This window comes from Gossypium arboreum, chromosome 13 (genome assembly GCF_025698485.1).
Source record: "Gossypium arboreum isolate Shixiya-1 chromosome 13, ASM2569848v2, whole genome shotgun sequence".
In the NCBI taxonomy this organism is placed as follows: Eukaryota; Viridiplantae; Streptophyta; class Magnoliopsida; order Malvales; family Malvaceae; genus Gossypium; species Gossypium arboreum.
In genome coordinates this window covers 129,158,440-129,284,983 of record NC_069082.1, presented here as the reverse complement: position 1 = coordinate 129,284,983, position 126,544 = coordinate 129,158,440, and the positions used below count along the sequence as shown (strand labels likewise).

At 30.9% G+C, this 126,544-nt stretch overlaps 17 protein-coding genes and 1 long non-coding RNA gene across 26 annotated transcripts; 10 read left to right on the top strand and 8 right to left on the bottom strand.

The window, feature by feature from the left end:
- The first annotated feature begins 3,760 nt into the window (after positions 1-3,760).
- Positions 3,761-4,204, top strand: LOC128286859 (chitin-binding lectin 1-like). The gene has a single exon (XM_053024631.1). The coding sequence runs from the start codon at positions 3,761-3,763 to the stop codon at positions 4,202-4,204; it is 444 nt and encodes a 147-aa protein (XP_052880591.1).
- Positions 4,205-10,547: 6,343 nt separating this feature from the next.
- Positions 10,548-11,178, bottom strand: LOC128286863 (uncharacterized). The gene is made up of 2 exons (XR_008277522.1): positions 11,094-11,178; positions 10,548-11,015 (listed from the first exon to the last, which is right to left on the bottom strand). It is a non-coding gene; the product is annotated as an uncharacterized LOC128286863 (long non-coding RNA).
- Positions 11,179-18,278: 7,100 nt separating this feature from the next.
- Positions 18,279-20,582, top strand: LOC108485251 (alpha carbonic anhydrase 7-like). Its single transcript, XM_017789084.2, has 7 exons — positions 18,279-18,388; positions 18,482-18,699; positions 19,074-19,180; positions 19,303-19,405; positions 19,919-20,086; positions 20,222-20,275; positions 20,352-20,582. Exons 1-7 carry the CDS (start codon positions 18,298-18,300, stop codon positions 20,433-20,435), a joined length of 825 nt encoding a protein of 274 aa, XP_017644573.1. The 5' UTR covers positions 18,279-18,297; the 3' UTR covers positions 20,436-20,582.
- A 4,985-nt stretch (positions 20,583-25,567) lies between these two features.
- Positions 25,568-30,667, top strand: LOC108485252 (uncharacterized). The gene is made up of 11 exons (XM_053024393.1): positions 25,568-25,768; positions 25,875-25,958; positions 26,060-26,175; positions 26,272-26,373; positions 26,734-26,847; positions 27,647-27,703; positions 27,841-27,907; positions 28,579-28,632; positions 29,985-30,059; positions 30,191-30,226; positions 30,310-30,667. Exons 1-11 carry the CDS (start codon positions 25,622-25,624, stop codon positions 30,400-30,402), a joined length of 945 nt encoding a protein of 314 aa, XP_052880353.1. The 5' UTR covers positions 25,568-25,621; the 3' UTR covers positions 30,403-30,667.
- Positions 30,668-31,355: 688 nt separating this feature from the next.
- LOC108485380 (GATA transcription factor 11-like) lies at positions 31,356-34,182 on the top strand. The gene is made up of 3 exons (XM_017789210.2): positions 31,356-31,541; positions 32,036-32,318; positions 33,137-34,182. Exons 2-3 carry the CDS (start codon positions 32,064-32,066, stop codon positions 33,824-33,826), a joined length of 945 nt encoding a protein of 314 aa, XP_017644699.1. The 5' UTR covers positions 31,356-31,541; positions 32,036-32,063; the 3' UTR covers positions 33,827-34,182.
- Positions 34,183-34,983: 801 nt separating this feature from the next.
- LOC108486248 (auxin response factor 10-like) lies at positions 34,984-38,134 on the top strand. Its single transcript, XM_017790201.2, has 4 exons — positions 34,984-36,187; positions 36,824-37,653; positions 37,768-37,833; positions 37,928-38,134. Exons 1-4 carry the CDS (start codon positions 35,201-35,203, stop codon positions 38,007-38,009), a joined length of 1,965 nt encoding a protein of 654 aa, XP_017645690.1. The 5' UTR covers positions 34,984-35,200; the 3' UTR covers positions 38,010-38,134.
- A 3,074-nt stretch (positions 38,135-41,208) lies between these two features.
- LOC108486247 (uncharacterized) lies at positions 41,209-48,207 on the bottom strand. Of its 2 annotated transcripts, none has more exons than XM_017790200.2 (19): positions 47,859-48,207; positions 47,269-47,372; positions 46,998-47,084; positions 46,805-46,880; positions 46,641-46,715; positions 46,474-46,527; positions 46,014-46,073; positions 45,792-45,908; positions 45,613-45,707; positions 45,294-45,502; positions 45,077-45,174; positions 44,804-44,907; positions 44,483-44,648; positions 44,233-44,355; positions 43,731-43,813; positions 43,294-43,435; positions 43,182-43,211; positions 42,924-42,994; positions 41,209-42,143 (listed from the first exon to the last, which is right to left on the bottom strand). In XM_017790200.2, the coding sequence occupies exons 1-19, from the start codon at positions 47,895-47,897 to the stop codon at positions 41,414-41,416; spliced, it is 2,463 nt and encodes an 820-aa protein (XP_017645689.1). In that variant the 5' UTR covers positions 47,898-48,207; the 3' UTR covers positions 41,209-41,413. The 2 variants fall into 2 exon arrangements, with proteins under 2 accessions (XP_017645689.1, XP_017645688.1); XM_017790199.2 differs by having other exon boundaries at positions 41,209-42,146; positions 47,859-48,180.
- Positions 48,208-49,862: 1,655 nt separating this feature from the next.
- On the bottom strand, positions 49,863-58,476 carry LOC108483958 (homeobox-leucine zipper protein REVOLUTA-like). The gene is made up of 18 exons (XM_017787525.2): positions 57,754-58,476; positions 57,122-57,287; positions 55,525-55,604; positions 55,328-55,418; positions 54,856-54,951; positions 54,647-54,760; positions 54,127-54,210; positions 53,860-54,015; positions 53,415-53,489; positions 53,063-53,169; positions 52,735-52,918; positions 51,896-52,084; positions 51,709-51,789; positions 51,378-51,512; positions 50,967-51,286; positions 50,384-50,489; positions 50,151-50,300; positions 49,863-50,046 (listed from the first exon to the last, which is right to left on the bottom strand). Exons 1-18 carry the CDS (start codon positions 57,978-57,980, stop codon positions 49,897-49,899), a joined length of 2,511 nt encoding a protein of 836 aa, XP_017643014.1. The 5' UTR covers positions 57,981-58,476; the 3' UTR covers positions 49,863-49,896.
- Positions 58,477-71,728: 13,252 nt separating this feature from the next.
- Positions 71,729-72,879, bottom strand: LOC108485483 (uncharacterized). The gene has a single exon (XM_017789332.2). It carries the CDS (start codon positions 72,808-72,810, stop codon positions 72,184-72,186), a length of 627 nt encoding a protein of 208 aa, XP_017644821.1. The 5' UTR covers positions 72,811-72,879; the 3' UTR covers positions 71,729-72,183.
- A 1,372-nt stretch (positions 72,880-74,251) lies between these two features.
- On the top strand, positions 74,252-74,988 carry LOC108486790 (60S ribosomal protein L12-3). Its single transcript, XM_017791027.2, has one exon. The coding sequence runs from the start codon at positions 74,367-74,369 to the stop codon at positions 74,865-74,867; it is 501 nt and encodes a 166-aa protein (XP_017646516.1). The 5' UTR covers positions 74,252-74,366; the 3' UTR covers positions 74,868-74,988.
- Positions 74,989-75,783: 795 nt separating this feature from the next.
- LOC108486789 (uncharacterized) lies at positions 75,784-78,509 on the bottom strand. Of its 2 annotated transcripts, none has more exons than XM_017791025.2 (5): positions 78,368-78,509; positions 77,857-78,091; positions 76,579-76,754; positions 76,188-76,479; positions 75,784-76,098 (listed from the first exon to the last, which is right to left on the bottom strand). In XM_017791025.2, exons 1-5 carry the CDS (start codon positions 78,429-78,431, stop codon positions 76,041-76,043), a joined length of 825 nt encoding a protein of 274 aa, XP_017646514.1. In that variant the 5' UTR covers positions 78,432-78,509; the 3' UTR covers positions 75,784-76,040. The 2 variants fall into 2 exon arrangements, with proteins under 2 accessions (XP_017646514.1, XP_017646515.1); XM_017791026.2 differs by having other exon boundaries at positions 78,343-78,508.
- A 1,310-nt stretch (positions 78,510-79,819) lies between these two features.
- LOC108486618 (oligoribonuclease-like) lies at positions 79,820-81,865 on the top strand. 2 transcript variants are annotated; one of them, XM_017790759.2, is made up of 8 exons: positions 79,820-80,068; positions 80,240-80,356; positions 80,500-80,576; positions 80,813-80,894; positions 81,000-81,055; positions 81,205-81,291; positions 81,425-81,504; positions 81,627-81,865. In XM_017790759.2, coding segments are annotated over exons 1-8 (618 nt in total). In that variant the 5' UTR covers positions 79,820-79,950; the 3' UTR covers positions 81,628-81,865. The 2 variants fall into 2 exon arrangements, with proteins under 2 accessions (XP_017646248.1, XP_017646247.1); XM_017790758.2 differs by having other exon boundaries at positions 81,425-81,515.
- Positions 81,845-84,032, bottom strand: LOC108486616 (ABSCISIC ACID-INSENSITIVE 5-like protein 2). 3 transcript variants are annotated; one of them, XM_017790756.2, is made up of 4 exons: positions 83,795-84,032; positions 82,506-83,345; positions 82,338-82,409; positions 81,845-82,226 (listed from the first exon to the last, which is right to left on the bottom strand). In XM_017790756.2, exons 2-4 carry the CDS (start codon positions 83,268-83,270, stop codon positions 82,149-82,151), a joined length of 915 nt encoding a protein of 304 aa, XP_017646245.1. In that variant the 5' UTR covers positions 83,271-83,345; positions 83,795-84,032; the 3' UTR covers positions 81,845-82,148. The 3 variants fall into 3 exon arrangements, with proteins under 3 accessions (XP_017646245.1, XP_017646246.1, XP_017646244.1); XM_017790757.2 differs by having other exon boundaries at positions 82,506-83,323; XM_017790755.2 differs by having other exon boundaries at positions 82,506-83,300.
- Positions 84,033-86,460: 2,428 nt separating this feature from the next.
- On the top strand, positions 86,461-89,907 carry LOC108486255 (protein ETHYLENE INSENSITIVE 3-like). Its single transcript, XM_017790213.2, has 2 exons — positions 86,461-86,720; positions 87,581-89,907. Exon 2 carries the CDS (start codon positions 87,725-87,727, stop codon positions 89,513-89,515), a length of 1,791 nt encoding a protein of 596 aa, XP_017645702.1. The 5' UTR covers positions 86,461-86,720; positions 87,581-87,724; the 3' UTR covers positions 89,516-89,907.
- A 3,059-nt stretch (positions 89,908-92,966) lies between these two features.
- LOC108486103 (serrate RNA effector molecule-like) lies at positions 92,967-99,585 on the top strand. Of its 2 annotated transcripts, XM_017789931.2 has the most exons (14): positions 92,967-93,534; positions 94,306-94,418; positions 95,160-95,217; positions 95,379-95,453; positions 95,535-95,609; positions 95,686-95,733; positions 95,900-95,968; positions 96,055-96,852; positions 96,944-96,992; positions 97,090-97,367; positions 97,446-97,625; positions 98,145-98,280; positions 98,368-98,439; positions 99,332-99,585. In XM_017789931.2, exons 1-12 carry the CDS (start codon positions 93,122-93,124, stop codon positions 98,203-98,205), a joined length of 2,217 nt encoding a protein of 738 aa, XP_017645420.1. In that variant the 5' UTR covers positions 92,967-93,121; the 3' UTR covers positions 98,206-98,280; positions 98,368-98,439; positions 99,332-99,585. The 2 variants fall into 2 exon arrangements, with proteins under 2 accessions (XP_017645420.1, XP_017645417.1); XM_017789928.2 differs by lacking the exon at positions 99,332-99,585 and having other exon boundaries at positions 98,368-98,623.
- Positions 99,586-99,724: 139 nt separating this feature from the next.
- LOC108485253 (uncharacterized) lies at positions 99,725-101,378 on the bottom strand. Its single transcript, XM_053024630.1, has 4 exons — positions 101,363-101,378; positions 100,886-101,001; positions 100,130-100,838; positions 99,725-99,999 (listed from the first exon to the last, which is right to left on the bottom strand). The coding sequence occupies exons 1-4, from the start codon at positions 101,376-101,378 to the stop codon at positions 99,842-99,844; spliced, it is 999 nt and encodes a 332-aa protein (XP_052880590.1). The 3' UTR covers positions 99,725-99,841.
- LOC108486104 (L-ascorbate peroxidase 2, cytosolic-like) lies at positions 101,375-104,819 on the bottom strand. The gene is made up of 10 exons (XM_017789932.2): positions 104,696-104,819; positions 104,480-104,609; positions 104,207-104,381; positions 104,025-104,090; positions 102,992-103,040; positions 102,719-102,804; positions 102,531-102,610; positions 102,043-102,145; positions 101,762-101,820; positions 101,375-101,584 (listed from the first exon to the last, which is right to left on the bottom strand). The coding sequence occupies exons 2-10, from the start codon at positions 104,605-104,607 to the stop codon at positions 101,569-101,571; spliced, it is 762 nt and encodes a 253-aa protein (XP_017645421.1). The 5' UTR covers positions 104,608-104,609; positions 104,696-104,819; the 3' UTR covers positions 101,375-101,568.
- Positions 104,820-109,601: 4,782 nt separating this feature from the next.
- On the top strand, positions 109,602-117,018 carry LOC108486105 (uncharacterized). Of its 3 annotated transcripts, none has more exons than XR_008277416.1 (14): positions 109,602-109,788; positions 110,426-110,524; positions 110,684-110,811; positions 110,905-111,058; positions 111,146-111,255; positions 111,486-111,569; positions 111,666-111,714; positions 111,824-111,915; positions 112,585-112,717; positions 112,981-113,063; positions 113,139-114,661; positions 115,023-115,130; positions 115,216-115,955; positions 116,436-117,018. XR_008277416.1 is itself a non-coding variant. In XM_053024361.1 (13 exons), exons 2-13 carry the CDS (start codon positions 110,432-110,434, stop codon positions 115,776-115,778), a joined length of 3,120 nt encoding a protein of 1,039 aa, XP_052880321.1. In that variant the 5' UTR covers positions 109,602-109,788; positions 110,426-110,431; the 3' UTR covers positions 115,779-117,018. The 3 variants fall into 3 exon arrangements, 1 of the variants encoding a protein (XP_052880321.1); XR_008277417.1 differs by having other exon boundaries at positions 116,414-117,018; XM_053024361.1 differs by having other exon boundaries at positions 115,216-117,018.
- Positions 117,019-126,544: the final 9,526 nt, after the last annotated feature.

The window sequence follows — 126,544 nt, the reverse complement described above, 5'->3', positions numbered from 1 at the left end:
AAATATTTAAAATCTAATGGTTGAAAGCTTTTTCATCCCTAATACGGATAGTCAACTATAAAAATCACTTTGATTTTTTCATTTTTATTAGTTTCCTTTCCGCCAAAGAAAGAAAAATAATTAAAACACTGATGCGAGCCAAAATGAAATCAATGGTGTCTTGAAAATGGCAGAGAAGAATAGGGACAGAGAAGGAATATTTGTAGAAGAACAGATGAAGTAAAAGAATGAATGGATGAAGCTTTCTTGCCCAGAATTTTTTTTTTTTTTTGTGCCAGGTACTGAGGAAGACGACGACATGAAGATGAAACACTTAGCAAAAATCACAGTGATAGTGAATGGCAAAAGGAGCTAAAACTTACCGGAAAACATGTAGAGGCAATGACGGAGGCTGATAATGGATGCAGGCGCCGTTAGTGACTAGCTGCCAGAGACTAAATTTGAATCATAAAATGTTTGGGTTAGGATGAAGGTGGTGTGAACGTGAAGCTGGCATGTCCCTAATTAACGTTGACTGTCAAATCTCTTTCTCATAATTCAGTTAAATACTTATTAAATAAAACAATTTAGTTTTATATTTAGCCTACGTTTATATTTTATATCAATTTGATGATTATTATTTTAGTTAAATTTAATTTTAATTTTTTTAAAAAGAGTCAAATTATTTTTTTATGGAAATGACTATTAAAATATTAATTTTAATGTTGTTGACGTGAAAACTCGTATGTTGGTCTATATGTATATCATGCTAACATAATATCATTTGTTTTATATATCGCGTTAACAAATAATTTAAAATTATAAAAATTTATAATTTATAATAAATCAAAATCAAAATATATAAAAAGCTCATAAAAATTTTTAAAATATATAGCATGAAATACACGTGAGTTGTCATGTTTTAAAAATGTAACATTTTAGGTAGTATTCTCGTTAAAAAAAATCACTTCAACTATTTTTTAAAATGTTGATGATCAAATTTGACTCTTTTTAAAAAGTTGAGAGTCAAATTTAACTCAAAAAATAAATAATGGCCAATTTGACAAAAGATGTAAACATTAAGGGTTAAATTTGACATTATGCCATTATACTATGAAAAAATCAAATAATTTCAAATTATAAGAGAATTGTAAAGTTTGGTGAATGTACCAAAGAGGTCCCTCTCTGTTATAGGGACTTGATCAAATTACTCTTTTATATAGTAAATATTGACCTCTATACCAATTTAACATTATTTGATTCTTTTTAATAATATAAAATTTTAATTAATCCATTTATTTATAAATTTTTTTCAATTCGTTAAAAATTTCAAAATTATGATTTAAATTAAAAAGAATTTTTCACTTAACATCAAATGATAACAAACAACTAAAAATTTATTTATAAACAATAAACAAGCCAACCAAATACAAATATATTTCTTATTTAATAAAAAATTTGTTCTAAGACTTGAGCTTTCTATCATCCATTCCTCCAATTGTGTGAGTAAAATTTTTTATCTAAAATATATTTTATAAAAACCAAATAAAGTTTTAGTTAAAACGGAAAATTCAACGGTAGAGGTATCCTCGTAATAATAATTTTATTTTTAAATAAAAGGATATTTTAGATATTTTCCAAGTAAATTGGTGATGATTAACTTACAAAACTAACTCAATCAGGCATTTTAAGTTAATAATAAGATAAATCTCAAAATTGCACATGAATTTTGATTCTATATGCATTATAATACATAAACTTTGATTTTATGTAATTATATGCATGGAACTTTGGTTGTGGTACAAATGTATACATGAAATTTTAATTTTGATTCAATTATACACATTTAAAGAAATATATACATCAATTTATTTTATATTAGATATATATATTTATTTGTATTGCAAAATGTATACTCAAAATGGTGTTATATCGAAAAATTTGTATTTATAATTTGTGAAAATTAACTTAAATTAATATATTATATATAAAATTACACAAAATTGAAACTCATATATATTTTGAGATTTAACCTAATAATAATAATAATAATAATAATAATAAATGAATGGGCTTTTATGGATTATGGTTAATGCAAGTTAGGCAAATGTACTATGACACATATGTTCAAATTTAATTGGCCTAATTTGGTATATTTTAAAATTGCATTTTCTCATTTAAATTTTAAATGTTCATTTAGATTAATTATTAGTTGACGAATTTGATTCGAAATAATGACAAATTTAATTTTGATATTTATATTTTTTATCAATTTGATTTTTTATTTTTAATTAAATTTAATTTTAATCTTTTAAAAGAGTCGGATTTAATCATAATTTTTTTAAAATTTAAAATAAATATACTGACTAAAATATTAATAACTAAATTAGAGATCAAATTAATAAAAAATATATAAATATTAAAAATTAAATTCTATCGTTATAGTCGTAATTTTGCATGCATACGATACGAGTTATGTACTTCAATTGATCGTTGTTAATATCCGCCCAACTCAAAACCTAACTATGCATGGACCCACGAAGCCTTTAATTTGAGGCTTAATTAAAATTTAAAAAGGTCTTAAATTGGTTTAAGCGCAACCCATATTATTAATGTAAACTAAAAACTACAAAACATTTTTTTTCAAAATTACATATAAAATATATTTATTAAATATTTATATAAAATTTTATGGAAAAAATTATACAAAAATTAAATAAAGTTTTGATTAAAAGAGTAAAGTCACAATGTCTTAAGGTTCAAATATTATGATTGTGTTATTTTATTGATTTTATAGAAAAATATTTTAAAAGATAAAATACTTTTATAATAATATAACTTTGTAAAAATAATATTTTTAATAATTTTTAAAACTGATATTAAATTGACTCGTAACATTAACTTAATCAAAGATTGAGTCTTAGCTTGATTGACATCGACATTGTTATCAATGTAGGAGATGTGAGTTCGACTGCGTTGAAACGTATTATCTTTCTATTTAAATGTTGGAGAGGAAATTGTGAATAATTTTAAGTATTGTATAAAAAAAAGCAACGTATCATTTTTTACTCACGATACCTAACTTGTATTAGTCATAATGGTACGTTTCAATCAATATTGTGGCCAATAAAATCATTGGTTCTTAATTGACATTAAATTAAGAGTACTGTAAATAGTATAGCTAATTATAATTTTCAATATTATTAAATACATATATAATCATTTGTATTTAATAATATATAATCTATTATTTGAATAAAAATAAAACACTTAACATAAAAAATATTAAAATCGATTTCAAATATTAAAATTTTGTATTGATTAATATGAGCCAATACATATATTAGTATTGATCAAAACAGACTAAAATACATTAAAATTTTACCCAAAACAAAACATAAAATTACATAAAATCAATTTAAAAATACATAAATATAAAACTTAAGTCATAATAGAAAATTGAAATTAAGGGTATTTGAATAAAATTTTATTAAGAAAATTTGACTCTTGACATGATTTTTTATTATTAATATTTTATGAATTGTATTATTAATCATGTCATTTTAGTTTTATTAAAAGAAATTATTTTCACAATACATCAAATTTATACTTTAATGATAAATTATATACATAAAAATAGGTAATATATTTTAAAGGAAAAAGAAGTTGAATGGTAAGTAAATTAAAGTTAATGGAGAGATGTTGCCTATAAATAGCAGCATAAGTTTTTGTGTGATGCATGCCATTAACAATCTAGATGGTATAAGCTTATGTTTTCACCATGGCAAAAGCATTGGTGTTTAGTATTCTTGTTGCTTTGTTATCAATCATATTTTCTTCATTACCTACTAATGCTCTCCTTGGTTGCTTTGAGCCATGTCAAAGACGGGAGGAATGCAGGGGTCAACTTGTTTGTTTAAATGGACAATGTGTTGATAACCCTGATGCTAGAATCAAATTATGTAATTTGATAAGAAGACCTCCACCTCCATCACCTAGGGGACCACCACCTCCACCTCCATCACCACGAGGACCACCACCTCCACCTCCATCATCACCACCTCCACCTCCGTCACCAAGGAGACGACCACCTCCACCTCCGCCACCAAGGAGACGACCACCTCCACCTCCCCCACCAAGGAGACAACCACCTCCACCTCCGCCACCAAGGAAACGACCACCTCCACCACCAAGAAGGCCACCACGAAGTGCTATAACTAACTAAAGATGAAAATCACTTCATGAGTGTCACTTGATCTATACCCTAATAAGGTTTCGCGTTATCTAAAGTTCACAGCAATAAAAATCATGATGTATTCATGGCATTAATAAAAATCCTTAAATATGCTTAAAATAGTTTTAAGAAAACCTCTACGTATGAAAAACTAAGAGATTTGGACAATGGAATTTAAGCTTCTAGCTTATGTAACAATCTCATATGTAAGCTTCTACATACTAATAATAAGTAAATGCTATAAATGTGAGTTTTATGTCTTTTTAAATTTATATTTATATAATGGAGAAGTATGTATCCTATCACAATATGTTTGGTTTTAGAGATTAAAGTTTAGAAAATGGAAAATACTAAAAAAAGTATTTTCTTTAAAAAAATAAAAATATATGGCAACTAACAAATAAAAAAAAAAAACATACTTGCATGAATCCTTGTTCTCAAGACTTTTTTTTCCTATGCCAAATTAAAATTTTATAGAGGTTATAAAGATAGACATCCAAAAACTTAAAAGATACCATAACACAAACCCCATTCAATAGCCATGGTGGAAGCATACTAATGCTTTTCGTAGAATGAGTATTGCCCATAGTTCTACTTGTACAACCATACTAATGCCAATGCTCCTTGTGCATCTCTTAACATCGCCAACTAATGCCTTTATGGTGGTAGTGTTTAGGGCTTCATCTGTATTAATCTTTATTCAAGCCACTTCTGATATAAAACGAGGAAGCCATGAACCCCAAACTCTTCTGTAGTAGACCAAATGCCTAGTCGAACTCAAGCCTTGAGAAATGACACTCTCCAAAGAGTAATCTACCTAACTAAAGACAAACCAATTTTGTTTTCCGCATATTCCAACATGACATCCCAAACAAATTACCGCATTTTACACCATCAGTTAGAATGTTTAGCATACATTTTTTATGTTGCTAATTAGTTAAGGAATAAAGGCAATAGAGAAGAACCTTTTGTTGAAGTTGAGGTGGTACAAGCTTCGACCAAATGACTGTCGCATCATGGCAATCGCATAACGGATCAACTCTTGTATTCCGGTATACACCGGGTAGCTCTTTGTATCCAATGTTCCTCTTAAGACAACTATTAATTTCCATTGGTAAATACTCTTTCTTTAGTCACTAATGATAAAAATTGCCTAACCCTTTGGGGCCCTTTGAATTTCCACACCAATAACCACAAACTATCATTTGCGTCCCATTCATGTGAGGATATTATTTTGGGTAAACTACATTGTTAGTCACTCGACTATTAGTATATCTCTATTTTGGTCACTCAACTCTAAAAATTTTTAATTTAGTCAAATTTAAGCGTTAAATACATTTTTAATTAAATCATTACCGAATGAATGACTAAAACATCAAATGTAATTGATGTTAATAACAAAGTCAAAAATTTTTGGAGTTGGGTGATGAAAAGAGAAGCATGCTAATATATTTTAACAATGGCTTGTTAAAGCAAGTCAACTATTAATATTTGTTGCACTTCTTGATGTCATGTCATGCTAATTTAAATTTTTTTAAAAAAAATTAATAGCTTAAATAACAATTTTACATTGTAAGGAGACCGAGGCCCATGCCAACCTCCTCTAAATTCACCACTGCTTTCAATGACCAGTTTCGTCGTAACTAAAAATGTTCATTCTCATTAAAATAATAACATCTTAAATAATAGTGGTAATTATATTACACACGTACGAGTGTGCAAAATATGAACAAAATTATATAGGTTATAGGTACATACAACTTGATGTAGGTGCTCTTTCTAGTATTTTTATTGAGTTAGTGTCAAGTTGACTCGTGACATTAGCTCAATCATAAACTTAAATAATAATATATATTTTCCATTTTATATAATTTTGGAAAGAAATAAAATCCAATAGTTTTTACTTTAATGATCTAATTCTCATCAAACTGTACAAAGCAATGAATTATTAGGTAAGTTTAATCAATTCATTTTGTTAGGCCTAAATATTTATATATTTTGAGTTTTGCTAATAAATATAATGATTGAAAATTTTATTTATAATTTTTAATAAAATGAGAAAAAATATTATTTTATTTAATAATGATAAAACATTTCTCAAATTACAAACTTAAAAATCTTTTTTTTTTTTTTGTAGAGAAAAATAACACTCTTAGTAACCAGGGATGAATAGAGACAGTGGTCCCTTCATATAAGGAATTATGAGCATCCTCTTCTACTAGTCATATAACATATAGTGAAGGAATTGGGAAGAGAACTACTTGGTTTACCTTTCCTATTGTTGCATTTGCCAAACAATCAGCTACCTTATTGCTTCCTTGTAAGACATGCCTAAACTTCACCTTCCAATCTTTGTTACACCATTCATGGATTAACCGGACTTTTGCAATGTTACTAATTGATGTAAACCCATTACAGATAGTATCTATAAGCATCGCATTGAAACTAATTTTTTGTCATCGAGCTTTTGGACCATAATAATTAATATGTATATAAATTCTAAGACTAAAATGTCACGAGTTAAATGATACCAATTTAACTTATGAAAATATGAAAAATCAAAATATAGAGATAATTATGTTATCTAAGCTTTTTACTATCCATAACCCCAAACCCTTTAAACGCCTTTAAATTCACGTCTTCCTAATTGTTGCAACAACAAAGATATATATATTTATTTGGTGAATTACAATAATAATGCAAAGACTGAACAACAAATGCTATTCGAACCCAGACCACACCTAAGATGATGAACACCCGACCACCAGATCATCATATGAGGTTGAACATTAATATATATATATATATATATATATATATATATATATAAATGTGCAATTAAATGTGCAACAAGTTCTAGTAATAATTAATAAAAGAAAGAATTGAATTACAGTTTAGTCCCCACCTAAGTGCCTACATTAATATAAGTTGTTCCCTTGCCTCTAACAGGGAAACGTATTTAAGTTTTTGGTAACTGAGTTTGTAGTTAAAATTTAATTTCCATTAATTAATTTAACAATCTCCTCTCTTTTCTTTTAGACTAGTTTTTCTGACCACACGTGGATAAACACGTTTATTTATTAAATTAAGAAAAGTAAAAAAACTATATTTAATGTAAATAATACTTAAAATAAATAATTTGTAAGTAGTAGTACTTATTTATATTATAGATGCAAATAATAATATTAATTTTTTTTCCGTTATAAAAATTATTAATTGGGACGAATATTATTATAAATATATATTATAAAAATTATTTAAATCTTAATTAATTGTTTTAAAAGAGAATTTTTTGAAGCATTGTTCGCAGGGTAGTCAACAATCCCCTAACAATATAATTGAAGGTATTGCCCTTTGGTGGAGGTTTTATCTCTCGTACTTTGTTAAAAGTCAGTATGTCGTGAGAGGGCTTGGTTCTCAAAGTCGGAGTGCCTTAGTTGGTGGTACTTGTAAGACTCACGGGATAGACATTAATATAGGGTGTGAGAGTAATTATGTAAATAATCTGACCTGTGCATGAGGGAGGACTCGAACCACTAACTTGAGGTTTATAGCCCACTTACAAGCAACCATGGTAACACTTTTATTGTTAACGAGGGTTGACTTTATCAGGAGAAGTCTTTAAAGTGTCTTCTATTGGGCAGTTGACTTGTTCCTCAACAACCAAAGGTATTGTCCGAGGGGCCAGGAGTTGTTTCCCGTCTCTGTCAAGAACTAGCAAGTTGTGATCAAACTACCCGGAAGGCCTAGTTCACAAAGTTGAGAATATTTCAGTTGGTGGTACCTACAAGACTTACAGGATGAATGTTAGTATAAGACGAGCGTAACTATCTAAATAGCTTGACTTGTGTGCAAAGGAGGACATGAACCACTGACTTGAAGTTTATAAGGCTCTTACATACAGCCATGGTATACACAAGTTCTAACATTAGAAATGATTTGTCGAAAGAAATAGTCACGAATCTCAAAAAAATTAATTTTTATGTGCGAAAAAACGGAAAAAAAAATAGATAGAATAAAAAACCCTTGTCGAGTAAAGCCAGATTTGCCAACCCTATATAATTTTTTTTTGCCAAGCCCTATATTAGTTTAGCCGCAACTTGCAATCACCAGCAATTAATTTAAAATATAAATAGCAGCACTTGGAAACTGATCGATATAACAGGATAAGTAACATTAAACAAAGAAACATGGCAAACATATCTCGTAATTCTTTTTCTTTTATGTTCATTACCATAATTGTTTTGTCTCATGTTTTGTTCTCAAATGCTGTGTCTTAGAGGTAGATGTTTCGATGATCCTAAAGCCGGCACACGGATTTGCAATAATACCACGGGTGCTGCCCCCGAGGAAACAGCCCGGCTTCTCCATCGTTTAGGGCTCCCATCTTTCGGTCACCTCCAGCACCTCTTCCATGATACTGATGCATGTATTAGAGACACCTTGTAAGAACAATATAGTTGATGGAGGGGTCTGATATTGCTGTAGGAAATTAAGGTAGCTGTCTTTTAAGGTTGAATAAAAATATTTAGGGATCATATATGTCACCTGGTCCACGGGCCAAAGGTTTCATTTAATTGTGGTCCAATAGATACATTGAAATAAAACATAAAACTTGGTCCCTACAATGCATAACAAAGAGCTTAACAATATGCTTTATCTGTTCAATTCAATCTCACTGAAATTAGAAATTTATTTTTCTTGATCCAAATAAAATCAAACTTCAAGATATGTTGCTATACACAACTTCGATATTATAGATAAGCTTGCAATTAGGGGTGTATTTGATTTGGTTTGATTTTTGAACAAAAATTGAATCGAACTGCTCCATTCAGTTTTCCACTTTTGAAATCGAAATTGAAATATCTGAAATCAGTAATCACGATTCAGTTTGATAATTTTTACCAAATTCAATTGGATTCCAAAAAATCTAATATTGCAATTTCTGATTTTTTTCACAATAATCATAATACATACTCTAGATTCATTTATACGCTTATAAAGTGAATTAAATAATTAAATTAATACCATAATATTCATCAATAAGATTATTTAAAAGACATTTTAAGTTAAGCTATTAAGTTGATAAATAATTCAAAGTTTATTAAAAGAAAGCTAATACATAAATCATCAAGATACCTAATGTTTTTATGTGTTATTATTTTAGTTAGTTTAATTAGTTATAATCGAGTGATTATAATATGTCATATAATTGATTAAATTCATAATTATCAAACATAATAATTGTGAAAAGTTGTTTTCTTTTATAAATAAAATATTATAGAGTTTAATAAACTATTTTCTTAAAATTATAATTATTGTTAGAGTTGTGTGACTCGAGTCCCGTTTGATCTGGCCTGAAAAGTTCGATGTGCAACTCACTTGTTAAAAAAAATAAAATAGAGAGGCAAAATAGGGAACCTGTGGGGGAGAAGGACGAGGGTTACTAATAAAACGGACCATGCTGCACAAGTTGAATATTCTGTATAGGACTATACTTCTTCTATTAGACATTGATTATAATAGGAATGTTTAATCCTTAAAATGTATGTGGTCGAAAACCTTTTGTATTGTTGTTTTTAAAACATAAGTGAATTTCTCCTCCTCTGCCCGTGAATTTTCCTGATAAGCGTTTTCACGTAAAATCTATGTGATCTTATTTTTTTTTATTACTTTGCGATCATTCCAACGGTCATTATCGACATATAGTATAACTATTATTATATTTGAGAAATGGTTCACTTACTCTAATATAAAACTACTTTATAGCTTTTTTTATGAAATAACTTTATCTTTTGCATGATCTTATCTAGTTATTGTTGTTGTTAATAATAATAACAATAATAATAATAATAATAATAATAATAATAATAATAATAATAATAATAGGGTTAAATGAATTAGTCCATATACATATTGAAATGGTCAATTTATTATTCTATTTAGGATTATTCCTTTAAATATATATTTGTTTTCATTTAGTTTGATTTAGATAAAACGAGTTTTATGTGGAAAAATCGAATCCAAACTAAATTGTACAGTTTTGGTGATAACACTAACCCGAAATCAAATTAAAAATACAAAATTTGGATTGAACCAAACCGAATTTATCGATTAAAACCGATTTTTCTTTTTTTAGTTCCTCAGTTTCTTTGCTCTGCCCTGAAAGGCGGGGTTTAATGGAGTTTTACCATAAAATAATTTTTCTCATGCAATGGAGCTGGCCATGCAAGCATGCAAATTATCTTTATATCGTTCATACACATAACAACATATATATATGTGTATATATATATATATATATATATATATAACACTAAAACCAGAAACAATCTTACAAAGGAACATGCAATGGAGCTGGCCATGCATGCATGCAAATTATCTTTATATCGTTCATACACATAACAACAACATATATTTATATATATAAAACACTAAAACCAGAAACAATCGTACAAAGGAACACACTACAATACATAAGCCGATTATTTATAATATATTAAACATAGAGTAAAATTATTATTTATTAACAATCGATAATTATTTATGTTGTCATTAATTAATTTACCCACGTCCATCTCCCCCATTCTCATATTTGCCGAAATCCTTCCTTTTAATGTAATGGTGGTTGTCGACACTGCTCGGCGGAGAGTCGTGTTTTTCTGAACTGTCATCAAGCAACCGACGGCCATTAACGATGGCGGCATCTTCGAGCTTCAGCTTATTTGCAGCCGAGCAAGATCTCGCCACCAGCATTGATATTGCCAAAACAAGAACCAGAAACCTCATTTTTTCACCCATTCTACAATAAATCAAATTAATCAAAACTTTGGAGCAAAAGATATCAAAGTTATTTATAAATTTAATCAAAATTACTTACCCTATAGTTGAGAGAATGAAATATAAGGATCGGGTTAATGATATTGTGAAGAGAACTTCAGTCTTATATAGACGAGGGATTAGGGAAGGGCTTATGTGGATCAATATTAAAGAGAATTTATCGAGAAAGTCAATTTTGTACCAACTGGAAATGTGTTTCAATGGTAAATTGGAACAATAAATTATAATTTTTGTTTCGATGTAAATTTTGATCGGTATTGATTATAGCAATATGTTTTGATCAATTTTGATTAATATCGATTTATACCAATACGTATTAACCAATATCGATATAATATTTTAATATTTGATGATGGATGGAACCCCACCAAATGAGGCAAGGTTTAGTGGGATCATCGTATTATATCATGAAAATTTTGATTTGGAAAGTTAGAAAATGATGAAATTGAGAGAGATATTAGTATTAGCTATAATTAGGAAGTTCCACACCAAAGAGTGGATTTATTTAGTCGATGCAGAAGTCAATGAAGCATATATATATATATATATATATATATATAAAAGGGAGTGGGGTATTCTATTTAAGTTGCTTAGTGATGTTAAATTATCATATCTTATATCAATTAGGTCATTTCGTTATTAAAATCGTTAATTTAACTGTTAAATTACAGATCGGGTAGAAAATTGGGGAGGGATAGGGATTGTGTTTGGGATCCTCCTCCTACGAGTTGGTTGAAATTTAACGTGGCTAGAGTAGTTGTGGAGGAGGTTGCAGGCTTTGGAGGGGTGTTGAGGGATGAAAAGGGAGTGGTCTCGGCTCTTTTTTCTAGTAAATGTGGTGCATGTGGAGTGGAGCAAGCGGTAGCAATGGCTATTAAAGTTGCAACGGAGATTTTTATTGATTAGATGTGGAAGGTAAATGTTCTCCTAATTGTAGAGTTTGAATTGAGTAGTGTTTCTGATTGGCTGAAGTATAGACGTTTACGACCATGGTCGGTAAGAAAATTATTTGCGGATATTAAAGGAGGATTACGGCATTTGGTGGAGATAAAGTTTGTGGTCACAAATGGTCAGAAGAATGGTATGGCTAATTCATTGGCAAACATTGGACTATTCGGGAATCACTTTTTTAAAGCTTATTAGTAATTTGTTGTTTCTTGGTGATTTGTATTAGTGCAGTCTGCTTGTTGTTATGTTTCTTTGTAGGCTGTACTACTATTTTTTGCAACTCTGTCGATCAGACATGAGGCGGGAGTTTTTATTACTCCATTTTCCTTGTAATCAATTGATTGAGATAAAACAATAATTTAAAATAAAAATTTAAAAAAAATGGATATTTTAAAAATTTTAATTTTGAGGTTTTCAAAGCTTATACATAAGTTTTATAATCCACTCTTTATTCTTTTGTTCAGTTTTTACTTTTAAACGTTATACAATAACGTTCTATTTCTCTTTGAATTTTAATTTTAATTTTAGCTACCTAAGATTTTAGGTGTTATTTAACCGCTAAATTAAATGTTTTAATAATGAAAGAATCTGATTGATATAACATTGATAATCTAAGGCTGTAATTATAATATTTTGAAGTTTAAAGACCAATTTAGAATTAAGACCATAGGTTAAGGATGCCTAGTGCAATTAACTCTTTATTTATATATATATATATATGAGGCAGTGGGGTATTCTATTTAAGTTGCCTAATGATGTCAAATTATTATATAATATACAAGGGAGTGGTGAAATCTATTCAAGTTTCTTGAACTTCGTCGGACGGGTTGAATCGAATCATAACAAGGTTTTAAAAGTTTTTAACCTTAGATTTGTTTTCAAGTTAGGTTGATGTTATCCGTTTCATTATTCAAAATTAATAAAACATTAAAATATATTTTATATTAAAAATTATATATTTTATAATTAAATTTAAATTTAAAAATATTTTATATTATTTAAATTGAATTCAAGTTGAACTATATCGACACAATTTTATTTTTTTTTTAAGTTCAATTCGAATCGAGTGGGACCAAACCATACATCCAAACATAGCATATGAAAAAGAATCACTATCAAGATATAAAAGATCCCTTGGCATTAACGGGGTGAATTATTATTGAAGCCAATTGCAATGCCGCAGCTAGTCAGCTTCTTCATCAATGGTATCGTAGAACTTAATTTGGAGGATTTGATGCACACCAATATTCAACCTTATTGGATACACTTTACCCTCTTTTTTTTTTTAATTTTAATTTTATAGTTTACGAGTTTATGATTATTTCTCACAACAATATCTTTAATATTTAAATTTGAATTCTTACTAGCAATTATTGATATTATTAATAGCTTATAAATACATCAAAAGCATCCAAAAGATATTGTGTTTAAAATGGTAAGTTTTTAATCAATCTCATTAGAAGAAAAGGGTCAAATTGAGGTCTTGGTCCCTTTCTTTTTTTTTTTAGGGAAGCTTTTATTATGTTTAATTTGAGATTTAGCCTTTAATTGTTAGTGCTTTAATTTGGTATAATTTGAGCTTCTTACTTCTATAATATCATTAGTGAATCCAAATAATTAACACTAGAGGTATCTAGGGTCGGTTATGTTTGAGTCAAGTCTATATATGGTACTAACACATTTCATACTTACTCAAGTAGTCAAGCCTAGATTAGACATGTTTATTGGTAAGGTCACCCGTCCAGGCCTGCCCGAAAAATGGGAGATTCGACAAAAAACGATGTTCAAAAAATTTAAGGCTCGTTTCTATACAGGTCGAGCCTTGGGCAAGATTTTTTTACCTCAAGCTTAGCACGGCTCAGCCTGAATATATTATGTTATAAAAGATATTATATTAATTATATATGTTTATATTAAATCACTAACTCAATAATAATTAAACTCATTATCCAAAACCTAAAAAATTTACCCAACCTAAAATATAAAATTTTAAAATTATATTTAATACAATAAAATATTTATTATATTTATGGTAGTATTTTTTAATATAAATACTTTTGTATTTGTTAGAAAACTTTTATTTTAACGTTTTATAGTGCATTTAGTGTATTATATTTTTAAAAAAATTGTTTCTTAAATAAATACTAATATTAAAAAAATCAAATATGGGCGAGCCGGATCGGGCATGGGTTTACCTTTCTTAAATTGGCTTGGGCTTGGGCAAAAAAAGTAAGCCCACTTTTTGAGTTGGGCTAGGTTCGAGCTCAAAAAATTAGCTTAGATACCTTGCATGAGCTTGACCCAAACCCACTTGACCTGACTCATGAACACCTCTAGTTTAGATTAACTCAAAAAAATTCTTTTAGGAATTTAGTCTTTTTACTTTTTCAATTATAAAATTTAGAACTAATTATTAACCTCGTTAAAATTCTTCTATTAAATTTTCTAATATAACATATTGAAATTTAAAAAATACTCATTTGATAGTCATATAATAATAAAATGATATTATAATAAACTTGAATTTAACAGAAAATTTTACTGACGTTAATCATTTTTAAAATTCACATCAACATTATAATGAGAATAAATGTGTCTAAAAACCTAATTTTATTTGGTATTTTAGCTCCTCTTTTGCCTTAAAATTCTATTTAACCTTTATGTTATATTAATTTCACATTACCAAACCAAATATTTATTATTAAAAGAAGTTAAAAATTTGTAACTAACATATCAATTGAGTCTTAACTCGATTAGTATGGGTATTGTTGTCAATGCAGGAATATGTGGGTTCAAGTGCGTTGAAGCACAATATCTTCCTATTTATGAGTTAAAAAAATACTATAGTGATACTGTAGCGTGAGAAAAAAGTAAGTTAAACGCACCGCACCGCCGTCCCAAAACCCACCCTTAATCTGGAATTTAATTACATAAATAAAATTGAATGACAACTTTGAATATTCTTTTATATTCTCCAATATTTTCATCATAATTTTTTGTTCTAAAGAAAGCCCAAGTTTTCTTTCAAACATGATGTAATGGTTAAATGAAAAAAAATAGTATATATTTAATAGAAATTGGTCAATTTAATAACATCATTTTATGGAAAGCAAACACTTCCACAGTATTTTCTAGTAAAATTAGATTATGTGCAATTTTAAAATTAAAATTTTAGTCACACAAATGAAAAAACAAATAAGTAAATAAAAATATTGAGTTTGAGGTCGTAAAGTTTTCGATTCGATTCATTGTTCTTTAGTATTATTTTAGAGAATGAAGTGAAAGTCGAGTTTTTTTATGGTGTTATCAATTAAACTTTAATTATTAAATCAAAAGAGTAAAGGGATTAATTTTAAATATATAAAAAGTACAAGGATTGAGAGTAGAGTTTAACCTATAATACATGTACATAAAGGGTTGCATAAGCATATTGACTAGGAAAAAAAGTCAAAAATATGTTGTTACCACCTAGAGTCATTCATACGCCACCTCATATAATGATAATAAACATATTATATGGAATAGCTTTTTAACTTTTAAAGTATAGGTATTAAGTCGTAAATTCTATCAAAGTATAAGGATTAATTGTATATTTTAAAAATAATAATTTGATAAACAATGTATAAATATTGTCCATTGGATTAAGTTCAAAATCAAGTTTTTATTAGGGTAAACTACATTAATAGTCACCCAACTATGAAAAGTTATAAAATGGTCACTCAATTATTCTATTATATCTTTTTTAGTCACCTAACTATCTTGAGTTTTTAAGTGTTTCCATTTTTACGTTATCTAAATCGGGTGACCATTTTATAACTTTTCATAGTTGAATAAAAAAAAACATAATTGTGTGACTACTAATGAAATTTACCCTTTTTATATAACTTTTAAATATTGAACCGACTCTTAAATAAATATCTTCATAGGGGTGTAGTGTTTGATATGATGTTCAAATGTGCCATTTGAGACTTTTTCTAGAGGGACCTAATAAAAAAAAGATTCATTGAAAAAGTTGAATTTCAAATTCATTGCTTTATATAATTATATATGAATCGATTTGATACAATTTCTAGATCAAAACGTGGATCTGTTTCAATTCAAACCACTACAATAGTTTCGAATTTTTTAATTATATTTTTAGAAACAATTATAGATATTATAGTATTTACAAAAATATTAATAATCGATAATATTTAAAATCGTTGATGTCGATTGAGTCTTAGTTCGATTGACATAGGCATTGTTGCTAATATAGAAGGGCGTGGGTTCGAATACGCTGAAGTACATTATTCTCCTATTTATGGACCAGGGAGGGATTATAGCCTTCTAGAATTTGTGTCAAAACAAGTAGATATAATCAGAACTTATAATAAAATTATTTAATCACCAACTTAATTGAAAATTTTGTTTCTTTTTACAAAATAAGTTATATGATTTTAATGGTATTTTTGCATTTTATTAATTAAAATCAATAAAACCTCTCACATTGTGAGAAATGGTGAAGTTAGAAAATTTCTTTGGGAGACCGAAATTAAGTAGTATATTTTTATAAGAGCAAAAATGTAATTTCACTATTTTAATAGTTTATATCTTTATAAAATTTTTAAAGACAATCTCATTACAAGTTACGGCAATATCTGTTCTTTTTAACACAGTGTCTAGAATTACCCATAACCTCTTCCCAACCTATAAATAGAAGGATAATACACTCTAACGTACTCGAACTCACGTCCTCTTAAATTGACAACAATACCCATACTAATTGAGCTAAGACTCAATCGACAGAACACTATAATTTTTAGATCTTCAATCTTATATATTTTTTCATTCAAAATTTTGTTTAATTTTTATATAAAATTTACTAATAATAGTAGTTCCGTTAGAAATAATAATTGTGTTAATACTTATACAAGTCATTTAAATTCCAAATAATAACAGTAATTTAGCCATTAAAGTTGAAAAATTAATGTCAACGTGTTCTTTATTTGGGCTGCAGTTTTCCAATTTGACCCACTAATCTAAATTTCACCACAAATTTCACATTTTTGATCAAAATTTACTAATTTTTTATCTTCATAATTATAATAAGTAATTTAAATTTTCAAAATATTATTTTAACATGAAAAACCATTTGATGTACTGCTAGTAGAGCTTTTAGACTCTACAAGAATGGTTAATGCGTTGATAAGTGTCTTATTAACATATAATAAAATATTAAAAAAGTAAATATTTTAAAAAAAGTGATACATGTCAATTTTTTAAGCATGTTTGTGGAATAAAAAAAATACACTTCCAATGTTCCAAATACCCACTCACAGGGGCGTAACTAGGAGGTTGGTAGGGCCCCAACCCTTTTAAAATAGAAAATTTTTCATTTAAGCCGTTTAAAATTTTAAACTAGTAAAGGTAAAATTGCATTATAGCTCCTAAAAATAATAAAAATCTTATTTAATACTTTAAAAATTATAAAGATATAGACTATTAAAATAATGAAATTGTATTTTACTTTCGTAAAAATTATAATTTAATTTCTACCCTTAAAAAATTTAAACTTTAACTTATGTTTTTCTTAAACATTTTATATTTTAATTCTTTCAAAGAATTTTCCATATATTTTTCTTTATCATGTCACTTTTATAATTAAATTGATAGGAATTGAATTTAATATGAAAACGAAATATGCACGCTTTTATTTATTTATTATTAAAAACATTCTCTATTCAAACAATTTTAATTCAATCGTAGCTTATACATAATATTATTGACCAAACATCAACATCAATAAAAATAATACTATAGAAAACACATAAATCCAAATTAATAAATAAATAAATAAATAATTAGTTATCAAGTTGTTGATTTCTTGTGTTCATATTTGCCACCACAAAAAATAATAATAATAACTCAGAACTCGAGAGAGTACCGATAATTGTAGAAAGTTTGATCGGTTATTTGATAAATTATGGTTTAAAAAACTTCTTTCGAATGAGTTAAAATTTCTTAACAAAACCCATTTTTTATAAAGTTAAAATGTCATAAGTCCTTATATTCTTTCCAAATTTAGAATTTAGTCTTTGTTTTTTTTCTAAGAACTTAGTCTCTTTATCTAATTTTAAAATTTAAAAATAGATAAACTAAATTCCTAGAAACAAAAGTACAAATACCTATAGTATATTTTAACCTTTTATAATCCAAAATTTTCAAAGGAAATACATTGAATTTTCAAAGTTGAACTAAGCTATATAAAGTAGCCTCCCTTCTCCAACATATTGTATCATAACAAAAGCTCTTTAAAAATGGCAAAGCTACAAATGAAACCCTTGGTTTGCATTTTGTTCATTGTCATCATCTTGCAACATTCAAGGCCAACAACATCTCAAGAAGTGGGTAAGTAAACTATACTAACCCATAGCTATAATTTTTTTTTCACCATTAATATTTAAATAATTCATTTGGGTTTTTTTTTAAAAATTTTTTTAGAGGATGAAAGTGAATTTAGTTATAGTGAAAACAATGAAGGAGGACCATCAAGATGGGGAGAGATTCATGAAGAATGGGGTGCATGTAGCAATGGCACAATGCAATCCCCTATTGATATGTTCAATCAAAGAGTTCAAATTGTTTCCCATTTAGGGAAACTTAAAAGAAGCTACAAACCAGCTAATGCTACCCTAAGAAATAGAGGCCATGATATGATGGTATATAATTAAAATCAAAGCTTGTCTTTTTTCTTTTTTTTAAAAGGGTAAACTACACTAGTAGTCACCCAACTATTAATAAATTTCTTTTTTAGTCATCAAACTATGAAAAGTTACAAAATAGTCATCCAGTTATTAGTAAACTTCTTTTTTGGTTACCTTACTATGAAAAGTTACAAAATGATCACTCAACTATTCAATTTTAACTTTTTTGTCACTAACTATATTGGATTTTTAGGTGTTTAGCCAATTGGTGACCATTTTATAACTTTTCATAATTAGGTAACCAAAAAAGAAATTTACTATTAGTTAGATGACTACTAGTATAATTTATCCAAAAAAAACTTGAATCAACATACTTTGTGTGTATGCAGTTGAGGTTTGATGGTGAAGCTGGAGCTATAGAAATCAATGGTACTGAGTATGCACTTCAACAGTGTCACTGGCATTCTCCTTCTGAGCATACCATTAATGGCAGAAGGTAATATATATAATTTTGATATGTTCATGTATTCATGTTTTTTTTTTTAATATAATCCCGTGTTACAATTTCATTGTAATAGAACCAACTAAAAGTATATATTTTTAACTTTGAAAATTCAGGTTTGATTTAGAGGCACACTTGGTTCATGAAAGTGCAGATGGTAAGATTGCTGTAGTAGGGATCATGTACAAGATTGGAAGACCAGATCCTTTCCTGTTATCAGTAAGTACAAACATTTATTTGTCGGATGTAAATGTTCTATACGGAAAAACATATTTGTAGGGATGAAATCATAAATTTTATGTTGGGGAAAGATAAAATTAAAGTATCTTAGGAGGCCAAATGGATAAAATTTAGGGACTAAATTGAGAAAAGTTACCAAATTCCCGGACTAATATAGACAAAAAAAAAGTTCAAGGATCAAATTAAAAAAAAATTGTCAAATTCAGGAACTAAATGGTACTTTATCCTGTTTTAAAATAGTTTTTAAATTGAAAAAGTAAATTTTCAAATGGCCAAAATAAAAAAAAATTCACATATGACTAAAGCAAAAAAAAAAAAAAATCAAATCAAACCATTTATACTTAAAAGGACTAAAAGTGAAATTATACCATTTAGCCTCTACCTTCCACCCGGCTTCCTCCCTGCACACGAAAACTCCAAAAAAAAAAAATTTAAATCGAAACAACATAGAAATATAACAATTCCGGTACTGGAATTTGTCTGTTATTGCAGTTAGAGGAACATTTAACAGCCATTACAGACACAACCGAAGCAGAAAGAGCAGTGGGTGTAATGAATCCAAGGGGAATAAAATTCGGAAGCAGAAAATATTACAGATACATCGGCTCTTTAACTGTTCCTCCTTGTACTGAAAACGTTGTTTGGAGCTTTGTCCAAAAGGTTCATTAATCCCTTCAAAATTTATTAAATAAATCTTTTGTCTTTTGTTCTTTAATTCGTAATTTACGATATTGTAATTTATCTTTAAAACAGTTTACTGATCATTAAAACCTGTTTTTTTTTTTTTTTAATCAGGTGAGGACTGTTACAAGAGAGCAAGTGAGGTTGCTTCGTGTGGCCGTTCATGACGTAAGTTCTTAAATAAAAAAATAAAAAAAAATATTTATATTATATATATATAATAATTTTAATTAATTATTTGCAGGATTCGGATACTAATGCAAGACCATTGCAGCCAATAAACGAACGATGGATTCAACTCTTCAGACCAGATGATAAAGAGAATTAATAGAGAGAGATATTCATAGTATTATTTTGATTATGTTTTAGAAATTATTTAATATTTTTATAAATTTTTGAGCTTAATTATGTATTCGTTTATTATTATTGTTATTATTAAAATGAATATATTTTTAATATTTTATTTAAATCTCACTTATTTTTTATTTTTGAACAAAGGTAACCCTAACCATATAATATATGTATAGTTTTATGTACCACCATTTGCAAATTTCTCCTTTTTTTTTTTTTTATAAGTTTTGTTATACCCTTAAACTTTGAGAATATTCTTTGGTACGACATCAAGGAGGGCCTTATTTATCCTTCGAGAGCACCCCTCAGAGATATTACTTGGCTTAGTACCCATGTGGATCTTACTCATTAATTGTTATCTCTAAATCTATCTGTCACGTCTCATCTAAAGTGATTGACAATACGATCAATTGTCCCCCTACTTAGCTCTATAGCGATGAATCACTTGACCACTTGTCCCTGACCCACTAATAGAGACTTGACATCTAGTACCTCAATATTGTTGTTAAGCGTATAAAATCCCTTAGCTTTAACGGAAAAAGGAGGAATCTTTCTCTTCTAATTTTATCCCCCAAGAACATCGATTATGGTGGCTCTCGACCTTGTACCTAACAATGTGAATCACCTAGGTTTGCTGTAATATCCCACACTCGACTTGATCGTCGAATTCAAATGTGTGATGTCACATTACGTCGCCGAAGCAACTCAAGCTACTATAACACAAATAAATTCAATTCAATCATCAATTTAATTCATATGCATGTATTTAGACAATCATTGGTTTTATTTCATCAATTTACGGGGTTATATGAGTTAATTTCAAAGTTAGGACTTGAATCCAAACTTAAATGTCAAATTTGAAATTTATGTCTCGAGACAAAGATCCCCATGTCTCGAAACATGTCATAAATTATTTTGAGATTTTTAGCTTTGAAGTTAGTATGTCTTAAGACACCCTACATGTTATGTCTCGAGACCAACTTCCTCTGTTTTCCTATTTTTGCTTCGATATTTCAATGTCTCGAGACAAGGAATTTCTGTCTCGAGACCTAGAGCAGGGCAAAATCTATTTAGCTTCAATGTTCTTCTGTCTCGAGATCTAGGAACAATTGTCTCGAGACTTAATGCTAGCTCTAAAATACAAAACTTAAATGAAATTTGTTATAATGGTCTCGAGACATGCTATTTCTATCTCGAGACTCGGTGACCAAATGGTCAAAATTCTACATTTTTTTGAGTCCAAAACCTTAATCAATTCAACCCAATCTTACCTCAAAACATAATCATCAAAGTGAATGATCTAAATACTTTCAAAACATCACCAAATCCTAACCTTTCATACATCAACACTTAATCAACCAATTCACACAATCCAACCAACATATAAGCACGCATAATTAACAACTATACACATTTTTTAATAAATAATGTAAAAATGTGATCATTTCTAAATCCCAAATCAAATAAATATTTACTAGAATTATATTTACGAAAAATTTCGATGAGAAACAATGACAAAAAATCACTTAAAAAGAAAATATGGGTGATTTTATCGATAAATGCTATATGTTTAAGTTTGTATATTTAAAAAAAAAATTACTTTTTACTATTTTAGAGTTTGATTGTAGGAATGGAATTAAAATTCCATAACTCATAATTAAATTATATATATTATCATATTGTTTTGATTTTATAAAATCTAATTTAAAATTATGAAATTATATAAATACTCTTCTTTTAAATTATAATTAATATTATTATGAAGATATTTTTGTATTTTCATTCTTTTATATAATCTCAAAATAAAAAATAAAATTATAAATTCAAAAGTTTATTAAAATATAAATTATTTACCACTCCATCTATATTTATTATTAAATAAAACTTTTTAAAAATATTTTAACATAAAATAGAATATAAATTAAATAGCTTGGTAGAACATATTTATAATGAAAATAGATCGTGCATAAATTATAATTTAATTATAAAAAACTAATAAATTTAAAATACAAAATATTAAATACTTAAAATAAATTTTAACATAAGTTCATTGTAATAACTAAAACAACACAACAAATCTCTATTGTCTTCTTCTTTATTTGTCTTTCTTTAAAAAATTATATTACAAAAAAAAAATTTCTTTTTGATTCTCATTTCTCTCTCACTTTAACATAAAAGCCAAACTGATCATCAGGTAAGTTTCTAACCCTAACATTTTCTTTACGAAATTTTATTTTTGGGGTTCTTTTAATATTTTAAAATAATTACCAGATTACAATTTTATAAATTTAATTATTTGTTTGAATTGTTGAATTTGATCCGAGATTTTTTTTCTTATTATTTTATGTAATGGATCAGAGAAAATGATAAAATTAATCTGGAGATTGAAAAAAAAATTATAAATTGCATTGTTGGGTACTTGTTTGAATACAATTTAAAGTTTTTGGATTTAATTTCAATTTGCATTTATTTATTGGTAATATAGATATTGAAGAATGTTTTATTCGCTCCTCAAGGTGCTTATGGGAGGTAGCATTTTATCTTAAATAGACTGCAAGATATTGCATTCCTGATATGGCCACCATTCACCGCAGGTTACCATTTTTTTTTTGTTTATGGGTTAATTTGCATTAGATGTCCCCCAATTGTAGTTCAGATTTTAAATTGGTTCTTTATTTGAGTTCTTAAAGTTTTTATATTGTATTAATTAGGTATTTTTATTAATCTAATTTCAGCTCGAATGTTAAATGTTAGCTTAAATTTGATGTGAAGTATATTTAAAACGTGTGAATCAAAGTTTAAACAAGTATATACCTAGAGACGAAATTACATGGGTAGTGGAAGGAGCATGCCCCACTTTTAGGTCCCTCCCAACTTTGAAATTAAAAAATTGAGCTTTCGAGCAGTAAAAGTACGATAAAGGTTCTTGTAGTAAGGGTCAGATTGCATTTTTCCCTCTCTACTTAAAAAATAGGCAAATTAGTTTTGGTACGTTAGATCAAAGAGTAAATTGGTCATTTTTTGTTAAAATTTTATTCATTTGTACTATTAAAAATTGGCGTGACTGATAAAATAATCAAACAGTGCCACGTGTACCATATGTTGACGTATAAGGACTAGTTTTTAACTGTAGAAATCGATAAATTTCTTTTTACAGAAGGACTAGATTGCTTTTTGATCTAAGGTATAGGGACTAGTTTGTCCCTTTTTTTAGTATAGGGAGAAAATTGCAATCTGAATCCTAGTACAAGGGCCACCATGATACTTTTATTGCCTTGGAGCACTCAATTTTTTTTGGTTTAAATGCCTCCTAAGTCCTTGCTGATATCAAAATTAGACTCTCTCTTCTTTTTGGTTTAAATGCTTCTTAGATCCCTGCCAATTTTGAAAATGTTAGTTTCTTTTTAATACGTTACATCTAAGCTGTCCATGTGATAGGTACAAACACGTTTAAATTTTGATAACATATTTTAAATATGCTCCACATCATGTCCAAGCTAACAATTAATGCACAAGCCGATGGTAAATTAAAGAAAGGACTTGATTGATGGGATACTAATACTTTGAAGACTCAATTAGAATCCCTTGAAATTTGATGACTAATTTAAAATATGGACCATAGTTTGAGGACTTTTTGGTGAAATTAGCCCTATGTTCATTGCTAAAAACTATTTCAATGCTTTGACAGTGGAGTTATTAAGAAAACAAAAGACAGTGTCCGTTTCATTATCACGACAATTATTGGATTTGCTTTAGGATTCTTCATTGGTTCTTCATTTCCATTCTTTTCTCATTACAAGGTACCTTCTTTTTCCCTTCATTTATGTCTTACATAATCTTCACTCATATGATGGTTTTTGAATGGCCTAATTTCGGTTTTTAGTCCTTCTGCTATGTTAGAAAAACGAGACTCTACTTTGATTTGGTATAATTTAATCCTTTTACTTTTATAATGTTAGTGAATTATCTAAATTGACAGCATCGCTAATACGATGACTGTGAAACTTTAATCTTATATTATTCAATCACGTAGTTAAGGTGACCATGTAAAAATACAGTCAACTATAGGGCTTGAATGGGGTAGGCAAGGACCTTGCCTCCCCGCCCCCAAATGATAAAATTGTCATTTAATTTTTTTAAATTTTCGTGAAATTATAAGTTAATATAATGATAAAATTGCACTTTAATTTCTTTAGTAAATTTTCTATTATTCAATGCCATGTAGAAATTTAGTCAACTATGCAAGGGCATAGACAAGGGGCAAGCAAGTACCTTGCCCCTCTCAAATGATAAAAATTCTATTTAATCCTTTCAAATTTTATGAAATTACGTATTAATATAATGATAAAATTACACTTTAATTGTCAAAGTGATTTTTTGGGTTCACCATTGCCACTATATTTAACTCTAATAAATTCAAATGTCAACTTACTTAATAATAATAAAATAATCCATATTGTCAATTTAAAAACAACAAATGGTGTCATGAATTCGAAACTACTAATAACATTACAAAAAATAGAGAATCAAATTATGCCAAAAATTGAAGTAGAATGTTCAAATCTTGAATTTCATTATAATATTAGGGACTAAAACAGTAATTAGACTTTTTCCCTCAATCCCTGCAGGTTTACTTACCTTCAAGCCATAGATCATCTATTGATGTAGCAACAGCATCTAATGACCAAGGTTTATTTGTAGTCAAATCTCCTCAAACAAATGTGGTCGATGTTCCCATAGTACCCAAGGTAATAGTACTTGGGTAAAAGTATCATGAAGGCTAGTAGTGGTTAGATTGTATTTTGTCTTTTCTACTTAAAAAAAATAAGTAAATTAGTCTTTCTATTAAAAGTTCTATCTATTTCTATGGTTAAAAATTGATCTCTATATGTCAGTATAACGTATACGTGACACACCACGTGCCATTGTTTGGTTAATCCACGAGGCAAACTAATTTTTAAAAATACAAATAGATAAAATTTTTAATAGAAATGACTAATTTTCTTTTTGATCTAATGTATATGGATCAATTTGTACATTTTTTTAGTTGAGGGGGCAAAATGCAATTGGACTCCTAGTGTAAAGGTCTCCATGATATTTTTACCCAAATTTTGTGAAGTGTTGCTTGTTAACAATTACGTCATAGTACTTGGTTTTAATCCAATGTTGTTGAAAAAAAAAAAATTCTGGTTTTTTTTCCCCCAGAAATATATTCGAAGGAATCCTCGGGGTTCAAAATTATTACCACCTCGAATCAATGTTCCAGAATCTGACCTTCATCTTCGCAGATTATATGGTTTACCTCCTCTGGTATAAAACACAATCATTGTATCATTGTATAATTGTCAGCTTCATACCACCTCCAAATATGCTCATAAGGTGTTTGTTGAAATGATTGTTCATTAAAAACCTGCAGGATTTGAAGAGGAAACCAAAGTATTTAGCAGCATTTTCAGTTGGTATTCATCAAATGTATAATATTGATGCATGTGTTAAAAAGGTTCAATCAATGGACCCAATATTCTGTCTTTTTTGCATTTTAGTGTGTTTTGTTGTTGCTGTTCTAACAGTATTGTATTCTTACATGTTTTATTGATGTAGTTTTCTGAGGATTTCCAAATTGTGCTGTTTCATTATGATGGGAAGACAACTGAATGGGACCAATTTGAATGGTCAAAGAAAGCAATCCATGTTACTGCCAGCAAACAAACAAAATGGTATGTTCTACAGTGTTATGATGCATCCATCCATACATACATATGCATGTAACATGTTCATATACATACATAAAAAAATATATTCGTATCATTTAGGTGGTATGCGAAAAGGTTTTTGCACCCTGATGTTGTTGCTGCTTATGAATATATTTTCATATGGGATGAAGATCTTGGAGTGGAACACTTCAATGCAGACAGGTTCGTGTTATGTTTTCTTTTTCGTGTTTACCTAATGTTCAGCATGCATACATACATGAGTGGCGAAGAGGGGTCAGGCAGGCCCTGGTCCCCTAAAATGAGAAATTGTTTTTTTAGTCTCTCAAAATTTATAAAATCTTAAGTTAATATATGGTAAAATTATAGTTTGCCCCCTCCCAAATGCTAAAATTCTGATTTAGTCTTTTTGAAAACTATAAAAACTTAAACTTATACAAAGATGAAATTACATTTTAGCTCTCATAAAAATATATAACTCAACCTCGATCCCTCCTAAAATAATTTCTGGCTTTGCCCCTATATGTATGTATGTATTTTAATATTGTGTGACCAAGTTACCAGATACATAGAGCTGGTGAAGAAACATGGTTTGGAGATCTCACAACCAGGTTTGGGGCCCAATGATGTAGTCACATGGGAGATGACAAGGAGGAGAGAGGACCAAGAGGTTCACAAGTAGGCTCTCTTTCTCTACATTCTATACCTGTAAAACAAATGGGTCGGATTGGTTTTGAGTGAGATTCATTTGAATCGAGTTAGTTTATATTTTAAAAATTTTGAGTTTTTTTAGTGTAAGTCAATTTTGGGGTCAAGTCATCTTGGGTTTGGATTAATTTCAAGTTTAAATCATTTTGATATCAAGTCATTTTGAGTTTGGATCATTTGAGCTTAAGACTTAATTTTTATGTCAGGCCATTATAGGTTTGAATCATTTTAGGTTACTTGTCCAGATCTTTTTAAGTTTAAGTAAATATAAGTTTAATTTGATCAAATCAAGTTGGTTTTAGATAAGTCAATTTAGATTTTAAAATTTTTCAAGTCATTTTAGTTTAGGTCAGTTTTGTGTTCGAGTCATTTCAAGTTTCAATTCTTTCGAGTTTGACATTCAAGTTTTTCAGGTCTCGATCATTACAAGTTTATATCATTTTGGGTTCGGGTTGGTTCAAGTTTGACTCATCTTGAATTTGAATAGTTTCATATTTGGACAAGTTTTGAGTTTAAGTTAATTTAAGTTGAATGATTATGATTATTAACTCTTTTTTTTATGGTCGAATCAAGTTGGATCAAATTTAAATTCTAAATTTATCGATGAACATATCATTCATTTATAGCTCTAAAAGTAGCTTAGTCCTTTTTAATTGTAGAGTATTCAAGTCTTTTTTTTAAATAATTTTTTTTACTTTCACCTCTCCAAACTTTTAAAATTTCATTTTAGCCTCTAATAACAAATTCCTGACTTCGCCGTCGTAAACAGGGTTAGCCTCGAGAGACCAGGCTGGTGTAGCGATCAACATTTACCACCATGTGCAGCGTATGCTCTCTCTCTCTCTCTCTCTCTCTCTCTCTCTATATATATATATATATACATGATATATACTATACTTTCGGACCAAGTGAAGATTATGAAAAAACTGGTGCCATTTAACATTGTTTGATGATTTTACTCAGTTTTGTGGAAATTATGGCGCCTGTATTTTCTCGTGAAGCCTGGCGATGTGTATGGTATATGATTCAGGTAATGTATGTTTAAGGTTATTAAAAAAAGTAACATAAATATGTCTGTATTAAAAGTTTGATTGTATTTTACTTTTTATTTTAAAAAATGGGTAAATTAGTTTATGTATGTTAGATAAAAGAGCAAATTAATTTTTCTATTAGAAATTTCATTTATTTTTACTGTTAAAACTGGTTTTTGTATATCAACATGATGTACATGTGAGGATTAAATTTTTAACAAAATGGACTAATTTACTTATGTTTTAAATAGAGTGGATAGAATGCAATCTAGCTCCCAGTACATATCCTCGATAGTACTTTTATCTTTTTAAAATGAGACTATTTAAGACAATTTGATACAACATTAACTCAAATATACAACCTTTCAAATGCTTGAAAAAATAACTGAACACATCGTATTTGACATTTACACCCGAGTTTTAAGCTTAGTTTGGATGGGCGATTAGGTGTGGTGCAGTCGTTTAGCTTATTTTTTGTCTCACGCTACAGTATCACTACAGTATCCAATCTCACTGCCACCGTTGTTTTTACACTAACCGCAAGTAAACGCACCGCCTATCCAACTCACCCTTAGTAACGTAGACCAGCACGTTTGAAAGTTGGTTTAATTTCTTTGAGCTCCTTCCCTTTTTCTTGATACTTACCAAAATGCTTTCATGTTGTTTGTAGAATGATCTTGTGCACGGATGGGGATTGGATTTTGCTCTCAGAAGATGTGTTGAGGTTGGCAATTTTTTATACTTTAGTCCCTGAATTATACCCATTTTCTCATTTGACATAATGATAGATTTAACCCCTAACCATTAATCTTTTTGTCACCTTGGCCTTAATTTTGGTTCTCGAACTTTAAAATTTAGTCAAAAAAATTTTAAGGATAAAAAAAGTTGATTGAATTGTTAAAATTTTGAGCGCAAAATGCACCGGTAGTCACCCAACTATTTAACTTTTTCTTTTTTGGTCACCCAAATATTAGAATTTTTCTTTTTCGGCCATTAGCCATTAAATTACTAACAAGAAGATAACTTGGCAGTAACCCTTAACATTTATACATTGTATCAATTTAGTCTTGATTTAGAAAAAATTAACCCTCGCATTTTTTGTAAAAAGATCAAATTACACAATGTGTAAACATTGATGATTAATTTTTTAAGAATTAAGACTAAATTGATGCAATGTATAATTATGTCAATTTTACATACTGTCATGTCATATTTTCGTCAATCATTTAATGGTCGGTGACCAAAAAAGAAAACAATTAAATAGTTGGATAAACATTTTTTAACTTTTCATAATTAAGTGACCAAAAAAGAAACTTACCAATAGTTGGGTGAGTACAAGTGTAGTTTATCCAAATTTTAAAGGTTTTGATGTGGCGACCCGTATGATAGTCCATATATGCTTTATAAAAATGCAAAAAAGTACATAAGTGTACTTTTTTTATAAAAAAAATGTGTTAATGACAGCAATGAAATGCATGTAGACTACCATACAGGTGATCACATTAGTGTAGTTAAAATTTTAAAAATTCAATCATTTTTTCTTTAAAAGAAGCAATTCAACTAAAATTTGAAAATTAAAGGTTAAATTTATCAAAAAAAAAAGTTAGGGCCAAATTGGCAATGAGTTAAACACTTGGGGCTAAATTCAAATGTCAAATAGTGACTTAAACTTATTTATTTATGAGATAAATATCAAAACTATAAATGAACTTTGATCCAATGTGCAATATCATACACAAACTTTAATTTTGTACATTATATGAAATTTCGATTTGATTCAATTTTCACAAATCACTAACAACATTAGCACTATTTGAGGTTGATATATTACATACACAAGTAACTATATTAATCCAATATGAAAATATGTATATATTAATTTTTTTAAATATGTACAGTTGAATCAAAATCAAAATTTGATGTATACATATGAAGCACAATTTAAATTTCATGTGTATAATTGCACCAAATTAAAATTCATATATTAATTTACACATCACACCAAAATTCATGTATAAATTTGATATTTATCCCTTTATTTATGTACACAATAAGAATCATGTTTCTTCTCCACAGCCCGCACATGAAAAAATTGGAGTAGTAGATTCAGAGTGGATTATTCATAAAGTAATCCCTTCTGTTGTAAATCAGGCAAGTTATCAGCTTCCCATGTATATATTTGGCTATGTTATGGTGTATTAATTTTCATAAATTCGAATTCGAATAACATAAATTTATTTCAGGAAGTGACTCTAAATTTAAATAACATAAATTTCTTTCAGGGAGTGACCAAATTTGAGAAATCTCGTAGACAAGAGGTAAGTAATGTATCTTTCGTTTTCAAATCCGAGTAACATAGATAAAAGTCTCCACGATTTGATTTTCTTTTTTCTTTTAGCAGGTTAGAATAAGGTGCAAAAGCGAGTTGTCGATTTTTCAGGATCGTCTCGCCAATGCCGACATGGCATACCATGCTCAGTTCGGAAATGGGTAATTTTTGGTTTTTGGTTTTTTGCTTAACTATATTACTTTTCTCACTTAGGTGCTTAAGGTTAAACTATCAATTTTGTCTCATTTATCCTAAAACTTTAGGTACTTAGTGTAAAAATGATATAGTCTAAGGACCAATTTTGTAATTAAACCTTTTAAATTTGTTTTTCCTCAGACTTCCCTCATTATCTTCCTCATTTGTAAATTATAGTCATCTCAATTGATGTTTGTTAGGGTTCAATTTTTGACTCTCTTTTTTTCCTGAAAAAGTGTGAATTCAAGTTTGGATTGTTTCGGATTTGTGTTGTTTTGGGTTTGAGATTGAGACTTGAACATTTTAATTTGAATTATTTTTTATTCGGGTCACTTAAGTTTGAGTTCAACGATTTTAGATTATTGACTTCTTATAGACAAATAAATTTGGGTCAGGTTTGGATTTTAATTGGGTTAGTAATAATTGTGTTCTAAACAAAATGGCTATTTCTCATCTTTAAATAAACATTCATCTTTTTACATTTTGTACCCGAATCTTCGAATCAATATTCTTTTCTATTTTTTGAATTAGTATTCTTGTCTATTTTTGGTTAAAATGAAATTTTATTGATATATTATGAAAAGGCCACATTAAATTATTTAATAAAATTACCAGAAAAAGTTGAAATTATGACTAAAATATACATTTTAAAAAGTCAATAGTAAAGGGATTAAATTAACTAAAAATACATAATATAGGGACCTTCTCAGGAATTTGACCTTTCAAAATTGCTTCCCCGCCAGATTCTCAAGCTAACGACAACATAGAGGAAAGGATCTAATTAATACACAGAACTGATATTTTGATGACTCGTCAATTAAAAGGAGTCAATTTAGAATCTAATCTTAATTTGGGGACTTTCAATGAAATTAACCCTGATATTTTCAAAAGATTTAAATTTTGATGACGAATGAACGGTGATTAAAAAGGAAACCGCGCAGCCACCTCTATGCGCGCTTTCTTACATTAGCTTCTTCTCTCTTTCACGAAAAAAGAAAGAAAAAAATCCCTAAAATTCGCAGACACAAAAGATTTTTCCGAGAATCTCTTTTCATTTTCCTCTCATCCAAACAATAGTTTTTTTCCCTTCAATCTTCTCTTTGAACCAGGTCCTCTCTCTCTCTCTCTCTCTCTCTCTCTCTCTGCATCTTCTAACTCTTTTACTGTTGTTTTAAAACTTTTTTTTTGCTGCATTTTTATTTTCCATCTATCCAAACAAGCTCTTTACCAAAAGAAAAAAAAAATTGAGCTGTTATTTACTACTTTCTTATTTTGTTTACTTAATTTACATGCTAAAATGACAACTTAATTGATTATCCAGCCTAGAAAGTGACATTTCCATTTATAATGTTACTATATTATTACCTTCTTTTCGTTGCTAATTAATTTAAATTTTGATTTTTATAAGATAATAAAGAAAAATGACAGTATATCTAGATTAGGTAATTTCCAAATGGGACAATAACTCTTTGTTAATCCCCCTCTTATACGCGTTTTAATTGATTTCTTTCGATTGAGTTTAATGTTATAAAAACGCGTTTAATTATATTTTATACGATATATATTATAATAGTGATTAACTTTTTTATGTTTCTTTTAACAGATAATTAAAAAGAAAAAAAATTTAAACCATGAATGATGATTTGTTTGATGATGATGTAATAAAGTATTTGGATTTACCATTGGAGGATGTTGAAAGGATTGATGGTGGTGTTAGTGGTAATGTTATAAAAGATTTTGGCTTTCCTTTGTATGACAACAATGGTGGCTATGGTGGCGGCAGCTTTAGTGGTGGTGAAGAGTGCGATTGTAACTTTCAGCATTTAGCTGGCTTTTGTGGTGGAGATTTTCTTGATGATAGTATAGTTGAAAGCCTTACATTTTCAGTGAGTGTTCCCTTTGTTTTCGATGTTTATGATTGTTTCGTGTTTAGTTCCTAATTTCCCATTGGCGTTCCTTAGCTTTAGCATGAAATATTGGTTCGAAATCGGATATATTAGGAGACATATTAAATATATCATTTGTGCCACGGACTAAAACGTTAACATGCTTAACACACCGTCCGTGCCTTAATGGATTAGTCTTCCGAGAGTACATTCTACTATGTGCATGTTAAATGCTAAATGCTTTGTTGCAAGTCTTAGATTGTATCCTTTTCGGAGAAACCATTATAGCAATATGGTGATCCTTGGTTCGTTTTGGTTTAGAAGCAATGTCTCCTTAGAGTACTTGCACATTCTATTCTTTATTGACTGAATTCTGCTTTGAAGCACGCTCGGGACAGAGCATCGTAAAAGCAGGTTATTTAGTGTGGCAAAGAGCTATAAAAATGTCGGGGGCATTGATTTGTTTGTAACAGGGTCTATTTTCTTGCTTGGTCTTGTTTGGTGATTTTGAAAAATCGGTGTTGATGTTGTACATTGCAAAAACCAAGAACATGCTGTTAAAAGGACGGTGGTGCAGCTGTTTGGTCCAACTAAACAAGCAGGCCCGACCAGTGGTTGGTTTGCCTTGCCAACCAATGGATTGGGGCCCACATAATTGAAGTGGCTCTCCTTATGATAAATTTTGTATGTGATTTATGCTTATTATTATAGTTGGTACTTACTCTGAAATGGATGGTGGTCTTCTAACCATTTTTCTATTGAATTGTCGTACAAGTATGATAACCATGAATTGTTTTTTTTTTCCCTTTTATATCTAGTGTGATGGATATTCTCAGCAGTCGAGCTCTACCAAGGCATCCTACAGCGAGTCCATGGATGTCAAAGGTTCATCTTGGTTCCAAACCTCCAGTCCAGTGTCTGTACTTGATAGTCATATCTCTTCCTCGGGTGCAAACCGAATACCTATTAATCCTAATCTCAGTTTCCAGGGGAAGCGATGTAGAACCAATCGAAGACGAGCATCGACCTTGAACTCACCATTCACATTGCCTTTTGTATCCTCCACCTTTTCTACCTCCCAAAGATTTTATTTTCCAGTTGGTTCCAAATCAGAATCCGTAAGCCATCTTTCTCAGAAACCTACCAAGAAGAGACTAAAGAAAAAGAACCTGAAATTGCTTTCGGGGTTCAGTGAGAGCAACAACTCCTCCTCCCAACAGCTTGTTATTAGGAAATGTGGGCATTGTGAAGTTACAGAAACACCGCAATGGAGAAAAGGTCCAATGGGTCCGAAGACCCTTTGTAATGCATGTGGGGTTCGCTACAGGTCTGGCCGCCTCTTTCCCGAGTACCGTCCTGCTGGAAGTCCTACATTCATTGCATCATTACACTCCAACTCTCATAAGAAGGTGGTAGAGATGAGAAGAAAAAGCCAATTCACCGGCGACAGCAATACCATCCGTGTTGTCAATCCGACAGAAACATCGCTTAGGTACCAACTTTACTGAAAGCTTGAAGTCGGTAGCTTCCGTCCTTCGTCTTGTAGACCTGTCAATTCAACGGCCCGATTGGTTCAAGGTAAATTGAACTGGATCAATTCAAGTTTTCAAATTTCCAGCTAATTTCAAGTTTGGATTAAGTTCGGGTTCAAGTTTTTGGGGTCGAGTCATTCAAGTTTGAATCATTTCAAAATTACTTATTTGATCATTTCGAGTTCAAGTCATATAGATTTAAGTTGTTTGACTTATTCATGTTTTGTGTTTCAAATTAGGTTTTAGTGAAAAGTTTAGTTACTTTTAACATGCTTGATAAGACCTATTCATATTCTTCTTCAATGCAATTTTATTTAGTGTCTTTTTTAAAATTGATGACGATGTTTTTTTCCTGAACTTGGTTGAGAATTTTATTAATTCCATTACTAATTTACCATATAAAACCCTTAAATTATTATCATATTAATTTTTTACATATTATCATATTGAAATTTTGTAAAAATGTAAATAAAGTTAAATTAATATGCTATAAAATATACAAATTACGCAAAAATCATAAATCACATACATTTTACGATGAAAATTTTACATTTAAAAAAAAAGATAGCACTAATATATTTATTTATATCAACTAATATAATTATAACATAAAAATTCTAATAATTAAGTGATATTAAAAGGAAAATTTTCCAGAATTTTTAAAAAAATTAAAGTTTAAAACTTTGAGTATTTAAGTATTCAAGCTTATGTTACATTATACATTTATGAGTATTTTAATTTTATCATGAGAGTAAATAAATAATTTAATTTAATTTTTAGTCACTCAATTTGCATTTATAAAAAACTTATAAAGTTATAAATGGTTTTCAACCACGGTTAATGGTGAAGTCAACCATAGTTAGTCTTTGCCTATGTTTCTTTACGATATTTTAGTTTCAGTTTATATCACCCGTACGAGATATTGATGCCAGCTAAATAAATCTTAATAGTACAAAAAATTTTTATGAAAAATTGATAATTACAACTTTAAATAAAAAGAAATAAAAATTTTAATTGAAGTACTAATTTTCTGATAAATTAATTTATTTATTTTTTAAAATAAATAGGTAAATACAAGGTATCCATCCTACTTTTACCATATATATATATATATATATATCATCTTTATCATCGTTAAGAGTATATATCATCATTAAGAGTATGTCAGAGTGAGGGCAAACCTATTTTCTGTCTTCTTTTTTTCAATGTTTGGTTTTTAAGGGAAAAAAAAGGAGTAAGAGATTTACAATTAATTGTCTTAAAATTTAATGAACTGGTTTTTCATTTCATCTTCTCTCTTTAAATCCCCTTGTTCAAACTTCAACATTTTCTGCAGTTTTTTGTAAAAAAATGGAGCTTGAAAAAAGCTTAGACCCAAATCTATGGCATGCATGTGCTGGATCCATGGTTCAAATCCCACCAATAAACTCCAAAGTCTATTATTTCCCTCAAGGCCATGCCGAGCACTCACTTAACTCGGTGGATTTCCCGTTTTCTCGTCAAATCCCACCTCTTGTTCTTTGCCGAGTTGACTCGGTCAAATTCATGGCCGATGTTGAAACCGATGAAGTATATGCCAAGATCATGCTTACGCCATTACAGAACAACAAGCCTGATGTTGGAGACGATGATGGTGTTTCAAATGGCGGCTGTAATAATATTGAAAAAAAGGCTGCTTCTTTTGCTAAGACGTTGACTCAATCCGATGCTAACAACGGCGGTGGGTTTTCCGTTCCGAGATACTGTGCTGAAACCATTTTTCCCGCGTTGGATTATAGTGCCGATCCTCCGGTTCAAACCGTCGTCGCCGTTGATGTTCATGGTCAGCTATGGAAGTTCAGGCATATTTATAGGGGAACTCCGAGGAGACATTTGTTGACTACAGGTTGGAGTGCTTTCGTCAACCGGAAAAAACTCGTTGCCGGCGACTCAGTCGTGTTCTTGAGAGCCGAGAACGGTGGAATTCGTGTCGGGATCAGGCGAGCCAAGCTTGGGATTGGGGATGGTGATTGTTATGGAAGTTTGGGTTTTTATGGGGATTCAAAAAGGAACGGAAAAGTGAAGCCGGAGGAGGTTTTGGAGGCGGCGAAGGCGGCTTCCGGTGGCCGGAAGTCGTTCGAGGTTGTTTATTATCCGAGAACAAGCAGGCCGGAGTTTTGTGTTAGGGCATCTGCAGTGAATACAGCAATGAAGGTCCCTTGGTGTTGTGGCATGAGGTTCAAAATGGCTTTCGAGACTGAAGATTCTTCTAGAATTAGTTGGTTCGTCGGAACCATATCGTCCGTTCAAGTTGCCGATCCGGTCCGGTGGCCGGACTCGCCGTGGCGGCTTCTTGAGGTACAATATTCGATCCTCATTCACATATTCTTTGGTAAAAGTGGGATAGATTACATTTTGCAAATTACTTTTAAATTAAAAAATAAATTAATTATTTCTGTTAAAAATTTCTTTTGTCAAAATAACCCGATAATGTATCTCGTGTAAATGTATAAAGACAATTCTTAATAGTAGAATTAAATAGAAATTTTAATAGCAAAATAAATTTATTGTTCGATATAATATATATAGTTTAATTTGTCATTTTTTTTTAGTAAAAGGCAAAATACAATCGGATTTTTAATACATAGACTTTTTTGGTACTTTTACCCATATTTATTTGTACATTAGCTGATTTGTATGTGTAGAACAATAGTAGTCTTGGACTAAAACAGAACAACATGAATCAAATTGTTACTATACGTTTCGTATCGGTTTATCCTCGCAATGCTGGTTCGGTTTTTGCTTTGCAAGTATGTTCTTGGTCATTTAACCTTATAACTGGTTTGAAATTGATTGAACCGTACTCGTTTTCGGTTCCTCGAAAGAGAAATGTACTCGACTCGTAGTAAAAAATGGATGCTTAAGCTTTTGTCGGTCCATAAACATTTTTAGCTGCCCTTCCTACTGACTTTGATAATCGATTCGCCGTTGCAGGTGACATGGGATGAACCGGATTTGCTGCAAAACGTTAACCGTGTGAATCCGTGGTCAGTTGAATTAGCATCGAACGTGCCCGCTATCCACCTCTCGCCCTTTTTACGACCGGTGAAGAAATTGCGGCTCCCTCAACACCTTGACGGACTATTAGTGCAGTCTTTTCCAAGCAAGCCCCTTAGCCCAAGCAACCCGTTTTATCGTTTATCTGATAATGCTCCTGTAGGGATACAGGGAGCCAGGCAAGTTCAATTCGGGTTACCTTTATCGGATCTCCATCTTAAAAATAACCTGAATTCGGGACTGTGCCTGTCTGGTTTCCAGCGGTTTGATCTACACGATAGAATTCCCGATACATTCACAAACAGTTGCAATAATCTATCTTGTAATAAATCCAAAATCCCGAAAAAATGCCGGTTTTTACTCTTTGGTCAGCCGATACTTACTGAGCAGCAACTGTCTCAGAGCTCTTCAAGTGAAGCTGTCTCGGAAGTTGTTAGTGGAAACAGCTGCAAAACAAAAGATTCATCCAACGGCTCAGGATCTGTTATCGGGAACCAATTCTCTCCGGAGAAGTCATCTACTGCTCGATTTTTGTGGGATTGGGACAATCGAGCCATAGAACCCTGCATGGATACCGGTCATTGCAAGGTATTCATGGAATCGGAGGATGTCGGACGAACTCTTGACCTCTCGGTTCTCGATTCTTATGAAGATTTATACAGGAGATTGGCTAACATGTTCGGAATAGAAAGATCGAAAATGTCCGGACATGTGCTGTATCGAGACGCAACCGGTGACGTCAAACGAACTGGAGATGAACCATTCAGGTATGTTTTTAAACCATTTTATCGGAACATCAAAATTTCCAAACTTTTAACTGCGGTTAGCTTCTTTCGGCTTATATTTACGCTATATTTTCGATCTTCTTTTCGGCATTGTAGTGCATTTATGAAGATCGCCAAAAGATTAACAATAAGAATGGATTCAAGCAACAATACTATTGAAAGGTATGCCAAAACATTAGTAGCTAAAGCAGTGTGTCTGATTTTGAACAACCCGACTTGTTTATACTAAACTCGGTAAACCGTCTTCTTTTTTCAGGTCACGGCTCACCGGAACCCGAGCTGCGGAAAATGGATTTCATGGATCAAACAAGACAGGTCCTTTAAGCATATTTGCATGATTTCGAGCCTATGTATTCTGTTGTACAGGTTTCTTGTCTTTGTGTAAAATATCTTCAAAAAGAACATTTAAATGTCTTGTAATTTGTTGAATGTTATTAGTAAATTATTCTCAATGTTACCAAAATTATTAGTAAATTTATGTTTTTATTAATTTCAAAAAGTTACAAAATAGTCATTGAATTATTCTCATAAATTTGAAAAATGCCTTGCCCTCGAGTGTGGTTTGAACTATTGATTTGCATAACTAAAAAAGAACCAATTAAGCTTATGAGATTTTCAATTTTTCTTTTCAATATAGAGTTGATGGACCTCTTAATGCATCTTGTATTATTTTCGGTCAAGATTTTATCTCTTGATTTTATAGAGAGTCTCGAGTGCCTAAGGTTACTTGAAAAAGCAACTAATTCAACCTCACGGAAAAATGATTGAGTTTGGTCGATAATTTCATACAATGAACTGAAAGCGCTCTTTATTTTAAAGAAAAAAAAATTAACTTATTCACATTTTATTTAATGATCAAAAGTGGATTATAATCAAATTATATTAAATTAAAATACAACAATTAAATTGAGAAATTAAAATCATAATTTAACCCATAAAAAATGTCAACAAATTTTTCATCTTATTACCATTATTGATTTAAGCAAAAATCTTTGGATCTCCATGAAAAAAGAATAAGAAAAAATGGGATTGTTTTGGGATCATAAACACAGAAAACATGGAAGACTTTACTTTCTCAATAGGTTTGAAAATTACTGGATTTTGTGAAAACTAAAAAAAATATATATTTAAAATCCCAAAAAATAATAAATAAAATAGAAACAGCCACACGTGAGGATGAGACCAATCATCAAACAGCTAAAGCCTTGAAAGTTGGGATGAGATGTGATCAATCAAAGCAAATCACGGTCCCACGTGTGGCCCTCCTTTTTCGTCGCCGTTTTGATGGTTGAGCTTCTTTGCTCCCTTATTAAAAATAAATTTTATTTGTTTAATCTAAAATTAAAAAAAAAATAAAAGTATAATGGGGATTAAAGGTCAAAAAAAAAAGAGGCATAGAACACTGAATCCAAAAAGGTTGTATTAATGGTGTCTTAAATGTTGTAAGAACCAAGTGCTGAGTTTTCATCCACTTTGAACAATTTATCCACATAAATAAATTTTATGTGAACAATTAATAATTAATTAATTAATTAATTAAATAACCCAAGATCCAAGAATTATGAGTTGTGATTTTTAATTTTAAAATATTTATTTAAGCTTTATCAAAATGTATAAGTTGTAAATTTAATCATTGTATTTAAATTTATTTAAGTTTAATTTTGCATTATTTGAATTGGTAAATTTAATCTTTATTTTTTTTTAATTTTGAAACTTCAATATTGATACAAACTATTCCGATTAAAGCTATCTTGCATTAACGTAAATTTGTCAATTTAATTCGTATTCTCTAATTGGATTATTCTTAACCCATATAATTTTTAAATTTTTAAATTTTGATCTTGGCACAAACGATAGCCATATAATCTATTAACGAGTACTTTTTGAGCGATATGTAAAAATAACAAGCTGGCATGACATTAAATTTGAAAGTAACAGAACTTAATGAATTTAATAGCTATAATTTCTTTACAACTGAAATTTTAAATTTTGAAGAATAAAAAATTTAAAATGACAATTAAATTATATGGACTAAATCAACTGCTTAATCATGGTACAAGAACTAATTAAAATGTAACATTTAATTATTAAATTAAAATGAAAAAAACATTTTTTTAGTTTAAAAACTATATGAAGTTATAATTTTATTTTTCAATTCCAAAAGATTTTAGTATTAATTCATTTAAGTGTACTAAATAAATAATAATTAAATAAAAGGAAGGCGGGGAAAATAGTGTTTTTGTTTTACAAGCATGTAATAAAACGACAGAGATTTGATGACACGGCGTGATGTCGGCGTCCGTGCGGTGGGACCCACACAAGTGAGATTTTCTTAGATCTCTTAGATAAAAAGGTCACTTCATTCATTTATTTTTTTCCAACAAGTTGTACGGCTGAGATTAATTCCATCTGTGTCTGATGTACGACCGTGATTTGATCCGTTTTTACCGCCGCCTTTGAAGCATTGAAAGGTCAACATATCATTAAGAAAAGAAAAAAAGAAAAACCAAACAATCTGATCTCCTCATAGTCAACAAAAAGTACAGTCAGTAAAAGATATTGAGATTTTGACTTATCGCGATATTTTCAACTCTCCAATTCCAATTTCCTTTTCTCGGATATATTTGAAGTATGATAAATATATTTCTTAATATGTATATTTAGAATTCCTCTTACTATATATTTTATAATTTTTTATATAATACAATCTTTAGTTTTAGTATTTTTATATTTTTAAAATTAAAATACAACCAATAACACCATTGATAATATATATTCAAAATTGAACGAAATTAGTTAACTATGTTATCAAATAAATAAATGAAAACTAAATTCTAAAATTCAAAATAAAATAATCAAATAGCCCTTTAATTTTACACAAGCGAATTATACACTACCATACCTTCCACTTCAATGAATAAATTTTATTTACCTTAAAAATATTTTACTTTATTTACTACATAATTCAAAATTTATCTTTTAATTTACTATTACAACAAGTGCTTAAAATGCATTTTCACTCCGATTTAAGAGTTTTAAAGTATAACCCTAGATAATAAATCTAAATAACTACAATCAGAAGCAATTATTACAAAGCACAACTGAATTAAAAATCGAAAATATATCTGAATCCTCTTATGATGAAACATAAACCAAAATAAAACATCAATATTTTTTTTTCTTATTTTTGGGTTGGTAATTAAAGGAAAAGGCAAAAAAGAACAGAACATCACATGTGATGTATGATTGTATTGCATAAAAGGAGTAGTTAGGTGTTTTGTTTGATCGCATTGTCTAAATTATTAATATGGTTGGACAGTCATGACATGTTTCTTTATAAAATAATCAATACGTTATTATTATTATTATTATTATTATTATTATTATTATTATATATGTTCACATTTAATAGATCTTAAATAAGGATTTCACAAATTCATCCTATTCGAAATCATTATTTAATAATAAAATATTTAAATTTTAATTATAAAAAAATCTTTTAAGTAACAGAAAAGAGAAAATATGACCAACCTCAAATCACTAACAAGATTTGGAATAAATAATAATAATAATAATGATGAGTAAGAAAATAATAAAATAACTAAAATGAACAGTAATACCCATAACTAGCACAGCTTACCGTTTAACCCCTCTGGTCTGGAAACAAAATATTTTACTGTACATACGGTGAAATTTTGCTTTTGCTGACGTGGCCCAAACCAAAATTGTGTGATCCAAATTCCTATTCCAAAACAGTAACTTCACGATCAACCCTCCAATAGTTTGAATCATTGAACTCCTTTATCCCGGTGGACTCGTCAGATTTCTCCTTTTCCGGTATGGGTATACCACTACCGTTCCTCTTCAATGCTCTGGCTTCGCCAACTATTCCTTCTTTTAGAGCTTGTTCCATTGGCTTCTCCGTACCTTCTAATTCCACTCCTACGAATTCAACGTCCTCTTCGAACAAAGACGGCACCAGTGGTGGAGATTTCTGACTCATGTCACTGCTCATTGATCCCTCACTTGAATCCATTGCGTCCGAGGAACCATTCGGAAGTATGGATTCCCCGTTTGGAAGGGACTCTCCATCAGTCATCACTGTGTCGATAGGACTCGGTGGGTTGACATCCGGATTGTCATCGTCGAGAAATGGATTCTTACTTGAACCGACTACTTGCAAACCCGAAGGTGAAGGCCTACCTCCAAACAAGTTTTCGTTTTCTTGCGGATTCAAGTCTCCACTGCTCACGGAGTTGCTGAACCCATTCATCGGATTGGAAGTAGATGTGCTGTTTTCGTTCATCTCGTCATCCTCTCCAACTACCACCTCGTCATCACTACTGCTGTTATTACTGTTTGTAGTGCCATTCAAGTTAATCTCATGCATCACTTCGGTTGGGGATATGGCCATAGGTACATTACTGGTTCCTTCATCTTGGAATGCAAACCAGTTGGAATTTGTAAACAGACTGCTGTATTAGAAAAACATGAGCTGTAATTGCCATCAATACAGCTACCTTATAAAAATACGATACAGAGCATCTTTGGAGGTATGTCCTCACACGCATGTGTTGAACACGGGTATATCCACAAAAATGAAAAATCGAAGCAACATGAACAGTGAGTAACGAACAACAATAAAAATACACTAATTGGTGGTTCATGAACCTCTGACTCGGACTCACGTGAGTGTCAGACACAGATAGAGATCATATTCTTTTTTAAGGTTTTCTATGCATTCGGAGCATCTTTGGAGGTATGTCCTCATATCGTATTCAACATAGGTATATCCACAAAAATGAAAAGTTAGAGCAACATGGACAATGACAATCAATGAGTTACGAACAACAATAAAATTACACTAATTGGTGGTTCATGAACCTCGGACTCAAGTGTGAGTGTCAAACATAGATATGGATCATTTTTCTTTAAAGGTTTTCTATGCATTCGGAGCATCTTTGGAGGTACGGCCTCATATCCATTTGTTAAAAACACAGGTATATCCAGAAAAATGAAAAGTTGGAGCAACATGAACAATGAGTAATGAACAACAATATACAATATACAATAACATAATTGGTGGTTCGTGAACCTCTGACTCAGACTCAAGTGTGTGTGTCAGACACAGATATAGATAACTTTTTTTAAAGGTTTTCTATGCATTTGCATCTTTGGAGGTTTGTCCTCGTATCCACAAAAATGAAAAGTCCGAACAACATGAACAATGAGTAACAAACAAGAAAACTCACCTCCCCTGATCATCACCGAGCCTCAAGGATGATATGACAACCTCAGCAGATTCATCATCAAAGTTTATATCCTGCACATTCAAACACAAATTTACAGTAAATTTTGATGTCAAAAGAAATGAAAAACTTCCTATTTGTTCGGTTCCTCCAATAATCGTGCTGCTAGGTAAATAGATAAGACTTTGAAAGACCAACCTAACAGCATTTTAAACACAGAGAAAGAACTTAAACTAATTAAAAGAAATTAGAGCCACTCACCTCATCATCTCGATCAAGAGCACCACGGTCCTGAAAGCAGTTAAATAAAAACAATAAGTAAAGCAAACAGGTAGAATTCGAGATACTGTTATGAGAAGCTCAAACTACATACTTCTTCATTATTATCGTTGCCGTAGATTTTGTATCTGAAAGCTTGGCTTAGGTTATTTGCTAAAGCTGCAACATCATAATCTCTATCATGAATATCATCCTCGTCACTATCCCTTGTTCTGTCTTGCAACGATGTTGGGCGACTGGACATGAGAAAGAAAAATACACAAGGACTCTTTAAATGATTTCTGTTAGATCTAACAAATATGCAGTTATTATGAACAGCAATAATGTATCATGGCAGAACATGGACTCAAAAATCGGTACACTACCAGAACCTTCCCATCTGTATGCATTACTGTAAATTTAAAATAATATATATGGGAGAACTATAAGTCAAATTTTACGTCATTTTACAAATATAGAGATAATTGACCTTCAATTGCATATCCTTTTAACCTGATGGCAGTGCATATAAGAAGTGAAATAAGAGCATACCCACAAGCCCATCGATAAACATTTTCAACTGCGTTACGTTCTTGCAGAACATTAGCTTGCCACTCATTCCACTCGCTATTTTCCTATATAGAATATATGAACTTGAGTCAGCAAATTTACAAAAAATAAATTTTATATAAGTAATCCCAGCTAAATATCCTAATTCAACATATTGATCCAGCCATGCATTTCCTTATATAAAATATATGAGCTTGAGTCAGAAAATTCATAAATAAATAAATAAATTTTATATAAAGAATCCCAGCAAAATATCCTAATCAACAATTTGATCCAGCCATGAATTTACCGCCAAGGAAGAATATTGCCAAAGTGCTAAATACAACTAATTCTGATGAAATTAAATCGGATTTACTAAACCACAAAAGTCATACCGTAATTTAATCACGAAAAAAATTGTTAGCGAAAAATAAAGATGCATCTACAGCCCTTAAATCCTGACAGAAGCAATAAATATGATATCGGCAAACAGCCAATTCCACACCTGTATATATGCCTGAATACAGCTATTGCTGCTTCCCAACTGTACAAGTTTATTTGAAATACGTGTAATGTGTCCAATGTTTCCTGCCCGTGGTGCACATTTTCCAGCAGCAGGTAAAGTTGGCTGTTTGACAAGAGAAAGGGTTAAGCAAGCTCACTGCATAACCAGGTAGCATTTATAACAGCTTCTAATTATATTAGTTAAACTCCCATTAGCAAAATGCGAAAATAGCAATATGATTAACATCTACCAGATTATTGTCACCAGAAAGAATTGGCTGTTTTTCAGTTTGGAGAAATCTCCCAATTAAATCGCATTTGTGAAGAAGATGATCAAGTATTGCATCATTCTTGCTCTCCAGACATGACAATATTATACTCTCAACATGATGATGTAATGCATTGTTGTATGGATACCTGCATAATTTAAAAAAAAAGAGATGAATCTTAGCCTGCTGACAGAAAAGATCCAACACTCCCTCAAGATGGCATCGAGCATATTTCACTAGATGCAAACTTCGAATAAGTTGTTTTCACTTCATTCAAGATGACAAGTTTAAGCAAGAGCTTACTCAAAGAAGAGATCGAGAACGCGTTGAATGGTTCCTGAGCCGACCAATTCCTTTTCTGCAGCTTCATTTCCAGTTCTCAACAGGACAGCAATGAACTCCACAATCTAAAGAAAATAATAATAACATAATACATAAATAACAAAATAAATTATGATACAGACCCGAAAAAAGTCAGACATGCATTGATTACGAACACGAAATAAATCAAAGAGGTGTCAAGTTGGGTATTTCATGTTGATTGGCACACAACTCCTTTGAGAATATAAAATGAACCTTTAGGCGATGCTTCCCTAGAGGTGGCCTTAATTCTCCATACGTGGTAGGCAAAATCTTCTCATCAGATGATACATTCAAAAGCATGAGTAAGTCCCCTGCACAACAAGATGCAGCCTTGAACACCATGGCCAAACTAAAAGCCAACATGTTACATGCAACAAGGAATATGTGAAAACTATTATGACTTACAAAAAAGGGGGAAAAAAACACTCACCAAGTTTAGGGAGCATTGCATTGATAGTCTCAGGATTTACAGGGATTGGAGGCTCATACATATGTTGATTTCGGAAATAATGCATCAAGGGAGAAGCAATGGCTGATCTTTTTGGATCCAACAATGAAATACAAACTGAGAGAGAGTGTACAAGGCCATATTTTGAATGTGAATCTTCCAATGCATGGCCAAATATCCTTGCAACAAAACTGTCATACATGTGCAAAATTACAGGTCAAGTCACAAACATATACACAATGGAGAACTGAGATGATGATGCGGGTTCAGAAGAGATAAGAAGGAACTAGATCTCACAAACCTTGGACTAGAGAGCTTAGTGGCTAAAGCTGATGGGGCATTCCGTGTTATTGCACATAATGTTTCTGCTGCATTACCATGAACTTCAGGTGGGCACTAGTCGTTTTAAAAAACATGTGAGACACTTGTTACAAAGTATGATATGTCACTACAAGGATAAAACAGAAAATTTGCACTTACTGATGGATTCAATTTATCCACGATCATTTCCAGCAAATTGCTATCAGCTAACCATTGCATTACATCCAAAAAATTAGGATACACATGATCATCAGCACCTACTAACCGAACCAAAACCTGTGAAAAGGCACAAACTTATATCAAATTTCACCCAAAAATATTTAATGAAAAACCATATGAAACCCACTGCTGCAATAAAACAACACAGAATATCTTGGTTACCTCCATGATGGAAGTGATTCCTATCAAATCAACCAGTTGGCGCAACACCTCTTGATGTGTCTGTTAACAACTTGTCTCAGTAAATCCCTATAAATAGATTAAAAAATATATTCTATCTTTTGTAGTTAATGGATCATAAACTACCAACAAGCTCAACTTTGTCATTCAAATTACTAGATTTACAGCATTTTACCATGCCAAATCCAGAGAACCAGCTCACTAGAGAAAAAGGTTTAGATAAAGTCCACAGAATTTATTACAACACTAATTAAGCATGTTTAACTATGCTTACAGATGAAAATTTTTATAGCTGGATCATGCATGTCCATGTCAAATAAGCCATGCAAAGCTCAATTTTGGGAACAAGGTAAAGTTCAAATCGGAAGTGCAATTCATAGAAGAAGCTTACAACATATTTGCAAGAAGTCTAAGTGATAATAAACAAAAAAGCTTTACTTACTTGGACATAGTGCATAAGTGGAATAGTCTTCCGTAGCATGAGGCATATAACAACCTAATGTCCAAAGGAAATGGAATGTATCAAGTGGTGATAATAAGCAAAGTAGTAATCATAGAAAACATGACATAAAAAAACACACAGAAAAAATCAGAACATGAACAACACACCTTGCTGAAATAACCAGCTAGCAAAGCACTATGAGAACGGTTCGTTTCCAAGAAGGAGAAAAGCAAGTTCATGAACTGCAACAAAGGAAAAAGCATATGAAACAAAATCATAGCAATTTCCATAACTAAAGATGCATAATCAAGAATGAAAATGGAACCCATACCTCTTCATCCTCAATTAAAGTCTTCAGAATAACATCAATCTCACATGTAAATATCTCGCAGGCAATGAATGGGAACCTAGACATAAAAATGAAAAGATCATCAAGAAAAGAGAAGAATAAACATCAGAAAAGTTACAAGACAAGAAAACAGTAAGAAATCTAGTCAGTATCATTCCAGATGAAAATGACATACTTGAAGGTCCGTTTGCTGTCATCATCTTCTGAAGGTTCTTCGACAATATATCGCAATAACTGCTCAACTTGGGCTCTATCTCGTAGACTGAACATTAAAGAATTAAGTACGTAATGAGCATCAAGCAAGACTAATTCTCACTCAAATTACACAAACCCTTCAAAATTTTAATTGTAGCAAATAACTTCTACATTCCAACCAATTACAACAGAGTAGAAAATGATAAAATATAGAAAACATAATGAAAATTAGTGAAAGGCATGAAAATTACAAATTGATTAGTCGACTATTTAAAGCTTTGCACTCTTGGATTATTTCTTCCTCATCAAGAAGCTCTTCCAAAGTAAAGTTTTCCTTGTCTAATATCGACTCCACCTACAAAAGAATATCCATCAATGAAACTAACCAAATCCCAATAAATACACTCATCAATGTCCTTTAGAACAATTCACTTGAAATGGAGAACCAGCATCAATCTAGAAAATAACCATATCTACATAGTTTAAATGATTCTCGCAAATTAGATAGCTTGAAATAAAAGGACCTCCAGTCATTTCCAACTTCAAAAAAAAGCTTAAAAATCAAAATGATTTCATCGATTTAAATAAAATGAATATTCCCAACGATGCGGACAAATTTAAGTCACTGAATCAACTTTATTACACAACCGATGAATCCAAAGTAAAATTTCAAATTAACTAAGCAACAAGAACATCATTTAATTCGTTCCAACCAACAAGAAAATAAAAATGTTCAATACATAGTATAAAGATTGCTCCCTAAGTAACCCTTATTAAAATCAGTACTTAAAAAATTTTTAAAATTTAAAAAAAAATGTAATTAATTATTCAATTTACTCACGGGAGAAGAAGCAGACATGGATGTGAGCCTCCAAAACATGGTGAAGAGAATCAAACGGTTTTTAAACAGATGAGCTGAATAGATCTGTAAACCCTAAAAATTAACCAACGAATCTAGGAATTGTTCAAAGATTGCTTTGAATGAAAACGCGGGAGTTCAAAAAGAGGGCGGAATCTAAAAACCCTAATGCTTTGTTGTTAAATGAAATAGAAAAAAAAATGGATCGATTTTTTTTTTTTTAATATGAAGCCGATGAAGATTGTAGTAATAGTAGCCGAGGGTAATGAAACAAAAGAGAAGGTGGGCCGGTGGGGGAGAGGTGATGGATGGCAAAAAAAAAAATTGAAATGTATTTGACACGTGCGACTTGATTATTTTATTTTTTGATTTCCCAATGTACCCCTGGAATTTGATAAAACAAAATTAGGTTAAATTACACTTAAGGTCACTAAACTATTAGTAAGCTTAAGTTTTGATAAATTAACTTTAAAAAGTTACAAAATGGTCACTAAATTATTTGAAAGTGTTTATTTAAGTCATTAGACTGTTAAAATCGTTGTTATATGGCCTTTTTAATTCGCATTGTTGGCATCAATCAAAAATTCTTTTTCTCCTTCTTTTCTATAATTTAATTTTTTTTCATGAAATATCTTTGAATGTCATGAATCTACATACCAAAATCCAATGAATTTTCTTTTTCGATCTCTGACACTGGCCATTAGATTGACTTAGAACTAAGGTATGTTCTTCTACTTGTCCATATGTACTAATCCATTATACTGATAGTTGAATCGTTACTTGGAGCTTGCTGTAGTACTTTTAAAAAAATTAACAGTCTAGTGGCTTGAATAATTTTTTTTGAATAGTTCAATAACCATATTGTAACTTTTTGAAGTTAGGTGACCAAAACGTAAACTTCCTAATAATTTAGTGACCTCGAGTGTAGTTTACCCCGAAAATTAAGGATTACTTTCATCAAACGTCTCCAAATTATTGTTTATATTTTTAGTTTGGTCCTTGAATTTCAAAACATTTAAATTGATACTTCAAACATTGCATTAATAAGGATTTTTTTTCCATCTTCCTAACCACCAATTTAGTCATAGTTTTTTGAATCGACCAATTGATTGATTAATCTAAGAACCTATGGTCCAACTAGTTTAATCCATAGTAATAAACCGAAGAAGAGTTGAATCTGTAAAACACTGATTGAACCAGATAAAAAATTGATTAACAAATTGTTTGGACCAAATTCAAATTGTTCACAAGGTAGGTACATAAATCTAATTTTTTTTTATTTTTTGTGTTTTTAATATGCTTAGCATCATATGTAAGTTAATATTTAACATCCAAGCTTATGGCTAAGCTAACAAAATGACCTAATTAATATATTATTGATGCTTTAAGGATTCAATCAGAATTTTTAAAATTTTAGACAATTTAAAATCATGATCATTGTTTAGGGATCTACAGTGAAAATAATCCAATCAATAAATAAAATAATTTACCTTTTGTTTGCTTTTCATGCAACATTTTTAATATTTCTTTTAGTTTTCAAATAGATGTAGGAGGAAATTGACAATAATCTTTTCATAATTATTACCTTATCGATAAATTTAAATTTTAGTCCTTGTATTTTTTATTTTTCAAGTTCATTATAATTTTCTTAGTTCTTTTTCTTAAATGTCACCAACAAATTTAACAAAATAAATTTAAAAACATTAACAATTTTGAACCTACATTTTTTAAATCTGAAAAGTAAAAAAAAAAAAAGAAATTCTGAAATAAAATTGCAAGGACTAAATTTTTAATTTACGAAAAATACAGGACCTGTAACATTTTAACCATTTCATTTTAAACAATACTTGGGGTGCACTAGAAATATCTTAATTAGATTAATAAAATGCAAACCTGAGCTGAACTTTCTCTGTTCTTTTTCATTTCTCCTTTTCTGATTTTGTTCATCAAATTCATGTTTTGGCTAGAGAGAAAAAAAACTGGGGATTCGGAAATTTTAATTTATAATTTTCTTTTTTGTTCACACAAAAGACCAGTTTATAAAAGAGAATGCCAAGCAATGGACAGTGTTTGCATCAGCTGCAAGTACTTTCCAAGCAACAGCTTGCTCATACGAGACATGGCGGCCCATTGTCGACATGCAAACTCCGGCCAGCAAGTGAGTGAATCCCTGTTAAAGAGAGTATAGAATGTGTTACGAGATGAATTTTCCATATTCATCAGCCGAACAGTTTAAAGTCGGGTTGAAACTAGTATGGTGCGGTTAATACTAACCTGCTGCATCAACTTGGTGAAATCAGAGCACAATGCCTTGCGTCCCGACTCGTCGAATATTTTGTCCAGTGTGATGTCTTGTAGAGCCACTAGAGTTGTCTCGAGCATGTCTAGACCGGCCTGATTTGCGAAGATGAAAACCGGCACTGACTGAAAAATGAAAAAAATGGAAGCATTACTCGAGAATTATGAGCTTCTAGTATTCATTTTTTTCGATGGAACCATTACCGTACCTTCAACGAACAACACAATATTGCATCCTGATGTTGCCAAAGATTCTTCAATACTGAGTCGCCACCAAGTGATTCAGATTTCAACAACTCTTCCCCCAAATGGAAACTGCGGAAAAAAGAAACAAAAACGACCCGTTAGCAAAGAGGCATGGGTTCGGTGGGAATGCATGAGCTGATTCAGAAGCACGAAAAATTCTAGCATGGGTTAAAGTACCATGGAAGCCCATGTACAGTGTCAATTTACATTTTACCCCTCTAATAAAAAAATAGCAAATTATCAAAAAGCAAATTAATTATTTCTGTTAAAAAATCCATCTATTTGTATTGTTAAAAATTGACTAGACTAATGAAAGACATATACCTCATACTGACATACGGGGACAATTTTTTAACAGTAAAAATTGATAGAAATTTTAACAGGACCAGTTTGCTCTTTTATCTAACATATAAGGACTATTTGTCCATTTTTGAGTAAAGAGAGCAAAATGCAATCTAACTCTCAAGTATAGAAACTTTAATGGTACTTTTACCCTCTAGCGTGGCATGTTAGTGACAACTACTAATGTTTTTCTAAGCAACTTGCCTGTAGCTCTGGCAGATCCAATGAGCCAACGTAAGTGCTTCAGGAGAACCTGGAGATGGCTTTGGTCCTATAGTTGGGCTCGATCCGCATGGAGATATGGCCATAGCAACCCTCTGGACAGAAGAAATGACGCTACGGACATACTGGCGTGCCATGGTCGCAACATTATCCTGAAGATTTGTATCGAAGGGAAACTGGAAGGCAATTGTCAACACCGATCGTGCATTCTGACTCGGAGAATCTCCGGCAGCTTGGCTTGTTGCAGGCCCCACTTCGAGACTCGAAGTAAGATCCAAAGTCCGATTTGTAGCCAACGAATCCTATGTATCAGAATGAATAATAATAACACCATCACTGATCATCGATATGAGAAATGATTAACAGAAAAACTCAGGTGCAGTGAAACCTAACTGGTTTTGACTCCAACGGGATAATGCGGAATCCCGAAGGTAGAAAGGCAGCATCATCCGGAAACATCTCATCTATTGGTGCAAACACAAGCTCCGAACAGGCCCCAACCGCATTGTCATCAATTCCACTACATATCTGCAAAGAAAATAATACAAATATGAACAAATTTTAAATAAACTGACATCACGATTTTAACCTTTATGAGGCGACGAGTATTAATTAATGTAATGAATCAGAACACAACCAATAAAGTTAAAGTGTCCACAGTTTAATATTCCAATTTAACACGGAAATAAACATAAACATTGAACCAGGAATTGTTAAAAAGCACCTGTAATAGATGAATGTCCCTTGATAGAAACGCGTCTTCTTGCGTAAGAGACTGGCCTTCGAGTCTTATAACTTCGAGCAGCTGACATATAATAAATAACCAATCTATTTTACTCAAATTCAGTTGTATAGGACACTGTTTGTGTCCAACACGGGTACTTCAAGAAAAATGAACATAGAAGATATACCTCTTCGTGTTCGACCGTCTGGCCGAGTGGCATGATGATCTGACTCCCAGTAAAACTTGTAGGTCTCATTCCAGGATAAGCATATGTTCCGGCCTTCAATGATGCAGCTGAATAAGCATCGACATTGAAATCAGCCCATTCCAAACGATGTTCCCTCAAGAATCGGACAAGAACAGCAGGAGGAACATTCTGACACAAATAGCAACAAAGGTAATATGGAAAAGAAAACTTGCTTACTATGTGAATAATTTTGTTAGGATAAACTACACTAATAGTCACTCAACTATTAATAATTTTTTTTTTGTCAACAAACTATGAAAAGTTACAAAATGAACACCTAACTATTCAAAATTTTCTTTTTTGGTCACCAACTGTTAAATTACTATCAAAAAGATAACTTGACAACTTTTAAAATTCGCATCATAACAACTTTAACCCTCAATATTTATAAATTGTGTCAATATAGTCTTGATTCCAAAATAATAACCCTCAACATTTAAACAATGTGCAATGTGGACTTTGTTTTTGCAGTTTTACTTTCATTTGTCACAAAGAAAAGCAAAATCGGAGGGGAAAAAGGACCAAATTACACAATGTGTAAGCGTTAAGGGTTAATTTTTGTAGAATCAAGACTACATTGACACAATATATAAATGTTGAGGGTTCAGTTGCTATTATGCCAATTTTAAAAGCAGTTCCATCTACCATTTAACGGTTGGTGACCAAAAAGTAAAAAATCGAAAAAGAAACTTACTAAGAGTTGGGTGACTGCAAGTGTAGTCTACCCATTTTGTTAATACAGTCAGGCATTGCACATATGATAATGGTTTTGAACTTACTTGAAGCAGCATGGATGCCTTTGCACATAGAACACCCCCGAGGAATGAAAGACCGGTGGTCAAATTCGAACTGTTGCTCAAGCTCTTGCCGGAATTAATAGCAATTATCACATCCTCTGTACCATCACAATTCATTATCGACCAGCCATCTTCGTTGAATCCATTTATTGCCTCATTGAAGCCCCTGCAAGTAAATGATAGTCGCATGATACTTCAATGAAACTAAAGAGGAATGCTCGGGTAAATGGCTTGTGGACATACACATGTGAATCTTTTTTCCAATATCAAACTTGTATTTAAATCGGGTTTAATATAATCTTGTAGTTACCTGCTTAATCTTTGGCTAAATGTTCTAAGCACAGCAGGCTGCCTGCCCAAACTGTAAACCACCTCGCCGCTTGTCTCTTGAGCAATCTGCCTAACATAGCGCAGCGCCTTCACATACTTTGATTAATCAGTAACTCTAAAAAATGTCATTCAAGGCAATAGGAACGAAAATTGAAGAAACTTTTCGTGTTTTGCTATTTTATCATAAAAAAAAGAATTTATAAAACACATCCACATTGTCCAACATGTGTCCAAATTTGTCTCGATTCCCGGTAATGATGTTAAATGTCTGATATTTTTAGAGTTACACTAACCATAGTACATTATCACCTTACAATAACGAAACTACTCACCGGAATAGTCATTTTCTGAGCAATTACTCCGGATGATTCGTAAAGGGGGCGCAAGACCTCCGGCACACTCCATGCCTGCATCAATAAGGTGTCCCAAAATTAAGTTTTGTCGTCCAAAGATGTCTGAAAAACCTATGTTACTCAGATTCATGGTACATCCAATATTCTCCAAGTTCTTCTATATACTTCGAGAGTCATGTTCCCATATATTGTTGAACATGGGTACTTATGAAAAAATAGAGAAGTCAGTGCAGGGACGAAGCCAAAAAATTGCTTTAGGTGGGGCTAGAGATGAACCATAAATTATTAGAGGGCCAAAGTGTAATTTACCGTTATACTAACATGTAATTTCATAAAAAATTAAGGGGCTAAATGGCAAATCTACTATTTTTGGGCCCTAAGTCAAAGCAACGTAGCTGAAAAGTACCTACGTGTTAGGTCGTACCTCAAGATTCAAGTGGTCAACAATATGGATAATCGACCCTCCACCCTCACAAGGCCTAATCAAATAGCCACTAGGAAGCACTTCAGCTCTCACAAATTGAGCTGCGGAAGCCACACTCGGGCCAGCACCGGAACCCGAAAGAGACCTCTCACATACCTTGGAAAAGAGACCAAAAGGAAAAATAAAGAAGAAGCATGCATATCAAGTTACTTGTACATAGCATTGATCTGCATCATTTATTACATGACAAGTACACGACATACATACCACGAGACTGCCGTTCTCTAAAGTTGTAGTGTATCTTAGAGTCCAAAAGTCCCTTGCAGGAGCCAATGTAGTAGGAGCAAACATCTAAAAAAAGTTATCGTTTTTAGTCTCCTCGTGATAAGAGAGTAAGCTTCTAATAGGTAAAAATATCATGGAGGCTCCTGTACAGGTATCAGATTGCATTTTGGCCCATTTACTCAAAAAATGGGCAAATTAGCCCATGTATACTAGATCAAAGCGCAAATTAATCCTTTCTGTCGAAAATTTCACTCGTTTCTACTGTAAAAAAAGGCATGACTGACAGAATAATCAAACAGTGACACGTGGCGTGCCACGTGTGCCTCATGCTAACGTATATGGATCAGTTTTTAACGGTAGATATGGAGAAAATTTTTAACAAAAAGACTAATTTGCCCCTTTTTTACTGGAGGAGGCAAAATACAATTCAGCTCTTACTACAAGGGCCTCCACGGTACTTTTACCGCTTCCAATAACATAAAATGAAATAGATCTTCTTCACCTGTGTGTATACAAGCTCAATCGTACCACCATTGCCAGCTGGAAACATGGTGAAAACTTCAAGCTTCCGACAGTCCCGGAACCAAGATGGACGATCTTTAAGAATCTCTGCAATCTATTAACAATAATTGTTTTGCTCAAATCAAACCATGCTATGAATATTAAATAAAAACGTCTTGATTCTCCATAATGACAATAAGAATTTCATACCTTTGTAGGTTCTAAACTTACAAGACCACAAGCTCGAGCTGCCATTCCACTACAACTTTGGGAAATGGCAAATATCCCAACTGAATCTGGACCAGGCTGACAATAGATAAACCAATGGGGTTTAGCCATCCCGATTGGTGACGCAAGAAAAATAATGGTAAACTACACTAGTAGTCACCCAATTATTAGTATTTTTTTTTGGCCACCCAACCATGAAAAATTACAAAATAGTTACCCAACTTATAGTAAAATTGGACACCCAACTATTCAATTTATCTTTTTTTTAAATGAAAACACCCCAAAATCCAAGATAGTTGGGTGACTAAAAAAGACAAAATTGAATAGTTAAGTGACCATTTTATAACTTTTCAAAATTGGATAACTAAAAAAATATTTTACTAATAATTGGGTGATTACTAATATCGTTTATCCAAAATAATATCACTAGCATCCTCATAGAACAATGACAAACCTTCATCCCAGGCATCTGGACCCAATTGACAGCAGTTCCCGTAGCCTTGGAAAGGAACTCTGCCAAGGTCTCCTCCGCGATAGAGAGGAGTCTGGTAATAACATAATGAAATCCATCAAATTCATTAGCAAAATATAACGAAAGAAAGAGATAGCAAGAGTGAGTACTGGTTCATCGTAGTTAATAGTTTAACTTACCCAGCAGGGTTATTAGCATTTCTCAGTGAATGCTGAGGAGTGGTTACCGCAGAGTCACAGCTCGCATCAGTCGCCGATGCCTACAAAGCAATCCCGAAAATATAAACAGCAACATACAAGTGGAAATGTTCATGTATAAGCATAATCTTTGTTTATATGTATGGAGCAAGCAGCATGCGTAAATACAAAAGGCACATTCAACGAACCGAATTGTAGATATATGGAAACAAGTCAAAGAACCATGAACACGAAAACGAACATATCTTTAGTTATAGCAATTTCCCATAACAAAGAAGTGTGCATATACACACACACACACACATGTGTGTGTGTACATATATATAGAAAGTGCCAAGAACAAGAACCATGAACACAAAAACGAAATATCTTTAGTTATAGCAATTTCCCAAAACAATCCTCTTAACACAAAGTAAGCAGTAGATGGTAAAACTATAAAAAGAAGTGTGCATATATATATATATATATATATGCAAACACATATATATATAGAAAGTGCCAAGAACAAGAGAACAAAGAAACACAATTTGAGGCAAAAAAACAAACACATGGGGAGCATAGCATGAGATACAAAATCAAACAGCAATAAACAAGTGGAATTGTTTATATCAATTGGCCAAAGTAATACTCTAAGATTGAACAAGCAACATGTGTGATATAAATACAAAAAAGGCACATTCCACGAACTGAAATGTGCATTTATGGAAACAAGTCAAAGAACCATGAATTTATAACAATTCCCCAAAACAATCCTCTTAACACAAAGTAAGCAATAGTAGGTAAAAATATAAAAGAAGTGTGCATATATATATATATATATGTATAGAATGTGCCAAGAACAGAAAAACAAAAATGCGGTGAAGGGCCGTGTATTAGGAGCTAGATTGTATTTTGCTCCTTTTATTCAAAAAGTGAACAAATTAGTCCATCTAGGTTAGATTAAAGAGCAAACTGATGTGACAAAATAACTAGACAATTACATATGACGTATCACGTTCTTATGTATAGGGACTAATTTTTAAGAGTAGAAATGGATGAAATTTTTAACACAATGACCAATTTGCTCCTTGATCTAATGTTCAAGGATTAATTTGTCCATTTTTTAAGTAGAAGGGGCAAAATGCAATACAAATCCTAGTACTAGAGCCTCTCCATGATACTTTTGTTGAAAGATGCCCAATTTGAGGCAAAACAAAAACTACATGCGAAGGCATAGCATTAGACACAAAATTCACAACGTAAACCCCATGATGACAAAATTAAGACAAGTCCGGTCTAGATAAAAGTACCATGGAGACTCCTGTAGTAAGAGTTAGATTACATTTTATTCCTTCTCAAAAAATAACAAATTAGTCCCTGCACGGTAAATCAAATAACAAATTGATCTTTCTGTTAAACTGATGATGGTAACCAACAGAGACTAATTTACCCATTTTTTGAGTGGTGGGGACAAAATCCAAACTATAGTACTTTTACAGCCCATTCCAATGGTCAAACACAAGGATCCAAGCATTAAAACTCAACAAAACATACAATTTGATACAGTTAAAGGAGTGAAAAAGGACTAAAAAGAATATACATTTACAGTATGCAATTGCTGTCTCATGTACCCATTCTCACAAACCAACTGAGAAACCTGTTTTTGCAACCTATCATTCTCTTCCATTAACAGCTTATTCATTGCTGTTAATTTTCTGTTTACTGTTTGAAGCCTTGAAGCTTCTTTCCTTTGTTTCTCTCTACACCTGCAAAAACCCCATAACCATGAAAACTAGTCATTTTTGAAATGGTTAAAATATGCCTATAATCCCTGTACAAGTATAAGGACTAAATTTCTAATTTTTCATAAGGGATATAGGCTTTAAAAAAATTTAAAATATCCTTATAGCCCTTATACTCATTGAAAATTAGAAATTTAATCTCTCCAATTTTTATATTTTAAATTTCAGTCCAATTGTTACTACTGTTATATTTTTTCAATTACATATTTTTTTTATTTCAAAATGATACACCATCCAATTTACCCAAAAAAATAACAGTCCTATCAGTTGGACTCTGAAAAGTTGGAGACTAAATTCTTATAGGATTAAATCCTTAATTTTTGAAAAGTACAGAGACTATAGACATATTTAAACCTTTAAAAAAAAAAGAAAGAAAACCCAAATTTTCCTTGCAAAACAAGAACCAAAGTTTCAAGCTTTATTTGTTTACCTGCGATTTTGGAACCAAACTTTGATCTGTTTAGGCTCAATGTTAGAAAGAATAGGACATTCCCTTATTAACTGTTGCCTACGCAAAGAACTTGGTTTTGGACATTCAGCATAAACACGTTCCAAAGCTTCAACTTGTTCAGCTGTGTACCTAACATACTTGCCTGTATCTAAATGCTTGTCTATGCTGCTTTCCCTGTTGTGATGATGTGTCATCGCCATAGCCATCTCAAAGAAGCAATCTTTGAAACAGCTGTTTGTGTTTTGATGTCTCTCGAAGATCCAATTTTTAAAACCAAAACAAAAAGGGGTCAACTCAACTGGGTTTTTTTTTTTCTTTATTACACAATAACAAAAATTGGCTCTCTTTTTTGAGAGAGCCACAAAAGTATTAGCATTAGAAAAAAGCTGGTTTTCTGAAAGAACTAAACAAAGAAATGTCAAGAGGAACACAAATCTTAACCATGATGAAGAACAAGAAAAAGGGTGTCAATAATACAAAGTGAAGGGTTCTTTCTGCAAAATATAAACTTTTTTTCTCAAAGAGATAGATAAATGAAGAGAAGAAAAAAAAAAAAAAGCTGTGAGACAGCGAGTGATCTAATAAGTCTGAGCTTGAAACAGTGAGGAATTGGAAAGAGATGAAATGAAAATTTTTATATTTCATTTGCACGCAAAACGATAAACTTGGCAGAGATTTTCTATATGAGTGTGCTCATGGAGACTGTGCCTACAAAGTCTGAAAGGGTTTAATTGCACCAAATGATCTTAAATTTTGAAATATTTTAATTGAGTCTTTATATTATCAATTAAAATATGTCATGAGTCCTTGTGCTTTTTATAAAAATTAGAATTTAGTCCTCTATTTTTAATATTTCAAAATTCAGGTTGAATTGTTAATAGTATTAAATTTGTTGGTGTGACATTTTGAAATAAAAATACTCACTTTGTAGCAATATAACTAAAACAATGATGTTGTAATGAAATTGAATTTAACATAATAATTTTAATAATGTTAACAATTAGATTTGAATTTTGAAATTTAAAAAATAGAGACTCATGACATATTTTAACCATATAAATATTGGGATGAGGTAACATTTAGTCTTGAAATTTTTTTCGTAAATATTAGTCCTTGAACTTGATAAGTTTTTCTAATTTTGGTTCATGTGATGATATGGCACTTAGTTGATAAATCTTGAGAAGGATTTAGATATAAAATGCAATATCAATCTGACGTGTGTAAACACGTGTGTTTATACTGTATGGATAGTTTGGATTTGATTCATTTATTATTTATTAATAGTTTGTCCTTTTTTAACATGTCTAATTTTAGTTGCACGTGCTATAAAAATATAAACGTTTACAATTTAATCCATATATTTTAAATATTTTTCACGTCATATCCAATATTTCAATTAAGATCTAAATTAACAGGTAAGCTAACAGAGTAACTTGACTGGCATAATGTTGGTACTGAATTAGAATATTTTGAAATTTATATACTAATTTAGAATATGGATTATAGTTAGGGGTCGATGGAATTAACCCAAAGAAATATGAGATTGATAAAAATATTTTATATATTTTATATTATTTATAATTAAAAGGTTTTGAACTCTCACCCTTATTTTTATATTAAAAATAATTTTATAATTTATTTTATATTTAAAAACTTATAATCAAATTCCCTTTTCAATTTGGTTTGATAACTTTAATAAAACCCTGTATTTACACTAAAATTAACAGTAAAATACGAATTATTAAACCAATAATTGATATATTGATTAAATGAGCAAAATCTTACCAATTTGTGTTTTTCATTTTATTTAATATATAAAATTATTTTGGATTTCTGTGTCTTTATCCTTGTCTTTTGTCTTTGTCTTGTAGGGTTAGGTGTTTGGTTATCAACATATCAAGTGATTACAGATAGGATTAGTTCAAATATCTCTGTTTTTATTTGTCTAATTGTCTTTTTTATTTTATTTTTTTAATAATTTTTATGTTTGTTCAACATTATTTCTTAAGTTCAATAATTGTTGTTCATGCACCAATCTTATTTTTCTTTGTTTCTTTTAGGTTTGGCTTTTAATACAAGTAAACTACACCTTTTAAAGGTTTTTTTTTTTTTTTTAAGTTTTATCTTATCGAGTGTTGTTAGAACTCGACCTATTAGATCGAGAATTAATTTGTATTCAGATTCAAATAAAAGAATTTGAACCGACTTTTGAATGAATCTAATTATATAATTTCATTATTTATAAAGGGGCTGAATTGACAATTTTTTTATTTTGAGGGGCAATGACTCTTACCTATCCTCTTGATTTCGCCCCAACATTTTAAAAACTAGATAGATATCAAACCATGAATGCTCCGTTCAATCGATTAAACTATCGGTCCAATAATAATTAAATAATTAAATTATAAAATTTTAATTATATCTCTAAAATTTATAAAATGACACAACAAATCGTATCTGATATAATCTAAAATTAAAAATTTAGATCTATCCAAGGGCCAAGTAGCCCGCCCGAGTTGGGCCAGCCTTGGACAATGATTTTTTTCACATCGGCCTGGCCCAGTTCTGCTCGAGTTCAATTTAAATAATAAAGTTATTTTTTAAATTTTAAATTTAATTATAAAATCTAAAAATATTAAATAAATTTTTTTTTAAGATTTCATTGTTTTTCAATAATAAAATGGGCTTTTTTGGTTGACTGAGCTAACCCAAAAACGGGTCTACACTTGAATTTTTTTTTTGAATGGGGTCACAACCCAACTCATGGACATATCTAAACATCACCACACAACTTTTAACAATAAAAACTAAAAAGGAAAATGTGAATAATAAAGCTTTTATAATTGCTTTGAAAACCTCAAAACTAATATTTTTACTACATCTATTTTTATTACATTCATATTCATTTTTCTTTTTCTTTTTTTGAATTTCATTTTAAACTATGCTATATAAATCCGACATGTTATTTGATAATTACTTTAATAATTTTAATAATAGAATAACCTAATTGATGTAATCTTGATAATTTAGGGATGTAATTAAAAATAATCTAAAATTAAAAGACCGATTTAAAATAAAAGTTATAGTTTGAAGATATTTGATGCAATTAACTCAATAAAATTCATACAAAAATTATTTGTATTTTTTTTTTCTATCTTTAAGAACACATTTTCAATTGGTTCCAACTTTGGGTTCCTTTTAAGGATTCCTTTATTGCCTCATTGAAGCCATTCCAAAGAAGAACAAATCAAATATTTCTAGAAACCTCTTATGGAAACTTTAATGTGTATACTCATCAATCAAACAATTTGCCAATTTCATCCCTAGCATGAATTTAGCCTTCTTTTTTGGCTTTTTTAAGTTTTTTTTTTAAGAGATTATTTTCTCCAAATTTCAGCAATTAAGAATATTTGGGTATATAGAGGAAGCTATTATCTATGTATTTATAATCTCTCTTAAATTTGAAAAATAGAGATTAAATTTCTATAAATACAAATAAATTATTAAAATTTAAATGTCTGAAAAGTACATGGAATTTGAGCATATTTTAATCGTATATGCAAATCAAGTATCTCCAAACTATGATACTCATTTTAAATTAGTCCCCAAAATTTAAAATATTATAATAATATCTTGAAATTATCTATATTCACATTTTCTTTTAAAAAATCATTTAAATTGTGCCACATTAAACTTGATGTCTCATTTAACAGTTAAATTAACAATTGTAGTAACGTAAAAATCCTATTGATATAACTTCGATAATTTAAAGATATAATTAGAATTTTTAAATTTTAAAAACTAATTTAACACGAATATCATAATTTAAATATGTTTAATGCAATTAACTCGTACATGATTGAGTAGCAAAGTTGAGATTTCTAAGAAGGATGATTTCATATGCATATACATATTCAATACATACCAAAGAAAAAAAAAGGAGGGACCATTGACTTTAAATAATATATGTTTCTTAATACTAGACCAACAATTATATAAAGTGAAAATGCGCATGCCATGCCCAAAAATGAAAAATCACTATGTATAGGGACTATTTTATAAATAATTATTTATTGGGAATATTTCCTTTAATTTGGTCGGGCTTATTTTGTAATACAACAAATATTCTCTGAAGGAGACATTCGGGCAACCTTAAAATTCCATTTTTCCTTTTAATTATTCTTTTATTTTCTAGTAATTAACCAACACGTTTCACTTCACTATTTAAATCATTTCAAATTCTCAATTAGTAATAAATATTTTGCTTAACAATAAATAAATATTATTATTTTTATTATTAAGGGAAAGTTAATTTTGGCGGAAAAAATCTTCGAAGTATTGTCTATTTAAAGTCGATTTATCCCCCTTAATTAGTCGATATTGTCATTGATTGAGATTTTGTCAGTCAACTTAGAATAAATCATGAGTGCTAAAGGTTGCCTAAAGAAGCAACAAGTTCAATCACGTGCGATGCTTAGTCCGTCTCAAGGAGACATTCTCACTTTAAGAACTCGCCATCTCTTGAAGCACTTACGCTTTCGACAGTCACTAGGGAGACGAAATCCCCAATTGAGGAAGTATCGTTCCCTTGAGAGATTTATCAACTCTCGATATTTAAAACTTTTTTTGTAAATTATCATTCGCTCAAAATAAACGCACTCTTCAACAAATATTCCGTGTCTTTGAACACTCAAGTTCTCAATAAAATTAAAAAATAAAAATTACATCAAGAGAAATTCGTTAACTTAAAATAGAAAACACTTCTCCCGACAGAATCGGTGTTACTCAACAACTATATATATAAAATAAAAAACGTGTGTGGCGGAAAGGATAAAGATATGAATGTTTGTATAGAGGATGGCAAATTTTCTCCCCCTTTTTAGCATGCCATAAAAGTTAAACTTGGCATCACGTGCTACCCACGTCTTGACAATGGTAACAAAAGTAAAATACAGAGAGTAAAAAGAACATTGTTTTTCAAATGTGGCTGAAGATTATCTTTTTGATTCAATGATTGTATATTTCACTAAGAATTTTTAAATTACAAGTAGTAATAAAATTAAATTTTATTAGTCGTTTAAGTTTTAGTTCGCTTAATATGAATATTGTTGTCAATATAAGAGGACGTAAATTCGAGTGTATTATCTTTCTATTTATAAGTTAATGAAAGACTATAATAGTTCTAAATATTATATAAAATAAATAAATATAATCAAAATATATAATAAGGTTGTGTCGAAAACAATATATATTATTAATTTGCATAAAATTAAAGGCAAAGGAATTTGTCTTTCAAACTCTTAAGCCCATCTTTTATTACACTATCTTTGGTGTTGTCGGTATTATTATGTTGTATGTTTTTCATCATCCTGGACACACATTACCAACATTTTCAAGTATGACATGCATCATCATTCTATTTTGCTAGATAAGGATGTGGTAATTTAGAAATAAGGTAAAATTATGTTAATATTTATCCTCGTTTCATCGCCGATAGACCTAATCATGGGTTAAGTTATTCGTCTAAACTTAAAGTTCGATTCGAAAAGTAAGAGAGTTTAGGCAAAATTAGGCCAGAAAAATGAGTTTGAACAAAAAATAAGGCCAATTTTTTAAATGAGTTGAGTGTCGAGTGTGATTTTTTAGCTAGACTCAGGCCGAATTAGCTATTTTGTTGTTGTTTTGCTACCATTTCGTTCTTATTATTTGGATATTGTATAACTCTTATTTTATTGTCAATTTTGCTATTGTTTTAGAGGCATTTGTTTGTTAAATTGCAACTATCTTATTGTTATTTAAGTATAATGATTTTTCTAATATATTTTTAATTTATTAGGAAGCATTTATTTTAATGTTTTTATTGTGTTTGATGTATTATATTTTTAAACTTTATTTTTATATAAAAATAATTTAAAAGTTTAACTTTTAATCGGGATTGTGCAGAACTCTTTGCCCATTTTTTGAGCTAGGCCCAAACTTAGAAAATAGACTTAAAATTTTTCATCAACCTAGCTCGGCCCATGATTAGCTCTAGTTACTGTGTATAGTGTAATAATATGAGAAAAAAAGATTTATTTCATATGTATTTCAATAGTTAGACATGAAATAAAATTTAGTTAATACAAATTTAAACTTGAAATTGAAAAGATAAGTAAAAGTATTTTGTAAAAAATAAAACCTCTCCAAAATAAGTGAAGTTTTTCATCTCTTTGCTAAAAATAAGTTAAACGAGTGACTCAGGATTATCAATTGATTTAGTTCATTACTAATTTACATACTAAAATACGTGTAAAAAATAATACTCCTACCAAATGTAGCATTAGTTTTTATATTTATTCGAATCAATCATTTGTAGTCTATATATTTTTTGAAATTTGAAATTTCGGACAAATTTTAGTCACAATTGTTAAATTTGTTTGGTTAAATTATGCCATTAGTCCTACACTATGCATAAAGCTGTAAATTTAGTCTCTTTTCTTTTCCAAATTTTGAAATTTTAATCTTGACAGAAAACGATAGTTGTTAGATTCGTTAATTGCCATTTTTTTTTAACGAGCAACACGTGAAAATAACAAAACTTAATAAATTTAATAAATATAGTGTAGTAGTACTAAAATCTTAAATTTTAAAAAATATAAAAACTAAAAACAGTCAATTTAAAATATAATGACTAAATTTATTATATATGTACAATACATAGACTAATAACATATTTTAATCTAAAGTATAAAAATAAATAAATGTCAAAGTTTCACACTATTTTTCTTTCTAATGATCAACAGTGATATTAAATCCCGATTAAATCCGAAATCAAGTTAGGTTAAACCCGTAAAAAGTTCGATTTTTCAGTTTAAACTCAACATGGATCTGCTGCCACGTGGTTTCAAAAATTCTTTTAGTTGTGACATGTAGTGTAATATTTGCAAAGGAAAAACATACATATAAAATCATGCAATAAGATCCTTCCCTTTTTCCTTTTTCTTTCTTTTGTAACTTTTTTTTCTCCCTTTCGGTTTCCATATATTATATTTTTTTTCACTATGTGCGATACAAAAGTCAAAATGGGTATATTTTTCTTTCACTTAGAAAACTTTACTTTACGGGAATAAAATACAATTTTATTATATATATATGTTTTTTAATTTAAAAAGATTAAAATATAATTTTTTATTTTATCGTCAGAATCTATTCGGAGTTGATCACACGTGATATCAATATCATACATAATTATTCAAATCTATTTCCACCCACTGTATAACTTTAAAATTTACTGAATTCCACCTATATTTTTAAGGATAAATTACTTAATTTGTCACCAAAATTTTAAAGTATTTTCATTTTAATTATCTAAATCTTGAATACTCTAACTGTAGTTGAATGTACACGTTAAATTATTATTTTTAAATAAAAATTATATAAATCAATTAAATTAAATTTTAAATTTTTATTTTAAATATAATATTTAATTGAGTTTTAGCTTTAGTGATGATTTTTTTTTTTTTTGGGGGAGGTTTATTTGACAATGGGTGGTATCTCCTTTAGACATGAGCCATTGCTTTTATCATAGGAAAGGAATAATTTGGGCAGTGCTTCACTTAGCCCCATTTCAGTCCAATCATGTGGACCCTTCCCTGTCTCTGCTCCGGCCTTATAGTCCAATACCTCCATTCCCTATTTTATTTATGGATAAAATTTGTAAAAAGTACCTCTACTCTTTATAATATTAGAATTTAGACCTTGTATTCTTATTTTAGGAAATATTATTAAAATTATTTTGTTAAATACAAGTTCATTGCAGATCTTTTTAAGTTACATGGCTAATAAGTGAGTATTTTTATAATTTTAAAATTTAGTCTTTCTACTTTTCAAATTTTAAAATTCAACTCCAACTGTTAATATTATTAAAATTATTTTGTTAAATTCAACATCCTCTTTTAGTTACATGGCTACTAAGTGAGTATTTTTTTCATATCAAAGTGTCATACCAACAAATTTAACAATATTAACAATGGGACTTGATGAAATCTGGTGAGTAAAAGACTAAATTCCTAAAAATAAAAGTATAAGGACTTATGTCATATTTTAACCTTATTTATTTATTGAAATAACATTTCTCATATGATGATTTTAAAAGGGCTAATGTAATTTTTGTTATTAAACTTGACACATAGATCTATTTTGGTAATTGCATTTTTTTGTCTACTTTAATACAGAAGCTTAACAATAAATCCATTTTGATATCCAAATTTGGAAAATATAAAATTTTAATGATGTGGCATAATTTTAAAGTGTCACGTCATTAGATCTTGATGGAACCTGACTTCAATATTTCAATGGTAAAAAATTATATTAACTACTATATAAATATAACAAAAATATAATTAAAAATTTAAAATTATTAAATTAAAGTCTCCCCTTTACTTTATTAATTTTTAATGAAGGAAATTAAAAAAATTACTGATGTAACATTAGAGTGTAATTAAGCCGAGCCAAGCTTGAATAGCGATAAGCGTACGCCTGACATTCGACTCGAGTGCAATTGAACATCGATTTTTATACTCAAGCTTGATTAAATTCGTTTATCAATTTTTATATTTCAATTCCAACTAGAGCTCGGTTAAGTTTATATGTGTTCAAACTTAGAACTCGTTTGTACTCAAGTTCTTTCTATATATTAAGTGTGAAAGTATAATTTCAAAATATAAAAATATACTCGAATCAAGTATTACAATGCCAAGAGGGTTGGTACCCAATAATTACTAAATCGAATTTAGGGGAGGCCCCAAAAATAAAATTTTCAATTTAACCCTTAAAAATTAATAAATTAATAAGTGATAAAAAATACACTTTAAACCCTAAAACAATAAAATATTGATTTAATTATTCAAAAATTTACAAATATATAAACTATTAAAGCGATAAAATTAAATATTAACTATTATAAAAATATACAACTTAATTTCTTTTTCGATCCCTTAAAAAAATTTAACTTCACCCATAATTAAATTCCACTTTTTAAAAAATCTTAAATAACTCGTCAGCACTAGGGTCTCGTTTATGATAGCTGGCTGGGAAGGTTTGGTGTTGTTGAAGTGGAGATTTGGTCCCATGCAAGCAAAACTTACCCACGTTTGTCACTCTCTCATGCTTTGTTTGTTTTTTTGTTAACTTCTTATTGAAATGTTTTTTTACTCTTTCATGTTCTGTTGTTTTCACCAATATAAAGTTTTCCCTTTTTAACCCACCATGATGGATAAAAAAGATGGCATCGTTAATTTCAATAAATTGCTAATTATGATGAAAAGATTGGAGAGTGGAGGACCCCAAACCCCAACTTTAAACAACATTTGCTAAAACATATATACATTCTAGGTTTTGGACCATTCCAATTGAATCAATTTGTGGGTCAAAATAATTTGTTTTTATTTTGATATTAATATTATTATTAATGTAGAAAGATGTTAGTTCGAGTCCGTTGAAACATGTTTATCTTCTTTAAGATTAGAGAGAGGTTATGGTAATTTTAGACATTATATTAAAAATATATATATTAGATTATTTTTAGGGTAAACTATATTGATAGTTACTTAACTTGGTCCATTAGGTTATTTCTAGGGTAAATTGAATTAGTAGTCACTTAACTATCACAACGGGTTTTTTTTGTCACTAATTGTTAAATTACTAATAGGAAGATAACTTTGTAGCTTTTAAAATTGGTATAATGACAACTTTAATCCTTAACATTTACACATTGTGTCAATTTGTCTTGATTCTAAAAATTTAACACTGAGCATTTATACATTGTGTAATTTGGTATTTTCTTTTCTTTTTCTTTTGTGACATTGAGGGTTAATTTTAATTGGGATTTCCATTTTTGGTATATTTTTTAATCAAAATTTGATGATAAATTTATTTAACTGTTTAGGTGAAACGGTGGCAAAAGGAAAGCAAAACTGCAAAAAAAAAAAAGAAAAAAGACTAAATTACACAATGTTTGAAAATTAAAGGTTAAAGTCGTTGTTATACCAATTTTAAAAGGTATCAAATTATTTTTCTGTTATCCATTTAATAGATAATGACCAAAAAAGACAAAATCAAATAATTAGGTGATCATTTTATAACTTTTCATAATTGAACGATAAAAAATTTACCGATAATTAGATGATTATCATTATAATTTACCTATTAGATTATAAGACATTATTTGTGACCGAAAAAGATAATGTATAAAGTATATTTAAAAACATATGTTTTTTTTAAATAGTCAAATTAAAGCTTTGAAACCATTCATCTTTTAATGTTAAATTTGACTGTGTATGGTTATTTAAAAAAATTATTTAATATAAAAATAAAAACACTTTCATAATCATATCTATTAATTTCTTAATTACTTTTTAAATGAGTTAATATTTGGTTAACTTACGATATTAACTCAATCAATAACTTAAACATAATAATTTAAATTTTCACTAATAATTTTTGTTGCCTTCGTTCGGAAAAAAGAAAGTTGAATCATATTTAAATGATATGAAATTTTCATCATTTAAGTTAAACTCGAATTTAACCATTTCAATATTTAATACATATTAAAATCTAAAATTAATTTAAAAATTTAACTATTAAATTTTAATATTCAAAACTCGAGTCATTTTACCGAACAGCATTGGGCTTTAACCAATTCTCTGCAAATACTTAAATAAAATTTTCGTTCTAATAATTTCTCAACTGTCTTGAGCCCAACCCACACAGCATTGTGATAACACCAAAAACCGTCACACTGATGGGGACAATATCACTGGTTCGTGTCTACGCCAACAAAAGAAAAACATTCATGGGTTTCGCCTCTATCTAATAATACATTTTTTAATTTTAAAAGACGAGTTTTTAGTATAGTCGGGTTGGATTAAATTTAAGTTAAATTTAAATATGATATTAATATATTTTATGTTTACTTAAGTTTGATCAAACTCAAAATAAAGGTTTAAAATTTTACCTAAATTCGTTCATATTTGTAAAAAATTAACTTAAACTCATTTTAGGTCCGTATATATTATTTCTATTTTTTTAAACTTTTATATAGCCATCTTAATATTATTTTAATGTTTAAATTAGAGTAATATTATATATTTAATATAAGTTTATTTTTAATGTACTATAAATTACGTAATATATAAAAATAACATAATATAGAATATTATAAGCTTAAAAATGGGTTGGCCAAGCTCGAGCCTTGAATGTTCAAGCTCAAGTTTGGCCCATGGTTTAAACAGACCTAATTTTTTTGCTTAAGTTAATTTTTTGGACTTAATATTTTTACTTATGTCTTTTTAAATTTTGAACAAACTTTCGAACTTAAAGGAATAACCCGTTCTATGAATAAATCTAAAATTTTTAATAAGATAGATTAATTTTTTATTAAAATGTCCGAGGTCAAAATTAAAAAAAATTGATTGTACGATAAATTATGAAAATACCTCATTTTTATTTTTAATTATAATTTAACAATTATAAAAAGTATAACATATATTTTAATTTTATAATTAGTTCGAATTCATTAAATTTATAACATATGTTTAGTTTAATTTTATAAATTTTAACATATTATAAAATATTATTAAAAATATCACGATGAGATCAAGAGAAAATTATTTCGAGATTAAGGCGGGTTTAGATAAGTGGTCAAGTATTGTACGGTGCGTTTAATTTACTTTTTTGTCTCATGTTACAATATTGTTAGAGTATTTAATCTCACTGCTACTGATGTTTTGACACTAATAATAAGTAAACGCACCGCCCATCCAAACTCATCCCTAAATTAAAATTGATGATTAAAATTTTAAATAAAAATAAAATAAAATAAATCAAAATAGAGTAAAAAACCATCTCGCTCTATTGTGATACTTGCTTCCATAAAACCTCAAGTGGCCACAAGATGTTTTTAGACGACAGAGATGGTCAAGTCAACTAAACATCATTATCTTTGTCCCCACACCAAGAAAAAATAAATCTAACGGTTAATAATTTCCCAATCTGCCAATAAAGAAAAAAAGCTGCTTTCTCAACGGAGACTTGCATTATTGCCTTTTCTTTTTGCCTACTATGATTTTAGTATAGCTTGGATTGCGGTAAAAGTAGTATAAATACGGTTTATTAAGAGTTAAATTATATTTTATTTTGATAAAAACATTAGAGATTTTATGTTAAAAATTAAATTATATTTTATTTAATATACTAAAATAGATAAATTAATATATATATGTTAAATTAAATAGTAAAATGGTCGTTTTGTTAAAAATTTAATCAATTTTTATTATTAAAAATTAGTCTATGTACGTCAACATAAAATACACGTGGCACGTCATGTGCAATTGTTTAGTTATTCTAATAGTTACACTAATTTTTAATGATATAAATGAATGAACTTTTTAACAAAAATACCAGTTTGCCAATTTTTCAGTAAAATGGGGCATCCAATGTAATTTTATCATTTTATGAAAAAAAGAGCAAATTAATCATTGTAAATTAGACGAAAAAACAAATTAGTAATTTTTGTTAAAAATTTCATCAATTTCTACTGTTAAAAATTAACGTGGTTGACGAAAAAATATAATAACTACACATGACGTGCCATGTGTATTTCATATTTATGTAAACAGACCAAATTTTAATAGTAAAAATAGATGAAATTTTTAACGGAATAAAAAATGGATGAAATTTTTAACAAAATAACTAGTTTACTTTCTAATCTAGCATATAAATATTATTTTATTTATTAATTAAATACAGAGGAAAAATACAATCCGATTCCTTACGTAAAGAAATATGTGTTAACTTTTACCCTCTTCCCTTTTATGTTGCCTAACATGATTTAAGATTTTATTAGATTTTAGTAGCTTGGATTGTTTCCTAACCCAAACATGAAGTTTCATGTGATAGAAATTTTGCCCAACTATATATATGCTTTTATGCCATAATTTGTATTTTTATATAAAAATAAAATCAGTAAATTTTGTTGAAATTAATTGTTCCATGAATTAGCATTTTATCTAACATTATTAAGTATTAATTATAATGGTAAATTATATTATTCTTTTGAAAAGAGAATTCAAATCTAATTTATTAAAATAGTATTATTGAGAGGGACAATAATAAAATTTAATTTGAAGAGTAAAAAAATGAAAATCAGTTTTATTTGGGATAAAATAACACTTAATCCTTAAAATTGACAATTTTTCTCATTTTGGTCTTTCAAAATTTTTTGTTTATATTAATCTCGAAACTAGATAATTTTTTTTTCCATTTAGGTCCTTATATTTAGATTTCGGTCAAGAGTAATGATGTGACACTTTAAAATTATGTCACATAATCACTTAAAATGACAAGATAACACAATTTTAGAATGTTATGTCATCATATCTAAACAAAATTTAAGTTCAAAATTAGGGACTAAATATTACTTTATCCCTTTTATTTTAAGAAATCAACTATGGTTATATTAAGATTTAAACTTCAAATACTCTTTTTTTGTTTGTTTGGTAGATAAAGAAGCTAAATACATTTAGCCATAACAAGAACTATATCTAACACCAACACTATATTGTAAACAGTGAGTAGAGTAAACATCACTTTCACATGCCAATCTTTACTAACAGCTCTCTGACCATTTGTGTTAGATTGCCTTTTGTCTTCTATCAATAATGCCTCATTTCCAAACTATATGATCCCGAAATAAATTGTAACTAATAACTCATTTATCTCGATGATCCCGAAACAAGCTTTCAGCAAAGTCTCAACCAATTATCAAATATCTTGATCCATCCATATTCAATTTGAACCAATCCTAGTGTTAACATTTATTATCCTAAAATTGTTATCTAAGCTTTGATTTTAAGTAATTCATATGAAGTATTTGTGCAAAAATAAATCATTAATATATATTTTGTAGAAAACTAAATTATTTACATCTATAGACTCATAGTATATTTTTCTATTCAATATAGTAAAAGAATTACAGTATTATTTTTTAATACAAAATTTGACAAATCAAACTAAAAAAAAAAAGAATACAAAAGACTTTTCTTCTGTTTACCCACCCCACCAACATTACCTAAGCCGGCCCGCCAATTAATAAAGACCCATTTTTTCCCATTTTCTTACCAAAATACCCTAAAAAAGAAAAACAAATTATACTCTTAAAAAAAAAATCAAATCTCAAAGAAAATTAAACCCGAATCTAAAATTTCTCCGCTAAACCACTTAAAGATCTCGAAGTTAGAATTACACGAAACGAAAATGATCTCTTGAATCGAATCAGAGTTGCAAAAGGAGGAGTAAATTAAAATTAAAACAAAACTCGAGGAAAATTTATCTAATGAGAATTCAAAATTCTCATTCTTTTTTGGTGTAATTTCAGTCTTGGAACCCGGTTTTTTCGAAAATTGCATTTCGGACCCTCCTCAGATCTCTTCCTTTCAAGGTCCTTCCTCTACCTTCATGAAGTGAGTACGATGCGATCCTTGTCCTCGCCATTTGCTTCGCCAAAAATTCGTGTGGTGGAATCCTGACACCTCCTTCCAACCAATCATCGCCTTCCACGTCATCGTCGTCTTCGTTACTCTCCGATCTTATCCTATTTCCCCTATACTCTTCCCTCAAGATCTTAGACCAGTCCGGCACGTTAACAGGAAGCGACGCCGGTGTCCCTCCTACACGAGATTCCCCGCCGCCACGCTTCGTCGACGGCTTTTTCGTCACTCGACTGGAGCGAAACTCGGGAGAGTCGGAGCGTGCCGTGACCGTGTGGTTATAGATGTCCGACTCGTCTAACTCGAATCCCACCGAGTCTCGACTCAACATTGCTTGGAGTTGTTGATCGCTCGATAGAAATCTCGAGTAATAGCTTCTGTTGCTTGCCATCAAAATTTCAACCAAAAAAAAAAAAACAAAATCAAAAAACAAAAAAATAATTTTTTCTCTTTGCAAAATTCTAATTTTTGGGGATTTTGATTTTGATTTTGCTCCTTGCGTTCTGCTCATTTCTATATGCTTTTTAAAAGGTTGGGTTCCTTAATGGGATAGTCCGAATGGATTAATTTTAAAATTAAATTATTAACGACATTATTACATAAAAGCCCCTGAGATTTTCAAGTAAACGCCGTGTAAGATGGGTTAGGATTTTTATATTCATTTTATTTTATATATAGATAAATATCTGTATTCTTATTATACCAAAATACCCTCTTAAGCTTAATTATTCACTTTTAATTTATATAATAATATTTAAATAACATTTTTAAAATAATAATTATTCAAAATATAACTTTATCAAATGGATAATTTTAAACAATTAAATCAAATTTTTATCATTCTTAGAAGGTTAAAGTGTAATTTTACCATTACTAATTTAAAATTTAAAAAATTCATCATCTAAAGGGGAGCTAAGGCCCCTACCAACCCATTAGTTCCGCCCCTATGAATTTTTTTAACAAAAACAACTAATTTACTATTTAATCTAACATATGATAACTAATTTACTCATTTATTGAATAAAGGAGATAAAAGTGCAATTTGTTTCCTAATATAAGGGCTTCCATGTTATTTTTATTTACTCTTAAGACATTGTTTATAAAATTTGGGTAAATTAAGTTTATTTATACATTGATGTTACAAAAACAAGTATGATATCTCAAGTTATGAATTATATTTTAATTTAATGTATAAATTTTAAATTCGATATCATATTAATCGATTATTCTATCGACTTATTAGTTTGGTGATGTTAATTTAAATTTGACGTAGGATATATTGAAAATATTAGATAAAAAATTAAATAATCATATACTTGTTGCTTGCTTGTATAAAAAAATATATACTTAATGCTCGGAAAATTTAGATATAACATGTTAAAAGGAAAAAAAAAAACAAACTAAAATTTCAATTACATTGTATTTTCGTAACACATCAAATCCTAGTTATTCATATAATAGATTTACACAGGGAAGAAACGTACGAGGCTCTTGAATACTTAAAAGATTTAGAATTTTGCAATTAAGCACTTTAAGTTTGAAATTTTACTTAGACCTCTATTTAAAAAAATTAATTAAGTTTCATAAAAGTTTTAAAATTTTTAACTAAACCCTCTATTTTTTAAAATTATAATTAGATCCTTATTTTAAAAATCCTCATTATACCAACCTCAAAATTTTAAAAAATTTAATAGAATCTCAAAACGTAATAGCACGTTTCACCACTAGATATACATGTCAACTATGAGCTAACATTTAACCTCCAAGACAATAGATATGTCGACAGAGGGACTTGATTGATACTTTGAAGTCTGAAGTTTGTGACCAATTTAAATTTCGGACATAGTTTGGGGATGTCTAACAAAATTAACCTCTTTTCCCACTAAAACTTCAATAAGCCCAATCACCGAAAACCTTGTCAATTGCTTGGCCCAAGAAATAAAACCGGGTTTTATTAAACTGGAAAAACCTACCTATAATATTTGTCAAGCTCGGTCTTTTTCTACTTCCTCTGTTTCCATTTTTAAGAACCCTAGCCGCCCCTTTCTCTTAAGAGCAAGCCCGACAATGCCGCCCAAGTTCGACCCGACCCAAGTCGTCGACGTATTCGTCCGCGTCACCGGCGGCGAAGTCGGTGCGGCTAGTTCCTTAGCCCCGAAGATCGGTCCGCTGGGTCTTTCCCCCAAAAAGATCGGTGAAGACATCGCCAAAGAAACGGCCAAGGAATGGAAAGGCCTCCGCATCACCGTCAAGCTCACGGTGCAGAACCGTCAGGCGAAGGTCACGGTGGTCCCTTCCGCGGCGGCGCTAGTAATCAAGGCGTTGAAGGAACCGGAGAGGGATAGGAAGAAGACCAAGAACATCAAGCACAACGGCAACATTAGCCTCGACGACGTCATCGAGATCGCTAAGGTAATGAGACCAAGGTCAATGGCTAAGGATTTGAAAGGTACGGTTAAGGAGATTCTGGGCACGTGTGTTTCAGTTGGGTGTACCGTTGATGGTAAAGACCCTAAGGATTTGCAGCAGGAAATCGACGATGGCGATGTTGATGTTCCTTTGGAGTGAGCAATTTTGTTTTTTAATTTCAAATTTTGTTGAATTTTAAGGATATGAACAATTTTCGGATATTTTTATCTTTTGAGTTTAACAGTTATGGGTTGACTGGTTTTTTTTTTTCTCTTCAAAATGCAATTTTTTATTGGTAGTGTTTCTGTTTGGTAAGCAAGAAAATGAAATGGAAAATTGAAGTTTTGCTATTGGTTCTGTTTGGTAAGTATCAAATGAATATGAAAAAAATGGTTTCATATTTAGGGATTCATTCACATTGGTTTGCATTTTTATGTATGTGTAAATTGTGTGTTGCTATTGGTCTATTTGGATGTTGGTTTTATGATGTGTTGGTGTCTTTTGTGTGTGTGTGGTTGCTACTCGGGTGATCGGGGTTCCTCCGATGCCCGCCGTTTCAATATGTCGAGCTATGAGCGGAGCTTCGACGGGTGGCCTCACATGGATCTTGATATGTTAGGTATGTTGATTTAAGGTCATTTTGAGCTCCAGGCTCTTGGGTGAACGCATCGGGGTACCTCTAGGGCGTGCTCCGATGCTTTTAGGCCAAGTAAAGGTTCTATAGAGAGAGTAGTTACAACACGATGAATGCTAAACGTGTCGATTTTTTTGAATGGTTTTTGATTGTAGTAACATGATGTTCCATTTTGGATTCGGATTCTTGGTTTGATGCTTTATTCTTTAATTTCGATTTGCATAACAGTTACCATGTCACATCTCGTAAGGCATGATGTATGCATAGCATGTACAAGGAAATTCCTTTCTCTTGTATCGATGTTGAAATGAGATTGTAGCATTGTTCATTAGAGAACAGTCTCTAACTAGCCGAGGTTTGATTTCTTCGGTAATCAATTATCGAGCATCCAAAGTTATAATGTTGAACTCCATTATTCAGATAACGACATCGGATATCGGATTTATGAGAAGATTTAGCAATTTAAGCCGAGGATAGTGAAGTAAATAAAGCATACCATGTTGTTCAATAATCGGAATCCGGACAATATGCCGGAAAAAATGTAATACAAGCTTATTTGTAATGACTATACAAACTGTCCTATTCGGTAGCTACTCGAATTTTAATCCGAAATTGCATCAAGTGGAATCTAATAGAACTTAAGAATATGTTTAGAAGACATAAATTACAATGTTCGACAGAAATTGGACTTCAACCGCTCAGCACTTTTCAAGAAGAGAATAATTTTCGAGGATAGCAACAGTTTCTTCCTTAGCACTGGATATACAAATGAAAATATGAACATGTGTGAGTTCTCAATATTATAAATAAAACTATGGAAGTACTCTATTCAATGGTATCCGCACCTTCCAGGTCTAAGAATCCTATACTTTCCCGGCTTAGTGAGGTCAACAACTGTCGATCCTGCACGACCTGCTGGTAGCACACCACCTTCGTATACATATGCACAGTGTTCCCAAAGGTTCTCGAAGTCCTTAATGCTCACACTACTAGGCTGCCCACTTAGATTAGCACTAGTAAGAGCCAGTGCACTTCCGGAACCGCGGGCAATGATCCTAATGAAGTCAGAGTCCGGGACTCGCACTCCTATACTGTCTAATCCCGGGTTCAAGGACTTCTCAAGGATGCTAGATTCACCTAAAAAGTATTCACATGCAAATCAAAATTACATATTTAGCCGACAAATATGTTGTGTGTGTGAAGACTAAGCTGATAAACACGAAAAAGGTGACGAACCTCTCCCTAGTACAATGGTGACTGGTCCCGGCAGGAGAGAATCGAGTAAGCCGTGAGGTAAATGGTCTGTGACAGCAAAGTGCTCTATGTCTGAAACATCCCCAACACAGATCGCAAGAGGACTGGTATGCTTGCGGCCTTTGATGTCGTAAATCCTATTTACAGCTTCGGAAGAACTGCACGGGTGATGCCGTCAAAGGAAATTTATAAATCTCTAGATAAATCGAACTAAAGCTTGCTAACATAATGACAACCAAAGGCTATCTTCAAGTTCATATCGGGAAATCATTGAACAATGCTTCTCGGTTTTCATATAATAACGTCATTGAGAACCGATTCTCCAAGAAACATTTAGATAAATTCCAATAACTCAAGAGAACAATATGAACAAATCATTATGTTTTCACCTGGTAACAACAGTTGAAATTTTTATTAATAAAACCGTCTTTCAACCATAAGATTGAATGGAGCAATCTAGCTATATCCCTACCATAAACTATAAATGCAGGCTTAAGAAGCTAAAAGAATTTGAATCAATGATTTCGTTTTTGGTTTATCCAACATTCTTGTTCATTTCAATGGAACATTAAGAATAGCTAAAAAGCACATAAACTTGGAAGTATAGCTCACTAATCAAATTCACATTTTTGCATATTTTTCACATCTAAGAACAGCTATAAGTGCAATCTAGCTATATTCCTAGCATATTTGCCTTCCTATGTTAAGAATACCATGGAAGCCCTTGCACTAAGAGTCGGACTGCATTTGCCCCCTTTACTCAAAACATGAGCAAATTAATCCTTGTACATTACGTCAAAGAGCAAATTGGTCCTTTTGTTAAAATTTCTATCAATTTCTACTGTTAAAAAATGGTCTCTATATATTAGTGGCATGCCACGTATAATTATCTAGTTATTCTGTCAACTGTGCCAGTTTTTAACAGTATAAATGACCTTTTTATTAGAAAGGACCGATTTGCTCTTTAATGTAACATACAGGGACAAATTTGACCATTTTTTGAATAACAGAGGAAAAATGCAATCTGACTAGTAGTACAGGCGTTCTGCCTTCCCATTGATCAACTAACAAACTATAAATGCAGGCTTAAGAAGCTAAAAATTCGAATCAATGATTTCGTTTTTCATTTTATCCTTTAGTTGATTTCAATGGAACAGTAAGAACAGTTAAAGCACATAACACCGATAAAATGCACACTATCATACTTTTGACATGTAAAAAGCAACTACAATGAAAAAATTAGATAAACTAGAAAGATACCAAGCATCACAAGCAAATCCATATAGTGTATCAGTAGGCACTGCAATAACTTTCCCAGCTTTGAGAGCTTCAATGGCTTCATCAGCATTAGATTCCGTTGCAGAACGAATCAACCCCAACTGGTTCTCGACACCAACATCGAATTTTTCAACATTCAAAGCCATTTTCTTCGAAAACCCACTTCGAAATCCCCTCTTTCGATGCGAAAACGGCAAGAACCCCAACTTAGGCACCTCTGAGACATTTCAACAAACACTTTCAATACATATTTAAGCTTAAGCTTAAAACGAAACAGCAACAGAAAATTATAAAAAGAAATCCAACCATTTGAATCAAAACAAGATAAAAAAAAACAGTTTCGTATAAAAAAACATCGTCAATTATTCAAAGAAACCTCCAAATTATGAAGAACATCAATTAAAGGTCACTAATACAAAAGAAGAAAACTGGGAAAAAAAGATAAGAGAAAATGGGAAAGAGACTAACAATTAAACTGTGGATTAAATAGCACCTCTGATAGGAACAAGATTGCTTAAAAGAGGTAACTTCGCTCCAAATCTTGTGGAAATGTTCATAATTATGCGGCAAAGACTTTCTTTTTTTTTTTGAAGCGTACAGTGTTTCAGTTCTGTTTATGTAAATCTATGTCGGACCGTTTACAGCTTTGCCCTAGTTAACGGAAAAAAAAGGCACGTGCTTTTCACGTGATTGAATTGACTCAAAAAGTCAAAGCTTCAAAATAAATAGTTGGGTTAATTCAACTATAAGTCCTCAAATTAGATTTTAAATTCGGAACTTCAAAGCTTTCTAATCAAGTTTTTCAAAGTATCATTATCGCGTTAATCAAGTGATTCATCAACTTAACCATAGTTCGAGTGTTAAATGTTAGCTCAAATTTGTTGATTGAGCCATTCGTAGAGTGACAAGAATTTTTGTTTTAGTTTTTAGTTGGCATCAATCTCGAATTAGATTAATGGACAATTCCTTTGCCTCTATTTTTATAAGGTTTAAATTATTATTTAGGGTTTGAACTTAACAACAATATTTACATTAGGGCTTAAACTTGTTTTTGGTCCAAGTTGTTGAAATATCAATTTAAAAAATTGTGTTTTTGTGCACAACAGAAGTTTAAGATTTTTTCTTCTAAAACCCAAACCTTGTGATATTTATAGTAGTAAACATTTATCAAATCATTACTAGTACTTTGTATAAGAATGTCTATTTGAACCCCGAATTACTTACAAACTAAGTACACAGAATAAAAATTTTCGTTTCCCAATTTTATACCGAACGGTCTCCTCAAAGCTCGAATTGCTATAAAAACTTCTACCAACCTACTTGTGTAATTAGACTAACTAATGTAGAGAAACAGTACAAAATTGTACTTAAACAAGGGTTAATTAAATAATAATATTTTAATAAAAAGTACAATCCTAGTAGAATACAAGAGGCAACAACAATAGTGAGGGGAACTAAGTTTGCTGCCCCTCAACCCTTGGGATAGGCGTTCGAGCTCCTCTCAATGAATGTTAAATATAAAGATTAGGGATTAATTTGAAAAAAAGTTCAAATCTTAATATGGAAACAATTATTATGTTTAGGGACTAATATAAATAATTTTTTTTAATCTAATGTAAGAATAATTGTCAAATTGAGAGACTAATTTAAAAAATAAAGAAAATTAAAGCTCTAACCTCTTTCTATTAGAAAAACACAAAAAGAAAAAATTATGGAAAGTTTAAATTACTTAAAATAAATTGTAAATACGTGTATGTTCACTAATAGGACAATTTAAATATGATGCAAGATTTTTTGCTTTTCAACTTGACAATCTTTTGTGGGTCCAATGTAGTAACTTAGAAAAGTTCAAGGATCAAGTCGAAAAAGTTGACAAATATAGGGACTAAATGTTATTTTATCCATTAATAAATATACTTTGGAATTTGGTTTAATATTTACCTTGAAAGGAAAAAGAATCATCGATTGCATTTACCATTTTTCATTTTCCGGTCTCAACTGAAACCTCAGTCCGACGCCGGAAAACCGTTTTCAAATCGGTAAACCAGTCTCAGATTGCTTGAAAGCCTAAATAGAATGGACGGCCTCTCAAATGCGTTTTCAGTGCTGGAGATTGACGTCGACGACCATCTTCCGCTATCCACCGCTTCCACAATTTCAGGGTCGGCCACCCTACTCTCTTTCAATGACCCAGGTACTGTCTTTAGTTTATGGCTTGTTTAATTAATCACTGTGTAAACATATTTAATTTCTTTAAATCATTTCAACTCTGGGTTTCACTGTAATTTTACTCAAAAGCTTATTGATTCTATGGAAAATGGAAGCCTTTAATATCTAATTTAGAGTTTATTGAAATCTGATAAAGGTAAGATCAAAAGTAATGAAAAGGGTTCAATTGAAGATAAACAGAGTGAAGCGGATTCATCGTTGCTTTCAGAGAACTACAAGTTACCTCTTGTATGGATTGACATGGAAATGACTGGTAAGCATATAGCAAAGGCATATTTAAAACCGTACACTTCATTTTTCTCGACGTACCCATGCCCGATACCCGTAAACGCGACAGGGATCTTGGGGGTATGCATTATTAAATTCATGTTTGTTTACATATGGTGTGCAATGCAGGTTTAGACATTGAAGTTGATAGGATCCTAGAGATAGCTTGTATAATCACCGATGGCCAGCTCACCAAATCAGTGGAGGTAAAGCATAAAGTTTGTTGATTATAAGATCTCGAAGAGCTTTGCATGCTCGAGCATGTATTTCCCGTTATTCGTAAAGTCGTCAAAAGGATTTCCTCAAGTTCATTTATGACTAAATCAATAGAACAATGGTGGGTGCCCGGGGGGGGGGGGGGAAGGAGGCTAATGTGCAGGAAAAGGCCCCGTATGGAATTCCACCATTCCTAAGTTGTAATTCGGTATATTTGATCTTACAGGGTCCTGATCTGGTTATCCATCAATCTAAAGAACGTTTAGATAGAATGGGGGAATGGTGTCAAAATCATCACGGAGCTAGTGGTATGTGACACGATAAATTGTGTTCTGTTATTGGCAGCATCTTTCTGCTTTTTAATTCTATCTATAGATCCAGAACCATCACTAACAACCTTAAAATTATTCTAGGATTGACACAGAAAGTGCTTGAAAGTACAGTTAGTGAAAGAGAAGCTGAAAAACAGGTCAGTTATTCATTAAGTGGTATACTTTGATTAGGTTTAGTAACTTAGTTCTCTAAGAATCTCCGTTATCCGACTTCTAGTTTTGGAGGCAACTCTTTTATCGGGGTTTGTTTTTTCGTTTTGCGGTTTATGTTTTTCCGATAATGCAGGTCATTGAATTTGTGAAGAGAAATGTTGGTACATACACACCTCATATAGCTGGAAATTCTATTTACATGGACTTTCTTTTCTTAAAGGTAATAATAAGTTAAAGTTATATCAGTTTCATTTTAACCTGATCACATGGAGTCGGGTTTAGGGTTGCTTAGACAAGAACATAGCAAAGGGTTAGATCTTATTAACTGTTCATGTCTGGTTCCTTTGTTGCAGAAATACATGCCCGATTTAGCCAGTCTTTTCTCTCATGTAGTTGTCGACGTGAGCAGCATCAGAGCCCTTTGCATGCGCTGGTATCCTAAACGTACATCCAGCCCGTTACTACAATTTATTTACATGTGAATGCGCATAAACACGCAAATTAGCTACCTGAATCGAATCACACATGTCAATAATGGTCATTGCTCTCATGCAGATCAAGAGAATGCCCCTCTCAAAGAAAAGAAACACAGAGCCATGGATGATATCAAGGAGAGCATATTAGAACTCAAGTACTTCAAAGAGACGATATTTAAAGCAAAATCGAAGAAGAAGTGAACAAAAGACTGACAAAGTCATGCAAATGCTACTCTTTCTTGAGAACGAATGGATCATTTGAACTAGTTGTTTGTAATTTTGGCACATGAATTCTCATTATGCAGGGTTTAAAGCAAATATTATTGCATTCCCATAGTCAATGTTTGCACAACATTTCTTTTTCCCCAAGCTTTTTCTACTTTAAAGGTAGGATTATAGCCTAATCAACACCGATTTACTTGTCGTTCAGCCGAATAAATAAAAACCTAACACATATAAACATGGCGGTTTTTCAGAGGAAGGTAAAAACCAACACATATGATAATCATAAATGTACAGAATGCCAAACCCTTGGAACGAATTCACAACGAAGCTCTGTCAACAAGCCAACTAGAGAGCTTAAAACAGCGGAAAACACGAGTTAAAAAGAGGCGGAACTTGTTCTTCTAAGCTGATACCTTGTTTCAGATGTTTCACACTGAGATTTTGTATCAAATTCCTGCAAGAATAAAGAAGTAAATAAACATGAAATTCACAAATTCGAGTATCTGAAAAACATGTTTCGGGTGTGGATGTTGAGTCAGAGAAATGTCAAGCAAAGATTGTATACCTTCTCTCTTTTGAGCTTTAGATTATCCTCTTCTAATCGTGAAACCTTGTTAACCAGCTCATTGTGGTAAGCCTATGCAAAAACCAAAAGATCATGGCTGTATAAAATCAAAAGGAAAAAATAGTTTAAACGATATCAATTAGCCAAAAAACATGTTTAAACCCTTGCCTGCTTCCTAGCTCGTGATCGTGCAGCAGATTCCCTGTTCTTGATCTTTCTCCTTAACCTCCTCTCGATACTCTTCTCAAATGCATCTTGAGCATCTCTTTTCCGTCCCGTCATAGGTGTATCCGATAACGTACCAATAGATGGGGTAGGTGACAACCCAAATTGCTGTGGCAAACTCTCAATACTCTTCTCAAATACATCTCGTTTCTGCCCCGTCATAGGTGTATCCGATAATGTACCAATAGATGGTGTAGGTGACAATCTGAATTGGTGTGGCAAACTTTGCTGACGGGTATTATCAAATTCCATTGTAGGATCCAACGATGTTTCAGCAACAAAAAGCCCTGCTTGTACCAAAAAATCCTCCAATGTGGTTTCGCCAAGCTTTGCTTCTCTTTCTTGATCCTTCATCCCCTCACCGTACCTCCTCTTTTGACCTTGTTGTATCTCACTCCACACTTGATCTACCGTCTTACCACTCAAAGCTCTAGCCAAGGTTAAGCTAGCTTGACGTTGAAGAGATGAAGAAGATGACGAAATGCTTTCGGTATTATTCATCCCTAACGGCGGATTCAACTCGGTACTCCATACATTATCAAGAAGCTCATCAAGGTTCATACTACCTAAAGGCTTCCCCAAGTTCCCTAATTGGTTTTCAACTTCATTAAGAGTAAGACTATACCATGAATTCTGCCTCACCAATGGAGATGGCTGTAAAAGAGACTGTTGTCCATTGCTTTGGGATCCCATAGTTTGAATCCCCATTCTTAACTCTCAAAACCCTATCAATACAAACTGCCGAAACCCAAAAATTACCCCTAATACCATAAAACCTTTCAGCTGAAAATTTCAATGTAATTTAGTAACAACCAAAATCCCTAAAAAACCCTAAAATAGAATAATTCCCAAAATGAAAGAAAAAAGTGAAATTCACATCAAATAAGCCAGTACAATAAAAAACTTCTCATTTTTATTCATTTCCCCAACATTTACACCCCCTTCTTATTATTAATTGTCTAATTTTCTTTAGGTTTTACCTGTTCAACCTTGTTTCTTTTCACAGCTTAAACCCAAAAAAGCAAGTTTACAAAATTACCAGAAAATTTAAAACCCGAAAATCCTTTTAAAAACCCATTAATCAAGAAGAAAAAAGAAAATTAAAGATGATGAATCGAAATTTACTGTTGAAGCAATCAGGTTAACTGTTAAAAATTCGAAAAAAAAGTTACTAGTAGTAATCAATTAAAATTAAAACAAATAAATACCCATGAAAATTCTTATGTTATTACCTGGAAATTCTGATCCTGGATCGAGACAGAAAGGGGGATTTTTCTTTTTTAAATTTTGCTAAGCTGTTGTTACATAAAAACTCCACGTATTATTGAAATATTAAGTGCGATTGGTCCCTTTTCATTTCGGTTTTCTGGGAATCGGAGCGTTTTTAGGGTTTATTTTGTGTGTTTTAAAGGATTCTTCGGTTTTTTCATTTGCGTTGGCTTGGAAGATTATACTAACTTTTAAAATTAGAATAATAGTTATTTTGATGTTTAATATTTATAAATTATATTAATTTAGTGTTGATTTTGAAAACTTAATTTTTAATAATTATATATAATGTAATTTATTTTTTTATTTTTTACGAAATTTAGGGTTAATTTTAAAATAACGAGAATATATGAAATTTATTATATTAGATTTTTTTATTTCTAAATTTTTTATATATTTTTAATCAAATTTAGTTGATAATTATTTTTAGCTTTTTAGATGAAAGGATAAAAAAGTAAAAAAATTAAATTACAAAATTTGTAAATGCTAATTGTTAAACTTTTTAAGATCAAGACTAAATTGATATATTGTATAAATGTTGAGGTTAAAATTACTATTATGTCAAATTTAAAAGTTGTTACTATAATCAATTGATGACCGAAAAAGAGAATATTAAATATTGGGTGATCGTTTTGTGATTTTTAGAGTTAGGTAACTAAAATCAAATTTATTAATAGTTAGTTACTACTAGTGTACTTTACCCGTAATATTAAAGGTAGAAATGCAATTTCATAATAAAATATTTAAAATACATATTAAAATAAAAAGCTCATTAAATCTCACAAATTATTAAAATTGAGTATTACTAAAGTTCTAATTTAGGACAATCGATAGTTTGAACTTTACTAAAAAATTACTAAATTAAATTTATTTTTCTAAATTAAATACGAATAGTTTACGAGCACTAATATCTCATTTTACGCATTTATTAATTTCGGTTATCTTACATCATTTTCACAACATGGTGATCTTTGACTTCTTTTCAGTCATTTGTATTAAATATATTGAATACTACAATTCATATTTTAAATTTATTCAAAATTACAAATGTTTTAAATGAATATTAAAATATCATATCAATTAAGTTTAAATACGTGTAAACCTATTCCATCTGAGATGGCACAAATGGAGGGTAGGATGGACAGAGGCTTTGGCCCCAAAATGAAAAAAATATCATTCTAGTCCCTTTACATTTCTAAAATTATAAGTTATTTAAATAATAAAATTATATATTGACCTCTTAAAATAGTAAAATTTTAATTTAATCCTTTAAAAATTTAAAATAATAAGCATATGGATTGTTAAATTGAATTCCAAAAATTATTGTAGGAATTAAGAGAATTCACAATTGTTTTCAATAAAATAATTAAAATTATTCAAATTAGTTGTAAACATGATTAAAAAGAATAAAAAAATAAAATTAGAAAAATGGTAGAGACTCCTGTAATAAAGGAAGAAAACATTGGATGAAGACCAATGCCTGCCTCCATGCCTTAATTTAATGCTTTCCATTAACCAAGACCTACTTGGTCCCCCACTCTGCTATTATTTTTTGTCTTAATTAATTAGTTAATACTTACAAATTTATTAAATTATTTTAGAAAAAAACGTCTACATCAAGAATTAGATTGGGTTAATCTGACCTCTTAATTTACTTTCGGTTTAATTGCTCTCTTACTCCTTGTACCTTTTATACATTTAAAGTTTAGTTTTTTAATTTTTAATCCTATGAATTTAGTTCATCTAATCTCTTAATTTAATATTTAAAGTTTAATTGGTAATACTGTTAAAGGAGTTTGATAAATTAGATTACGTAAAAAAAAAGTTACTCATACGACCATTATACGTGTGTAAGACTAAATAAACAAATAAAAATGTTGAATTAGGGATTGTAAGGTTTTCGATTCTGGTTTTAAGATTCTTCAATACTGTTAGAAGTAAAGTGAAAGTCAATATTGCAATTTTTTTTTAATTTTAAAATGATACATAATTCAATTTAAAGTGATTCCTATGATGATGCTATCAATTAAGCTTTAATTATTAAATCAAAAAATTGAGGACTAAAATTTTGAAATTAAAAGTAAAGGAGACTAAATTTTAACTATATAAAAAGTAAAGGGACTGACAAAGAATTAAACCTTTTAGTTTCTTCTCTTTTTTCACTCCAGTTTCTTCTTTCCGATTCTTTTAACTTTTTTATTAATTAAGAGATAAAGCAACATTTAGTCCTTTAACTTCACAACATTTTCTAACTTAGTCCCTAAATTTTTTTGGTCAATATTAATCCCAGAAGTTGACAAATTTTTTTCAAATTAGTCCCTTAACCTTTGATTGCATATCATTCAAGATAACATGGCATTCTGAGATTATACTACACATCACCTAAATTAAATTTTTAAAAAATTTAAATAAATCAAGTGATGGCTTGACACAATCTAATTAGTGCCACATCAGCATACCATAATAAAATTAAAGTTCAAGGACCAAATTGAGAAATACTGCCAAATGCCAAAACCAGTATAGACCAAAATGAAAACAATTGTCAAATTAAGGAGTAAATCTTATATTCTTCCTTAAACTAAACACTTTCCGTCTTCTCCATTATTTAGTCCAATGTCCCTTTACCCCTCCAAACTTCGATCCTATTACATACTAATAATTATTTTATTTTATATACGAATCCCCAATAGTTTCTCCCACTTTCCATCTCTTTGTCTTTCAAAATCATCAACAGGGGAAGCAAGCTAAAGCAGCCACCCCCCTTCCCCTTTTTCTCCAATTATTATCTTTATTCATCCATTATTCTCTCTCTGTGTCTATGCTTTTGTTCTTCTCATAGTCTTCTTAGTGTTGCCTAAATGGCGTCTTTGAGCTTCTTTTTCCCTTCTGGTAAGTCTTTTTGGACTGGGTTTTTTTAATGGATCCTTGTAGATGACTTGATTTTTCAGTACTGTCTTTCAGTTTTTCTTCCACTAATTTTCTGATATGGGTTTTCTTTTTTAATTCATTGAATTTTTGATATTCTATTTGTCGGTTCTTCTTATTGTTTTCTGATGTGGGTTTGTTTTTCTTTTTTATTCCCTTCTAATTTTCTGATTTGAGTTTTTTTTTTAATTGGCTGTTTTTTATTGCTTTGTTTATTGTATCATGTTATTGATTGAAAAAGAAGTTTTGATTATCAATTTCGGTACTTCTTTTAATTAAATTTTGATTCTCTTCGGAGTTTTTTTACTTTTTTTAATCATAGCTTTTGATAATGATTGATAAAGTTGATATGATAAAGTTGATATCCTTGTTGTATCAGATCAAATCAATTTTAAGCTTAGTTTCTGTAATATCGATTCAACTTAATCTTTTTCGTTTAATTAATCATTTTGAGATCTGAATTTTATCTGATGATCCCTTTTCCCCCTAAATTTTATTGTATTTAATGTTTAGGGTATATGAGCTATGGTTTATGTTACTCCGACTCTTATTTTTCCGTATATAGATATATACGTGTTGGTATACTCATTTCCGACGTTTACACCGGATTCCGTGTAACATAGACGGCGGAGAAAGCTGAACTTTGTTTAGGGTTTAGGAGCTATGGTCTGTGTTACTCTGACTGTTTTTTCCGTTATCGGATATGGATATATCCTTGTTGGTATACTCATTTCCGACATTTACACTGGAATTCCGAGTAACGGCTAAAACGGAACTTGTCTTTGATTTATGTTAATGCTTTAATGTTTTATATGTATATACAGGTTAATGGAGTCCTTTGGTTATTGGATGATTTGAGGTTATATCAGTTCTAAGTTGTAACAGATACTAGTAGAAACTCAAAGCTTCAGTTTGATTTCGGAGATTTCCTCGAGTTTCGGATTTGTTCTGAGTCCTGTATTGGAACGATGATGATGTTCGAGGAGATGGGGATTTGTGGGGATATGGATTTCTTTGGTGCTTCTTTCGGGGAAAAGGATGTGACGGCTGCTTCACAGGTCGAAATGGATGCACTAGTTGATGACGATTATAGTGATGAAGAGGTCGATGTTGATGAACTTGAGAGGAGGGTGTGGAGGGACAAAATGCGATTGAAACGGCTTAAAGATCAGAGTAAGGGAAAGGACGGGGTTGATACAGCCAAACAACGCCAGTCGCAAGAACAAGCAAGGAGGAAGAAGATGTCTAGGGCGCAAGATGGGATATTGAAGTACATGTTGAAGATGATGGAAGTGTGTAAGGCTCAAGGTTTTGTTTATGGGATTATTCCGGAAAAGGGAAAGCCGGTAACTGGGGCATCAGACAACCTTCGAGAATGGTGGAAGGATAAAGTGAGGTTTGATCGTAATGGTCCTGCTGCTATTGCGAAGTACCAGGCGGATAATTCGATTCCTGGGAACAATGATGGGTGTAACTTGATCGGTCCTACACCGCACACTTTACAAGAACTTCAAGATACAACTCTTGGTTCTCTTTTATCTGCACTGATGCAACACTGCGATCCACCTCAGAGGCGGTTTCCATTAGAGAAAGGTGTTCCTCCGCCGTGGTGGCCTACGGGAACCGAGGAATGGTGGCCGCAACTCGGGTTACCCAAAGATCAAGGCCCTCCTTCTTATAAGAAACCCCATGATTTGAAAAAGGCTTGGAAAGTCGGGGTTCTTACAGCCGTAATCAAGCATATCTCACCTGATATTGCGAAGATCCGAAAGCTCGTACGACAGTCTAAGTGCTTACAGGACAAGATGACTGCAAAAGAAAGCGCAACTTGGCTCGCTATCATTAACCAGGAGGAAGCATTGGCTCGAGAGCTTTATCCCGATTCTTGCCCACCTTTGTCCTCAAGTGGCGGAAGTGGATCGTTGGTTATAAATGACTGCAATGAGTACGATATAGAAGGGGTCGTAGATGAGCCTATCTTTGATGTGCAAGAGTACAAACCTGGGAATCTGAATAGGGTCATCCAACAACCATCTTTTCCTGTTAATTTGGATTTCTTACGAAAGAGGAAACCGTCTGACGATATAAACATCGAACACAAGATCTACACTTGTGAGTTCCTCCAATGTCCTTATAGTGAACTCCAATTGGGTTTTCATGACCGGACTGCCAGGGACAATCATCAACTAACTTGTCCACATAGAAACTCGTCTGCACAGTTTGGTGGTTCGAATTTTAACATAAACGACGTGAAACCGGTCATTTTCCCTCCACCATTTGCGCAACTGAAGCCGGCAGCTCCGTCTACTACTTCTGTCTCGACACCATTCGATCTATCAGGACTCGGAGTTCCAGAAGATGGACAGAAAATGATCAGTAACCTCATGTCGATATACGACAACAATGTTCAAGCCAACAAGAATGCGAGTCCCATTAAAAATCCAGTTACGGAAGGTCAAAATCTTCTTCAGCCGAAAACCCAACAGCAACAGGACGAGTTCTTCCGTGGTCAAGGCCTTTCCTTCTTCAATGAGTCCAACATACCCGCTAATAACCAGATTTTACCACAAGGGGAAGCTCAATTCGACCAGTTGAAGACCTCGAATTCTCCATTCGAGACCACCTACAACAACAACAACAACGGTTTCAAACTGATGTTCGGCTCTCCATTCGATTTGTCTTCATTCGATTACAATGATGATCTCCAAGCTGATGGAATGGACGCCATGCCAAAACAAGATGTCTCAATCTGGTTCTAGTAACAATCTCAAGGCTGAAACTGAAACCGTACCCGACTCAACCCTACTGAGCCCCGTGTCGTGTGTTTCATGGTTATCGTATTTTTTCAAGCTTGTCCGTGTAGTAATAGAAGTTTTAACAAGTTTTAGCAGGTTTATCATATATGGGGAACTGATTTTATACATAGAACGTGACTTTGTCTTATAAATAAGTTAGGTGTCTGGTTTTTTGTTCTTTCATTCTCACTGTTTTTTTTTATCAGTTTTCTACCATTATTATTACATGTTGGGGTAGGAATCTGATAATGAGTGTTGTTTTGTCTTGTAATGAAGTCATGGGGGGGGGGGTACATATTTGTATTGGAACTGTTGTTTTGTGTGTTTTTAATGCAAATCTTGTAGTTGTAGGACCATTCCCACGTGTGTGTACTTTCACGCACCGCCGTTGATGGCGGAAAATGACTCGGTTGACTCGGTCTCCTTGAGTTTGCCTTAGTATGTAGTGACAACTGGCATGTAACGGCCCACTTTTAAGGATTCATCGAAGCGTGACAAATTATTAAAGAAAAAATCTGTTAGGTGGTGGGTTTATTATCATATTGACACGTAATTTTTCGAGGAAAAAGAAACTAAAATTGCCGCGTTTTACTTTTTCATGATATCCTCACATGTCCTTTTCATAAGAGTGTGACATGTGTCATTAAAATAACAACAAGTGTTAGGGTCCTTTAAATAAACGCCATATTTATTTATGCTTAGCAATAAAATTAGATATTAAAACGATATTATAGTATAAGATAAAAAAAATTAAATGTACCACACTTGAAGTAAACATTCAACTAAAGAGACCCTTAATGTCATACTAAACTTGGTAACCGTTATGGTAGTATTTTTCTCTAATTTTTGCAAATTTATCTAAATAATTTTTAATTTAGTATATTCTTTAAAAAAACTAGCCTAATATGATAGGATGTTAATCGAATTAGGATAAAAATAAATTTAATTATCAATATTTACATATTTTGTCAATTTAGTTTTTTTCAAAGCTAAATTAAACTATTAATATTTCAAAAAAGTCAAATTATTTTCCTTTAACTAAAATTTTAACTAAAAATTAATTTTTTAATGATGTTGGTATAACAATTAGTATAACATTCATTTGTCTTTCATGCTAACATAATACTATTTATCTTATATGTTACGTCAGTTAATAATTTATAAATTATAAAAACAATTTAAAATATATATGATATATAAGAATAATATGTTTAATATGTCAAAAAATCTAAATAACATTTAATTAATTAATAATTTATATTATATTTATGTTTAAGTAGTTAATAATATGGATTTACGAATTAGTAAATCTATTAAAATCTGTAGGGAAAAAAGAAAAAAAAATTAGGGGGAAAAGGTAACGAAAAGATAAGAACGACACTTGGTTTGGTGTGGTGTTGCTTTCATTGCTGAGTTTACATTTTTTATCTAAAGAAAGACGTAATTGAAATTTTAAAAAAAATATATGGTAAATATTGCGAATTTGTGATTCGAAATGAGTTATTTGAAATTAAGGGTAAATTTCACCACGGGTCATTTTAAAATTTTATTTTATCTATTTAATTATTCTAATTAAGATAATTATTTGAATTGGTCACTGTCATTGAAAATTCTGTTAATCCACACAAACGGATTGCTGAATTATATTCTTTTGCTTTTGATTAAAGCTAGAGATTTCTCTATAATTAGTTCAAAATATTATTTTATTTTATTTTATTTGCAACATAAAAATTTCTTGGAGTGCATATTTGTATGTGATATAAAAACAGAGGAATAAGAGGTATTTTAGTACATATTTCTTGATTGAATATGTTGTTTTGATGCGGATTAAATTTTTTTATTTTAATATTAATTTGATATTAAAATATGTAATTAGATCACATAGGATAAATGATAAAGTTATTTCATATACATAATCTGTTTTAGCTGTCATCAAATGAATATTAAAAAAAAAAAAAGGTTTCAATTTAATATTCATTTGACATTTTCATTTTCTAAAGCTTTAATCTTTAGTTTAAAGTCTAAATCTTTTGACTTCTTTTGATTAAATTAAAAAAAAAGGATTTTGCTTATCAAAGCTACCTACTTTTTATAATTATTCAAAGGTTTTTATTTTTCAATAAATATAAGCAATGTTCCAATTTTAATATTAAGGTTGTACTTTTGTTCCTTAAATTGGAATTTAATTGATGATAAATAAGATTTTATAAGATTTCATCACTTGAAATTTATATTAAATTGGAATGGGTAAATTACGCCTAAAGTTATTAAATTATTAGTAAGTTTACATTTTAATCACTTAACTTTAAAGAGTCACAAAATGGTGACTGAATTATTGAAAAGTTCCCATTTAAGTAACTGAACTATTTAAAAGTTTCTTTTTTTAAGTCATTGGGTTATTAAGTTATTTTTAAAAAGAAGTCTAGTTAGCGAGCTTTGAGCGACAATTCGACGATCGGTATGGTAGATTAATATCCATTGATGAGTAGAAGAATATATTTTAGATTAAAGTTATTTTGACGGTCAACGTCGGATATTGGAAAATAAAACTATTTAAATTTTAATCCGCAGATTTATGATATTCAAAACTATTTCATTAAAAAATACTTAACTGTAAAAGAGAAAGAAATTGTAAGTTTTTTATTAGTGCATGGAACACAAAATTAATATGATGTCATATCTTTACTTTATTTTAAAAATTTAAATACGTGTTACCTTATAATGACTAAAATTACGATTTCATCATTATTTTATAATAATTAATTTTTTCAAAATTTAATACTTAATTATCTTTTAAATGCATTATTTCATTTCATATTAATTATATCAAAACTTAATATACTACAATTAAGTAAAAGTGTCGTAAGATTTAAAAATTTTATGCATTAGATTAAAAAGTAAATTATTACACATGGCGTGCACGTATACCCAGTGCTAACGTACAAACACCAGTTTTTAACAGTAAAAATGAATTAAATTGTTAATAAAAGGACCAAATTGCTCATTGATCCAATTTATAATGACTAATAGACTCATTTTTTAGCAAAGAGAATAAAATATAATCCGACTCTTAATATAAAACTCTCGTAGTACTTTTACACTACAATCAACTTCTATTCCACCTATCATCAAATAATATGTTTTTTTGGTGAATAATAATATGGTTGTTTTTAATTTATGGTAACAATACTAATATAATATCAAGTAATAGTCTTGATACATATTATATGAAAATATAAAAGAAAAAAGAAGTTTTAAAAAATTAAATCAATAAAAAAATTAATTGTTCAAATTGAACTAAAATTTCCATTTAAAATATAATAATGAATTAATAATGTTAACAACCATATTATAATATTTTAAAGCTTAAAGACCAAAATATAATTTAAATCATACGTAAGTGATTAAATCTACAATTTACCCAATTTTTACTCCGTGCAAATTTTTTCCCTCACTTTGTGCTTTCGATCCTCAGTCCCCGCGAAAAAATGAAATAAAACTTTTTTTTTTTTTCATTTTCTTACCTCTATTTTATCCTTCTAGGGTTCCGTTTTGCTGCCCCCATCACCCATGGCCGACGTCATAAACATGCCGGCTGATTCCCTCGACGACCGCCGTGGCGGAGGCGACCGTAAAGACAATGATAATAACAATAATAATAACAGACAGCCTCCGTCATCTGACGATCCAAACTCATCTCCGCCATCGCCGCCTCCACCTCGACGACGAGAACGAGACTCTCGTGAGCGGCGGGACCGCGACTTCTACGATCGCAACCGCTCTCCTCCACCTCCACTTACCAGGGAGAGAGATTACAAGCGACGCAATAGTATTAGCCCTCCTCCTCCGCCGTTTTACAGGGATAGGAGACACTCGCCTCCGCCACGGAGGTCACCACCTTATAAGAGGTCTAGGCGGGAGGACGGAGGCTACAGAGGGAGGAGAGGGAGCCCTAGAGGAGGATTTGGACCTGGAGATAGAAGGTAATGCTTTACTTATTTATTTTTAGATTCATTTTTGTTATTAAAATCAAAATGTATGTTGTTGCAGATTAACTAGCTATATGCATTTGAACTATCGGTTTTTTTTGGTGTGCTTAATGCTATGAATTATTTCTGATTTGATAGACTTGGTATTTTGCTTACTTGATTTAATCTAGAAGTTCGTTAACTGAAAGAGTCTGCATGAATTGCTACCTACTGGTTACTGTTGGCCCTGTAAAAGAACCATAAATATAGGAGACTGAATTTGACCCACTATGTAAGTAATTTTGCAGGATGCTAGGGGTAGCATTTTTATGGTCATTGAAGGGCATGCAAGTGTTTATGATGGTTTGCTTGAGAAATTTGCATATGGATCGTTCAAGTCTTCACATCATTTCCTGCTAGATAGTCATAGTCCTTACATATTTCAAGGGCCCCTTGTTTGTCAAGGAACTAGGGGACTTTCCTTTCCTATTACCAAAAGCCACATGATTTTGCCAAATTCTGGACTGCCTTTGAGTATTTGAAGCTGATGTTTTATTTTCTATGATGTCACTTGAGAATGGATGATTCGTTCGGTTCTCATATTGCTATGTTTCCTGTCTCTTCTCTACATGACTGCATGAATCATTATTTAGACACTGGATTTAATTTATGTTTCATATTTTGTTCATTTATTATTATAGATCATATATGATTTGAGCCTTTCACTTGGCAGATTTGCTTATATTCAGATTTTGCTCATGCTGTAAATAAATTTTGATGCTGCAGGTTTGGGTATGACTATGGTGGTGGATATGATCGCGAGATGATGGGAAGGACCAGTCACCCTGAAGAAAGGCCTCCTGGCCGATACTTTGGTCGCTCAACTGGTGGCTATCAAGGTGAGCTTCTCTTGAAATTGCTTAGCTAATTTCAAATTTCCTCAAACTTCAATTCTTTCACCTGGAAGAATTATTGAAGCACTTCTAGTTTCACCTTTGTATTTGGCTTCTTTTTCTCTTTTATTATTGATATGCTTAAACTCCGCCTGTGCTTGCATTGCCGGTCCCAAGCCCGGATAAAGGAGGAGGGTTGCAGTAGGCCTGTGACAGCCAGCGTAAAATCCTATCTCATCTTTTGACATGGACTGATACTCCAAATGTATTGGGATTAATTTGGTTCTATTAAATTACAGTTATAGACTCACATTTCTTGTGGCCAGATTTTAAAATTTACTTCTGTAAAGAGTTCAGTTCCACCTATTTTTTCATTTTTGAACCAATCAAATTCCTGCTGATTAGGAGTAGCTCATTTTTCATGCAATGAATTATGATAATCAGAGATTAATACTGGGATAAAACTAGAAATTAGTTTTTTGCATCCAGGTTTCCTTTTTCGGCCCTTTTTAGATAGTAGCATCATTTTGGAAAGTATCAAGATGCATATGATGGTAGTAAATTCGGGCATCTAGTAAATGATGCATAATTGCAGTTGATGATATCACTACAATGAGTAGGCGTGTTCCTTTGAAAATTCCATAGGGTGATGATGCATTACTGTATACTGCCCCACCAACAAACTTTTTATCAATCTTTTCTATTTATGCTGTGTTTCTAGTTTGCCAAATAATATTGCTTTTGCAGATTGGGATTCTGGCCGAGGTGGTTACATTGATGCTTCCAGTTCGGGGAGTACACAAAGGTTAGCTTTCCATCTCATTTAAGGATTCATGTGTTAGATGAGGTTTGAATTACTTTTCATTGCATTGCTGGCAAGCCTAGCAACATTGGAGCTCTCTTTTAATTAAGGTGATTTCAAGACTGTTCTTATCAATTATTGTTGATTGTTGGGTAAATTTTCAGAGAAGGATTGATGTCATACAAGCAATTCATTCAAGAGCTTGAGGATGATATACTACCAGCTGAAGCTGAGCGCAGGTATAGATGAGGAATAATGTCGTGGTTTTGTTTTCCCTTGTTTGAGATTTGCTGCTGAAACTGTGGTTTTTGACTGTGTAGGTATCAAGAATACAAGTCAGAGTATATATCTACCCAGAAACGAGCCTTTTTTGATGCTCACAAAAATGAGGACTGGTAGTTCCTTTTGTTTACTGAATTCCTCCCTCTCCATTCACCTCACTGTTCTAATTAGACTTGCGTATATATGTAGGTTGAAAGACAAATATCATCCAACAAACTTAGTCACTGTTATTGAAAGGTTAGTTTAATTGCATATTTCTTGATGTTTCAGTTCATGAATTTGTTACAAAGCTGATGGATCCCCTCAGCCAGCATGTTGTAGCATGGTGTCATTTTATTGCATTATTGTTGGATTCACTACTTAAATTTCATGTTTTATTTTGTTTTCAACATTTCCATTTTAGGAGAAATGAGTTTGCCCGTAAAGTTGCCAAGGACTTTTTGCTGGATCTGCAGAGTGGAACATTGGACTTGTAAGATTCGCATAATGTTTCTTCATACTTGCATGCATGCAAGTTATTTCCCAGCTGTTGTCCAATAACTTATATTGGTGATGCAGAAGTCCTGCTGTCAATTCTTTGTCATCAAAGAAATCAGAACAGACCAGTGATCCTAATTCTGAAGATGAAGCAGACATTGGTGGCAAAAGAAAGCGAAACACGAGGGAACCTGCTAAAGAAACTGATCTTTCTGCAGCTCCAAAGGCTCACCCCACAAGTTCTGATCCCAGAAGAATTTCGATTGATATTGAACAAGCACAGAGCCTAATGCGTAAACTGGACTCTGAAAAAGGAATCAGTGAAAATATTCTTAGTGGACCTGACAACCAAATAACTAGAGATAAATCTCATGGTAGTTCGACTGGCCCTGCGATTATTGTACGTGGCTTGACTTCTGTGAAAGGCCTGGAAGGTGTTGAGCTTCTGGATACTCTTATAACTTACTTGTGGCGTGTCCATGGCTTGGATTATTATGGACTGATTGAAACGAGCGAAGCCAAGGGACTTAGGCATGTGAGAGAGGAGGGAAAGGGTTCTGATGTGACTATCAATGGATCTGAGTGGGAGAAAAACCTTGACACACGCTGGCAAGAGAGGTTGAAGGGTCAAGATCCTTTAGAATTAATGACGGCTAAGGAGAAACTAGATGCTGCTGCTGTTGAAGCTTTGGATCCTTTTGTCCGGAAAATCAGGGATGAAAAGTATGGTTGGAAGTATGGTTGTGGTGCCAAGGGTTGCACAAAGCTCTTTCATGCTGCAGAGTTTGTGCACAAGCATCTGAAACTCAAACATCCAGAGCTTGTGATGGAGCTAACGTCTAAAATGCGTGAAGAGCTTTATTTCCAGAACTACATGAAGTAAGTCGGTCTTACATGCAGCATATTGTTGTTTGTATATATCTTTATTTTAAGGACACTCATATAAGATATACATTGTTGCCATTCACAGTGATCCAGGTGCACCTGGTGGGACACCTGTTATGCAACAATCCGTACCGGTATGCTACAACTGCTGTTGTTTTGATGTTATGGTTGCTCCTACAGCTTTATATCCTCATATTTGCTTCCCTTTATCTTACTTTTTTCTTCTTGCAGAAAGACAAGCCTCTGAGACGTAAAATGTTGGAAAACCGCTTGAAAGATGAGCGTGGCTCACGTAGAGAACGTGATAATCGAGCAAATGGAAGTGATAGATATGATAGGTCTGAGAACCCTCAATCAAGTGATTTTCCATCCAACAACGAGGGTCCCGAAGGGGGGAACCGTGATGATCTAATGTTTGAGTCATTTGGTGGACAAGGGATGCATGTTGCAACTCCATTTTCTTCAGATATGGCACCTCCACCAGTATTGATGCCTGTTCCCGGTGCTGGGTAGGTCTTAATGCTGTTCTGCAAGTAGCTATAGTTTGTTTATTATTTCCTTGAGAGCTTATACTTCTGTATTTGCAGTCCATTGGGACCTTTTGTTCCAGCTCCACCTGAACTCGCAATGCAGGTGTTCAGAGAGCAGGGTGGTGCGCTTCCTTTCGAAGGCAATAGTAGAAGTGGACGTCCTGGACCTAATTTAAGTGGACCGGCCCCATTTCTTTTGCCTCCTGGCTTCCGTCAGGATCCTCGGCGTTTACGAAGGTAAGCTTGCTTGAGAGACTGTTTTTAAAATCATACAGATGAGCTGCAGCTACGTTACTTGCAGAGCTTAACCTTAATTACAGGTTTGCTTGAGTACCAACGTTTTCGGAACCGGACTGGTCATCGAATTGGTCAGGCCATTGGTTCCCAGACTGGTTTAATTAAATAAATTATTATTGTTCATAAAAAATTATAAAACCCGGTTCAACCTCCAGCTCAACTGTTTATTATTATTATTATTATTATTCCGGTTTATACCAGTTTGCATGTCAACCGGTTTTTTCCCTTGCTTTGGACTAGTGTACCGGCTGGTCCAGACTGATTTCAACAACATAGTTTGCTTCATGTTCATAAATTTTGTGACAATGCATGTCATTAACCATTCCTTTGCCTTTGAAATCTATTCCCCCATTCCACTTGCCCCACTTTGACCCTCGTAAAATTTGATTGCCTAACTGAATATCGTGTTTCTCTTCTAAAGCCATCTTATTAAAGCTCACCCCGTTTTATGTCACACAGTTATCAAGACCTAGACGCACCCGAAGACGAAGTAACAGTCATAGACTACCGGAGCTTGTAGGTACAAGAAATGAAAAGACCACACAACCAAAACATATTTGAGGAAGGCAGCAAGCTATTCATCGAACAATCCAAGGTCAAATCCTTTTTGTTTACATTCTCTGAACGTTTGACCTTATACCAACTCGTTAAAAACTTGAAAATTTCTTAAAAATCTTACCAGGTGCACGCATAGCTCTGCTTTCAATTTATGATGAAGGGCAATTCTCCTGCTGTGATTTCCCTAAAAAAATATGTAAGTGCCTGTGAACTTTGTTTTGTATTTTTGGTCCCACTTAACTAATTTCAAAAGAGATGATTACGAATGAATATGGAAGAGTGGGGCATATAATGGTTTTTTTTTTTGTTCTTTTTTTCTTTTTAACAAAATTTGTATTTGCTGTAAAATGTTGAACTTTTAGTGAATAGGTTTCATATAAGCTGCCCTTCATTTGTTTTTTGCTTTTTTAAAAAATTCTTCTTAGTGTTTAAAACATGGGAGCATTTTTACTTTATATAATAAAATGGATCTTGCTTGGTTGTCAACCAATTTCAGTTTTCAGTTGACTCTATCTTATTCTACTAAATAATGTCAAATTATATATTTTTATTTTCTTAGAAAAATTATATTTTTTTATGAAAAGGATTGAAATCCAAAGTTGTAAAATAAAATTCCTTTTTTGTCAAAATTAACTCCAAAACCTCAAAGCTACAATTACTATGAGAAATTGAAAATCAAACCAAATTGAATCAAATTATGATTGGTGGTATAAAAAGTTCATAAAACCCAATCAAAGAGAGTTGAACTCACCTCTACCTTATACTACTTAAGGTATGTATAAAGGAATGGTGTTATCAAAACTTCAGAGATAATAATAAGATTTTTTTGGTGGTCAAATCTAATCTGTTAATTTCGTTTGGTTAAATAAATAAATAATTTTTTAAAAAAACAAAATATTAAAAATTTGGTACAATTGGTTTAATTGTTTTTTTAAATCGGTTTTTGAGTTAATTGGTTCTAAATTTTGGATCGATATCCTAATTAGTTTTTGATTCGGTTAGTTTAGTCTAATTCAAATAACTTTGATAACACTTGTATACTTTTCTAGAAGGATTGCTTAAGTAATCCCCTGGTTAATATTGGACAGGGTTTTAGGTTTTTTCCCTAGTGATGGACGCTATTCTTATCTAGTGGAGGTCATACCATATGCGAGTTGAGTTTGATCGATTGTAATTGACTTCTCAATGAAAACGTAGGGATTGTATTGAAGATAATATTGATTCTTAACCTTCTACACTTTGCGGATATCAATTTGTAATGCCATCAAATCCCTATCAACATGAAAGAAATCAAGTGTCGATGATACTGTCATGATCATCAACACCATTTGGTGCCATAGAAGTCTTTTTTAAGCCTTAAGTTGCAATACAAATTCTTGGGGAATAACCATTAGGGTTAAAAACTGAACATAATACATGAATTATTAATGCTTCTAATGTATATTGACCGAACTCAGAAAGTTACTTTCGGTCCATTGTGCTTTTTCATTTGGTAAATAAAGGAACATTCATTCATAAAAGAAATTTAGAAACAAGTTCGGTACATAGCAAGTCCTGCCTTATCGGCATTAATAAAACTAAGCATAAAACTAGGAAGTTCAAAGTAAATATAACAAAGGCAAGCGATTAGTCCCGAGAGAACAAATTTTAGAGAAAAGTTGGGTTGCTGCCTTTGCGTGCCAACGCGTCTGCACAACGATTGCTCTCTCTGAAAACATGGACCAACCGACTACGGCGGAAGGTCGCGGATATAGTCCTGCAATCCACAACCAAAGATCTGAGTGAAAGTTTTGTGCATTCGTCAACAGAAATCAGAGAAATAAATGCTGTAGCATCCACTTCAACAATTAAAGAATCAACATTAAGAGATGATGCTAATGATAAACCGTCGCGAAGAGCCCAAAGCTCTGCTGTCATGTTTGATGTAAAATCCAGAAAACGATAACAACCAGCGACCCAAAGGCCATCATGATCTCTAAGGAGAGTTCCCGCACCAGCGAACCCGGGGTTTCCTATGGATGAGCTGTCACAATTTAATTTAATCAAACCTCGATCAGGGGGCTGCCATCTAACAGCGGTGAAGTTTGGAAGAGAATGAATGCGAATGTTTGTCGAGGTTGCAGCGCTCACAAAGGAGCGATTGAGAACAGAATGTAAAATGGAAGGTTTTCCAAAAACTACTGGATTTCTAGCTAGCCCGATATTCCTGAGAAGATAAATGAAAAGGAGATACCATGGAATCTTTGGTCTAGAATAAAAGCATTTAGCAACAAGATGTATTTTCCCTATGTGGTATCCTGACACCTTTAGTGGAAGAAGAAGCTTTAGCAGAGGCGGCAGCCGCTGGTGGGGATGTTTGCTTTTTGGGCGGCTTCTTTCGTTGAACCATACTCCTCTGGAGAAGCCGATGGAGTAACCAGAGCCGGGAGAAGGAGCTGGCTGATCGATGGAGATTTTTAGCAATATTTGTAGGACATGCCCAAGATGAATGATCAAGACGCCCAAAATGGGAACAAAGTTGGCTGATGCCCTCGTAGCAAATGGACTGATGAAAACAGTCGACAGTAATGGACTTTGGCAATGGCTTCTCCATATCTAACTGGACACAAAATCTGGCATAAAGTCCTCTTTCCCCTTCTAACCTGTGACAATCGAATACGACGAAGTGGACAAATGCTACGACTAATCTGTCGGAGAAGCTTAGCCAAACCGCCACTGAGGATAAAGTAGCCGTCGAGGCACGGAAGTTCGGTTTTCACTATCAGGAATTGGCCTCCAACAAACCGGGGACCGTTCTTGATAACATTAGAGTAATCTTCCTTGTTGAGGAATTTGACAATGAACTCATATTTTAATTAGTATGATAAAATTACTATGAAAGTACTTGTATTAAAAATCAAATTAGATTTTACTTAAAAAATAAATAAATTAATCTTTATACATTAAATTAAAAAGTAAATTGATTCATTTATTAAAAAATTTATTAAAACTAACATAATTCATAGTATTATTAAACCAATAATCAAATCATTAACAATAAACTTTTTTAAAAAATGCATTTTGAAGAAATTACATGTTATTTATCTAAGATAAAAAAAATAAAGAAAGAAAAAGCTTACTCTCATCGGAAGTCATTCCGAACTCTTTTTTTTATTATTACCAAAAAGAAAACACCATGAAAACCATCCTAGAGGCTATTCGAGCAACAACTGCCTAGCAATTATGTTTCTTTCGAGAATTTATATTTAAAAAAAAAACGAATGTATTTTTGGGAGGCAAATGTTGGTTGCTCTCGTTCCTACTCTGTGAACCAAACTGCTTTTGTTTAGTCATCAGCAAATCTGCAAAGACCAATATAAAAAAATACTTCCATCACTACATTTTAAAGTTACAGATTGAAATCAAAGGTGAATTTTTGTCACTTGAATTCGGTTATTAAATACTTAGAATATGTGTCGAATATGAGTATTTTAATGATAAAATATAATTGAAATAGGGTTGAATGGAAGGATTATTACCCTAGCTCAGAGAGCCTTAAGTGAGCATTAGCGTAATCAGCAAAGAATTCATCCTCATCCTGCCAATTGATGAAACAAATGGCCAAAATTAAACAACATTGAAAACTTGTTTCTTGACTTAATGATAACAATAGAGTTGAAACGCCCAAATCTTTGAGATCTCAAGTCCACTTCTACCTTACATAAAATGTGTCAACCTTTTACTTGTAATAATTGAATGTATTATAACTTTAAAAAAGAAATAAACATTGAATTGGCAAGGGAAAAAAAAGTTTACGTACAGCAGCATATTTCTCAACGAATGGACGGAACACTGGGTCAGAGACGAGAACTTTGTCGGATGGCAGCTGCATAATATCTGCCCCCGTTCCGGATAATAGCTCCCTATTACAAAAAAGTACTTATCCAATTAGCATCAACTTAATTCAATTTGTAAAATTAGTAATTAATTTGATTTAGTTACAATTAAATTAGCCTTAATTTGAAAAGATAAGAAACCATAATTGACCCAATAAAAATAATAATAATCCAAATTTAAAATTTAACCCAACAAAAGTAATTTGAATTTACTTAATTTAAACTAGGTTAAGCTAGAATTAACAAACAAACAAACTATTTAAGATTTACTATAAACAATTCTTTATAGAGATTATAATTTACTTGAATTCAAGTGTGAATATTACATACATATATTGCAACTGTTTTTTTCAATACTTTTATACGACCAATTCAAATTAAATATTTATAACTCGTAAAAGTTAAAACTCACTTGAAATAAGAATTATCGAAGATAAGTGGGTTGGTAGTCCATGCTCCCTCAAATCCAGACCGGTCCTTATGGCACCTTCCCTGTATCAAAAAGCAAAGCAAATGTATACCATATTTAAATGGATAAGAGGCAAACAATTGTCCCAAACTTAAAGAAAACCAAAGGGAATTTCGAATTTATAAACAGACCAGGGTATGGGCACCAGAAAGGGCAACAATGTCCTTATCGGTAAAACCCATTTGATTAATAAAGACCTCCCTCAAATGATCCGCTCCTACAAAATTTTCATCAACAGATTAAAACAAAATTATCACAAACAATACTTCAAACTTTCTTTTATTTAAATCATACACCATGTATATTTAAATATTGATTTCAAAATAAATTTTAAAAGAAAATTAACAAATCCGTGTTGCACAGTTGCTTATATTTGACATTTCACTCGGATGGTATGCACTGACCCTTGTCAGTACTAGGAAGACGGCCCTCAGGTGGTACTTCCTCCTTGTCCTGCATTTATTAGGGAAAAGAAAAGATTGTAAGCAATTACAGGGCAGAACACAAATTTAATAGGTAAAAGTACGAAGTATTTATATTAGAAATTGAATTGAATTTTGTTTCTTTTATTTGGATGTTAATTCAAATACGTTGAAATGTACATTGTCTTTCTATTTATTTGTGGGTTAGAAAAGTGCTATAAATAGTATACAAAAAAATAGATATGATCAAAACACTCATTTTTATATATCAACAAAAAGTATATATGATACATAATATCATTGCCAAATTTAAAAGAAATGGGCAAAGTTTTCAAAGAAATGATCGATTTACTATTTTATGCGTACAATGACTAACTTGCATATTTTTTTAATAAAAGGAACAAAATTTAATCTCACCCCTAATTTAAAGGTCTCCGAAATACTTTTACCAAATTTAATACAAACATCCATTACATTTCAATAACTTAAATGAAATTTACTTATATTATATCTTTAGCCATTTTAGATAGAGAAAAAACTTTGTAAACTTGCATTTTGATGTAAATACAAATATACAATTCGGATAATATTCAAATTGTTATTCATAACAGATTTGAAACCCATTTTACAAATAATAGGATATTTTGAATATTTTTACAAGGATATTAATGATAGACTATTTATTATTTGAATTTATTTTATTTTTACAAATAATAAAATTAAATATCCAAATCCACTATGATAAGCTTTACTTTTTAGATTTTTATTTAAATAAATTATTTATGTTATAAAATTCAAATAACCAGCGGCTACAGATAATTTATTTAATTAGCATTTGAATTTAAATAGTAATACACATATAATAAACAAATTAAAATTTTTAAACAGAATTACTAATTTAAATTTTAAATATTGAAGAAATTTCTATAAGCAAAAACAATACACTAATTTCTATTAAAATCAAATAATGTATCTGAAATTTTCATTCAAGGACGAAGTAGAAATCATGACTGACCGGTCTTCCGGGATGGAAAGGAATTTCAGGTCCACCGGTGACCTCAACAGCGACGACGCCGGCAAGCTACAAGAGACTCCAAAATATAAAAATGGGTCAAAACCGCTCAAAACAAACATGAAATGCTTAAACCTGAAAGAAAACACATACACATTAGATTTAAAAAATTACAAATTAAATACCTGATAAAAGTCAGCGTAAGAGATGATAGGAAGCTGCTCTTTGATCGGCTCGAGAAGATTGATGGCAATATCGAGACCGGTGTTAGCCTTGTGTGCAAGCTCAGCGGGATGCTTCACGGTACCGAAAGGACCTCCGGTATTGGTCTTCCAATCAAAAGTTCCAGCTGAGTGCCACCTGTCCACAACCATTGCCGATCCGATCAATCAACATCGCCGATCTCACAACCGAAACATTTCAAAAATAAACGACGGATGATAAAAAGAAAAGCTTACGCTAAACGGAGCATGATCGGAGCACAATTCTTCTCAGCGATGAGACCTCTGAGCTTCCTCCTCGCCTTTTCAATGGCTTTCTTGTAATCCTCGCTCACGACCGGATAACTTTTAGGCATAACCTCCATTTCTACGAATATCACATTCAAATTAATGGGGAAAAAATCAAAAACGAAAATCACAATTCATATTCAAAATTCAGATTTGAAAATGAACCTTTTTCTAAAATGAAGCAATGCAGAGTGCAAGCAAATGAACCAGTTGACACGAGCTGAGCACGATAGCAGTGTGACAAAGAGAGTGGAATATATATAAGCAATAGTGAACTGTTTTTAGCCGTTTGATTATTGTTTTGGGAATGACGGCTTTGATTTCGGTTTAAATTTTATGATGTACGGCTATGATTGGCGGTTTAAAATTTGTTATTTTTTTGGTGGGGAAAATAACATAGTCAATCTTTTTTATTGGAGAAAATCGGATATTAGGTTTTGATATGTTACCAAAAAGGCGGGATAGCCCGCTAAAATTGGAAAAAGGTTTTTTAAGAAAATAAAAAGGTGATTTTGTCTGGAATTTTGAAATGACAGGTTTACCCTTCTAACAAGGAAATGAGATTTAATAAATAAAATAAAATAAATTTGACAACTATTTTCACATTAATATTTGATTTTTTTATTAAGTTAAATTTAAACTTGACAATTATTCTTACATTTGGGCTTAAACTTTTTTTTGTCATAATTCTTGATATTTTTTGAAAATCCTAAAGTTTAAGCTTTAATATAGAACAAATGTCAAGTTCATGCCTCGATATACGAAAAATTACTAAGTTCAACGATCAATTTAAAAAAAATTCAAGTCTTAATATAGAAATAATTACCTCATCTGTTAAAAGAAATTATGACCTCGTCAACGCAATTTATTATAAAATTTATGTCTAATAATTTTAAATCAAATACAATAATAGCATATCGAAAAATTAAGCTTGGTTGAAAATAAGTTAATCTAAATATTATGGAAAAAAATTTAATGAAGCTTGGTTGGCTGAAACGATAAAAATAAATTTTTAAAATATTTCGTGTCTTGAATTTTTGTTTTAAATCTATTGTGGGTTTAAATCATTATTTTATGTTAAAAGTGTAAAATTAAAATTAACTAATTTATAGCTTAAATATTAAATATATTGCTTATGTACAGTGGTCTTTGGACCGGTGAAGTGTGATCAAATATTATGTTTTGTAATTTTTTCAATATTATGATTCACTTTGTTTCATTGAAAATAATTTTTAAAAATATTTTTATTTTTTAGTGAAAAATAATTTGATTAACGGAAAATAAATATCTTGTTATTTTTCCTGTAAAATAATTTATCCTTTTAAAAATATAAATCATTTTTCAAAACAACTCATTTATGGGTAGAGGTGATCATGGGCCGGGCCGGATCGAGTTTAGTTTGGGCCCATACAAATTTTTAGGCCCATCTACTAGGCCCGGGCCCGGCCCGAAATATGGGCCTAAAATTTTGCCCAAGCCCGGCCCGAAATAAAATTACTAAGCCCGAGCCCGGCCCGGCCCGGCCCATATTAATTTTTTTATTTCATTAAATAAAAAAATTTAAAAATATAATAAATCAAATATATTTAAAAACATAAAAACAAATATTAAAACAAATAAAAATAATACTAAAACAATTCTTAAAACAATACACAAATTAATAATATAATAAAAATAGTTATATTAAAATTTTAAAATAATTAAAAATAAAATAAAAAATATATATTAATATATAATTAGGGCCGGGCCAAAAAACTCTTACCCGGGGCCCGGCCCGTTTTCTAAACGGGCCTCATTTTTTTGCCCAAGCCCATTTTTCGGGCCTATATTTTTACCCAAACCCTCCCATTTTTCGGGCGGGCCTTCGAGCAGGGTCGGGCCGCCCAGCCCATGATCAGCTCTATTTATGTGGGATTTTATTTTTATATAAAATTAAATTAAAGCAAGCTTGATATTATTATATTAAAAATTTTTATTTTATTTTTAAAATTGTTTAAAATTAATAAAATATTAATATAAAATATTATAATTTTCAATATTATTAAACATACATATTCAAATATCTATATTTAATCATATAATAATTTATTCGTATAATTTATTATTTTAATAAATTATTTAATATTTCAATCTTATTTTAATAATAAATTTTAAAAATAATAATTTTAAATAATGTTGTTCATATATTATTAAAATTATTCAATATTAATATTTTAATAATAAATATTTATTAAAATTATAAATATATTAATAATAAATATTTTGTAGTAAAAGATTAAAATATGCCATAAGTCTAACTACTATTCACAAATTTAGAATTTAGTCCTCTACTTTCAAGATTTGAAAATCAAGTTCAATTGTTAAAATTGTTAAATTTTTTGTTAATTTTGCTATGTCACATTTTTAAATTAAAAATATTCGGTATTCATGTAACTAAAATATGACGTCATAATGAATATGAATTTAACAAAACATTTTTAATAATGTTAACAATTGAATCAATTTTGATATATAAAAGTATGACTAATCCAAAAATAAAAGTACATGAGCTAAATTTTGAATTTACCAATAGTAAAGGACTTATGACATATTTTAACCTAATATAAAAATATGAGTATTTGTTTAAATAATGTTTAGCTTCACATATCCCTTACAATTCTAATATGTCATTATGTACTCTCATATATGTAATATGTGTAATTTAAATTAAGTTTTAACTAAGTATTATTTATTATTAAGTTTATAATGACATTAATTATTACAAATTATTTTTATTATAAAATAAATTTCGATTGTTAAAAAGAATTTGTAATGTTTTATAACAAAAATATTTATGTCGTGTTTGTTTTACAAAGAACAATGTAAAATATAGATTTATCGATAAAAAATCAATTAAATAATGAAAAGATAAGAAAATCTCAAATATATGCATGATCATTGAAAATAGTTTTTATAAAATATTTTCAATAAAAATATTTATACATATTCATTCACCACCGAGAAAAAGTAAGTCATTTTTCAAAATTTATTTTTCGAAAATTATTTTCAACGAAACAAGCCAACACAATATTTATTTTTTGTAAACCATACAAAGCCATGTGACGGTCCAACAAATCAATGGGTGGGGAAGTATAGATGTTTTATCAACGTTTTAATACGACTTTGGTATAATTTGCTAAAGTCTAAACTATTAAACGAGTCCTTCAAGTCATTTACCATGTAAAACAAGCCCCTACACTTTTTTTTTAACCCAAATAAGCCCGATGATTTGATTTGTTTCTAATTTAGTTTTTATTTCCCATGGAATATTGTTGTATTCAAATATTTTTGGTGTTTTATTTGGGAACAAATTAAAGTTTAAGGATTTAGTTGAGGATTATAAAAATATGAGGGATTATTTAATAATGTGACAAAATTTTGATGGGCCTACTTAGTATATTAGCCATTGCTTAATTAATTAAAATTTTTAATGCGTTGATGCTTGCAAATCAACGAGTGTCATCACAACACATAGAAAATGAAATGTGGCCAATAATCAAGAACTTCTCGAATTTTAATACTATTTATAATGCTTAAAACATTAAAATTGAGAAATTAATAAATTTTATTTGATATATATTTTTAAATAATAAAGTAAAATTTCCTCTAAGTGGGTCCCACTTGCGGCATACCAGCAAATGTCATGGTGGGCCGTGGACTACGATCCAGTGGTTTCCAAAGGGATGTCTTAGGATTAATCCGAACCATCCATTGGAATTTATACCCACGCGGCGCACATCGGAAAAATCACGACCGAACCCCGTTCCAAGAGAGGGACCCATGCTAATCCGAATTGAAAGGAAAAAAAAGTTTAATTGATCCAACGTCCCAAAACTGTCGCTTGAATTATAATTTGATCCTTAAACTTCAAAAATATTTTAGTTGATCCCAACAAATGTTAGGCACATTACACTCTTGTTGAGAGAACTCAGGTTCAAAACCTGGAGATGACATTATTAGGGGAAGCAATGAATCTTGAAAGGATTAATCTTTATAAACTGTAAAACAAACATGAAAGATACCTAAATCATACAAATAAAAGGTATCAAAATTATATCAATCAAATTATATTATAAATGTCTACATACCATATGTATAGCTTGGATCTGATATACTAAACAATATAGTGTTAATAAATTATAGTATGATTATTTCTTTTTCTAACATATTAGATTAAGTTATTTATGTTATAGATACTAGCGGTGGATCTTGCCATTAAATTTTTGAGGCTTACTATTTTTTTTAATTTCAAGTTTTAATTCAAAATTCAAAAATTGCGGGGTTAATGAGATTTTTAAAATTTGTAAGAGATTTAATTATAAATTTAAAAAATTTGATGGTCCTAATAAAAATTTCCAAAATTTTTGAAGGCCTAATCAAATTATTAAAAAAATTGAATGGCCAAATGAGAAATTAAAAAACAAAATGGGGTGCCAAGGCCTCCTTACTCTAATTGCAATTTCTTTTTAGTAGGTACGTATATTGACAATTTAATATACGTGTTTTAAATATACTCCACGTGAGATTTGAGTCAGGGGCGAAATCAAAAAAATTCTTTAGAGGACCAAGGATAAATTATAAATTATTGGAAGAGGTCAAAATACAAATTTATTATCATATTAACATGAAATTTCGTAAAAATTAAGGGGATAAATAATGAATCTATCATTTTTGAGATGACCAAAGCAACTAACTTCTTTTTTTAAAAAAAAAATTCATTATAGGTTTTAACCTGTTTTTTCACACAATTTCTAGAAATACACATAGCCTCTCCTCAACCTATAGATAAAAAGATAATGTGTTTTAACGCACTTGAACCCACATCATCCTGCATTGACAATAATACTCATACCAATTGAGTTAAGACTCAATCAGCAAGCCATTAGCTAATATTTAACATCTAAGCAAATAGGTAACTTGATATAATGATAACACTTCAAAGACCCAATTAAATATTTGAATTTTAGACTAATTTAAAATATAGGTCATAATTTAAGGACTCGCGATTAAATTAACCCAAAAGACAGTTGTAAGTAGCCAAAAAAGCTATCATCCGAAGAACCAAAAAGAACCCCCTCTTTTTAAAGGCTCTCCTTTTCTTTTAATATTTTTTTTCATTTCGCATTTCCTTGTCGTGTTTCGTCTTTTGTTATTGTTGTTCATCGTTCAATCTCATCTTCACAGAATCGTCATCTTTTCGATCCCTCAACCTTTTAACTGTAAGTTATCTCTGTATCACTATATCTTAATCTCAAACCCTAAATTTCCAATTACGCCATTCGATGTTCTTTTTTTTTTCCTTGTTCTTCTTCTTTAAGATCCCTGATTTATGTTCCTCATTCTGAATTTTGCAAAGTCTCGATTGATCTTTTTTTGTTTGTCTGTTTATTTTTTATTGATTATGTTGTATTCCATATAGGTAATTATTGATTGGGTATTGGATTGGGAATTTCGATTGTTGATTTTGTTGGAATATTTGATTAGGTGGATTCACTGTATTGATTGATTTACTAAGCGATCGAGATATATTTTTATGATTGTATTTTTGTTTTCTTGAAAAGGTTTATATTTTTAAAGTAGGAAATGAGGATTTCTAGTGTTTGATTTGCGGTTTACCTGAATGAAGGTTGAGATTTTGATTTTGGTACTGTTTTTTGTGTATTTAGATTGGTATTTTTTAGGGTTTCGATCATTGTAATAGTAATGTAATGATAAAACGGAATGTGAAGAAGAAAAAAATTATTAATTACTTTGGTATTTTAATTGAGGTTTCACTGATGCCGTCTCTTGAAGTATTGCTTTACTATTATTATTATTTTTTGGTTATGTGATTGTTTATTTGTTTTGGGGGTTCAGGAAATCATGAGTGACGCAGGAGAAAGGACCTGCCCCCTTTGCGCAGAGGAGATGGATTTGACCGATCAGCAGCTCAAGCCTTGCAAATGTGGTTACGAGGTCTGAAGCAGTTTACTCTTTTCATTTTCTTTCTTACATTTGTTTGGCAATTCAAATCACGAACAAGAAATAAAAAATAAAACAAAAAGTGAGAATGTGGGAAAAAGGTGGAGATTTAATGTCCATCATTGGTCTAATCTCTATTGATCTTCGTGGCAGATATGTGTTTGGTGTTGGCATCATATAATGGATATGGCTGAGAAGGATAAGACTGAGGGGAGGTGCCCAGCGTGTCGTAGCGCTTATGATAAAGAAAAAATTGTAGGGATGGCAGCTAACTGTGAGAGGTCAAGCTCCCACACATCTTATTCTTGTAAAAGTATTGAAATGTTTGCTTTTCCTGTCTCATACAAATAGGTATTTTCCCTCTATTTGAGCAGGTTGGTTGCTGAAATTAATTCGGGGAGAAAAACGAAGTCACAAAAGGCAAAGACTAAATCATCTGAAGGAAGGAAGCAACTGAGCAATGTGCGAGTCATCCAAAGGAATCTTGTTTACATAGTTGGGCTACCGCTTAATCTGGCAGATGAAGATGTACACTCTCATTCTATCCATTGTGTGTGCATTTCTATCTAACTGTTATGCTTTTATGAAGACTAAACCAGTATACCTTTTTTGCAGCTTCTCCAACGCCGAGAATATTTTGGTCAATATGGTAAAGTTCTAAAAGTATCCATGTCTAGGACTGCTGCTGGTACCATCCAGCAATTTCCAAACAATACATGTAGTGTGTAAGTGCAGAAATATCTTGTATTAGGTTATAGTTTTTCAAATGTTAAGACATTATTATTTTGCTTGCTAAATCTTTAGTAGAAGCATTTTATTTCATATATTTAGATTTCTTCAGAAAGGAAGAAAATCTATTTATTATATTAAAATTTTTTGTCTTCCTGCCTTTTTGATGGTTATCTGTTATTAGTATTTTTCATTTTCAGCTTACATTTGTTTTCATTTTTTACAGATATATTACTTACTCAAAAGAGGAGGAAGCAGTTCGTTGTATCCAATCTGTACATGTGTTTGTCTTGGATGGCAAACCATTAAAGTATGGGAACTTTCTTCTGGAGTTTTTCTTTTGTTAATGGTTGGATGCATAGCTGTTCTTGGTTATCATCTCAAATATTTGGAATATATATTTCAGGGCATGCTTTGGTACAACAAAGTATTGTCATGCATGGCTGAGAAATATGGTATGCTTAGAAGTGTTTTCTGTTCATTTTTCTTTGAGTTGAAAATTCTATTTATTATTTAGAAACTAATATATCAAATGTAATTGAATAATTTTGGGTTGGTTTTCAGCCTTGCAGCAATCCTGATTGTCTATATTTGCACGAGATTGGTTCTCAAGAGGATAGTTTCACAAAAGATGAGATTATATCAGCATACACAAGGTATATTCATTTTGAGTTAGCTACTCCGTTATAGCTGTCATCTCTTTATTTTATTTTCTTTATTTAGTTCATTTCTGTTGAGTTTGCATGTAACATTTTTTGTGAGATAAAGGAAACCAATTTGAAGATGCTTTCTATTTCAAATAAATGCATGTATGCATCAGCTATAACACATTGTTCTTTTGTTAGAAAGGCTAATTAGAGCCGTCATATAAATATATAGTGATATAGTAGCCTGCCCATTCCAAAGAGTGCTATCTATCTCATATGCAAGTAGTAAATGAAGGTAGAATGCCGATAATTACTGGAAAGCTTACTCTGCAAAGGGCTTTTTGGGACCTTTTATTTTTTTGTCTCTTGGATTATCTCATTATTGAGATAACGTTTCAAAAGGACTATCTTTCTTCTCATTGCTGTTTCCTGGATTCTCAACATTTCTTTTGTGATTTTAATGGTTCTCTCTTTTTTTCATTCTATAAAAATGGGTCAACTACTACAATCCTTTCTATCTAAATCTGAGTTTCAAATTAAAATTTGGATCTGTTGAATCTACTTTTAACTTTTTATTGCAACATTCCAATTCTTAGCATGCTTTCCGTGTTCTCCTTGAGCTTTTTTGTTTTTTCTTCTCTTGGTTGAATAAAAAAACTAAGTTGTTTAAATGAGTAGGGTTCAACAAATAACTGGTACAACAAACAATATGCAACGGCGTGCTGGGACTATGTTACCTCCCCCGGTGGATGATTATTGCCCCAACAGTTCTGCTTCTACAGCAAAACCCATTTCTAAAAATGCTCCTAATGTAAGTTGATGTCATTCTATTCCCAAACAAAAACAGCTAGTTATATTATTACCTATTAATTTAGGAAAATTGCTAAATTGTGCTCTACTTGCTAGCACTTCTTCTCCGCGTGTTAGTAGTGCGAATGTTTTTATCTTGGGTGATTGAAAGAATAATTTTTTCAAACAGTAGGGTGGGTGGAGATGGGTATGGGTATGGGTTAAAGCAACATGTATGCTTGGCTTCTGCGCCTGACTTAGGTTGTGATTTTGTATATGGTACAGAATATGGTATTGAGCAGTCAAAAAGATTCTACCTCAAATGGAAGCACTGGTAGATCTGTTGGTCTTCCTGCTGGAGCTTCATGGTATGTCTTTTTGGTGTTCTCTTACACTTTGTCACTTTTTTTTTTGTGGTGCTAAAAGTCTGAATGTTCTGGCAGGGGAATGCGTGCTTTAAATCAGCCACAATCGGCCAGTTTAACATGTTCAAATGGACCTTCTAAGCAAAAATCTGATACAGTTAGCAGCACGTTACCATTTCTATCTGCAGTGATGAGCACAAATCGGCCTTTTGCATTACATGATGATGCTAAAAAGAACCCGTCTGAGGAGATTGATGTTATGTATTTGAAGGGTAAACCTGATTCTTTAGAGCAAAATACTGTTTCAGATTCTCGAACTACTGCTCCAGAGGAACCTTCTTCACCTGATGGAGTTCCTACTTCTAAAGCATTAAGCAGCCAGATATCTTGTCCTCCAGCATCCAGTTATAATGACCCGAGCACTTATACACTATCAACTGTTACAAGCTCCATCTTTGACCATGGTGGGAAGTCTTTTACTTCCTCCAGTGAGAAAGGAAGGAGTATGTCCTCTACTGATGGGGAGATACAGAGCTTGTGCTCTGATGTTGCATCCTTGACCTCAGATAGGAATGTCGCGAATGGACATTTAAATGTAGTTAGACCTAGCAGTTCAGCTTCCGATCATGGATCAAACAGTTCTTCTAGCAGTCAGGGGTTACAACAATGTTGTACTGAGCACTACCGGGAACCTTTAAGTTCCACATCCCCTGGGAGATCTGCAACATCTCCTGATAGGGTGTCTGTTTCGAAAGAGCGGTCTGATTGGAGAATTGTTACTCAAACTCAAGCAGTGGCAAGTTCAAGTTCTGAAATTGAGGAAGACATATTGTCTTTTGATAATCAAAGACTCAAGGATCCAGAAGTTATTAGCCGTTCAAATTATATGCCTAATTCACCAATTTCACTGCATTTATCAAATCTTTCTAGGTCCCATTCTTTCCAAAATGGCGATGCTTGTGGTGCTGTTAGTTCGAATGCGGATGCTTTCTTTGTAGATAATCAAGTTAGTGCTAGTTTACATCTTCATGGATCAAGTGTTTCATCTTTATCAAATGGATACCCTCAGAAGTACATAAGTAGTAGTATTGGTTCTGGTATTACCACTGAAGGCAACCTTCTGGTTTCAAATCAAGAGAAAGGGAAACAGATGGGAAGATTCCTTGGTAATGCTGAGAGCAACACTTCCAAAGATACAGGAGAGAACAGCATAATTTCAAACATATTGTCATTAGATTTTGATACATGGGATGAGTCCCTTCCTTCACCTCAGAACTTGGCTAAACTGTTGGGTGACACTGACCAGCAGCAGCCCAATTCTCTCAAATTATCTAGCTCAGGGAAGGCTCTGAATAGCAGTCAGTCCAGATTCTCATTTGCAAGACAGGAAGATTCTAGTTATCATCCTTTTGGTGTTGAGTCCTCATTTAGTGTTTTTAGGCAAATGCCACAGAACCACATTTCTAGCCAAGATTTTGCTGAAAGCAGGGATCTCTATCTGAATGCATTTGGAATTTCTAATGGGTTTTCTCCAAGTAGTTTTGATGAATATGAGAAGTTTACTGGCAGTCCTTCACTTTTCTCTTCTAATAAGCTTTCTGGTGAGTTTCTAGGAATTTACTCTGCTCTTCTCATAGTTCAATGCTGCTACGTATTACACTTGCTGTCAGAATGTTAAGTGGTATCTGGTTTCTTGCAATTCTAATCACGCAAGAAGCATGCTCATTATGCGATCTTTAACATCATTGAAGATAAATTAGTTTGTTATAAATTGATGTGTTTTCTATGTTTTATTATTTTGTATGAACGGTTTTGTCTTCATCTTCATCTGAAATTTGTTTTTTATGACTTCAAAGTACCCCCAATCGACTTGGTTCAAGTTTTCTGTCTGTACTTAGCATTTTGTTGAAGTTTTTTGTCGATTAAGTTTATACTGATCCTTTTTTCAACGGTTAATGGCAGTTTCAAGAGCTCAAGTGTCAGCCCCACCTGGATTCTCTGTTCCTAGCAGGACTCCACCTCCAGGCTTTTCTTCTCATGAGAGAGTAGACCACAGTTTTGACACACCCGGTAGGTTCCCTTTTAATTTTTGGCTTGCACTCTTTAGGTGTTTCATTGCCTGCAAATTGATGCCAACCGATTTTTTCTTTTTCAGGAAATCACTTGACGGACTCTTCATCCCTGTTACGAAATTCGTATCTGGCTCCAGTTAGTGGTGGTTTTGGTGGTGCCGAGGATGTAGAATTTATGGATCCAGCAATTTTGGCAGTTGGTAAGGGTAGACATCAAGGAGGGCTCAACAATTCAGGCTTAGATATTAGATCAAATTTTCCTCCACAGTTAAGTACCTACGAAAATGAAGCCAGAGTTCAGCTACTGATGCAGAGGTCTCTTTCTCCTCATCAGAACCTAAGACACGACGTCGGGGATAGCTTTTCTTCACTTAATGACTCTTATGGACTTTCTTCTAGGCTAATGGGTCAATCACAAGTGAACAATATATCCCCATATGCACAGTTGCCTCTCCAACAGTCGAGGAATTCACATATGTCAAATGGTCTTCATTGGGATGGATGGAATGAGGTCCAAGGTGGAAACAGTGCTGCCATCGCTGAGCTCCTCAGAAACGAGAGATTGGGATTTAACAAGTTTTATTCTGGTTATGAAGATTCAAAGTACAGGACGGGTGATCTGTATAACAGAACATTCGGGATTTAATTGTTGTCAGAATACTCTTTTTTGACAATGCTTTGCTAAAAGAGCAACTTCATGCAATATTGGCCTCATGTTGAGGATAGCATATGTTGACTTGTAAGTGGTCCCCTTTAGCAGCCTCATGAAGAATCAAAAACTCCCAACAACTTAGGTGAATAAACGGTGACTGCAAAGGAGCAGGTAACATTGAACTAGAAATAGTTGTAGATATTTCCTTATGCGGAAAAAGTATCATGGAGGCCCTTGTATTGGGAGTCAAGTTGCATTTGGCCCCCTTAGTAAAAAAAAAATAGCAAATTAGTCATTATACATTGGATTAAAAAGTAAACTGATACTTCTGTTAAAAATTCCATTAATTTTTACTGGTAAAAATTGGTCCCTATATGGCAGAATGAGGTACACGAGGTACGTTATATGGAACTATTTAGTTATTTTGTCAATCATGCTAGCAGTATTTTAACAAAAAAGATTAGTTTACTCTTTAATGTAGCATACATAGCCTAATTTGCTCGTATATTTAGTAAAGAGGGCAAAATGTAATTTGATTTCTAATATAGGGGTATTCATGGTACTCTTACCTTACGCATGCATGTTTTGAATGTTTGAACTGTTTATATCATGTGTTAATATAGGTCCAGGTTTCCTTGAATATTTTTGCAGGCGAACTGAGCTTCTGCAACGGCTATTGCTTGATATAATTTGATTGCACCGCAGAGTGCCTGCGGTATACGATCTTATCAACTAACTGCCAGGTTGGTTCTCCCCCTATGCTGATCAATACACACCCCGAAAGTAAAAATATGGTGGTTGCTCATGCTCCGACTGGAACCCAGTTTTACTTTTTTTTGTTCTAGAACCAATGAATTTGATTGATGGTGTATATAGAATTAGCATATTGTTTGTGTTTCAGAGATGGATTTACTGTGGTGTCTGAGCTGGCCCCCGTTAAAACCTCTAAAACTACATTTTTTGTTTGGTAGTGTTTCGTTATGCAAAGTACAAGAAGAGCTACTTTTGAAGGGAAGTAATAATAGTGTTCACTTTTCGGATTATTATACTAGCCAGGTCTAAGATGATGTCATGTTTTTTTTATGGTATAGTATAATAATAAAATAATAGAAATCCTGGATCTCTTGTACAAACATTTCAACCCCTCAATTGTGAAGTGTGAACATTTTTGTAAGGCATATTTGTGCTTTTGTTTTTACAATTGTTGGAAATGCAAATTTATGCGGTTATTATAGTGGGTTTTTTCATTCGTTTACATTTTGATGTTATTTTGTAGTTTGAATATATACTTATAAAGAATATTTGTTTGTATATCTATTAACTTTTTTTATCATTGGCTGTCATCAAAGAGATGTTATTTTCGGCTCTTCCGAGTATATTCAGAAAATTATTGAGTTGAGTTGAAGCTCATATAAGTCGTCAAACTATCGATTGAACCTTATAACAAACACTATAATACTCAATTAAAACAACTTGCGAATCAAACCCATCTTTTTAATATATTTTTATATACTAAACATGTGACAACCTATGGTCCTCATGTTAATGGTTTCATGGACCATGGAAGGCTCACACAACACAAGTAAACTTTAGAACTATAAACTTTAAATATGAACTTTAGAATTATAAACTTTAAATATGAACTATAAAATGAATATGTATATACTAAATATATATATAATTTATAATTAATTTTAAATAAAATTTTATTATTTTTAAACAATCAAACAAGTCTTAATTTAATTCATGAACACCTTTAACTATTTTTATTCCACGTTAAATCAATTGTTAAAAGATTAAGCCAAGAAACCACGGGTTAGCCCAGAATTTTGAATCTAAATAACTGAGATTTAAACTCTATTGAGATGTACTCTCTTTTCTCAATTTATGAGGTATAGCAACGTGGAACTTGACAAAATTTTCTGTGAACAAAATTACTGTCCTCCTCAATAATTCATATATATATATATATATATTTTATTTTTTCCATTGTATCTTACTGAGGAAGCAAATGAATGACCCACGTAATTGTATTCAACACTTCCATCACTATATATTCCACCCACTCTCTTCATTCCTTATCAAAATTTACCCTCTGTTTTTTTTCCTCTTCAGAATTCTCATCTTTAAACCCCTTTTGTTTCCTTAATTATTTTGAATCAATGCCCACTTCATTTTTTTTTAATTTTATCTTCACAAAACTAAATAAAAAACCCAAAACAAAATCAAAATCCCTTTTTTTTTTCAGTACAATAACTTGTTTCCTCTGTTTTTCCCCTGTTTCTTCAAAGATGACCCAACAAAGTTTGCCACCAAAAAGAGGCCAAATTAAGATCAATATAATCAAAGGCTTCTTTAAATATTCTATGAAAATTTTGTCCATGGATTCTAGGATGAAGAAGACGAGGAGAGAAAATGGTGGTGGCCTTAGTTCAAGCTCAACAACACCACAACTCGGAACTCCTAAAGAATACAAGTCAGATGGATCGTTCGACTCACTGAGTTGACTTTTCATTATGAACTTTTTGCTATAGGGGATTTTGGTGTCTTTTCAGTGTTAGAATTTAAAGTTAGCATTTGTTGATCATTTTTGGTGAATTGATTTAAGCGTTGAATAAGGGAAGATTATATTTTGTATTTTTTACTTTGAAAATGAGTAAATTAGTCGATGTACGTTAGATTAAAGAGAAATCAGTCATTTTATTAAAAATTAATTTTTATATATCAATATGATGTACATATGGTACGTCATGCTTCACTGTCTGATTACTCCGTCGGTCTAACCAATTTTTAATAGTACAAAATTGATGAATTTTTCAAGAAAAATGATCAATTTGCTATTTCATCTAACGTACAATGATTAAATTACTTATTTTTTTTACTAGAAGGGACAAAATATAATTTGACTCCTAATACATAGAACTCTATAGTACTTTTATAGATAGTATTCTAGTTTAAATCTTGTCATATGTAAGCTTTATTCAATGTATTTTTTTATCTACGTTACGTTGGTTTCGTAGTTTATTGTGATTAATTTTATTTGTAATGATTTAAATATATTATTAGATATTGATTGAGTTTTAACTCAATTAATATTGTTGCTATTACAATAATCAAAGTAATACATATTCTAGCACATTTAAATAAGTAATTTCCTCTAATTTAACCTTTTATATGCACCTATTTATTAATATTAATGTTCTTCTTTAGAAAAAACGAAATCTATTAATTAAAAAAACATTAAAACAACAAACAGACTGAAAATACAGACAAACTAAAACCTGAATCAGTAAGCTAACTTCATACACCCAAATTTATCATTTACACTATCCAATTATACTATATTTAATTACAGAAGAAACTTTCTCATTAATATTAATATGATTATGCTTTACTTTTCCTTTATATATATATATATATATATATATATATATTGCATTTACTTCAATATTTTATTCTCCTTTTCAAGACTTCTATTTCTGGTCCAAGATGAAAAAAAAAATAGCACTTTTCATTGACTCCTTCAAGCAATATTAAAATATATATTTACTCTCATACTTTACAATTTCAACCAAATACATATTTGGGTTTTATATCAAATTTTAGGAAATTATTTGGTATAGTAAAATATTTTAAAATAAAATATTTATATTAATATTAATATTAATATTAATATTTAGCATAATATATATATAAAGGAGCATAAATAAAATAAAGTAGAGTCACAGGGGTTGACAAGTGTCTTATAAAGATATAGTAAATATTTTAAAATAAATATTTTTCGAAAGAAAACATATTAATTTTAAAACTGTCTGTGGAATAAAAAAGTACACTACTAGTGTACAGAATACTCACACCAATATTTTTATAAACTTATTACATAAATTTCTTTACTCACATCTCGAGAGTACAATAATGTAATTTTATTTAAATATTTATATTTGATAGGGGTTTTTTTATCGGGTTCCAAACCAGGTTTAATTATTCAATTAATTGCATCGGACCAATTTTTTGAAGAAAAAAACTGTCTTGTCCCGAAATAATTATCAAAATACTTTTATATATAATATTAGTTTGAAACATATCATAATAAAATTTTTAATTAATATTTTCTCTATCACTAAAATAATATTCTATTTTGATAAAATAGATATAAAAATTTTAAATTAGATCGGAATATTATGTTAGAGATATATCGGTTTTAACTTTTAAAAAAACCTCAAAAATATTTTAATATTTTTATTTCATTTTCTGTTAATTTTTCCCAAAGATATTAGTGATGAAATCCATCCTTCTAGACATTTAAATATTTGCTTTCTCACTAAGCAAAGTGAAAATAATATAGAAGGAAAATAATTTACAAAGACTGTTATTTATTTAATTACTATTTGGATTATTCGTAGGGTTGGCTTTTTCTTATTTTTAAATTTTTTAAGCATTCAAGTCTTCGTTTAAATCAACTAAAAGTCAAACCAATTTTGCAAAGTCATCAACATATTACTGTTCAATTAATTAAAGTATTTTTAAATAAAATTATTGAATATTTGTTAATAAATTTCCCTCTCTAAACATTTCTTCAATTTTAATTGATAAATTAAGGAAGAGTTGTACAAGAAAATTATTTTAGAGGATGAATAATAAATTTTACATTTTAAAGGGTTAAAATACAATTTTATCATTATATTAACTTTTAATTTCATCAAATTTGAAATAGAGGTGTTTATAGACGTGTCAAGTCAATTTTGGGTCGAGTTTGAGCATGATATTAATATACTTTTATAGTTACCTAAGCCCGACTCAACCAAGATATGGACTTAAAACTTTGCCTAAGACTACCCATATTTGTAAATGGCTAAATCAAGTCAATTTAGGTTCACCCGCATTAATTTTTGTAATATATTAAATATTTAGTAATTATATATATTTCATTTTTAAATTTTTTTTTGTATAAGGAAGGTTCAAACCCAGACTATTCTTGAGGAAGATGAACACCTGACATAGGACTTGGATTCTACATTATAGTTTTATATATTACTCTAGATTTAATTTTTTTACGTGTTCTAGATTACACAATATATAAAAATAACACAATATAATATATGGATAAAAATAAAAAAAAACTAACTTGGCAACTAGGTCCAGTTTGGTACCTGTATTTTATTTTTTGTTCACTTGGGTACCTAAATTTGAAAACTAGATCTATTTTGGTTATTAAACTTGGATTTCGTCTTTATTTGATGATGTGACCAGTATTCTTGAAACATGACTGGATTAGTCGGTCAGACCGATTGGATAGAGAATAGTACCGATCCGAACAAAAATAATTGAACATATTTAATCGATAACTACTCGAAACTGGTAAAAATATAAACTGTGACAAAAACTAGTAGTTGAATAGGTTGAACAGGTTTAATAAATAATATTATTTATTTATTTATTTAGTATTGTTCTAGTAGTTGAACCTATCAAAACGATTGATTTGAGAATTGGTGATCCAATTGGTTCAACTACTTATCCAATTATTAGAACACTATATGTGACACCCTAAGTTTGCACACGTTATCACTTAAAAATTTATATAAATTGTTTTACCATTTATGAGTTGTACGAGATTAAAGTTTCATTCACGATTTTGAATGAGAGAAATAAGTGATGAATCCTATTTTTCGATTCAGACTCTCCTACTCTGGTCGTTGTTTTTCTTTCCATTACTTTGAAAGTAGTTGTTTCGGCTTTAATTAGTCGAATTTTCGATATTCCTTTTTATTTGTCATCAAACGAATGGTATATTCTTTTGGAAATCCAAGTTATTCATGGCATGATATTGGAGAATAATTTTTTATTTTGAGGTAATGACATGGTACAATCTTATAGTGCCACATTCAAGTTCATGGATCAAAATAACTCAAGTTGACAAGTTCAAGTATCAAAGTGGACCTAGTTACCAAATTCAGGACTAAAATTACGTTATTCTTATAATATATTACAAACTAAAAAATCGAGTTTTACTCAAACTTTGAATGTATAAACTCAAGCCAAACTCATATTTTAAAAGGACTTACATTGTTTTTCATCAATACTCAATTTTCAAGCTTTATATTTTTATCCAAATCTTCTAAAATTTCTGCAAATCATTAAAATTGTACAAGTGAACATATCTAATTTCAATGGTATATTTACTATTTCTGAAATCTATTTTTTAATTGGTTAGTCCAAGATTGATGAGTTTTAGAAATATTTGGGTTTTGCCTAAGCCCAAATTTGTTCTTCTTTTGGTAGCCCACCTATTGATTTTGTGGTTTCCATATGATCAAATGCAGCCCAATTTAATCTTACTCTACATATTTAAATGGATTTATTTGCATTTTGAAGTGAAATTAATTTAGAATTTTTTAAATTATACTATTAGTCCCTGTATTATCTGCAAGTCATGAATTTGGTCTCTATACTCCAATTTAGCAAATTGGTCATTTTTAATCCCTATATCGTTTGAATTTTAAAATTTTAGTCCAAGTACAAATAGTAACAATTGAACACATTAAGTCAAATTCTACTTTTTAGTCCCATGCTATACATAAGTTGTGGGTATAGTCTCTATACTATTCGAGTCTTGAAATTTTAGTCCTGACTCGAAATGATAACCATTAAATTCATTGACACAAAACGGTAACAGTGAAATTTTGTGAGTATATGTGAATATAACAAGCCGATATAACATTTCAAATATAATATTATATTTATCGTATAAGATTTTGGGAACAGAAAATTTTAACATAACAAAACTAAGATTTCAAGTTTTAAAAATTACGCGAATGATTAGATTAAAGAACATGGACTAAATCTATAATTTTATACATAATATAGGACTAATAGTTGAATAATTTTGGTTACTACAGTTTAGGCCAGAATTAAAATTTTAAATTTCGAAGAGAACAAGATTAAAATCAACTGAATCTAAAAGTACAATGATTAAATTATCAACTTATACGGATATTACAAGAATTATTAGCAGATTTTAACATATTTACTGACAAAGGAAGAGGTTGCAATAAAACAAAATTGGTAAAGTATTTGCCATAAGATCAAGTTCATTTTTCACATGGATCGTGATAATGTAATTCAACTTAAGCTTAAATGACATATATAAGAATATATTTGATATGAATATTTCACGAAAAATGAAGAATGCGAGTGAAAATCAAGATTAAATATTACGTTAATATTTTTACGGATTGTCAAAATCAAGAACATTATGTTACTACCGGAGAAGGAAAAGTTCGATGATGTTTACATTGCTTACGAGTTAAAAAGGACACTGATTTACATTAAATAATATGGTCCAACCGTCTCCTCGTCGATGATCACTATGAGGCACATACTATTATACATATCGAGTTTGCAGTTCGTGGTGTTATCACTGTCTTTTGTAGCTTGCCTTCATTTATTCATATGCTCAAATGTCATGTCATTAATCTTGATTTCCTATATGGATTTGCATGTGATTATCTGAATTTTATAGCTCGTATCACTACCCATCATGTTGAACAAAATGTCTCTCCAACCAAGATAATATTAGATATACCGAGGAGTCTTGCTATGAAAGAGTCAAAAGTGCCCCAATAAAACTTGTTTTTTAATTTAAATTTTTCGAGTTTAATTTTTTTTCTTTTAATCCCGATTTTAATCCGAATTAATTAATCAAAATTCAAAGGTTGGAATAAAAATAGACGGCTATATAAATTCAAATTGCCTGCTGGAGATCACCATCACCGACACCATTCAGCTATGGATATACTAAAGACTACAAATTTATCACGCCAAAAAATGGAAAAAAATAAAAATAAAAAGGTCAAAGGAGATAGGCCTACCGGAATGTTGGTTCTCCTTAAATAATCATTACAGAAAAAACATGTCGAGGGACAGAAAATGACACCACCTTCACCAACTTGAATATATCAATGGCTGAAATAAATTAATAAATTATATTCACTCAAAAGAAACTTCAAACCAAACCATCTGTGTTCTTCCCTCTTTTACCTGTTTCTTACACATTTCGCAGCTGCCATTATTTAATAAATATTGTTTATTTTTGTGCTTTGAATTTCGCGCAGTCTTTTCTATTTTTATTTTTTAAATCATGTGTTTTATTTGGAGAAGTTTTTTTTAGTAGCTTTAAATCTGTTCGTAAAAATATAAGGATAAAAAAATAAGGGTAAATTGTAAAAAATAATTATTTTTATTTGCTTTAGATTATATTTTAATTATTTATATTTGAAATGTTACGTTTTAGTTACTTATATTATCGTTTTGTTACGAAGTGGTCATTCTATCATTAAACTTTGTTACCTCCTTAACAACAATCCTACGTGACAGTCCAAATGAGTTTTATATGCCAAATTGGATGTCTAATTGCTAAGATGAAAATAAATTTTTAATTAAATAAATTTAATTTAGATTGCCACGTAGAACATCCAAGTTAACATTGAAAACTCATTTGGATTGTCATGTATGACTGTCGTTAGGAAGGTAATGGAGCTTAATGATAGAGTAATCACTTCGTAACAAAACGATAATGTAAGTCACTAAAACGTAATATTTCAAATATAAGTGACTAAATATAATTTGAAACAAATAAAATGATTATTTTATAGTTTACTCAAAAAGAATAGAAACTTTGGTAGGTAGAATATATTGTATAATGTATCTTTAGGTTTTAACAATGAAGGTGCATGACTTATAATTTTTTATAGCCATCAATATTCTTGGAGTTGTGTTGTATTTTGTTCACTCTATTAAAAAAATAAATAAATTAATCTTTATACGTTAGATTCAATATTAAATTAGCACATCACGTGTAACTATTTGATTATTCCGTTAACCACACTAGTTTTTAATAGTAAAAATCGATGAAAATTTTAAAACAGATGATCAGTTTGCCTTTGATCTATTATACATGGACTAATTTATCGGTTTTTAAGTAATATATATATATATATATATATATATATATAATCTAGCTCTTAATACAAGACTTTTATTGTACATTTACCTAGGCTTTTAGTTTTTTTTTTTTTTGGCACAAATATTATCCTATATTAAAAGAATAAAAGTACATGCATTGTATTATCATAGTTATTTAAAGAGCTAATATACCATTTGGTACTTATATTGAGTTTTAATGTTCAATTTGATACATAAGTTTTTTTGGTATTTGAGGTTGGGTCCAATGCCCCATTTGGTACCTAAAATTTTCAAACTAATGCTTGAGTTTTCCTTGTCTTATACAAGTACTTAAGTTTGACTTCAATATTCAATTTGATACCCGAATTTTTCTTTTGTCTCAATTAAGTACCTATATTTTTTACTAGAGCAAACATGTTAAATATTTATTACGCTATATGATGTTGTTTTGCCTGGGTACCAAATTGAACATTGAAACTAAATTTAAGTACCAATTTAAAATAAAAAAAATTCAAATACCAAAATGGTACATTAACCCTTGTTTAAACTTCGGGTTGCTAATGAACCATTGACATTATTGATAAAAGTCGAAGTCTTTAGTCATTGAATAGTTAAGTTTGAGTCCTGCCAACGCAAGGAATTTGTCCGGTTACATATCGATTTTCTAACCGTTTACATTTTATATTAATTTAATTTTATATTTGTAATATCAAAGGCGTACTAAAAGGGAGTAGGCAGGGACCTTGGCTCCCATGACTGAATGGATTAATTCCTATTTTAATACCTTATAAATGTAAATAGTTTAATTTAATCTTTTTAGCTTGTTTCAAATAGAAAATAAATAAATTAAATAATTTCAAGGATGAAAATTACAACTTTAAGTCATTCTAATACAAAATTTTTTAATTTTATTTCGAGCTCGTCACATAATTACTAGCTTCGTCACTAGTAATTATTCAAATATTCAATTGTACTATATAATAAACGGGGGATCAACAACCACCGTTTTTTTCTTGCACGACAAATTGTGTGTCTGTGCCTTCATTTTCATGCTTTCCTTGCAAAAGAAATTAACAGTATGACGATGAAAGACACTGACACAGCCTTAAATTCCCTTCTTTGGATAACTTTAAAGATTTTAAATCACTGCCCAAACGATACGTTAGGCTACGAGTATTGTGTTCGTAAATTTAATTCATTTTGACATTTGTATTCACTGAAATTAGGGACGAAAAAGGAAAACACTTTCAATTTGGACCCAAAAAAAAAAAAAAAAGAAAAGAAAATTTGATAAAGTAAAGCACAATTATTGATAAAAAGTTAAAAAAAAAAAAAGAAAGGAAAAAAAGCAACAAGTGAACACTTTCGGCTACCATTTGGTATTTGGATTATAATAAAAATAAATGGCTTTTTTTTTCTTTTCTTATTTCACCTATGGCAAAAGTCATTTTATTTTATTTATTTGTTTTAGAAGTAGAAAATATTGTAATGTTTTCATTTAAATTTTTTAAAGAATGTTAAAAAATTCAGAGTTTATAAATATAAATTCAGTATAATCATAAATATATATTTAAATAATTTTAAAATAAAATAAAATAAATACAAAGCACAATAAAATTTATAAGTTAAATCGGTTGTACCTTGAAACTTTTATATTAATCTTAAATTTACTATTCATTTAGAATATTTTTTTGGAAGCTTTTGTATTATATGTTGGAAGCTTTGGAAACAAATGAATCTTAAGATTTTCTAACGGATTTCTTCTGATATTGTCAATATTATATAATCCGCATGGTGTT

Excerpts from the sequence above, each read along its gene's own strand:
- LOC128286859 (XM_053024631.1), top strand. The coding sequence starts at position 3,761 with ATGGCAAAAGCATTGGTGTTTAGTATTCTTGTTGCTTTGTTATCAATC.
- LOC108485251 (XM_017789084.2), top strand. The coding sequence starts at position 18,298 with ATGGCAAAGCTACAAATGAAACCCTTGGTTTGCATTTTGTTCATTGTC. Across the intron at positions 20,087-20,221 it reads TTTGGAGCTTTGTCCAAAAG|GTGAGGACTGTTACAAGAGA; the intron begins GTTCATTAATCC and ends TTTTTTAATCAG. Across the intron at positions 20,276-20,351 it reads TTCGTGTGGCCGTTCATGAC|GATTCGGATACTAATGCAAG; the intron begins GTAAGTTCTTAA and ends AATTATTTGCAG.
- LOC108485252 (XM_053024393.1), top strand. The coding sequence starts at position 25,622 with ATGTTGTTGAAAAAAAAAAAATTCTGGTTTTTTTTCCCCCAGAAATAT. Across the intron at positions 26,848-27,646 it reads GAGGACCAAGAGGTTCACAA|GGTTAGCCTCGAGAGACCAG; the intron begins GTAGGCTCTCTT and ends CGTCGTAAACAG. Across the intron at positions 30,227-30,309 it reads AGAAATCTCGTAGACAAGAG|GTTAGAATAAGGTGCAAAAG; the intron begins GTAAGTAATGTA and ends TTCTTTTAGCAG.
- LOC108485380 (XM_017789210.2), top strand. The coding sequence starts at position 32,064 with ATGAATGATGATTTGTTTGATGATGATGTAATAAAGTATTTGGATTTA. Across the intron at positions 32,319-33,136 it reads TTGAAAGCCTTACATTTTCA|TGTGATGGATATTCTCAGCA; the intron begins GTGAGTGTTCCC and ends TTTTATATCTAG.
- LOC108486248 (XM_017790201.2), top strand. The coding sequence starts at position 35,201 with ATGGAGCTTGAAAAAAGCTTAGACCCAAATCTATGGCATGCATGTGCT. Across the intron at positions 36,188-36,823 it reads CGCCGTGGCGGCTTCTTGAG|GTGACATGGGATGAACCGGA; the intron begins GTACAATATTCG and ends TCGCCGTTGCAG. Across the intron at positions 37,654-37,767 it reads ACTGGAGATGAACCATTCAG|TGCATTTATGAAGATCGCCA; the intron begins GTATGTTTTTAA and ends TCGGCATTGTAG.
- LOC108486247 (XM_017790199.2), bottom strand. The coding sequence starts at position 47,897 with ATGTTTTGGAGGCTCACATCCATGTCTGCTTCTTCTCCC. Across the intron at positions 46,074-46,473 it reads CACTTATGCACTATGTCCAA|ACACATCAAGAGGTGTTGCG; the intron begins GTAAGTAAAGCT and ends AGTTGTTAACAG. Across the intron at positions 45,503-45,612 it reads ACTAAGCTCTCTAGTCCAAG|TTTTGTTGCAAGGATATTTG; the intron begins GTTTGTGAGATC and ends CATGTATGACAG.
- LOC108483958 (XM_017787525.2), bottom strand. The coding sequence starts at position 57,980 with ATGGCTATGGCGATGACACATCATCACAACAGGGAAAGCAGCATAGAC. Across the intron at positions 52,085-52,734 it reads AGGCATCCATGCTGCTTCAA|AATGTTCCTCCTGCTGTTCT; the intron begins GTAAGTTCAAAA and ends TATTTGTGTCAG. Across the intron at positions 51,287-51,377 it reads TCCCGTTGGAGTCAAAACCA|GATTCGTTGGCTACAAATCG; the intron begins GTTAGGTTTCAC and ends TCTGATACATAG.
- LOC108485483 (XM_017789332.2), bottom strand. The coding sequence starts at position 72,810 with ATGAGCAGAACGCAAGGAGCAAAATCAAAATCAAAATCCCCAAAAATT.
- LOC108486790 (XM_017791027.2), top strand. The coding sequence starts at position 74,367 with ATGCCGCCCAAGTTCGACCCGACCCAAGTCGTCGACGTATTCGTCCGC.
- LOC108486789 (XM_017791025.2), bottom strand. The coding sequence starts at position 78,431 with ATGAACATTTCCACAAGATTTGGAGCGAAGTTACCTCTTTTAAGCAAT. Across the intron at positions 76,755-77,856 it reads GGATTTGCTTGTGATGCTTG|TTCTTCCGAAGCTGTAAATA; the intron begins GTATCTTTCTAG and ends TCACCCGTGCAG. Across the intron at positions 76,480-76,578 it reads CACCATTGTACTAGGGAGAG|GTGAATCTAGCATCCTTGAG; the intron begins GTTCGTCACCTT and ends AATACTTTTTAG.
- LOC108486618 (XM_017790758.2), top strand. The coding sequence starts at position 79,951 with ATGGACGGCCTCTCAAATGCGTTTTCAGTGCTGGAGATTGACGTCGAC. Across the intron at positions 80,895-80,999 it reads AAATCATCACGGAGCTAGTG|GATTGACACAGAAAGTGCTT; the intron begins GTATGTGACACG and ends AAATTATTCTAG. Across the intron at positions 81,292-81,424 it reads TGGACTTTCTTTTCTTAAAG|AAATACATGCCCGATTTAGC; the intron begins GTAATAATAAGT and ends CCTTTGTTGCAG.
- LOC108486616 (XM_017790756.2), bottom strand. The coding sequence starts at position 83,270 with ATGGGGATTCAAACTATGGGATCCCAAAGCAATGGACAACAGTCTCTT. Across the intron at positions 82,410-82,505 it reads GATCACGAGCTAGGAAGCAG|GCTTACCACAATGAGCTGGT; the intron begins GCAAGGGTTTAA and ends GTTTTTGCATAG. Across the intron at positions 82,227-82,337 it reads TAAAGCTCAAAAGAGAGAAG|GAATTTGATACAAAATCTCA; the intron begins GTATACAATCTT and ends TTATTCTTGCAG.
- LOC108486255 (XM_017790213.2), top strand. The coding sequence starts at position 87,725 with ATGATGATGTTCGAGGAGATGGGGATTTGTGGGGATATGGATTTCTTT.
- LOC108486103 (XM_017789931.2), top strand. The coding sequence starts at position 93,122 with ATGGCCGACGTCATAAACATGCCGGCTGATTCCCTCGACGACCGCCGT. Across the intron at positions 95,734-95,899 it reads TTAGTCACTGTTATTGAAAG|GAGAAATGAGTTTGCCCGTA; the intron begins GTTAGTTTAATT and ends TTTCCATTTTAG. Across the intron at positions 95,969-96,054 it reads CAGAGTGGAACATTGGACTT|AAGTCCTGCTGTCAATTCTT; the intron begins GTAAGATTCGCA and ends TTGGTGATGCAG.
- LOC108485253 (XM_053024630.1), bottom strand. Across the intron at positions 100,839-100,885 it reads GTCGTATTCGATTGTCACAG|ATATGGAGAAGCCATTGCCA; the intron begins GTTAGAAGGGGA and ends GTGTCCAGTTAG. Across the intron at positions 100,000-100,129 it reads GCTTTGGGCTCTTCGCGACG|GACTATATCCGCGACCTTCC; the intron begins GTTTATCATTAG and ends TGTGGATTGCAG.
- LOC108486104 (XM_017789932.2), bottom strand. The coding sequence starts at position 104,607 with ATGGAGGTTATGCCTAAAAGTTATCCGGTCGTGAGCGAGGATTACAAG. Across the intron at positions 103,041-104,024 it reads CTTTCCATCCCGGAAGACCG|GACAAGGAGGAAGTACCACC; the intron begins GTCAGTCATGAT and ends TAATAAATGCAG. Across the intron at positions 102,805-102,991 it reads TCTTCCTAGTACTGACAAGG|GAGCGGATCATTTGAGGGAG; the intron begins GTCAGTGCATAC and ends AAAATTTTGTAG.
- LOC108486105 (XM_053024361.1), top strand. The coding sequence starts at position 110,432 with ATGAGTGACGCAGGAGAAAGGACCTGCCCCCTTTGCGCAGAGGAGATG. Across the intron at positions 111,916-112,584 it reads ATTATATCAGCATACACAAG|GGTTCAACAAATAACTGGTA; the intron begins GTATATTCATTT and ends TTAAATGAGTAG. Across the intron at positions 114,662-115,022 it reads CTCTTCTAATAAGCTTTCTG|TTTCAAGAGCTCAAGTGTCA; the intron begins GTGAGTTTCTAG and ends GGTTAATGGCAG.